Source organism: Equus caballus, chromosome 28 (assembly GCF_041296265.1).
Source record: "Equus caballus isolate H_3958 breed thoroughbred chromosome 28, TB-T2T, whole genome shotgun sequence".
In the NCBI taxonomy this organism is placed as follows: Eukaryota; Metazoa; Chordata; class Mammalia; order Perissodactyla; family Equidae; genus Equus; species Equus caballus.
This window is the reverse complement of record NC_091711.1, coordinates 38,508,133-38,640,847: the sequence shown is the minus strand read 5'-3', so window position 1 is coordinate 38,640,847 and position 132,715 is coordinate 38,508,133. Positions and strand designations below refer to the sequence as shown.

The window sequence follows — 132,715 nt, the reverse complement described above, 5'->3', positions numbered from 1 at the left end:
CTCACAGCCTCCAAAGGCAGGGACTGGTCATCCCCACTCCTTGGACGAGGAAGCGGAGGCACAGAGAGGGGAAGTGAATTGCCCAAGGTCACACAGCTGGGAATGGGGGATTGAACTCGAGTCCGGTCGCCTCCAGACCCCACCGCACGTCCCTGCATCTGACTCCAGCCCTCCTTGTGCCCACAGGCTCTTTACCGGCCACCCTGAGACCCTGGAGAAGTTTGACAAGTTCAAGCATCTGAAGACAGAGGCCGAGATGAAGGCCTCCGAGGACCTGAAGAAGCACGGCACTGTGGTGCTCACCGCCCTGGGCGGCATCCTCAAGAAGAAGGGCCACCATGAGGCGGAGCTGAAGCCGCTGGCCCAGTCACACGCCACCAAGCACAAGATCCCCATCAAGTACCTGGAGGTGGGAGGCAGGGCCGGGGCGGGCGGGGGCCTGGAAGGACAGGCCTCGGAGGGAGGAGATTTGGGTTCGAGTCCCAGCTTAGCCACCAACTTGCTGGGTGACCTAGGTCGCTCCTCTCTGTGACCCAGTTCCCTTCCTGTAAAGTGGGCTGTCAGCAGCTTTGCCTTCTTCTTGGGGTCACTGAGAGGAAACATATCTCTCCCCCAAATTGGTGTCTCCTTACCAAGGAAGAAGGGGGAGAGTGGATATGGGTGCACAACTTGCATCCTCTCCCTAGGTAGGTATCATTATCACACCCATTTGATGGACGGGGAAACTGAGGCACAGAGCGGTTAAGTAGTTTGTCCGTGGTCACAGAGAGAGCAAATGGCAGAGCCAGGATTCGAACTAGGTCTCAACTGCTCCAGCCCCTAGATCCTAACCTCCGTGCAACGGGAGTCTGAGACGGGCAGCAGTTCAGGTGGCAGGAAATCAGCTGCCGGGCTCAGTTCCGGGCGGAGGGTGGCCAGCAGAATGGTTCTATTGCTTTCAGTATCTTTACAGATGAAGAGATGGAAACTCAGGTGTCCTAGTGGAGGAGGGGATGTGGGGACAGGGAGCACTAAGGGTCTGAGGGACACAGCAGGCACGCTGGTGCAGCAATGAGGATAAGGACAATGGTGACAGCATTTGCCTGAGTCACCACATGGAATTCTCACAACTACCCATGAGGTTAGGAATTGTGTTCAGTGTCTTCTTTTCCTCTCACACGAGTTCAGAGGTAGGGAGTCCCGAGCTGGTGTGGGACCCCCAGGGACACAAGCAATTTTCTGTTCTGCCATGTCCTTGACATGTGGTGTCCATCCTCAAAGTTGACGCATGGTCCAAGATGGCTGCTAAAGCTCCAGCCATCTGGTCCATCTTCCAAACAGGCAGCGGAGGAAGAGGGGAAAGCTCTCTCTTAAGGAGTTTAAGGAGTCCCAGAAATCTCATCCAACAATTTTGTTTACATCTCATTGGCCAGAAGTTAGTTACAAGACCACCCCTATCTGCACAGGAAACTGGGAAATGCGGTCTATTGCCACTCCAAATACAACTAGTGTTCGGTTACCGAGAAAGAAGGAGAAAATAGACATTGGGCAGACAGTTAGCGGTCTCTGCCCCAGGCAGGTACCCTTCTCACCCCCATTTTACAGATTTGGAAACTGAGGGCTCAGAGAGGTTAAATAACTTGCCCAAGGTCACCCATTTAATAAGCCAGAAGGTACGGTCCCATTGACGGCACTCCGGAACCCAAATTCTTAATCCCTGTAGCACAATATCTCCCATCAACCACAACCCCCCAGCCCCTTCTGTCTTACTCCCTGCACCCGCGCCCCCATCACACACACACAGTCTTGCACGTCCCCCCGTCCCACTCAGCATCACAGATGCGAGGAGCCAGTACTGCCTCAGAAATTCTGCATGCACCGGTCCCTGCCCTCCTAGTCTTCTCTTGGTAAATTCCCCTTCATCCCTCAAGGCCCAGCTCAGAAGGCACCTCCTCTGTTCCAGCCCAGGCCCCGGGGCCACCAGCTGCTCCCCGCCAGCCCTCCCCCCACCGAGGCACTTTGTCCTCGTTCCCGTCGTGGCGCCCGCCGGCTGTCTGTAATTTATCTCTGTGCCCAGCTGTCTTCCGGCTGGGATGCAGCTCCTCAAGGGCAGACGCTGGCTCACCCCCATTTCTGAACCCCAGGGGCATGCGACTGGCTCACCACACAATCTGAGTGACCGGTCCCCTCTCTAGGGATGGGGAATCTGAGGCTCAGCAAGAGAGAACGATGTTGCTGAGGTGGCACTACCAGCTAGTGGACGAGCACCCAGCTTTAACAGAACAAGTGTAATTTACTGTCAAATCCTTGCAAAACCTTAAGACCGAGCCATGCCTGCTCGCCCCTCGCTGTGGAACCGCCTCCCGTGCCCTTTATAAAAAATTGCTCCTTCTCCCCTGGGGGTGAGGGGCCCCGGGGGCTGGGGCTAAGGGCGACTCTTCTCGGTCACCCAGCTGCCTCTTCCCACAGTTTTCAAGGGACTAGTGGCTCTGCCGTAGGCTCAGGACAGCTGAGCGGGGGGCCTGATGTGGTCCTCGAAGCCCCGTCTGACAGGTGGAGTCCCACACTGGGGTCGGGCCTCCCAGGTTCCCCAAGGGCAGGCACCCCGCGCCCCCACCTGGTTTTGTAGCATTTGCGAAATTATAGGTCATCTTAAGCACATGTCCACATCGGTGCCCGAAGGTGGGTGTTCGTGGAGCTGTGCCTGTCTCTGAGCCCAGTGGTGTTTCCTGGGTGTCGACACTTGTGCTTCCTGATGGCTCCCTCAGCACAGGCCCCCCAACCTGCCTTCAGTCCCTTGAACCCCAGGCGCCCTGAGAAAATGGGAAACCCAGCCGCGGTGCAGTCACAACCTCTGTCCCTGGCTCTGGCCGACATTTGCCCACAGTCCCCTGGGTGCACTGCCAGCTCTGCCGTCCACTTGTAACATGACCTCAGTCTGGCTGCTTTCCCATCTGGGCCTCTGCAAAATGTCACCACCTGGCCCACTGGCCAGGCATGTGGTTGGCATCGAATCCTGATGCACCGTTGAAAAAACCCCAGCAGCTTGTTACATCCACGAGCTCTTTCAGTCTCTAAGGCAGCCCCATGTCGTGGCTATTCCTGTCTCCGTTTTCCTGGGAGTGAAATTGGGCATGTAAGGGCAAACTGCGCTGGTGGGGCCGAGGACAGACGTTATTGTCCCGGGGGCAAGCCCGAGGCCTCGTCCCTTTCCTCTTCCCCTCTCACCTCCCCTCGCACTGATATTTCTGAGCGTCCACTCTGTGCTTGGCACAGAAGCTATGATGCTCTGCTCCCCTAACTCCTAATTAGGCTGTTTAAAGCACGAACCATACTAAACCATTAAATGCAAAAATCAAGTACACACACATGGAAATAGTTTCTTTCTAGATTTCCTGGTCGAAAAATCCTGGATAAAACCGCGGAATGGGACATTCTCTTCCTTTCCGCTGCCCGTGGCGGCTGTGCCCTGAGCTCGTGCCGGGCTGTACTAGGTCCTCGTTTAGAGCAGCAGCTGAGGAGGGCAGTGGGTGAGCCAGCCCACCTGTCTGCGTGACCTCGGGCACACGGCTTAACCTTCCTCATCTGTACCAAGATGGGCCTCAGTTTCCCCATCTGCACCTGTCTCACGAGGTCGTGAGGATTAAAGGAGTTAACCCATGGTGATCAAGCCCCATGACCGGTGCCCCTCTTGTCCTTGTCCCCACAGTTCATCTCAGATGCCATCATCCACGTTCTGCACAGCAAGCATCCCGGGGACTTTGGCGCTGATGCCCAGGGCGCCATGACAAAGGCCCTGGAGCTGTTCCGGAACGACATCGCGGCCAAGTACAAGGAGCTGGGCTTCCAGGGCTAAGCTCCTGACGGCCCCCCCCCCCCCGACCCCCGTGGGCCCAGAACCCGGGGGCGGCAGGGCGACCTCACGTAGCCATGTAGAGCTTGCTTCCGAGTGTCTGCTTTGCTGACGAGCGGTGGGTAGGAGAGGCGGAGGGCTGAGCGCGTGGGATGCCCAGGATGGCTCCGCTTGCCTGGGGACCGGGCTCCGGAGGAGGGGCATCCCCTTGGGAACCAGGAGCAGCGTGGTCCTTTGCTCACTGTGGCCAGCAGGGTTTGGGTCATACTTAATTCTCCTCTCCCCTAAACTCCAACCGAATTCCTTCCAGCCTTCAAACTGGCCCACACCTGCACCCTCACCTTGAACCCCAAACCCAGGCCCCAGCCACAGTAATTCTCCAATCCATCCCCGTGCCCCCTGGGGACAGCAGAATGGCCTTTTGCAATGAGAAGGAGGTCTGGATGGGGAGGGGACAGCCATGCCCAGCCCAGGAGAGGCGTCGGGTGTCTGGAACATGAGTGTGCCTTCTCAGGTAATGGAGTGACTCACCTGGTTTGAATAAAAGACCCTACAATATTGCAGTGTCTGCCTGGTGATTTCCACCCCCGAAAGCAAGTGAAGGGGGCTCCGACAGGGAGACGGTGGGGAGGCAGACGCCGGATTGTGTGAGAGAGCCTGTGGGGAGGATGTGGGGGGTGGGGGGGGGCGGGGGGGGAGGAGGAAGCAGGGGGAGAAGTGGGAGGGGGGAGGGGCACGAGGGAGAGAGGGATGGACCCCGCCTTCCTCAGGCCACTGCTCAGTGGCACAGACAGTGCTGGGCCCGAGGAGTGGAGGGGAGGGTCTTGTCTGGTGGGGAGTGAGCCAGTCAACAGACCTTTGCCGTTTGGGCCGATAAGTGCCAGGACCATGGGGCTGTGGGGCCCAGAACCACAGGAGATGGTTATGTGGTTACAACAATTTAAGTAACATGCTCAAGGATACCAGCTAGCAAGGGGCAGAGCTGGGTTCAAACGGTGGCCTGGAAGGCAGTAGAGACTCCAGCTGGGGAGACAGCTAGGTGGCCAGCTGGTGGCAGGCTCTGACCTTCTGGCCACAGAGAAAGGACAGACATGTGGGGAGTAACTTACAAACAGGCCGGGAGACACAATCGACATCTACAGGGGCCGAGCACACGGGCGGAATGTGCCAGCCTTGCTGCAAGGACCCAGAATAAAACACTGGCATGGGACCGCGGCAGCCAGGAGGCATCCTGGAGCAGAGGCCAGGGAGAGGGACCACGGAAAAGGATCTGGTGGTCTGGGTCGGTCCGGGTGCCCAAGCCGTGGGGGCCATGAATAGCGCCCAAGACTCAGGGCACTATCTCTGAGAAGCCCCAAATCCTCAGCCTCATAAATCTCCAGGGGCTCGCAGGACAAGCAAGCTAGTGCCCCCTGCCCCAGAGTGTCCGTCCCGGGGCCCAGGCCCCTGCCATGAGCCTCACTTCGCTGCCCCAAACCTCCGATTATGCCAAGGTGCATGGCCGCGGAACAGGGCCAAACTCGTCTGCTGAGTGTGGCCGTGTCGCAGACACTAACAGGCTCTCTATCAGGGCTTGCTGCGGCATCGGACGACAGCGTTCAGGTGTCCACCGCCTCCCGTGCGGCTCCAGGCTTTGGGAATTCATATGCGATCTGAGAAGGCGGGAGAGGTGGGGAGGGGAGTCCAGGAGACAGCGAGCTTTTTGATCTTGGAGCCTGGAAAAAAATTCCATGCATTTATCTAGTGTTCAACAGAACACCCAGGCAATGAGCGCTTTTGTACAGGGTCTGTGAGCACGATTTAAAGTCAAGTCAGCGGTCCCTGCCCTCAGGCCACTGACAGTCTCATCAGGGAGACGTGCTCCGATAATTCAGTCAGGGCAGAATAAAACTACGGCTGTGGGGGAGTACCGATCATTTGCCTTTCATTCAACAAGTATTTGTTGAGCATAGCAGGTAAAAAAAAAAATCTTAGTCTATACCTTTGATATGCACAAAATGCAACTTCTTTTTTTTCTGTGATTCGGCTGAATTTTTGTCTGGAATCCTCCTTGGGGCCGGATGGCACACACTTAGTCTCCTTGAGGTTTCTCCGCAGTTCTGAATTTTCCTGGATGTTTGTTTGGCTAATTCCAAGGGGCTTACGTGTGCCAAGTTGCAGCTTGAGTGGCCAGGGGGGTGGCAACCTAGTTGTCGCTGTCATCTGTCCCCAGGCGTGTCCTCAGGGATGCCACACTCCCACCCGGTCTTCCGTAATTGACCTCCTCAAGCACTCGAAACTCTGAGGCTGCCCAAGGCTCCTTCTGCCTGGGGCCACTTCTTAGGGAGCCCCTCCCTGATGTGTGCTCCCCCTGGTACATGACGCATAGGTTCCCACTGTGTTCAGACCCCAAGGGCCTGTCTGAGCTTTAGCATCCTCCTCCAGGACTTGGCAGGGCTTGCTCAGGGTTGCCCTGTACGGTTGTATGGGTTGTGCACTCCACATGGACGCCTGGCCGAGGGGGGCGAATAAGGGCTGGATTGAGTCTGTGCTCCAGTTTCCAAGCTGTGTGCCCAGAAGGGGTGGTTTTTCCTGATTCACACCAGGCTACTCTGAGCTGGCAGCGGCCTCGAGCAGGACAGAGCCACTTTCTCTGGGAACCACCATCACCTGCCATCTTACTGTTTTCTTTTCAACTCTTCCTTCTGCTGGTTCCGAAAATGACTTTCCAGCCCTGGAAGCAGAGATGCTTCACGATTTCCTCCCAGTCTTTTGCCCTTCCTGTGTGTTCTTTTGGGTCCTCTTAGGGCCTAAGCTTTTGAACCTGCCCATCCGGGCAAGAGACACGTTTTTCTCGCTTTCATCTGTCTCATCCTTTCACAGAGGTTCCCTGCTGTCTGGAAAGTAAAGAGAAAAAAAGAACGGAAATCCTGGGGGGAGAGACAGGCTAATATTTTAGAAATGTGATTCTGCACCAGGGTTTATTCTGCATTGATTTAACAAATATTTATTGAGCAGATCCAACGGGCCAGGCCCCGGACTGGGACTAGAGTCCCATCCTCCTGAAGTGTCTGTGGTGTGGGAACGAGGAGGATGGGGTCTGTGCCTGGCCTCAGGGACCGGGGGGACGCTGAGAAGCAGAGGGAGGGGAAGATGGGCTCAGGCGCAGGGAGCCGCCCACGGAGAGGCCCCCAAACCCACTCACGACGGCGCCCTGATGGTTCATCCACACGCGTTTACTGAGCCCGCACCGGCCCCACACTTCGCTCCGCTGCCCCGGGGGCTCCAAGGCTCGGGGCTCCAGGAGGATGGAGACCAGGGAGAACGGAGACCGGGCAGAACGGAGACCGGGGAGGACTGGGACAGGGGAGGCTGGGTCCTGAGGGATCAGGGCGACCGGCCCAGTCACAGAGGGCTGAAGTCACAGAGACTGAGTGAGTTAGGAGCCTCCAGAGGGACAGAACCAATAGAATTTAGATATAAATATAATCTATGTTACATACATGAAATATATATAATGTAATACATATATAATACATACTTTATATATAAAATATTATATATTGTATGTAATACTATATGTGTATTATATACACAAAATATATCATATAATACACAGATAATGTATATTTTATATACTCATAAAATATATAACATAATACATATAAAATGTGTATTTGATATAAATATGTATTTTCTAGTGTTATATAATATATATTTATATAAATATATATAACATATAACAATATATAATATCTATTATATGCTTTACATAAAATATTATATAATATATTTTATATTCATATTGTCTATTATGTTATGCATTATACATTATATGTAAAATATATATTATACATAATATTGTGTAATATGTATTTTGTATATAAAGTACTATATGTGGTATATAAATTCTATAATACGTGTATAATATGTACACCCCTCCATCACGGCCGCTCCTTCAGTGTTAGCTGAATGGAGGAGTTACGCCCCACTTTTCCTCCCGTGCACATGCAAGCGTGTTGTAAACTGCAGGACATTTAAAAGTTAAGTGATTTGGGAGGCCCCAGTGGAGCCTGGTTCTGAACTTCTGGTTCCTGAGGTTGAGCTCTGTGCGTGTGTGCGTGTGTGTGCGTGTGTGTGTGTGTGTGTGTGTGTGAGAGAGAGAGACGGTGTGTGGGCGCCTGTCTGACTCCTCCCCTGTTGGGTCTGCTCTCAACTTGCAGTCCATTTTACCTGCTGCTCTGAAACCCATGACAGCTGTGCCCCCAGGACGGCCGAGGTGACCTCTTCGGGGACTCTAACACCAGCTCCTCTGATTCGGCTGGGACTCTGGCTTTCTGAGGGGGGAGCCAGGCTGAGAGCTGGGAGAGGACATGAAAGGGCCAGGGCCTGAGGTCTATCTGGGCGAGCACAGGCGAGAGATTGTGGAGAGCGCTGTGTGCGGCTGCTCTTCTGAGCTCTTGACCTGACAAACCTTGAGCCGAGTGGAGCTGGAGGTATCAGGTGATATGAAAAAAAAAAGACAGGACAGCTTCCCGAAGGGTACCACAAGACACACACACCAGTTTGCCACTTTGTCAGTAATTTAAACTATGTCCTGTATTTTATATCTCATTGTGGTCTCTCTCTCTTTCTCTCTTTCTCTTGCATACACGCACCCCTTTCGTTTTATGCTCCCGACCAAGTGAAAGGTTCATCTTTTTAAAAAATAGCCACCAAAGCTTCTCCTATTGACATCCATCAATTCTGTTTCTTTTGTCTGTCAAAGATGACCCACAAATAGAAAAATTCTTTCCGTGCTGGCATTTCGCACAGAAATAGAAGCAAAATTTTGAACCTGTGTTAACACATTTAGAGTCTCTGCTGAAAATGTTTCTCCTCGTCAAAGGATGCTGTTTCCTCAAGGAAAACGAGGGTCTTGTCCGGGCTCGGAGCTCCTCGTATTCTGGCCGGTGGCCTCGCTCCCATGACAGTGGACGGAGCCTTTCATCACCTCATTCAATGTTTGCATGCAGTTTATCAGCCTCAAAACACTCGGAGGGCAGACGGCCCCCTCGCTCCCACACGCCTTAGAGAGAGGAGGAGATTCTCTGTGCCCCGTGAATTAAGAAACGGGGTTATTTGGAGCCCAGGTTTTGAGAAGTGGGGACTCGAGCGTCTTCTGACAAATGTGGGGCCAGGTGGGACATGGGAGAGGAGATCTGGGCAGAGTGGGCGTCCCCGAGTCACCCAGAGCCGTGGTGCCTTCAGCCAATGTGTGTATTGGGGTTCTGCACGATATTTCCTTAGAAATGAGCCAAATGGGGCTATTCTGCTGGAAAGGGTTTGCTACGACCACTAGCCTAGGTTGGTGGCTCTCAGTGGGCTCGTGCTGTCCCCTGTGGGCGTTTCGGATCTTTGTGGGAGTCACTTGTTGCACTGAATGAGGACACTGACCTTTAGTGGGGGAGGGGGCAGGAAGGGGTGTCGGGTATTCCAGAAGGTGCAGGAAAAAAACACAGTCAAGATTTATCCCGTGTTCTTGATCCTAACTCCAGACCTTAGAAATATTACTGAGAAATACATTATCTTTGAACCGTTTAAAAATACGTTGAATTATTGGGGAAAAAAAGATTTTTTTGCTTTACAAGACTCGTTGACCAGCTCAGGAAACAGCACGCCTCAGGCAGGGCCACCTGGGGCCTCAGTGGCCCTCTGCAGGTGCTTGGTGCCCTCTCCTTTCCGGCACGTGTAGGTCGGCATTTCCCCAGACCCTCTGAAGTTGGTGGTATCATACGGCATATGGGGTGCCTCAGCACGGCTTGACGAGTGGTGCCATGTCTGCACCCAGGATCCGAACCGGCGAAACCCCGGGCCACCGAAGTGAGTGCCTGGACTTAACCACTCGGCCACGGGGCCGCCCCTGTTCTTGAGTTTCTTGAAAGATGCTAAAGGAGCCCCCAGTACCTAGGCCACATCCATCCTTGTTACAACTGTCTTTCCTTTCTTACCTACTTCCCTTGTGCCTCAAGCCTGCTGTGGAACTTCTCTTCTTAAAACTCCTTGTTGGGGCCAGCCCCGTGGCATAGTAGTTGGGTCCCACATACTCTGCTTCGGCAGCCCGGGGTTTGCGAGTTTGGATCCGGGGCGTGGACCTATACACCTCTCATCAAGCCACGCTGTGGCGGGTGTCCCACATATAAAGTAGAGGAAGATTGGCACAGATATTAGCTCAGGGCCAGTCTTCCTCAGCAAAAAACAAACAAACAAACCTCCCTGCCAACACAACTTTTTCCTCTCTTCCTGTCCATCCCTCAGGACTTTATTCTATACATCAAATCGGTTTCTCTCCTACTAATTAAAAAACAGCCTTCCTCTTTAGAAGGGGGAGAGGCAGGGCAAAAAGTGGACAAGCAATAAAAAGATAGTCTTCAGCCAGGCCTGAGAGAGGGAGATTCTGTCGATGTCCCACATTCACGCCTTTTCTACCATCACAATGGGTTAGACTTTCTGAAAATGGAACTGGTTGCCTGGGGAGAAGCGAGCTCCCCATCATCAGACACAAACAAGAACGGGCTGAATGACGACTTGCTGGGACCGTTCCACTCATTCAGCAACCAAACGCCTCTGTGCCAGGCACGGCTAGACAAGAGGAAACAAAATGATGAATAAGAAAATCTCCAGCTTCAGGTGACTCACAATCCAGGGGGAGAGGCAGAGAGAAAGTTCCACAGGGTGTCGTGGTCAGCAGAGGGGGGAGGCCCGATCAGTGTGGCCGAGAGGAAGGCTGGGTCTCGGAGGACGGGCGGGAATTTATCGCCCCTGCGGTGGGGAGCGGGCGGGAGGGAAGGGCGTGTGGTGGCAGAGAGTCGGGATGGAGCAGGTCCCATTGGACACAGCTCAGTGGATGGAGCCCGTAGTGTGAAGGAGAATTGAGCGGTGGTTCTAGATCATTCTGGGGGCTCGGTGTCTGCTGTGCCAGGCTAAGATGCCTGCGTGTCGAGAAGAGACGTTAAGCACTAGATGGATGGACAGATGCAGGCGGGGGGAAGGGGTTGGGGTGTGGTCCTCTGACCTCCCAGCCTGCCCTGCAGATCTCAGACTTCCCAGACTCCATAATCTCATGTGCCGAGTCCTTCAACTAGTCTCTCTCTATGCGTCCTATTGGTGCTGTTTCTCTGGAGGACTCTGACTAATGCAAACATCATGTCTACTGGACACATGGGGAAACTAAGACAGAGAGAGTGTAAGCAACTGGCCTAAGATCACCCAACTGAGAAGGGTTGGGATTCATACCCGAGGTCTACACTCTTCGCTGCTGTGGCCCCCTGCCTCGTGGGACGTGGGACGTAACCAGCGTGGCATGCCCCATCAGCCTGGGGACAAATATTCTCTTGATGCCCCTCCTGGGCAGGCTGATGCTTCCTCCGTCCTGGAGTCCCGCTCTCCATCATGCAGGCACCCCGAGGCAGAGCGATGACATTCGGTGATGTTCTCCAGGCGAGACTCGCTAATCCGCCATCTGAAGCCAGTGACCAAATTCCCCGCTAAGTGTCCACAGGCTGGCGGGGATCCTGAGCCGGGTGACGGTCCAGAGGCTGCTGGGTTGGCCAGATCGGGGTCACTCGTATCTCACCTCTCACCTTGTGTGAGAGTGTCTCCAAGGGGTCACTGAGGGCCTCTCCAGAGCAGAGGGAACCGCTCCAGGGGACCTGAGGTCGCTGCCACTCGATGGAAACTCTGGGATGCTTTACATGGCAGCTTCTCTTAAAAAGAAATTCCACCTAATCAGGTACCCAAGAGAGTTCCTTCACCAAACATCTGTGACACACGTGCTGTTCGGATTTTCACTGCTGCATAAGAAATCACTCCAGAATGTAATCGTTTCAAACACAACAGTTCAATATTTTATTATGGCCTCTCCCGGTTCTCGGGGTCAACCAGCGCAGTGAGGGGGCGCAGGCTCAGGTCGCTCGGGGTCTGGGCTGCCGTCCTCGTCTCCAGGCTCGCCCACACCGCGGCCGGCTGTCTGCTGGATACAGCCACGTGGTCACTCGGCTTCCTCCTGATGTGGACACTTGGTTGCAAGCGCAAGGGACCCAAGAGACACGGCCGGGCGGACGCTGCCTCGCTTTCGTGACCTCGCCCTGGGGATCACACAGTGACCCCCCCCACATTCTGCTCTTGAGGAGCCCGTCACCGAGCCAGCCGTGTTCCAGCGAGGGGACCTGGCTTCCATCTCTTGACGGGGGGACAGCCCGAGGACGTGCAGACACACTGTGAAGCCTCTACGCTTGCTCTCCATCGGCGCTGGGCCTCACGGCATGGCAGGGAGACAGACACGAGAGCTCAGGGTCTCTCTCTGCCTCTCCAGACCCACTCTCCTCCCAGCCCCCTGCTCTCTGCCTGAAGGCCAACCCAACGGACAGCATCCCGGGCTCCCCGCCCTCGGCTTGCAGTGGGGAAGTGCTGGAGGTTGGAGTTTGGGGAGAGTGAAGCTGGACCGTCTACTCCCCTGACCCTGCCCTGCTGGGTAGCCGCAGGCTGGCTCCATCCCTCCAGGAGAACCCACATCTCCTGCAGGGGCCTCTCCAGGGGGTTTCCCTTTCCCGGTTCCCGCAGCTGGCCCCTCCCTTTGCATGAGTAGCGGAATCAGCTGCTCTCCGTGACCAGCCCTGGATTCCACCCATTGGCCCACAGCTTGCCAACAGTCCTTGTTGCTGGGGTCCCTGCAGACACAGCATCGAGGATAGAGCACCATGTGGTCAGTGCCCTGAGGGAGGCCATGCCAGAAAGCGCAGGGCCTGTTCCAGGCTGGGCCGGCAGGGGGAGAGGACATGCTCCCCAAAGTGGGACTCCAGGAGAGAGTCCGAGCTGACCAGAAAGTCTCTCTTTTGGGAGGGAAGACGGACCAGAGCACAAAAGTGACGGGGACGTGGGAGAGCCCAGGATATTCCAGGAACACCAAATGGTTGGGCATGAGCACCACAGGGTGAACCTAGAAGCAGGAGGGACAAGCAGAGGAGATGTCAGGCCATGCTATTTGGACTTTTATCCTGTGAGCAATGGGGAGCCATTGAAAGATACTCATCGGGCAGTGATTTGAAGAGGAATGCAAGTGGTCCAGAGTCTGTATTAAGCCGAGTCAGAATTATCTGGTTCAAATCACAGCCCTCCCCAAACCTAACTGGAGAGTTACTTACTATTCATGTGCCTCAGTTTACTCTTCAGTAAATTGGACACACTAACAGCACCCACGTCACCGGATTGTGAGGATCATATCAATTAGGACTCTTTCAGCCTCAAATAACAGACAACCCAACTAAAATTGGCTTAAACAATAAGGAGATTTAATGTCATGTAAAAAACCTGGAGGTGGGGAGGCCCTGGAGTTGGGGATTTACAGCTCAAAGGTGTCAGGCTCTAGGTCCGCTTCTCTACAATTCACTTTCCCCTCAAGGTCACAAGATGGCTGCCACAGCTCCAGGCATCACATCCTCACCCAACATTCAAAGGCAGGAAAAGGCAAGTCTCTGCTTTATGTTCCCTTTGGAAAGCAAGGAGGGACTTCCTAGGAGCCCTCTGCCTCCACTCTGACACATGCCCTCTCAGCTCCCATCTTCCAGGACCGGGTCCCGTGCCCAGGCCTAAGTCAATCCTGGGCAAGATCACTAGATGGGCTGAGAGCAATTCCAATCACCCCTGGATCCAAGGCTGGAGCCATCTTTCCTGAGCACCACTGAGTCGGGGGGTGAACCCCCAAACCAACAGGAGACTCTTGAGGTTTGGAAGATGGAACCAACAGTGTTGGCCGTGCGGCTGAAACAGGGTGATCCACACTAAGCCGGTGGCCCAGCGCTGGGGCGTGGTGACACTCGGCGAGGGCGAGCTGTCGCACTTGGACAGGCTTGTGTAATGTAAAAGCAACAGACAGTGTCACCCAACCTGAGTCCTCGTCAGCTCAGCTCTGGAGCCAGCCCTGCCTCTTCCCAGGGTGTGATTTGGGGGCAAGTTATTCCACGACTTTGTGCCTCAGTTTCCTCATCTGTGAAATGAAAATAACAATTTTCTTCTTCCTTACCCCAAGGCCTTCATGAGGTCGAATGAATTCACGTCCACCAATCCCCTGGAAGAGCACCCGGGGTTCCCGCTCGCCCTTCACCATTGGTCACGCCCGTGCGCTCGGGCAGCAGCCCCACGGGGGGTGGCAGCAGGAAGCGGGCCTGCTCCCTGAGTTTCTTTCTCTCCCTGGTGAAGGGTCCCAGGCTGCAGTTTCTCGCTGAGGAAGGGCGGAGAGGGGAGTCGGGGGGGGGGGTGGGGGGTTGGGGAGGGCCCATTCTGCCCTGCCCTCTGCTGGGAGAGGGGCCGCGCATGGGAAGAGCCCGGGCGAGGCTGGTCGCCTCTGCCCCTGTCTGCGAGCACCGAGGGCCAGGAAGGGAGGAAGCAGCAGAGACCCTGGGACAGCCACGGGGAGACTCCGATCTGGGCCCGCAGACACAAGAGGGCAGACGGTGGGGGGAAAGGGCCAGCCCGCCGGACTCAGTGCCCTAGGTCCTATCTCATCACAGTCGGCTGTGTGGCCTCGGCAAAACGTCTCCACCTCTCTGAGCTCCAGCTTCCTGGGTGCCAGAGGAGACTAGTTATATTGAACCGACAGTGGGGGATGGAATATTAAAGCATTAACCACCTCTGGAGAATTATGAGGCTGTGGGACCCATCGCCCCAACCCCTTCTCAAGATGCCTCCCACCGCAGGATCTGCCTATCAGAGTCCAGGGGCCCTTGGGGGTCACTTAGCTCAGGTTTGGTTTTACAGATGAGAAAACGGAGGCCTGGAGAAGATAAACCCCAGTCAGATCCCCACACCAGGCCCCTCCTGGCCAGAGGCTTTCTGCGCCCTCCGTCTGTCTCTCTCTCGCCCCCTCCATCTTGCTCTCTCTCCTCTCACTCTTTCTTTCCCTGGGTCTTTCTCCCCTCTGTTTAAATCCTTGTCTAGTTGTCTTTCTCTGTCCCCTGCGTTTGACTGCACGTCTTTCTCTGTCACTCAGCAGCCACTCTACATTCCTCCCTCTCTCCCCATCTCCAATCCCGTAGCTTCCCTGTCATTTTCGAAACAGCTTAAAAGAAAACTAAAAACTCTGATAAGCCCAGAGCGGGGATGAGGATGGGCTGCAATCATCGGGGTCTTGAGAGTGGAGTCCAGCTCTGCCACAACCTCAGGTTCTACAGAAGGGACAAGACTGGGCCCTGGCGGCCGGGGAGGGAGCCAGCCCAGCGCCAGACACAGGAGGGGTCGGGCGCCTGACCTTGGGCCTCCCTCGCACTTGCCAAGGTTCTGATTCCAGGAGGAGCGGTGTGACCGCCCCCAGTCCTGGCAAAAATAGCGCAGGGAGCCGTGGCCAGCCTCCCGGACGTCTGGCGGCCCAGGTCTCTGGAGAGACAGTCCAGGCCTCCACCAGGCAGAGCAAGAACCTGCCCAAGGTCACGGAGCAGCTGGGCAGCAGAGCCGGAGCCAGACACGGGCCTCTGCCCCCCGACTGGCGCCCTCGCAGCCCACCCAGGGCTAGGCCAGCTCCCAGTTACAGAGAAACCACAGGCCTGCCCTCACCTCTCTGCACCGTAACAGCCCCACTTTTGTGACCGTCTCCCACGTTTCCCTGTGGGCTCCTTACCCAGGGGAGTGGAAGTGGCTCTGCCACACATGCAGTCACCAGGAATCCTAGTAACAACGTCAGCTCACGTTCCTCAGGCCCCCGACAGTGCTGGGCGCTTTCTACGCACTGTCCGCACAGTGACTCATTCTCTCTTCACTCCAGCCCTGGGAGGCAGGCGCTGTTATCATCACACCCCTCTTATCCATGAGGAGACTGAGTCCTAGAGAGGTTAACTGACTTGCCCAAAGTCACAGAGCACTAAGTTTACTGGAGCTGGTCTTCCAATCCAGGCCCTAAATGAATTCGTGGATGAAAAAGGGAATAAAGGTTTGAGACTCGAGCTTACTAAGCAGCTGCTGCTATCATTTGACTGTTGGGCCACTAAGGGTCACAGTGGCCCCCCTCCTGGCCCTGGCAGGCTAGGCCCACAGCTGTCCTCTCAGAATTCCATTTCCTGGGGACCCTGGTGCTGGGAGCCCCACCTCCCAAGCCTGTCCCTTCCAGCGGCTGACCTTGGGCAAGTCCCTTTTCTCCTCTGAGCCTCAGTTTCCCCATCCACCCAAGAGGAAACTTGATCTATGTGTCAGGGGTTCAGTAAATTGAGATTCCCAAGGGGGCTGGTGGGATGGACCAGACTGGGGTCCCAAGCTGAGAGTAGCCTGAAAGAGCAAATTCTAAAATTCGGTTTCCTTTGGTCAAAATATGGAAATGACTTTAAAAGTACAAGAGGACCTGAGGTTCTCATGTTTATCTGAAGGGGGCTCACCAGTAAGGGGTGAGCAGGGCCCCCTGACTCAAAGGGCATGAGTGCCCTGGCCAGAGGCCGGCCCGGAGGACATGCAGGCAGAGCCACCCCGCCCTCGGGTGCTGGGCGCAGCCATCCTGGCACAGCCAGCCTGGGGTTGGTGACAATCACGTCCCGGGAACTTCTGCCAGAGGGGGACAGCTGGGGAGGAGGAGGAGGCAGAGGGACAGCTGGCTCCAGGGCTCAGGCTGAGTCATCCTCCGGGGCCGGGGTCTACACGAGTCAGGGGAGAGGGCTGTTTCCAGAGGGAGAGGAGGCAGCAGCGGGGAAGGCATCCTGGGGCTGTGCCTGGACCTATCAGCAGGAAAGGACAGACAGCCAGGGCCAGACTGCCACCTAGGGGAGGGTAGCCCCCTTCTCCAGTCTGCCGGCCCCCGCCCCCCACCTGCCGGGCCCATTTCTTTTCTTCCCTGTGATCCTGGTACCTGGTGACCAGACCCGGTGCCTCCTCTGGGCCCTCCACACCCTCAAACTCCCCCATGCTCTCAGCCTCCCTCCCACTCCCTGGCCCCCAGGCCCTTGAAGCTGTCAGGCAACTCTGGGCTCCAGGCCACAGAGGGTGGCCTGGGGTCTCTGGAGCCAGAGAGACATAGTCCAAATCCTCCCACCATTTCTGAGCTGGGTGACCTTGGGCAAGTTACTTGACCACTCTGAGCTGCAGTTCCCTTACTGTGAAATGGGGAGAACACCGTCTTACTGCCCAAGGCTTCAAAAGGAGGTATCCCGGGTCTTGCCCTTCCATTATGGAACCCGCCACAATAGGCAAATCTACAGAGACAGGAAGGAGACGCGTGGGGGCCTGGGGCAGGGGAGGGGGAAGGGAGCGACCGCTAAGAGGTGAGGGTTTCTTTCCGGGTGATGAAAATGTGGATACTCTGGGAAGTGACTGAAGCCACTGAGCCGTGCGCTTTAGATGGGTAAGTGTGCAGAACGTGAGTTATAGCCCCAAAGCGCTGGTGATGAAGGAGGTGCCCGTGGGGTGGATGGCACGCGTGGGTGCTCCAGGCTCACAGCACACCCCTGTTGGCTGCTCGCCACCTGCCCCCGTCCTGGGCACGGGCTGCCACGTCTTGGCCGGGGCCCGAGGGGTGGATGCTGAGCTTGAGAGAGGCCCCTGAAGGTCGCTGAGATGACCTTGGAGGGAAAGGAGGTGGTCCATCCTCCACCCTCAGGGGGAGGCCGCCAGAGCCAGGGTGATGGGGGGCAAGACCTGGGACTTAGCAGCCACTGCCAGAGTTTCACCCCCAGCCCCCTTGCTGGCTCTGTGGCCTCAGGCAAATTGCTTAACCTCTCTGGCCGTCGTTTCCTCTTCTGAAGAAATGGAGGTGATGGAATTCTCAGTCCTGACCATAGGAGAAAGGAGGGCATCTGCGCGGCACATCTGGAAAAGGGCTTTGCCCATCCTGAGTGCTTGGAAAAGGGTCTCCAGAGGGAGGGGCTGAGCGAGGTCAGAAGACCCCGAGTCCAGTCTGGCTCCTGCCCACCTAGTGACCCCCACCCTTGCTGGAGCCTCAGGCCCTGCCACGTCCAGGCCTGTGCCTCCCGCTCCTTCTCAGCAGGCCTGTCCCCAGCCTGTCCCCGTGTAACAGACGGACCTGGAGCAAGGAATCGCCTCTTGGGGTCTTCGTCTGTTCACCTGTCGGATGAGGGAGGGAGACCGAAGAAGCCCCAGGGCCCCCTTGCTGCCGGCCTTGCCCGCTCCCTGGCCCAGCACGCCTCTAGGGCTTGCCCTCGGCTTCCCCATGTCCTGTGTCCTCATGTCACCCGCCTGCCTCTCTAGTCGCTCAGAGGCAGGAGCCCACCTTCCTGCTGGGGCTGAATGAGTGAGCATCCACCTTGACTGAGGCCCCAGCCAGCTTCACCTGGGCCTGAGGGAGTGACCTTGGGCAAAACCTGGCTCTGGGCCTCAGTTTCGCCCACTATAAAACAGACCTAATAATCTCTGTGTCTTCTTTGTCTTCCTGGGGAGGACGGTGATGAGCCCTGGCATCCAGGGGCAGGAAGGACCTTAAATGATATTGAGTTCAACCCCAAATCCAATGCTTGAGGACCCCTACCAGGCCCCAGGCTGTGCTTGCATACCTCTGGAGTGACGGGGAGTTCACTTTCTGCCCACCCAATCCATTCTATCCATTTGCTTGACAACAGTGACCGCATCTAACAGGTGCCACACACAGTGGCAGGTTCTGATGGCTCAAAAGTGAATAGGGGCCAGGTGACATAGAGGCAATGACATTGTTCAGGCTTGAACCCTGACTGTTTCTGCCTCTTCTTAGCTCTGTGTGGCCCCTGAGAGTCTTAACCGCATTTCCTCATCTGTAAATGGCAGTCACAGCTCCCCGCCTGTGAGGTCACTGGAAAGACCTCCCCCAGGTGAGCTGGAGACCCTGGGGCACGAGCTCAGTCACTCTTGGGGAGCAGGTGCCATCGTTGTCTCAATTTTTCAAATGAATTTTTCAGAGGCACAGAGATGTTAAGCAACTACCCTGAGGTCACACAGTGAGTGTGACAGGTGGAGCCCAAGCTGGGCCCCGGCTGCCTATGCCCGGGTCCCTTGTACCTCACACCTCTCACAAGGGGCCTGCTCAGCGTAGCCCAGTTCCCTTCACACGATGCAGGGGCATGAGCGCTCCGTGCTCCCCAGAAGCCTCAGACCCATTCAGCCTCCTTTTCTTAGAGGGCAAGTGGGGCCGGTGGTTTTCCACTGTTATTTTTAGCTCTGCCCCCACTGTATTGTTTCGGATCCAGAGAACGGAGCCTCCGAGGTCCTGTGAGTGTCCAGCCAGTGTCCGGGGGGTATAACCTTAGCGGGCTTGCATAGGAGCAGTGATGACAAGGCTACCGGAACCTGAGCTCCCCGACCCCCACCCCACCCCCACGGAGACTCGGATCCACTGCGAGTGACTCAACAGAAGCGGCCCTGCCCCCATCCCGTCCAACTGGCGTCCACAGGTGGGGAGAGGACAGCGCTCCCAGAAGCCGGATGAAAGGAGTCGCTCCGGGTCACGAGCTTGGCATTTCCCAGCTCCGCCTCCGTGTCCACTCACCTCCAAGGTCAGCCTCTGCAGAGCCACACAACCCGCGGGAGGGACCCCTCCAGGCCCCAGGGGGCTGGCAAGGAGGACTGGGATGGGACAGCAGCCACCGTGTGGTACAGAAGTGAATCCTGTGGCCCCCACCTGTCTGGGAGCGAGTCTGGGCTCTGCCGGTGTGATGCTGGGTGAGTTATTCAACCTCGCTGTACCTGGTTCTTCATCCATAAAATGGGCGTGGGGTGATGGCTGGCTCATAGGTTGCTGTGACGATTGACTATGAACCAAGACAGGTGAGCCACTTAATTCAGTGCCCCAGACAGAGGAAGGGCCCCGCGAGTGGGAGGTGGTGTCATCATTTGCCGGCCATCCATACACTTATTTATATGAATACTTACTGCGGGTTGAATTCCTTATCTTTTGCTTCATAACAAAGTACTTCAAAACTTAGTGGCTTAAAATAGTGAAAATTTGTTATCTCACATTGTTTCTGTGGGTCAGGAACTTGGGGGCTGTGTGGTTCCAGCTCAGGTTTCCCGTGAGGCTGTGTCAGGCTGTCGACCGGGCCACAGGCATCCAAAGGCTGGACTCGGGCTGGAGGACCCTCTTCCAAGGTGGCTTCCTCCCCTGGTGGCAGGCTCGCACTGGCTGTTGGCAGAGGCCTCACTTCCTGGCCACATGGGCCTCTCCACAGGGCCGCTTGGATGTCCTCACCACACGGCGGCTGGCTTCCCCAGACTGAGCGACCCGCGAGAACAAGGCGGCAGCTGCGATGTCTCCTATGACCTAAGCTCGGAAGTCACACTCTGTCACCTACGCAGTATCCTGTTGGTGACACAGGTCCGAGCTGCTGGCTGTGGGAGGGGATGACACAAAGGTGTGGACGCCAGGATCTCTGGGGAGCCATCTCGGAGGCTGGCCGCACTGTGCCATGCCTCGGGGACGGACAGGAAGCAAGACCACCGTTGTTGATGTCATGGCTGAGCGTGACTGTGTGTGTAAATGGCAAAAACCAGCATGGCGAACCCAAAGAAACAGCTGGAGACGCATCCTGTGAAGATGAACAGGGTGGCATGTGACAGTGGTCAGAGGGAAGGCCTCTTCAGGAGGGTTGGGGTGGGTTTGAGCCTGAGGGTGGACCCAGCCCGCCATGGAAGGGTGGGGGGAGGCAGTCCCAGGCAGAGGGAACAGCGCCTGTGCACTGTGAGAGGGCCGTTCTGCCTGGCTCTAATGCTCGCTTGCGTGCGTCCCTCTTTGACTCAGTTTCCCCGTCTATAAAAGGGGGATAATAACCGTTCCCACTTCCTATAGGCGTTTCTACAAGGGAAGCCCCTAGCACAGGGCCTGGGGCCGAGTGAGTGCTGGGGACGTGAGCGTCGGGATCCTCACTCGACACTCTGATGTTGACTGGGCTGCCATCCTAAGCATTGCCTGATGACGGTCTCGCTTCCTTTAACGTAATCCTCTAGGAAGGGAGAGGGACCAAGGAGCCAGTGTGGGGGACCCTGTGGCCCGGGGGCGGGAGTAAAGCTGGCGTGGGGGTGCTCTCTCTGAAAATATGGGGGCGTGCGTGGAAGGCTCCCCTCAGGAGAAACACAGGAGTCTAGAAAGGTGAGGCGGGGGACAAAGGCCTGGGACACCCCCCGGGGGGAGCCTGCAGGGTCTCTTAGGGACCGGAGGGCAGCTCGCTGTGGCTTCAGACCACTGAACCTCAGGGTCTCCGTGGACACAGGGAGGATCGAGGGAAATGGCTGGTGCGGAGGGAGGGGCCTTGAACATCACAGTCGGATGGGCTTTCCCGGGGGCGGGATCGACCAGCAGGAGGGAGGCAGGGATGGGTTTGCCGTTCCAGAAGATCCCTCTGGCTGCCAGGAGGAGGCGTGGGCGGTGAGGCAGAGGAAACAGGGAGCAGGCGGGAGAGATGCTGGGGCCTGGCCCAGAGCGGGGGTGTGGGAATGGGGGGGCTGGGAGGGCAGAGGGAGCCAAGGAGGAGAAGCGGCAGGAGGAGAGGGCAGGGCAGCCCTCTTCTCAGGCCCTGGCAGGGCTCCCCTCCTGTCCAGGGATCTGTCCTAACCTGCTTTCCCCGACCTCTGACCTCCCCGACCTAAGATAACACTCAGCAGACGCATGAGGCTGTATGAGGCCTCTTCAGCACTGCTCCACCAGAGCACTCATTACATTGATGGTGGCGACCGTTTATGGAGTACCTGCTATATTCCAGGCACCACACACACACACAGACACACACCCCATGACATTTAAACCCCACAAGAACCTAGTAAGGTAGATATTATGGCTCTCATCTTGTAGATGAGGATCTCAAGGATCAGAGAGGTGAAGTAATTTGCCCAAAGTCACACAGCTAGTAAGAGTCAGGATCTCACCAAATCAGCTAATATATGGAACATGCTTACACCAGAGCCTGGCACCAGCAGGCACTCAATAAATGCTGGCACTGTTTTTGTTAGTACCATCAGCTAGGTGTGCCTGGCTACAAGGTCCATAGCCCCGGGGCCTCACTGACTCATCTTGCTCAGTTCTCGAGCTCTGTTATCTATGTGTCTGCTCCATGGGCTGTGGGATCCTGCATAGCAGGAACGGCCGGGTTGCTCTGTGGGTCCCTAGCACCCCGCCTCGGGTGGCTGAGAGTAGGTGCTCAGTGATGCCAGACTGAATAAAGGAGACAGGAAGCTCCTGGAGGGCAAGGACTATGTCCTAAGAATCACGGGATTCCCCCAGCCATGAGTGTCCCTGAGAATCATGGGATTTCCCCAGCCATGGCTGTCCCTGAGAATCATGGGATTTCTCCAGCCACGGCTGTCCCTGAGAATCATGGGATTTCCCCAGCCACGGCTGTCCCTGAGAATCATGGGATTTCCCCAGCCATGGCTGTCCCTGAGAATCATGGGATGTCTCTGTGGGAGGAGCCTCCGTCACCACTTCCACCAGGACAGTCCTTTTCTCCTACCAGCCGCCTCCCCCGTCCTCAGGAATCAGCCCATAGTCAGCTCCCACCAGCCCCACCTTCCTCCTAGCCCTGGCTCTGGGCCCTCCGAGGCCTCACCCGGAGGAGCACATCCATCCTGACGCTCTGGTCTGCCGTGGCCTTCCCACGAACGGGCCTGGAGCCCCTGTCTCTGCCTCGGGCAGGGGCAGGGGGACCGGCCGCCTGGGGTCCCGGCCTGGCCTCTGGCTTTTGGTGGGAGCCTGGGCAGGCCCCTGTCCCCTCCGGGCCTCAGTGTCTGCACCCTCCACTGAGGCACCACGAAGCGTCCCCTTGTTCTGCCGTCCCAGAGGTTGGGCAGGTGCGGGACAAGCCCCACCTCCCTGCCAGTCTCTCCAGGCCGCTGGGTCTGCCCCTGACTGGCTGGTGTGTCGTTCCCCCGTCTGGGCCTCAGTTTCCCCAACAACGAGATGAGCATGGTCATTTTCATCACTTTTACTCAGCCTCGTCGGTTTGCTACAAGGATCCAGCTGGATGGAGGGTGAGGAAGTTCTGTTAATAGCTCTCGGGCGCCTCTGGGTCCTTGAGGCTCAGGGGGAAGCGGCATGTCTCCTTAAGGCCACTAGGTGGTGCCAGCGGGCCACCCATCTCCCTGAAGGCTGTCAAGTTCCACCCTGGGTTACTGCAGGACCACAGCCATGTACCTCCTCCCACTGAGACGGGCCAGCTGGCAGAGGCAGGCTGTGCTGGGGTTAGGGACGGGTTTTAGGGTCAAGCAAACTTGAACTTGAAGTTCTACTCCGGGCCCTGCTCTTGGTGAGTGTCCTGGGTCTCTGCTTGGCAATTAACTCGCCGGGTGTCACTGGGCATGTCACAGGACCTGCGACTTGAGGTTCTTCATCTGGGAAACAGGACAACGTGTCTTTTCTCCTGGGGCATCCTGGAGACCAAGTGACATCGGTCGTGTAAAATATCCATCCCGCCTTCTGGCCCAGAGCGAGCCTCTGTGAGCACGTCTGTCACCAGCCATTACTACTTTACATGTCAGAGTCTCCCCTGGGGAGAACCTCGGGCAGGAAGCCCAGAGAACTGGATCTGAATTTGGCAAGTCCCTTCTCATCTCTGGTTCTCTGTTGGCCCCAACGGACATTGAGAGACTGGGAGCGTCGTGGAGAAATAAGGGCTTGGGAATCCGACAGACTTGGTGTGAATGCGGCCCACCTCTCCTCTTCCCAGCTGTGCGCCCTTGGGCCTCCCTGGTAATGTTTGTGATGGTTTGTTCTAAGTCTGTCTTCTGGGTTCTAAGTTCCAGGAAGGCCTGGATCTTATGTATTTAGCTTACCTACTAAATTCATTCCTCAGTTTAGGGTCCGGCACAAAGTCAGTCCTCAATAAACAAGAGCCATTGTGATTATTACTGTGTGATTACTATATACATTCACTCAACAACAGTAGCAGGCCCTGTGGTCAGAGCTTCCCCTGCATTATTGCTGATAATCCTGTCATTATCTCTATTTTACAGGTGAGAAAACAGGCCCAGAGAAGGTGGGTCCTTGCCCAGGCTCACACAGCTACGGAGCAGTAGAAGCTGGCATTTGAAACTGAGCCCCAAGACAGATTCGTGTTGACAGATGTATAAACTGAATACTGACCCTCCAGAGAGATCCACGCCCTAATCCCGGGAACCCCTGTGAATGTCACCTCCCGATGGCAAAGGGATTCTGCAGATGGGAAGAAGTGAAGGATCTTGAGATGGGAACATTATCCCCGATTATCCAGGTGGGCCTAATGTCATTGCAAGGATCCTTCTCAGAGGGAGGTGGGAGCGTCAGAGTGGGAAGAAGAGAATGGACAGCAGAGGGAGGAAAGGCCACGTGATGTGGGAATGAAGGCAGCACCCATTCTAGAAAAGCCAGGAAGGGAATTTCCCCTAGAACCCCCAGAAGGAAGAGCCCGGCTGACACCTTTCACCCAGTGACACAGACCTCGGACTTCGGACTCCAGAACTGTAAGGTAATAAAAGCGTGTTGTTTTAAGCTATGAGGCTCTGGGCCATTTTTTACAGCAGCCACAGGAAACTAAGAAACAGGCAAATGAGATAATGTCTGAAAAGCCCCTGGCATACAGTTGGAGCTCACTAAATGCTCTTTCCTCTTCCAGCTATAAGTCCCGGGATCTTCCAGCTCAACCAGCCCATTTTACTGACGACGTGGAGCCTGAGGCCACAGTTAGGGGTCAACTTGCCCCGTCCCGCCGAGATGAGTGGCGGGAGGGCGCTGTCTCCTGGCACATCCTGGGGGTCCTTGCTCTGCTCTTCTGGACTCCAGCCCTGGGCAGCCTGGGCGAAATCATCTAGTCCAAACCCATTTTCCGAGTGAGGAAACTGAGGCCTGGAGTTGTCCGAGAGTTGGACTCGAGTCCCTAAGTGACAGGGGATGTGCAGGCCCTGAATCCCCAGGGAGTCCTCTCGGCAAGGCCCTCCCCTCCCCCTCTGGAGCGCCGCTCCTCCCCGTGTATCCCCAGCAGACAGGGGCCAGCGGGGTCTGGGAAAACCACATCAGGAGCGGCCCAGCTGTGGTGCAGGAATTCGAGAGCAGCTCCTTAGTGGCCTTCAGCCTGGGAAAGCTCTGAGGCCTTCCTGTCCCCGCCCGCCTTGCCGCTTAGGGCCAGCCCTGTCCCCAAGGCTGTGAGAAGTCGCCTGGAGGCAGTGTCCAGTGGGGTGGAGGAAAGAGCGGCCTAGAATGGAGGGACTTGATCCCCGATCCTAAGCCAGTTAGTGGCATTATCCTGGATTATCCTAAACCGAGCTCAGGGCCCTGGGCTTGTCTAGGGGAGCATAGGTCTCCCTGCCCCCGGCATGTGGGGGTTCCAGTGGTGCCCTAACACCCAGCGACACAGGCACAGTTCTTACATAAAGCATTCACACCCACTGGCACCCTCAGACCTCACAACAACCCTGTAACGGCGAGGCTGCTGCTGTCCCATTTTACAGATGGAGAAACTGAGGCTCGGAGAGAGAAAGGGACTCTCCCCAAGTCAAGGTCCTGTGGTGGCAGCACTGGGACTCTGCTAACTCCGTGAGTTCTCGCGATGACCCCTGGACTCGTCTCTGGCAATTCGGTCCCAGTCTTGCTGTGGGGCCTTGAGTAATCTCCCTCTCTGAGCCTCGACTCTTCTCTGTGAACTAGGACATAATAATAGTATCCACCTCATTGGGGCGCCTGCGGAATCACCGAGTGCGTGAGCCCCGCGCCTGGCACGCGGTGAGTGCTCCATCTTCGCTGAGCCTCATCACCATCACACTAGCCGATTGGATAACCGCAAATACTACTGCGCGGGGCCAGGAGCCCAGCACAACACGCCCTGCCCCCGGGGCTGGGGGAAGACGCCAATAAACACACAGGTCCTGCGGGAGGTGAAGGAACGACCACGAGAGCAAGGAGGGGGCTGCCTGGCGTGTTCAAGCAACACTGAAGAGGCCAGTGTGGTCCTAGGGGGTTAGAGACGCGGCAGTGGCAGGAGGAGAAACCAGAGAGGTGGGGGGTGGGGCAGAGCCACCGACCACGGTGGCCTTTGGGCGGACATCAGCTTTCCTTGAGCCAAGTGGGGAGCCATCGCAAGGTGTCCTCATTGTCCACTAAACGCTCAAAGCCTGAAATGGGCCCTTAGATCCTGGGTCACTGTCTGAGGAGTGGAATGGCCACCCGCTAGCTAACCACCCTCCTGCGCCCAGGACCCGCCCACGGCCCCGCCCCCTCCCTGCGATGCTCCAGAACCCTGAGAATCAGGTGGTCCTAAAGTGTCAGCGCTCAGAGGGACCTTGGAGGCCATTTGGCTCCAATTACAGATGAAGAAAGGAGGCTGGGGCGCGGAGGGGAAGGGGCTTGTCCGGGGCCTCTCAGCGCATCCGCGGCTGTGCCAGCTGTGACGCCCAAGGCTCCTGCCTCCTGGAGCAGGGCCCCTCCCGCTGCAGAGCCCTCGGTGAACGGGACGTTTTGTTCTTCTGGCCCAGATCCAAGGAGTCCCCAGGGACACACTCTGGTTTGCCTTTGCCAAAGGCCTCGCCAGCTAAGGGTCCCTTCTAGGCTGTGGGGCTGCAGCCATGTCTGGCAGAAGCTGCGCCCTCCTGGGGCCGGCCTCCCGCCTGCACCGGCATTGAGGAGTCCGCGTGCATGTGAGGATGGGCACCCTGTGCAGCTCCTCATCCCAGGCACCCTGCTCCCAGGGCTTCCATTCCAAGCACAGACATCGAAACACAATAAGCAGCCGCTCACTGCCCACTTCCGGGGTCACCCTGTTGGAGCAAGAAGCTCCTGACCTCTCTCCCCACCCCGTGGATGTTCATGGTGGTTCTGTAGCTGCCACTGCCGGCTCCTCAGCTGCAGTTCAAGGGGAGGGAACACCAGCCATTCATACTCTCTGATCTTGCATTCATTCATCTCTCTATCTTCTTGCCCATTGGTCCATGCATTCATCCATACACCCACCTGCCCAATTGCCCCACCCACATATCTAGCCTTCCATCCATCCATCCATCCATCCATCCATCCATCTATCCATCCACTGATCTGAACAGCCACCAGTCTGTCTGATTGTTACTGGTCCATCGTCTCATCCATCCAACCCGTCCATCCAGCCATCCATCAATCCATCCATTCATCCATCCTATGCTCTCTCTCTTACACCTACTGTTTGCCCAAAAACCTCTCTCTCTGCCTGTGCGTTGGTCTACATATCCATCATCCACCTATCCCCTTACCAACTTCCCTGCCCGTCCGTCCATTCCCTCACCTTCCTCCCATCCATCCATCTCCCCACTCCACTCCCACTGCTCTGCCAACCAACCTGTCAGCCTGTCTCTTGGTCCATCTACCCCTTCATGCAACGTTCACGGAGGCATATCCTGTGGGACTCAGCGTTGTAACTATAGCACCTACAGTAATAGCTGCCACTTACTGGACACTTGTTTTATGCCAGACACTCTACCTACGTTCTCACTTAATCCTCACAACAACCTGTCGTCGTTTGACAGATGAGGGAACATGCTGGATGGCCTCAATTAGACAACTGTCAAATTGCTTCATTCCAAGAGCAGCTTTACAAGATAGATGCTGTCATCATTTTGCAGATGTGGAAACTGGCCATGCAATTTGCCTGAAGTCACAGCAGTAATGAAGGACAGGATTTGGACGCAAGTGTTCTGACTCCGAGTTCCGTCCTCCTTCCTTCTGACCACCGCCTCCTGAGACCCGATGGCCAGACCTGGCTGCCCCGGTGTGTGACTGTGTGTGTCATTCAGCCTCGGGCCTCAGTTTCCTTGCCTGTACAAGAGGGGGCTGTGGGAGTGGCTGCTGACTTCCTTCCTTTCTTCCTCTGTCTCCTTCTCATGAAGAGCCAGGCAGGACCGGGAGATGAGCTGGGCCAGGGGAACCTCTGAGATCCGGCCTTGGACATGGCTTGGCCCAGTGTGAACCCACGGATGACCCCATTTCACTGGCTCGCTCCACAAATATCCTTCACTGAGTGTGTACCGCCTCAGGGCACAGCCCCGGGGACTCCGTTCCTCACCTCCGCTTCAGGGCAGGCGACCCAGCCAGGGGGAAGGGTGCAGCCCCGCAAGAAGAGGAGAGTGACGTCTGCTGCCAGCTTGCTATGAGAGCACGACGTTTCCCTCGGTTTTCTCATCTGCCCAACGGGCTAGCAGCACTCGCCTCGGAGGAGTAAGTGAAATGATGTGATGTGAACACGCTCCCCACGCCCTCTCCTCTCCCTTGCTTCTGTGCAATAACAGGGCTGGGCTCGAGCGGACGTCCCAAGGCGGGCTTGTGGTTGGACTTCAGGAGCAGGAGCCCCTGAAACCATAGGCCGTGTTTGTGTGTGCACGTGCAGTCTTCACCAAGAAGGCCTGTGTCTTTCATCAGATTCTCAAAAGGCTCGTGACTTAGTTGCTAATGATTATAATCACTAATTGAGTGCTGACTTAGAGCCAGCACCTGTAAGTGCTCGGTGCTTAGTACACCTTACTTCATTTAATTCTTAGTAGACAGTAGATGGAATAGTGATTGAGCTCAGGAACTCTAGAGCCTCATTGTCTGGGATCAAATCCTGGCTCCGTTGCTTCCCAGCTGTGTGACCTTGGACAATGACCTAACCACTCGGTGCCTCAGTTTCCTCAGATCTAAATTAGATGACAAAGCTATTTGCTTCATAGGGTTGTTTTGAGGAGTAAATACAGGAACAGAGCTTAGAACCATGCCTGCCCCTAAGCAAGAGCTCAGTAAATACTGTCTTAAAGTAGATGAGGAAATGGAGGCTCAGAGAGGTCAAGGAACTTGTCTATAGTCAACCAGCTGGGAAAGAGCCCAGATTCTAAGCCTGGTGGTCTGAGACTGGAGCCCTTGCATTTAATGGATATGCTCACTGTGTGTTCTTGAAAAGACCCTGACTTCATCCCACATGCACCCTAATTCTTACATTCAAGGCTCTAGATTTTACTGACAAGGGAGAGGTTCTGGCCACACTGGTCTCCAAGGTTCCCTGACATTCTGACACTTGAGACTTCCACTGTGCGAGTCCCCCCATCTGGGGACCGTTGACCCAGCAGGCTGACAGGCCTCCAGAGGAGCAGCAGAGAAAGAGCGAGAGAGCACGTGTGGGCACCTGAATGTGTGCACATCCCCTTCCCGTGCCGCCCCCCTCGAGCCTCCACAGGGTGCAGCTCCCAGGCCTCCCTGCACAGCCTCCCAGGAGAGGCGCCCCCGCAGACTCCGCTCCCTCCCGGCGCCATGTGACACTGGCGGGTGGTGTGGGAGGGAGGAGGAGATGAGCTCGTCACTGGCTGACAGCTCTCCCTCTGGGGCAGGGAGCTCCCTGGCTGCAACCCTACCCCAGATGGTTTTTAACAGAAGAGGAAACAGAGAAGTGCTTTGCTGGGCCACTTCCTGGCTTAGCAGGACCTGGGCAAGCATCACTTCTCAGGGCCTCGTTCTGCTCATTCATAAAATAAGGACAATTGCTCCTATGCCACTGGGCTGTGGCGGACACGACAGGAGAAAAGGCATGTGTGTAAAATACCCAGCCCCACAGACTCCACACTCTCAGGTCCTCTCCATCCTGTTCCTCTCTGGAGGAAGAAGGGGACTCCTGGTCTGAGACCAGAAGTGGCATCCTTTAGCATCTTGTCTCAGGGACGGGAGTTCAGCTGAGGCAATGGCTGGAGACCTGGTGTGGGCTGGGGTGGCCTGTGCAGGTGACGAAGCCACAGGTACTTGATATCAGCAAAATGGCCCAGCACAACTCGATCTGTGGCCTCCTGGAGCTGAGCGAATGAGCTCCCTTCTCCAACAGACCTCAGGCTCCACTTTGTTCAACTGAGTCTCCAAGAACTCCACCAGCCGTACCATCCTGTGGGCTGGGTGGCTATCTCAAAGCGCACACGGCCAGAGGGTGGCAGTGGGGGAGCCTTGTCCCTACTCTGCATATTTGCTTTCCAACAAATACCTTTTAGAGCACCGACTACATGCTAGGTGCCAGGTTCTAGGTGCTGGGGGTACGGCAATGAACACGAGACTGTAGGAAGCTGATATTCCGGCGCGGACAGTCAGACTGCACGCGGCAGGTAGTGAGGAGTTTGTGCTTAGTGCCGTTGAGTCGATTCCGACTCCTAGCGACCCCGTGTAGAGCAGAGCAGAGCAGACGCCTGCCCATCTTTTTGCGCCATCCTCTCATCCTCTGGCGCTGTTTCAGATGGTGCTCTGCTGCTATTCACAGCGTTATCATGGCCAATTTTTTCAGAAGTGGGTGGCCGGGTCCTTCTTCCCAGTCTGTCTTAGTCTGGAAGCTCCGCCGAAACCTGTCCATCACGGGTGACCCTGCTGGTATCTGAAATACCAGTGACATAGCTTTCAGCATCACAGCAACATGCAGCTGCCACAGTATGACACCCAACAGGCGGGTGATGTGGTTCCCTGACCAGGAAACGAACCCGGGCCCCGGCAGTGAGAGCACTGGCTCTTAACCACTAGACACCAGGGCTGGCTAGTGATAAGCACTGTGAAGGACCACAAAGCAGACGGAGGAGACGTGGAGGGACCGGGTGCTCATTAGGCCGAGGGTCAGAGAAGGCCTCCTCCATGGGAGACATCTGAGCAGGACCAGAGGAGCCAGGTGGGGGCCACGTGAGGATCTGGGGCAAGAGCATTCTGGGCAGAGGTCAACTGCAAGGCGCTGAGTCTCCAACTGCCTGTCAGGATTGAGAATCGTCAAGAAGTCCCCGGGGCTGTGCGCAGTGAGCCGGGCGGTGGGAGGACGCGCATGGGGGGAGAGTGGAAAAGGTGGGGGCAGGGGAGGTGATAAGGAATTTGGCTTGGGGTCCTGAGCTTGAAGGGCTGGTGAGGAGTCTGCAGGCCCAGCCTTGCCTGCCCAGGCTGGGGAGAGGGGACACATTTTGTGGGGTCAGTCCTCTGAGACCCCAGATCCCCACAGTAAGCCACTTGGACCTAGCGCCTGCACAAGAACACGCTCTTGAAATTCTGGGTTCAGCCTAAGAGCCTTAAAGCACCAGCGGCTCATCTGGGCCAGCCCCCTTTGCTCACATAAGCCCACATGGCGGATAAAGAAATTGAGGCTCAGAGGGGAGAAATGACCTCCCCGGGGACACCCAGCCCCCGAGTGCGTCTGCATCCTGAGATGCGCTCTTCCCACTTTGGCATACTGCAGCCCTCTTTCAAAATGATGTTTGTGAACATTAGTCTCAGTAAAGACAGCTAAAAAGCATGGGTTGGAGATGTTTTTAGCTGCCTGTAAGCCAGATAAAAGGTTCTGTTGTTGCAAAAATGCTCTTCTTGTGTATGCTATAAGCATCCATCAATTTCCGAAATTATCCAGCCTCCCTAACGAGAAATGACGGGCGCTTTCTGAATTTGAGATGAAGAGGGCTTTTTTTGGTTGTTGGTGGTGGTTTACTCATATCAGACTCTTTTCCTGCCCTGAGTGTAATATCCTAAGTTTCAGGGAGGCAGAGGCTGTTTTTTTTTCATCTCTGCAGCCCTGGCAGAGGAGGCTTCTCCTGAGTGGCCGCTCGGACACCTACAGTTGTGTGACGCTCTATATTCACACGCAGGTAGATCAGCATATAGTATGGTTATTGAACAAATGAATGAACGACTGAATGAGTTGGGCTCAAAAAAGGCACGTCTTCAGGTTCTACGTAGCCAGGGATCACCAGCCTGAGACCTCTGCCTTAGGGTAAAGAGGAGAAGTCATATTTTTAGGGGAGGATGATAAGCCAGGAATCAGTCAAAAAGCTGACAAAAGAAATTCCAAATTTAGGTCCCCTGTCCAGAGCGAAGATGCAGGCACATCAATGCTAGAAGGGACCAGCATGAGTCAGTTGTCACCAGGTTATGCTGCATAACAAGCAAACCCAAATCTCAGGTTCTTACAACAACTATTTATCTCTCGCCCCTGTTGCATGTCAGTGGCGGGGGGCCCAGCTGCAGCAGCTGTGTGGTCCAGGCTGTGGTCAGGGTCACCTCGGCTCCACAGGCCTCTAGTCCCAGGACGCAGGCTGAAGAAGCAGCTCCTGTCTGGGATGTTACGTCTCAAGGCAGAGGGCAGGAGCTCGACAGGGATGGGACAGCTCCCAATGGCTCTTGAAGCCTCCACCACAAACCATCACACCGTCACTTAGGCCCACATTTTGGGGTTCAATCCAGTCACATGGCCAAGACCAACATCAATGAGCAGGACTGATGATGAATATTTGCTAACAATGGTATAATCCTTACTAGGATTTAGGGACCCCTGAGTCCAGCAGATTCGAAACTGTTCTCAGAAGCATTCTCCAACCCTCTCGGGCCACAGAGAACGAAGGAAGAGAGGGGTACCAGTGGACAGGGCTCGGGGACCGCCACCTCCAGCAACAACACCTCACTGTGAGGTGGCCACGTACATTTTCATTTGAAAGCTGCTTTAAAAAAAAAAGATTTTAAAAAATCATTGGTCTAACACAAGTCCTCCGTATTACAGACAGGGAGACAGAGACTTCACAAGGAGACACACGTGAAGCTGATCAGTGGCAGAGCTGGGACGCACGCCCAGCAAGAGACCTCTTCAGACAGCACCCAGGTCAACATGTATTCATATATTCATTCAACAAATATTTACTGCCCAATAACTCTGGGCGAAATTTTGGCAATCATAGCATTCTCCTTCATTCAGTCTATATTTTGACAACTTACTTGGTGCTTCATTCATTCATTCATTCAAAAACTATTTTCTGAGGGCCTACTATAGGCCAGGCCAGGCTACAGGCACTGGGCATACAGCGGTGAATAAAACCAATTTTCTGACCGTGGAATTTGCATTCTAGGGCAGACACAGATAATAAATGAAATAAACTATATATGTACAAAGTGTGATAAGCACTATGAAGAAGAAAAAAAAAAAAAAGCAGAGAGAGGGGCTGGCCCGGTGGCACAGCGGTTAAGTTCTCACGTTCTGCTTTGCCGGCCCGGGGTTCGCCTGGTTCAGATCCCGGGTGCAGACATGGCACTGCTTGGTACGCCATGCTGTGGTAGGCGTCCCACATATAAAGTAGAGGAAGTTGAGCATGGATGTTAGCTCAGGTCCAGCCTTCCTCAGCAAAAAGAGGAGGATTGGCAGCAGATGTTAGCTCAGGGCTAATCTTCCTCAAAAAAAAAAAAAAAAAAAAAGCTGAGGGAGGGAGTAAAGAGTGCCAGAGGGGTCATTTTGGACAGAGTGGCCAGGGAAGGTGTCTTTCCATAGGTGAAATCTAAGCAGAGATGTGGGTGAAGTGAGAGATGAAGCCACATGTGTCTGGAAAGAGAGGTGGTGGATAGAGCAAGTGCAAAGGCCCTGAGGTGGGTGCGTACCTAGGGGCTTGGAGGCACAGCGGAAGGCCTAAGTGAGGTCAGAGGGCATGAGGTCAGAGATGTGGCCCGAACCTCAGCGGTCCCAGGAAGGAGGCTGGGTTTTGCTGATGTGGTGAGGACCCCCGGGACGGTTTGCATCAGGGGAGAGGTCTGATCTGTGTCGTCCACGCGCACAGCTTGGGTGAAGAACCCAGGGCAGGGAGCCCTATGAAGGGGGCTCTTGCCACTGTCTGCTGGCGGCTCAGAGGGCTGGGGGTGGTTTCAGCGTGTGGTCAAGACCGTCCCACTCCCAACCCCACTTCACAGGGAGCAGAGCCCGGGGAGATGGCCAAGACAGCGGACGCCCACCCCGGGGGCAGCAGGCTAGCGGATGGAACCGTGAGAGGGGCGGGGCCTGCCTCCGGGAGTGATGGACAGAGGAACAGCGCCTCTCCTCCAGTGGTGCCCAGGCTCTGCGAGCTCCCATTGGCTGGAATTCTGCCCCGGCGGCTGGCTGGGCGGGAAACGCCTCCCAGGTGCCCGCCTCGCAGGAAAACCGCCCAGATGACGGGCCACTGATCTGTGATTCCAGCCACGCTCAGGACGCAGCTGCCACTTGATTCGTCCAGATCTTTCCCTTTCCATCAACCTCCCGACCCCCTTCCTCCCATGAAAAAGTAAATGAGGTCCTTGGAGGGGTGGGTATTCTCTTCCTCATTTTCTTTTCACCTGGTATCTCCTTCTAACATCGGGGAAGCCGTCCCCTGCCCGGGAAGTCTTCCCAAGCGTCCGCCACTTCTCGCTCTTTCCGTTATGTCCTCCCATAGCTCTTCCGAGGGTTGCTAGTTTCCCTTTTGGTCTGTGATTATTTGATTGATGTCCATCTGTCCCACTCAGTTATGAACTCTGCGGGGGCTCTTTCATTTTGGGGGTGAGCTTGGGTGGGGGTGGGGTCACCGTTGTCTTCCCTACTCCAGCCAAGTCCCGGATGCATAACTCAGTAAACGTGAGTTTCCTGCTTCTGGGGTGTTTTCAAGTCCTGTCTCCTCCAAGGATCAGGACCTGATGGCCAGGAGCTGTCTTAGGATTGGGGTCCTGGGGAGATGTTTTCCTCCAATTTTTTTTGCAGAAAAATACACATAAAATTGTGTGGAAGTCAATCTTCCAGCCCCACTCTAGCCTTCAGATGACTGCAGCCCTGGCCGACATCTTGACTGCAACCTCATCAGAGACCCTGAGCCAGAACCACCCAGCTAAGCTGCTCCTGGATTCCTGACCCTCAGACGCTGGGTGAGATAATAAATGTTTATTGTTGTTTGAAGCTACTAAGTTTTGGGGTACTTTGTTACACAGCAATCGATGACTGATATAGTCACCCACTCTATCCTGGCAAGTTTGGCTGGCGCTGGCCTTTGCTTGCTTCTCAGAATCAGATCCATCCCCAAAGAATGAAGATGCGCCCTCACGGTGGCTTTGGGAAAGAACGTCATCCAATGTGGATTAACTGGCTAGTCTCCTGGGGAGTTTGGAGTTTCCAGTGACTTAGTGAAGACAAAAGGGCTGTGTAGGATGGAAGGGGGAGCAGTGGGGGAAGGGGGAGCAGAAAGAACCCAGATTTGGGCGTGAAGACCTGGGCTGGAGCCCAGCCTCTGTTGCTTGCCAGTCGAGTGACCCTGACAGGTGACTCAGCCTTCCAGGCCGCAGGCTCATTATTCGTCTAATAGACTTAGCTGACAGCACTGCTGTGAGCTTGACAGTCTGTTCCCCCGACTGGGTCTTTTTAAATTGCAAATCCGATCATGTCATTCTTTGCTTAGAACCTATTAGTGGCCTCACATTGCCTGGATAAAGGCGAACAGCCCCGGCTGGCCTGCACCGCCCGCCGCTGTGGGGCCTGCCTCTGCCCAGCTGGCAGGGTCTCCCTCATCCTTGCTCACTATGGCTCTCCCAGCTTTAACCACACCGCCCGTCCACTGGTTTCCTGAAGGTGCCACGTTCGATCCACCCACGGGGCCTGCGGCATGTGTGGGATTTTTCCACCTGGAATATGCCCCCCCTTTGACTTGCTAACTTCTCTGTTACCCTTCAGATCTCAACTTGAATGGGAAGCCTTTGCTGATAACTTAGGCCCCACCTCATGGCCCTCACCGTCATCTGCAATTACAGGGGTATTTGTGTGATAAATAGACAGGCCTGCCTCCCCCCCCCCCCCATGTCAGTGAGCACCACAAGGGCGGGGCCCGGCTGCAGGCCCGCACGGGCACACCGTAGGAGCGTAAGTGCTTGTGCTTGTGTGAAATGAATGAGTGAGCACAGGGTGCCCGTTACTGTGCACATGTTAGCTTCCATCCCCTCCCCCATCCCCGGATTCCACTCTGACTTCAGGAGCTCCCCGGGGACCCAGAATTCAGGCCAAGTAAACTTACAGGGCAGATGCTTCCAGATTTCTGTTGGTTCTGAACTTTGGCTGAGCCTTGGCACTATCTGTAGTGTTTTCCAAAAAGCCGATGCCCGGGTCCCACTCTCAGAGGTTCTGGTGTAGAGCTGGAGTGCACTGGACGGCAAGATAATTAAAAGTACCCCCGGCCAAGCCTCAGAACCACTGCCCTGGCCGGAGGGGAGACGAGGGCTCTGGCAGAGACTGGCCAACCTGGAGACTGGAGACTGTCTCACCGTCTAGGATGGTGGGGCTAAAAATAGTGGGAGAAAACCCAGAGGCTGCGATGTGCCAGACACTGTTACAAGGATTTCCTTTAATTAACTCACATAATCCTCAGAAGAGTCCCATGAAGAGGGTGGTGTTATTACCCCCTTTCACAGGTGGGGAGACTGAGGCATGGAGCTATCAAGTAACTTGCACAATTATCCAGTCTCTTGGTGGCAGAGCCAAGATTTGAACCCCAGGGACTCTGGCTCCAGCATCCAGTGCTGGACCGCCAGCCTATACTGCCAGTGACCCTGGAGAGGTACCCACTGACTGTCCTCACCCTAATGATTGCTTTTGCATCTTCTGGGGGCTAGGGGGGTGGGGCAGCTGCCCATCTGGCGTCTCCATCTTTTGCCGAAAGGATGTGCCCCGAGCCAGCAGCAGGCATCACGGAGACGAGGTCAGACGGGCCCAGCTGACCAATTCCAGCTGGGCTTCTCCGACCCCAAAAGCATCCGCCTGATGGTGGAGCCCATCATCGGCCTCAGGAAGAGACAGGTCGCTATGGAAACCACAGGACTCCACAGCCATACCACCGGCTGGCTTCAAGGAAATATTTTCACGGCTCTTTTGGGGCTCTGCTGTGAGGCGGCCAAGGGGGTTCTAGCTAATTGGGCCCTCCGTTTGGCCAGGACATCAGGTTAAGTCCCGGCATGCAGCAGCAGCCCTGGACCAGCCCTTCTCCTCACCTTGCACCCCGAGAGGTGCTGTTTCCAGCCCTCCCGTGGGAAGGCGCGTTGGTGGGGAGGTCTGTGGGTGATTGACATGTGGGGTTGAGTCTTTAATTAAACCGTGCATCATGTGCCAGTCAGAAGAAAAGAAAGTTCAACTCAAAGCCAGGGTCGTTATCCCGAGCATCATTTCAGGAGCTCTTTCCCATGGCGGAGAGCGTGACCTTGTCTAACAGTTGGGCTGAAATCCTTCCGAGGCCTCTCCGATCTGTTCCCGAGCCCTGCATGTGACTGTGTGGGGTCCGTCAGCATTCAGCCCCTGCCATCGGACTGGGTGACTGGCGCTGGGCTCAGCTTTGACGAGCACCAGACCTGTGGTTCTCAACCCTGGCGCCCGTTCGCATCCCCGGGCAGCTTTCAAAAAACACCCACATCCGGGCCTCACCCCCGGCCAATTAGACACCATCTTTGAGAGTGGCCGGGGCTGAGAACAAGTCCACCTCTGCTCCACACAAACGGGGAAACTGAGGCTCTGAGAGGAGAAGAGACTTGCCCTGGGCCGCCCAGGTGGCAAGGAGCGCTGAGGCCAGCCGGTTGCAGACCCTCTCCATCCGTCTGACACCCCACAGCTCCAAAGGTGGGGGCGGCATCGGGACCTGGCTGGGAAAGGCGGGGGCACCTGGGGGGATCCCTACCTTTTGAAAAAGTGTGGAACAGTGTAAGGCCTTTCTAGTAAAGACGTCCTCATGGGCCAGCAGCCTCGGCATCACCTGGGAGCTTGCTAGAAAGAATCTCAGGGCCACCCCATACCTACCGACTCAGAATCTGCATTTTAACAGGACCCCCAGGCGCATGGACTTTCAAATTTGAGAAGCCCTGTGGTAATGACACTGGGATAGAAGCTACAACACTTGAGTTCTAGTTATGTGACCCTAGGAAAGTTCTCTTAATTTCTCTCAGTTACACTTTCTCCATCTGTTTTATGGGGATACCCGAACCTTTAATGTCAAAGCTGGAAGGACCAGAGACGGGAAGCAAATTGACCAAGTGACACAGCAAAAGTGCGGCAGAGCTTCTAGAAGCAAGAGCAAGGCTCCTAGACCCGTGCAGCTCCCTCCGCTGTGTTGCCCCCCAGCAGGGCGGTGGGGGCCAGGGTGCTGCAGATACAGCAAACGCTCCAAGAGGCCTCCAGCTCTTCTTTGATATGTCGTTTTGCTCAAGTGTCATTGCTAGAAATTGCATCTCCCATCTGTAAAACTTGGGGATTTGGTTGCAGTCCCATCATGTCTTTGTGAGCTAAAAAAATAACAAAAGATAGCAAAACAAAAGTTGGTGCCAAGGAAGAGAAGTCATTTGAACTTGAGGGAAAAGAATGATGTGTCTACCTTCCTCCTCTTCCTCCTCCTCACTTGTTCTTGGCAGAGGGTTGTGCATGCCTGTGCCTGCTGTGCCTGTGCGTGCATGCATGCGTGTGTGTGTGTGTGTGTGTGAGGGTGGGCCTGTACATGTGCATGTTTGCGTGTCAGTGTGCAAGGGTGTGCCTTGCACACATGCATGTTGTGCGTGCATATGTGTGTGAGGGTGTACCCATGCATTCATGTTGTGTGTGCATGTGCGTGCAAGCATTTGTATGTCTGTGCATGTGTGTGTGTGCATGGCTATAATTGCATGTGTGTTCCTGGGTGTGTATGGTGTTGTGCATTTGTGTGCATGCATGTGTGTGTGGTGGTAGATGTGTGCATGCCTGTGTACCACATGCATGAATATATGTTTATGTGTGTGTGAGTACAAGTGTCTGTGTGCAAGCAAGCATGTGAGCCTGCATGTGCATGTGTGTGCTGTGTGTGCCTTGCAATGTGCCTATGTGCACGTGCATGCTCATGTGAATGTGAGGAAACACATACACCTGTGTGTGCATACATGCACATCTGTGCATGCATTATGTGTGCATTTGTGTGCTTGTGTATGCGTGCATGCCTAGGTGCCGGTGTGCTCATGTGTGTGTGTGCGTGTGTTAGGCAGTGTGAAACATGAGGTGGCTTAAATACCTTATTTGGGAGGCAGGGGGGCACTGGAAAGCCCAAAAAGTCCTTGACATTCAAGGGTTTTGCATGCAGCTTGGGCTCATTTCAACTGACTCAAAGGCCCAGGGCTTGTCACAGTTTATATTTTTGGTGAGGCAAAAATGCCGGCGTGGAACTGAGCTCGTGAATGAGCCTGGCTGACCACCCAGGGATAAACACTGTTTCTTTCAAGAAAATGGCCTCCAAAGAGTTCCAATTGCTAGAGCTAATCATGGAAAGAAAGATGAAGACATCTGAAACATTACTGGCTTTCAGTCTGAAAAGCAGAAACAGGGAGTGGATTAAAGAGCAGAGTCGAATCTGGCCCTGGCTTAGAGCTCAGGCTCCAGACGAGCCCGCCATATGCAGCTCTCAGTGGAAACCAAGAAAAGTGATTCCCCACTGGGCTCGAGCGAGCCCCTGAGCCAGCACGGAGAACAGCTCAAGTGAGAGAGGACCCCTTAATAACCGCAGAAATGGCTTTAGTCCTGACTCCATGGTCGGTAAACCTGCGAGGCAGCGTCTTAACGCGTCAGTTACGCTTTGCTCCCTTTTAGAGACAGAGTTGATGCCCGAGATAGGACTTTCCAGTGGGGCATTCTTAAAGCTCTCTTGTCTTACTTCTTGTGCATGTCAAGGGCCCACAGTACCTGTAAGCATCAGAAAAAATTGGGGGCTGTTGGGTGGAGTCAAACTTATAAGCACGTGAAAATTATTAGTAATAATATTTTAACGGCTCATCTCTGTCAAGAGCTGACGATATGGTAGATGTGAGCTAAGAGCTCTCATATTAAGTATAATTACGCTTATATTAAGTAGAATAATATGATTCTCCACCTCCAGGAAGTTCTTCCAGGTAAAAGTCTACAGATCCTTCAGAAGCAGCTAAAATTGTTGCCTGCTCTGGGAGACCTTTCCCACCTGTGTCAGCAATGACTTCCCTGAATCGCGGCTCCCGTCTGTCCCTCATCCTTGAGATCCTCATCCATCTGTGCCCAGCTCCTAGCGACGGGGGTCTGGGCATGGACAGAGGTCTGTGCTGGTGCACATAGACGTCACATGGGCCCTGGCCTGTCCATTGTCTCTGGGAACTCCCCTCCCCACCCTCCTGGACTGTAGCCGTCAACTCCGCTCGTTTCTCATTTTGGATAAAATTGGTTCAGGCTTTTCCACTTCAGATTTAATTTCTTATAAAAACATTAGGGAGCTGAGAACATTCTCTCTTGGGGACCGGCCTCCGTCCCCAGCAGGCAGCACACCGGGAAGCCATTGCTCTGGAGGGCAGGACGGAGGCTGCCCCGCAGCTCAGCTGGGCCCTGTCGCAGGCTCTGCTCCCCTCCCAGCCCTCTCCTCGGAGGTCATCCTCTCTCTGAATTGAAGCCAACGGCTCCGTCTATGCCCTGGATCCCCGCCCTTCCCACGTCTTCAGAGACCTCTCTCCAGCGATCATCCCTTCCTTCTCTCCTGGGTCTCCATCCTCCTTTTCTAGAACTTTCTCAACAGCATTTCAGTGAATTCAAGCCTCTCCATCTTAAAAAATGATAATAATACTAACAAACAATCCTTCTGGAAACCCTCAGCCCCCTCTGGTTTTGCACCATATTTCTCCTCCGCATTATAGCCACGCTTACTGAAAAATTAAAAAGAGCCAGCCCTGATGGCCTAGAGGTCAAAATTCAGCACACTCCTCTTCAGCGGCCCAGGTTCAGTTCCCGGGCCCGGAAGCACACCACCCGTCTGTCAGTAGCCGTGCTGTGGCGGCGGCTCACGTAGAAGAACCAGAAGGACTTACAACTAGGATGTACAACCACGTATGGAGGCTTTGGGGAGAGGGAAAAAAAGAGAGGAAGATTGGCAACAGATGTTAGTGCAGGACGAATCTTTCCCCAGCAAAAAAAAAAAAAAAAAAAGGCTGCTCTCAAAATTTTTTAAAAAACAATTAAAAAGAAAGAGAACAAGATGCCCTTGCCATTTGCACACCCCAGCCCCTCCTCACATGTGGTCTTTCTTTAGTTGGGCTTCATCCAGTGTCTGGTCGACACTCTTCAGCCCCTTCTTGGCAGCCTTTGGCCCTGGAGCCCATCTATTCCTTCTCGAGTCGTCCTGTTCCCCAGCTTCCACAGCCCCACACTGGTTTTCCGCCCACCTCTCCTTTCTTCCTTCTCCATCCTCCGCTCTCTCTTTTCCTAAACCGTAGTGTTCCCCTGGTCCTTTTCTGGTCTGTCTGGTCGACATTCTCCCCATGGCCGGCATGAGCCCCCGATCTATTGCTCAAGGCCAGACTTCTCTCCTGAGGTGCAGACCGTCACATCCAGCCTGCTGCTGGTCAGCTGCACTGGAGGGTCCCACAGGCGCCTCAAGCTCCAGACGACTCTAACTCAAGGCGTCATCCCCCTCCTGTTTCCTACCCACATGGCCTTCCAACCTGCACCTCTCCTCCTGGAGCCCCCTTTTGGTGACTGCCCTCCTGCCCACCCAGCTGCCCAAACGCCCATGCTGACTCTCCATCCAACACAACACCCCACACCTGGGCGACCCCAGGTCTTCAGACCCTCTCCCCGGAACCCGCTCTCTCCTCACCATCCCCACGCCACACCTCAGAAAAGGCCCTTTCACGCCGTCAGTTCCCACCCAGATCACTGTCGCCCCCTCTCACCTGCTTTCCTTGCCTCCCGTCCTGGCCCTCCAACCCACTCCCTGCAGCCAGAGCGGGCTTGCAAAAGGGGGAGCTGATCCTGCCCATCTCTTCACTCATGCATCCCTCCTGATCTAGGTATCAAAGACCTACTGTGTGCCAGGCACTACGCTACTCTGGGAGGACCTGTGCCTTAGTCTGCACAGTTCACATTCTAGTGGAAGAGACCTGAAATAAACAAACATGTTATCAAGTGTCAAGTGGTGATAAATGTTATGAGGAAAGATAAAGCAAGGAAAGAGGATGGAGAGTGACGGATGGGGGGTGGTGAATCTTAGGTAGAGAGGTCAAGAGAAGCTTCTTTGAGTAGGTGACACTGGAGCAGAGATAGGAATGAAGTGATCAACTGAACCATGGCAGGGGCCAGGGGAGTCTGTAGAGGAAGCACATTCCAGGCAGCGATAACTGCATGTGCAAAGGCCCAGTGGCAGCTGGGCACATAGTGTGTTTCAAGGAAGAGCAGGCTTTAGCCCTCTGTGCTCCATTGAGCTACGCTGAGCTCAAGTCCCTTGCACGCACCTTCTAGAAACCTGCTCCCTGCTTAGCTTTTATTCAGCTGTTAGACTCATCTCCTGCTGCGAGTCAGTCTAGAAGCTTGCCCAGGCTGGGTTAGGGGCCCCTCCTCTGAGCCCCTGTCACCGCAGGGGACAGCCTGACCTGCAGTTGTCTGTTTACGGGTCGCTTGTTGTTCTTTGTGGAGAAGGGATGGCATCTGATTCGTTTCTGTGCCCTGAGATGCAGACAGCGATGAAGGGTTTGGTGAATGTTTTAACCAGGTCTTGCTGCCCAACAAACCACTCCAAATTTAGTGGAGTAAAACAGACACTACTTTCTTCTGCTCTTGGCTCCTGTGGTCGGGATTTGGGGCAGAGCACAGTGGGAATGGCTCGTCTCTGCTTCATTATGTCCAGAAGACTCAAGCGGCCAGGGCCAGAGCCACCCGGAGGGTCCTGCATGCACGTGTCTGGCCTTTGGAGAGGGCTCAGCTAGGACTGTGCCCGGAGCATCCCCCCAGATGGCCTCTCCACGTGGATCGGGCTCCTCGGCACAGCGGCTGGGTTCTGAGGGGGAGCACCCCGAGAGCAAGAGAACGTTCCAACCAGGCAGAACCGCATGGCATTTTCTGAGCTGGCTTTGGAAGTCGCAGAGCATCACTCCAGCACACGCTGTAGGTCGAAGCAGTCAGAAACTTGTCCGGATCAAGGGGAGGGGAGACAGACCCCACGTCTGGAAGGGAGGTGTGTCCAAGAATTTGGGAACCACAGCTTAAAACCCTCCAGTGAACACGTCAAATGGTTGAGATTTGCACTCCATGTTACAAATTGCCAAGTGCTTTCATGTCGTCCTCGTGTGGTCCTCCCTGAGATTCAGGGATGACGACACGGAGGAGCAGAGAGGCGATGCATGCAAGGTGGGCTCGTAAGAGGCACACAGCCAGAGCCGACGCTGCAGGGCAGGGCCACAGCGGGAGCGTGCCCAGCCCAGTGGGCCCGCAGCGGGTCTCACTGACATGGAAATAATTGTGGCTCACACTTACCACATGCCGGGCACTGTTCTGAGTATTTCACAAGTACTAATTCATTTACACTTCATCGCAGTCCGATGAGATGGCGGCATTATTAACCCTGTTTTACAAGAGAGGAAACTGAGTCGCAGAGAAGACAGCTGGGGTAGATTGCCATGTTCACAATTCCCATGTCTTCCCTGTGTTAGAACATCCACATAAAATCTCTGCCACGTGATCCCCGGTACCTTTCCCTGCAGTGGACACAGTACGTTTTCCTAACCCCACGGATTGTGGGCTGGCTGGGTGACTTGCTTCGGCCAATGAAATGTGGCAGAAGTGACAGTGTGTCCTGAGTCCTTCTGAGCTGAGGTCTCAGGAGGCAACTCATGTGTCCACCTACCCTTTTGTGTTCCAGTGATCCGCCGTGAGAAGTCACGCCTTGGGTGCTGCAGGCTCTTCAGCCTGGGGGGCGTCCCAGAGCAAAGATGTGGACCAGACCGGAACCCAGTCCTGGAGCCAGGACCAAGACTGGGGTGAGCGAGTGTGGCAACTGCCTCTAGTGCAAAAATTTAAGGAGATGCCACAAAACTCAGGAATCAAGCTAAATATTTTCATGTAATATTTTTAAAATAAAAAGTAACGCAAAAAAATCCCCTGCTGTAGACTGAATGTTTGCATCTCCCCAAAATTCATACATTGAAACCTAACCCCCAACATGGTGGTATTAGGAGGTGGGGCCTTTGGGAGATGATTAGATCATGAGGGTGGAGCCCTCCTGAGTGGGATTAGTGCCCTTATAAAGAAGACCCCAGAGAGCCCCCTTGCCCCTTCCACCATGTGAGGACACAGCGAGAAGATGACCGTCTATAAACCAGGAAGCGAATCCTCACCAGACGTTGAATCGGCTGTCACCTTGATCTTGGACTTTCCAGCCTCCAGAACTCTGAGAAATAAATTTTTGTTGTTTATATCAGCCAGTTTATGTTGTGATATGAGTATGTTGTGAATATCCAGTTCATGGTATTTTTGTTATAGCAGCCAAAACAGAATAAGACATCCACAATGAACGAAACATCAAAATTTTAAATAAAGACAGGATCAGCATTGAAGTCAAGCGTAGCAACGACTGGCTTAGACCACTCAAACTGCAGTTGACCTGGGGTCCGGTAAGGATGAGAAGAAACCTTTGGGAGCGGTTTGTTACACAGCATTATTGCAGCAATAGCTGACCCATACAAAAAGTAATTTGCCCAAGGACCTTCAACCTGAAAACAGCAGAGCCGAGATTCGGATCCAGATGGTCTCAGACTACAGTCCAGGTTATTAAGAGTTAGAATGCTCGCCTCTCTTGTTGAGATGCACATGAGGTGCGTGCCCGGGATATCTGGGTTGGTTCAGTCCTTACCCTGGGCTCTGACTCACTTTCCTGTCTGGTGTTCCATTTCCTAGATGAGGCTGGAGTCCCTCCCTGAGGGCCATCCCCAGTCCCCTTCCACCTGGCACAGGATCCTGGCTCTCTTCCCTTCATTCCACCGGAGACCCTAATAAGACTGATCTCAGATTCCATAGCAAGGTGCCAAACCAAGGTGAAATTTTCAATGCATATGGCCAAAACTCAACTACTTGGCCCTCGTATTTCTCACCCATGTCAAAGACATAAAGGAGTCAGTAGAAAGAGAATTTCTTGGGAAAGAGAATTTTTGGAGAGCGCCCTGGTGTGCTACGAGAGTGTCTGTCCCTCGTCTCAAGCCTAGAGTGCTTGATGGGCGTCCCTGTAACTGAGTGCTCTGTGGCCACTATTTGTCCTCTGCCTGATAAATCTAATGGGTGGTAGACTTGGTTAGACGCTAAAGATCCTTACTGAACTCAGACCAAATTATACTTAGGGTTGATGGGGGCAAAGGATGTGAGTTTCCTGTGGACCAGATGTGGGATAACCATGAGATAAAGCTGCCCTGGGGATGCCCTGCCAAGAGAGCACCCTGGAGGAGCAAGAGGCCTCAGCACAAGGAACCTACAGGTATTGGAACATTCCCGGGGGCTGCAGGACTAAGGAAGCAACCCAAAAAGAGATGCACAGTGTTCCAGCAAGACGCCCACAGCGGAGAGATTCCCAGTGTTGGCGGGATGGTCTCCGCAAGTCTACAAAATTACCCGTGAGATTTTAACACCATCGTTAAACATCGACTATGCTCTGAGCGTGACGCCATCTCACCACAATACCATAGCACCGGGCAGGTAAGAACTCCCTGCTCCCTTGACCTCTCCCCCTCCGCCCCCAGACCCGCCTCCCAAGAACGGAGGAGAGAGAAACCGGAATTAGTTAAAAGGGAAGATGAAGAGTGAAAAAAAAGAATCTGCCCACTCTTCTCTTCCCCGGATTCTGGCTTTTTGTGCGCAGTAGACCTCAGCTGGGGGAAAGACAGAAAGGCTTTCCTTGGAATGAAGACGGAAACGTTGATCGTCACACGGGCCAAGGACTTTTAATTGGGGCTGCATTTGCCACCTGAAGTGGATTTAGCATAGATGAGAAAAATCGTGAGACAGTCCAAGTCTTCCTCGAGGGAGGGGAAAATAAAGCCCAGAGCTGTTTTAAAGAAGCAGTGGGAGGTCAGGGCTGCTTCTGGCTGCGTCCACTGAGTTGAAGTCAGCTTGCATAGGGTGTCCTGAGGCCTGGACTGGATACAGGAGGGCCACCGGGTGGAGACCGATGGCTGGCCAGCAAGAGCGTCCCTCCTCTTTTTCCAGTAGCCAGTCGCCATTGGCATGGGCAGCCTGCAAGGACCTCTGTTTCCCAGCCCTTCTCATCCATGAGCACGAGACTGAGTCTTGCCAGTGGAAAGTGACTGGGAGGGATGTGTCTGGGGCCCTGAAAAGAACAGGGTCTTAGATGTGAAGGAACCTGAAACCCGGACGCTTGAGTGACCAGGTCAGGCAGAGCCACCCTTTGGCCTAGCACCCTCATCTCGGACTTTTCCACGAAAAAGAAGCCGAGTTCTCCTGTTACAGTGGCTGGGCCTTTTGATACGAAGGGTCGGGCATCTCACTCCCTCTGAATCACACCTGCCCAAGTTCTCTGACCAAGTTCAGACATCGCACCCCAACCTGGCTGGCCTCTCCCTCTGGAGAACAGCTCCGCAGCTGTTCATGAAAGCTCTCTCATAACTGAGGAAGCCCCTCAGTTATGAATGCTCTGGGGAAAAAACAGGCTCTGCAGTCAGATGTGGATTCTAGCGCAGCTCTGCCACTTACTGGCTGTGCAACCTTGGGCAAGTGGCTTTACCTCTCTGAGCCTCAGTTCCCTCATATGCAAAAAGGGATACATAATCCTTCCACATACATTTGCCATGAGGATCCAATGAGAGGATGCAGGGAACATGCCTAGCACAGTGCTTGGTGCATAGTAGGTCTTCAACAAAGATCAACTCTCTTTCCCTTCTCCTGTTCCCAGCAGCCTTTGCTTCTGAGCCCCAGCTGGCCTCCCGTCAGCCCCCACCAAGCCCTGATGGAGACTGGTTTTTCTTTTGAGTCAGTGACAGGTTCAGAGAGGTGGAACAGAACAAGTATTTAGAGTTTGCAGCGCAGAATTCTCTGAAATCAGATTCCCAGCTTCCTTCCAGGGGCCGGGAAGGGAGCTGGCTGTCCTGAGCTCGTCTCTGAACGGTCTTCCCGTGAGCAGAATTTTCCTACCATCTTACTCCACCCTCCATCCCAGGGCTAAGAAGAGACTGGTCAGAGAAGTCGCCCTCCTCTGCTGAAGCCCTTTGCTCGCTCGCCCCATTCCAGGGCGAGTCTGTGGGATGCGGGACACGGGGCTGGGGCCGGGGCTGGAGCGAGCGTGTTCTGTTTAGCAACGATCGGAATGTTGTGGGTTATGTAATAGGAATATTAATTCCTTCCTGCAGAGAACATGGGCCTGCAAGGGGCTGTGCCTGTGTTGTCTGGTCCAGCTGCCCTTCTCCCCATCTCCCACTTAGAGATGAAGAGACTGAAGCCTGGGGAGGACGTGACTCATTCACTGGCCACCCGGAGGGAGGGGGTGGCAGAGGTGGGCCCCATGGTCCAGCACACCCAGCTGCCTCCCCGCTAGCCCTTCTGATGGTGCGGCACTGGTCCACGATGGAGAAGGGGGTCTTCACCCCCACGTCTCAAAACGACAGAAACCAGGACTGGGGAAGCATCAAGGTGACTTGCCTCCCACACTGACCTTCTCTGGCTGGTGTAGGAAAAGGATAGGAGGGCAGCTGGGCTTCAGATGGACAGAGGGAGGAGCTGGGCTCCCAGGTGGACAGAGGGAGGAGCTGGGCTCCCAGGTGGACGGAGGGAGGAGCTCTCCCCCAGCTCCCCACCCCCAGCCCCTCTGGCTATGCCTCCACCAGAGCCAGTCTCACCTGGCTTTGTGAACGTGCATGTGCAGACCTCTCCCTCTGGGTCGTGAGCTCCTGGCAGGAAGGGACTTCTCTCGGAACCCATCCATCTCCAGGCCGAGCATCTGCATGCTCAGGGCCTTTTGCCCATTGATCAGAAGCACAGACGCATCTCCATCTCCCAGATGCCAACTCCTTCCTCTCCCGCATGGAGCTAAGGTGGCCTCTGGTTTCGAATCCCCTTCTGCACTTCAGCGGCCGTGCCATCTTGGACAGATACTGAACACAGGGCCAACCTGAGGATCATGATCCTCACGGAGTGAGAAGATTCGAGGCTGACGTGAGACGCGACGCGTAAAGCACACTGCAGGTGCACGCTGATTCCCGTTTCCTCCCTCCACCCAAGGAGGACCGTGGGAGGCGGCACGTTCGGGGCTGCACGGGGACAAGACCTTCTCCTGCCACCTGCACCTGCCATCCCCACCCACAGCCCGTCTCATTCACACGAGGGCACACTCGGCCTGTGCAGTGTTTATTAAATACTGTCCAGAAAGCTGTACGTCGTATCAACCGTACACAGACGTGAGCCATGTCCCCACCTTGAGGGTCAACAGCCCAAGTGAGGCTGCCCACTCGTGACATTTGGGCCAGACCACTCCTTATCGTGGGGCTCTCCTGGGCTCTGGAGGGGGTTCAGCAGCATCCCTGGCCTCTACCCAGCAGAGGCTAGTAGCAGCCCCCAAATCTTGACAATCAAGAATGTTTGCAGACATTGCCAAATGTCCCAGGGGAAAAAAATCAACACTCCACAGGAGCCACACAGAACTCACACATATGGTGACCCCAAAGGGCTAACGGTCCAAGTGGGAACCCCAAAAGGCTGACAGTCCAGGGGGCCCACTCCTGTCTGACCTGGCCACCCCTCCAGAGGGACACAGACAACTCAACACACATAACCCTGGGCGGCCCAGAGGGGCCAGGGCCCAATAAAGGGCACAACCTCCCATCCTGGGTGCCCCCGCCCCCACCTACTGAAGCTTGAAGACTGCCTCAGCGTGGACGCGCAGGGCGAGGGCCTGGGGCAGTGCAGTCCGGGGCGGGAGAGGCCAGCTTCAGTGGGGGAAGAGGTGCACCTCCTCTTGGAAATGCAGAAAATACACATGGTCAAGGACACAGCTTAGAAACGAACCCACTTTAATCGGTAGTGTACACAGAGATCTGAGGCAGGGAGCGCGTGACTGGGTGAGACCAGGCCACACACCTGTCCTGGCCAAGGTACCTGGTCCGCTTCGAAGGGTCAGGCAGGGGCCGGGCGGGGACACAGAAGCAGGGTCAGAGCTGCTGCCTTGGGGTGTAGGGGGTGCAGAGCTGGGGCCGGAGCACGTGTATATGTGTGTGTTCACGTGCGTACATGTATGTACATGGGCACAATGTACACAGAATCCCCAGGAGCCCTCCCAGACAGACTCAGGGAGAGGGTCAGGAGAAGACGCCTCAAATCTCTGAAGGCCCCAGGGGCTGAGGCAGCCTCAGGAGAGGGGCCCATCACAGTGTGTGCTGAAGGCCCAGACCTGGTCCTGCTTCTGCCACTCAGAGACTTGCTGTGTGACCTGAGGCAAGCTCCTCCCCATCTCTGGGCCTCAGAATGATTCACTAGATGATCTCCAAGGCTCTTTGCAGCCCTAAACGTCAATATTTTCAAAGAGATTAAGATACAAAACGTGTTTAAGAGCTGATGACAAGAGTTTTTGGTCTACAGGTTCAGATCCTGCCACGCCTGGCGTCCAGCACGTCCACTCCCAGGTACAAGGGAAAAGACCCACCGGGAGCTTTTATCACCTGCCTCTCCCGGGCTCAGCTCAGGCTCCCAGCTGCTCCTCCACGCCTCCCAACAGCTGGTGTGCAGAAGGCAGTGGACAGCAGGGCTGGGCCGGTGAAGGGACAGAGGCCGGGCCGGGGAGCGCCCTGGCCTGGGGGGCGGAAAGTGCACTGCTCACCTTCTTTGCTTCCCAGCACACGGTGGGCCCTGCACCCAGCAGGTGCTCCATAAATGTCTGAGGAACGAGCACAGTGGAGGACAGCCTGGCACTCGAGGGCGCCAGGGCTGGCGCTCGTCACTTCCCCTCTGAGTCTCAGCCTCCCCCTCCGTGAAATGGGGGCAGGAGCCGCGGCCCGGCCTGCCTGCCCCACCATGCAGGGGTCCACGGTGAAGCTGTCCAGCTGCAGATGGGCCACGGGACCCCATCCGGACGCGGGCCGTCCCCAGTGGAGGCCGCGTATTGCACTTGGGTAGGGGCCTAGCCAGCGAGGGGTCACCAGGCTTGCACAGTACAGTAACATCCACTTCTACCGCTACGCATGACATGAAAACAGCTGCAGCCACAAAGCACAGCCAGCGGACGAGAGGAAGCGGGGCAAAGAGGTGGAGGAGGGCAGTCCAGGAGGTGGACGTGGTCTGGGAGATGTGGCCGGCCTCCCTTTGGACACACAGACGCCCCTGCTCCATGTCAGGGACAGCTGGGGGGCTGGGGGAGAAACAGCTGAGCCAGAAGGCAAGATTTTCAGGGTGGGGGGGTCTCCCAGCCGCCACCTAAACCAAGCTGGGTCTTACACCAGGAGAGCGGCCACCTCTCCCCTCTGGCTCTGGGCGTTGTTTTCAATCTGTGACTGTTCCAGGGGGCGCTGTTGGAGGCGGGGGTCCCAGCCCCTCTGGCATCGCTGTTTCTTGCATCCCAAGGACAGGAAAGCTCCGACAGGGGTCCCCGCATAAGCCCAGGGTGTCCCCCGACCTTGTTTCCTGCCCCGCAGAGACCCATCTCCCCACGGAGGAGACGAAACCACGGGGGAGCCGTGGAGAAGAGGGAAGCAGTGGGAAGGCAGGAGAACGTCCAAGGTCAGAGGCCGGGGTCCTCCAGGCTGGTGCCCAAGGTCACTGAACACGACTGCCGTGGGGTCTTGTCCAGGGGACATCGGGGGCCATCCCGTAAGGCACCACCCAAGGCGCACCCCCCCCCCCCAGCCTCCCTCCTGCTCACTGGATGGTGCACTTGTCCCGCTCTCGGGCCTGGCCCTCCCGAAGGACCTTGGCCTTGATGTACTTGAGGTCACTGTTGACGCTGGGCCGGCGGGCGAAGGGTGACACCATGCCGTAGGCGTCCATCTCCTTGACGCGGCGCATGCAGAATGGCCTGGGGTGGAAGGCGTCGCCGTACTGCACGGAGATCTTGCGGTGCAGGGCCGGGCTCATCTCGTGCGGCAGCTTGGCCATGCTGAAGAGCACGTAGAACATCTCGTCCACGTTGGTGTTCTTCTTGGCCGACACCTCGAAGTAGGCGCAGTTCTCGTCGCCCGACACCAGCAGCTCGGCCTCGGTGGCGGGCACCTGGCGGCAGAGCTCGCCGTGGTCGTTCTTGTTGCCGCAGATGACCATGGGCAGCTCGGCCGCCTCCTTGGTCTTGTTCTTCAGGCACGACTTGACCTCCAGGATCTGTTTCTGGAGCCGCTTGACCTCGTCGAAGGACTCCCGGTTATCCAGGCTGAACACCAGGATGAAGACGTCGCCTGCAGGAGGGAAAACCCGGGTGGTGAGTCCACAGGCCGGCGCCCGGCCTCCCTCGTGGGCCCCCTCTGCGTGACCCATCACCCCGCCCGCTGACGTTTAGGGGCACTGAGCCCTTCGCGCAGCATCACTGACTTAGCGCTCCACTGGCTCTGCGGGGATGTTTTGTTATTCTCCCATTTTCCAGAGCGGGAGACTTGAGGCCCGAGGGTTAAATCCCTTGTTCGAGGTCACGTAGCTAATGTGGGCGCATATGGTTCAAACCCAGTGAATTCACCCTACGCTTCCCTGCAGGGCTGGAGACGGGTGAGTGAGTTGTGCACCTGTGCGGACTTGTTCGAATAATAATAAAGACGATTTCCATGAGGGCCGGGGTCTTGCGTGTCTTGGTCAGTGCACATCCCCAGTGCCTGGACTAGAGCCTAACGCATAGTAGGAACTCAGAGAGTTGGCATCAGGCAGGCTAGCTCAACATGCCTCCTCCACCTAGTAGCCACACGGCCTTGAGCACGTCATGCGACCTCTCTAAACCTCAGTTTCCCCACCTGTCCCCAGCGGATGAAGTCCTGGCCTGTAGGATGATTTTGAGCATTTCACGAGACAATGACTGGGAAGCGGCTTATGCCTGGTGATCTTAGGTCTCAGTAATAATGATGAGAACAAGGCACCTGTGAGCACCAGCGTGGGTCACGTGCTGCATGCCCACTTTTCCCCTTGACTCCTCCCAAAACCTCTGTGAGGGAGAGTTCATCACCCTCATGTTACAGGTGAGCAGCCTGAGGCTCAGAAAGGGCAAACAACCTGCCTAAGATCACACAGCTCGAAGGTGGCCAGGCCGAGATTTGGACCTGATTCTGTCCTCACCCACCTGGTGCCCAGCACCCAGCGAGGGCTCTCTGCTCCTTGAATAAGTCATGGACGAGTAAGTGAACGCCGGCTTCCAGGGCCCACACCACCCCTGCTTCAACTCGCTGCATCGGCCAAGACACGTCTTTGAGTCTGAAACACGGACGATGCAGAGGGGGGCGGGGGTGGCAGGGAGGGCGAGGGAGGGCCCGTGCCTGCAGCCCAGTTTCCAGATCTTACTACAGTGAGCACAGCCTCACACCCAAGGCACCTTCCACACTGTGGCTTAAATTCGCAAGAACCTGGGGGGAAAGGTCAAGATCCCTGTTTTACAGATGAGGAAACTGAGGCTCAGAGGCGTGGGTAACTGGCCTGCTTCTCAAGAGAAGACTCAAGCGGTTCCAGCTCCTGGCAGCACCTCTGTCCATTCCTCTGGGCCCCAGAGCACGCCATGTGCCCCGGTAACAGCACATGCCACAGCCAGAACTGTGTCCGGCCAACAGCGTGCTCTGACCAGTCAGCTCGCGGGCACAGGGAGACCTCATCCCCCTCGTGGTCTCGGAGCCCAGCGCACAGTGGGTGTTCACAAAGCTGGCTGAATGGACAGGATGGGCTGGACGAATGACGGTGTGAGCTGTTTAGAAAGGCAGTGCCAGCCTGGCAACCGTTTCCGCTCGTGCTGCCAAACCCCGTCCCATTGGGCTAATCCTGGGCCCCTGAGGACTCGGCGGCCTTGACATATTCAAATGCAAGACTGCGATGCCAAGCTCCAGAGACGCGGCTGGCAACGGAAGCAGGGCTGGTGGCGGGATGAATGCCTTTAGCATCTCCTGGGCACCAGCACCAGGCTGGAAAATGAGGCCAGGGTCGGGGGCTGGGGGGGAAGAGAGCAGGCAGCAGACAGGTGTGCCTGGAGTGATGTGCGCACGGGAAGAAGAGATGACGAAAATACTCTATTACGGGGATAAGACCATGAATGTCAGCGTGTGCAGGGGGCGTCCAGGAGTGTCCACGTCAGACTGATGGGGTGGTCACCTCCGGGGAGGGGGAGGATCCCAGGGTTGGGGTCATGGGTCAAGGGAGCTTTTTAGCCTTTTCCGTATGCTTAAAGGAAGGTGTGAGTATATTATTTGTGTAATTAAAAATTAATTTGGGAGGCCAGACCCATGGCGTAGCAGTTAAGTTTGGCATGCTCCACTTTGGTGGCCTGGGTTCACAGGATCAGATCCCAGGTGAAGACTAACACCACTCATCAGCCATCCTGTGGCAGCAACCCACATATAAAGTGGAGAAAGATGGGTACAGATGTTAGGTCAGAGCTAATCTTCCTCAAGCAAAAAAAAAGAGGAAAATTGGCAATAGATGTCAGCTCAGGGCGAATCTTCCTCAGCAAAAAAAAAGTAAAATAATAATTAATTTTGGAAATTGCATGTGGCTCCTCTCCACATCTCCTTTCCCTCCTTCTGACGTTAGCCCCATTTATATGGGTGGGTGCCCAGTCCTCTCCCCAAGGAAGGGAGAGCTGACATTCCTGCAGTAGCCACTGTGTGCTGGAAGCACCCCCCCACCACCACTTTTGGTCAGTCCTCACGGCCACACCGGGGAGAAGCAAGGTTATGCCCGTTGTGCAGCTGGGGAGACAGGGATTCAGACGTCTGGTCACACGTCTGGACCACCAAGCAGTGAAGCCAGGACTGGAACCCAGGTCGACCCAGGGCTCCTGCTATCCACACATTCCTCTCCAAAATATGGGGTCTGGGGGGTGCAAGCGCGATCTGGGTCAGATGGTCAGCAAGGACCACCCAGAAGAGGAAGCTGTCCACCTTGGGCATTCACGGAGGGTCTGGGGCAGGGGACGGGAATGGCTCCGGTTTCTCGGCGCAGAAGGGTCTCTATCTGGAGGGGTTAGTGATGGCTGGAGGGTTCCTCACTCCTTCCTTCCCTCCCTCCCTGCCCGGCCATGCGAGGGGCAGGCCTGGGGAATGACCGCACGGCCGCAGCGGGCACACTGCGGCTGAACCTAAACCCAACAGTTACCATGCACTTCCCACATGCTCACCACGCACCCACAGTGACTCGTTTCATTCTCACCATGCCCTCTGGGGTGGGTGCCAACGTGATGCCAGTTTACAGATGAGAAAACTGAGGCACAGAGACAAAGTCACTTGCCCAGGGGTACAAAACCAGGATGCAGTGGAACCAGGACAGGACCCAGGTGGCCAGGTTTCCGGGCCTGCCCTCTTCGCCACCGCACAGAAGTGCCTGAGTGATGTGAGGATGGCCCGGTCCCACACCTCCCCCGGCCCCTTAATCCCCACAGTCTCCCACTCCCTCCCCACTGCTCCCCTCCTGGCAGGTTCCAGAGGCTACAGGGGAGCTTGGTGGTAAATAAAGCATGAGAGCCAGACGGCCATCTATCAGCTGTGTTACCACCTGGAGTAACTTAACCTCTCTGGGCCTCAGTTTCCCCACTTGTAAAATGGAAGCTAAAACCTATCTCCTTGGTTAGGTGTGAGGATTACATAAATACATGCCCAGCTCTAAGAACGGGTCTTGATAAGTGTCAGCTGTTGCCATTACTGCTACTATGATTGTTACTGAGCCCCCAGCTTGGGCAGGGCCCCCGGCTGCCCTCTGGCTGGCCACTGCCCAGTCCTGCCCTACCTCGCCGAGACGCGGCAAAGGCCTGGGGCGTCAAGAGACCGGAGCCCAGCAGACTGACCACGGGCCCCGGAGCCCTGTCAAGTCACCTCCCGCAGGAGGAGAAGGCAGCAGCCCCTTGGTTTCTGCACCCGCATCCTCAGCGCCCACGCCCGCCCAGGCACCCACCTGTAAGGATGGAGAGCCTGCGCATGGCGGGGAAGGGGTGGTTGCCGGACGTGTCCAGGATGTCCAGCTGGTACATGTCCCCACGGATGTTGTAGACTTTGCGGTGGAAGTCCTCGATGGTGGGTGTGTACTGGTCGTCGAAGCGGCCGTTGAGGAAGCGGGAGACGATGGAGCTCTTGCCCACCCGCGAGGCGCCCAGCACCACCATGCGGTAGGAGTTTTTGGCGGGCACGCTGAGCGCGCAGTTGCCGCTGGACAAGGTCTTCATCATGGCTCGGGGCTGCGGCAGAGAGCGGGGAGCAGGCGTCAGGGGCCCTGGGCCCGGCCCTCCTCCGCGTGCTCCTGTCTGGGTCTCAGTTTTCTGTCTGTAAAATGGGCTCGACTCACGGGGCTGTCGTAAAGAGCTCTGCATATGGGAAGACCTCAAAAAGGCTAACTCTCATGCCCCGTCCTCTCCATTCTGGCCTCCCAGGAGCCTGTGCCTGCAGGACAGGGCACAGGCCTTCAGCACGGGCCTGGGGGCCGTGACCTTAGAGCCCCCTGGGGAGAAGGGAAAGGCCACGTCCAGACCAGTCCTCCATGCCCAGGGCCACGCTGCCCTGGGATTTTCACCCCCAGGCCCTGGGACTTTGGCCACCTCCAGGAGACCCAGGGACCTGGACTAGGGGATGCGGGTCAGAGAAACAACCCAGGAGTGACACAAGCCGCTCAGAGCTCCAAGGGTTGATGGTTCCAGAGCACACCCAGAACCTTCCATAGGAGCCTCTTGGCCTTGTGGAAGAGGCGGAAATGGACCCAAGCTCCAAACCCCAAGTGGAGATGAGCAAACCTCCAGAGGCCCCGGGAGGCCCTCCCCAGAGGCCGTTCACAGCCAAGCCCTCCTTTCCGATTCGAGCACCCCCAGAACCCCCGAGCCCTGAGCCCCAGTCGCCCTAGTCAGTGTGAGCTCTGCTGAGACCTGCCCCCGATCCATAGCTCATGCTAGTCCCTCCCCCAAAACACCCTCTTCACTTCATGTTTCAGGGTCTGGCCCAAAGGCTACCTCCTCTCTGAAGCCCTCCCTGACTTCCCACCCCACCCCAGCAGGAAACCCTCCCCTCTCTAGAGAAGAGGAAGTGCAAATGGGCACAGGCCAGCTGAAATACGGACCCTCTCTGCCCTCAGCAGGTTGCCACCCATGGTTGTGCAGGTTGGGCACTGCACCAGGCACCCAGCTGAGTGAGAAAGTGGGGGCTGTCTTTGCAGAGTCCATCTGCTCAGAGAAGGCACCTTCTTTCAATCTGCACAAAAGGCAGCACCTGCTAATATGCCTGGTCCCGACCCCCGGTGGCCCTAGGTCAGGAGCCTGGAGCACCACGTCCATTCCCCTCAAGGCTGTCTCCAACATGGTAACGTTCGATGTCTGCCGTGACTAGAACATTACAGGACCCGAGGTGGACACACCTCCCATGTGCGGGTCTCCCGTGCAGGGCACTCAGGCCTCCGCGTCTGCTTGCCCAGCCCAACTGAGAGCCGCTGAGCAGTAAGCCGGAACCCAGAAAGACCCTTCTAGAAAGCTCTGGCTGGTAGCGCCTGTCAATCTCAGTAGCATACGTACTCCCACATGGCCAGCTCCAAGCTACAGGACAGCCGCTATGAATGAAGGGACACGTGCAATGAGGCCGCTCAGTACCCTGCAGACCAGGCCCGGAGTTGTGACAACAGCCACCACTGACCAAGCCAGTGCCGTGTGCCAAGGAGAGGACAGTGACAGAAGCTGACATTTATTTCGCAGCCAACAGATGCCAGAGTCTTCAAATGCTGCGTATGTCACAGCCCACTTCGGCCCTCAGTAACCCCCCAAGGTAAGCAGAGTTGCCCCAATTTAAAGATGAGGAAACTGAAGCCCAGAGAAAGTTTAGGAACTTGCTCATGGCCACACAGCCAGTGCCCAGCCAAGGGGGGACTTGAACCCACACAGTGTGACCCTGTGCTGCGGAGTCTTCTCACCGCCTCCCCACGAAGGACCCTGAGGCTCAAAAGTCTATGTGACTGGCCCGTTTAGTTAATAAGGGAGCCAGGACAGTGACGCCAAGCCTGAGACACCCCCCGCCCCGTTCCCCTCCCCGTTTATGCTTGAAGCCACCTCTCAATCTATCCCACAGGATTTCAGTGCATACATACAGCAGGCGTTCAATAAATGACCCATGAATGAATGGAGCGAGTGGCTTTTCCTCTGGAGCCAGCCCGAAGCCCCCTTCTGGGGGCTTCTCCTCCACCCCCACCCTGCCTGCCGGCCCAGGGGCTGTGCTCAGGAGGGTCTCGGTGCCCCAGGCACACCCGGGGGCGGGCAGTGGGGAGAGGAGGCGGCAAGACCATCCCCAGGGAACCCTTCTCAGTCTCCTTCGGGGCTGGGCAAGCCGGCCTGGGCCTCTGGTGGAGATGGGGGCAAAGAGGGCCCACCCATGACAGCCCCCTCCCCAGGTCCCTCGGCAGGGAGCCTGACTCTGCTGGGGATCACCTCCGTCTAGACAGAGAGAGGAGGAGGCCAGCAGCCCCCAGGACAATCTTGGTCTCCACCCCTGCCTGCCCCAGCCTCTAGCCCAGAGCTCCTGGTACCGTGCTAATGTCAGTGACTGAATGGGCCCAAGGAAGTCAGAGACGGGGGCAGGGAGTCCAAGAGAGGAGGCAGGCAGGCAGAGAGAGGAGGCAGAGAGTCAGAGAGAGGAGGCAGGGAGCCAAAGAGAGGCAAAGGAGAAAAAAACATGTGGCTTTCCTCTCTGAGAGCAGACTGCGAGTTTCACGTGGCCCCAGACATGTGGGGCTGTGTGAGCTGCCCAGACACCTGGACACCAGGTGACAGTACCTCGGTGGGTCCCGCCTCCCACCCCCACCTCCTCCTTCTCTCTCCTCCCTCTGAGGAGGAGGCACCATGGGTAGCGCTGTGGGCACAGCTCCTCAGCCGCCACCTGCTCTCCTGTCTCATCCTCAGCCAGGCTGACCCCACAGCGAGGAGCACACAGGGGTCGGAGTTCAAAGGGCCCTTTGAGAGTTTAGAGTCCCACCCAGGAGGCCCAGAGAGTGGTTAAGCGGGACCCCCGGGTCATTCTAAGGGCACCTGGGAGGCAGAAAGCCCCGGAGCAGAGGTGCAGTGGGGCCATCCTGGGGGAAGCATGGGCACAGCCAGGCAGCTTCCATCACACTGGGTGCTTTGTGTCCCTTATTCCAACGACTTCACAACAGTCCCATCAAGAGGGGTCTGCCATCAACCCACCGGACCGATGGGGACACTGAAGCTCCGAGAAGCTGAGTCACTTGCCCCAGCTCACAGATGACTGGCTGGGCCAGGATTAGAATCAGGCCGTCAGCTTCAAAGTCTGGGCTCTTACCTCTATCCAACCCACCTCCTGGCCAAAACCAGAGTCTTTTTCAACAGTGTCTGACTCAGTGAGCCTCAGCTGGCATCAGGCAGGGCAGCGACCCCTGAGGGCTATTATACGTTCATTCCCTCTCTCTCCCTACAAGCAGCTGGGGGCGGGCACCCTGCCCACACTCTCCCCCAAACCCTGCCCAGCCAGCTCCCAGCAAACGCTTCGGCGGCTTCACCCGTTTCTTCCCCTTCAAGCCCCTCCCCCAGGGCTTGCCTGGAAGACGCAGGGGTCAGATGGTCAAGGACGGCAGGACGAGAGTCTGGACACGTCCTCCTCCTTGTGAGTACCCCAGAGCTTGTCACTGCACTGGCGCTCTTTCCCTCTCTGCCTCCCACACACCTTAAGCATCCTCCATCCACACACACCCCATCCACGCACACCCCAGCCTCTCTGGACACACGTGTATTCACTGGCCTCCATGCCCACACTGAGGGGACTCCTGGGGGCTTTGCAAAGCCAACCTCAGCAGCCTTAACGGCTCAGGATGGGAGAAAGCAGGCAGGCATCAGCTTTCAGCAGATCAGCTCTGCCTCTTGCCAGCTCGGCAACCTTGGGCAAATGGCTTGGCCGGAGGGGACTGGTCATCTACCAAATGGGTACACTCTAAACAAGCCCACAGCGTGGCCCCGAGAGTTTAGGGAGAAGTGAAGAGGCTGGCACAGCCCCTGGCACACAGCAAGCAGCCTCCTTTCTTTGCGGCACTTCCTCTTGGCAGCCAAGGGGCTGCCTGGAGCAGCCAGGTGGGGTGGGCCTGGAGCACAGGCAGAGGTCTTGCGGGGACCCCATCTTGTCTCTCCGATGAGAGGGGAAGCCTGAATCACGGGCTCCTGAGCTGGCTGTCCACTCCCAGCTCAGCCTCCTATCTCCCATGATGTCCTGGACAACATCCTTTGTCATCCTCCCAGGGCTGGGGGCAGAGAGGTCAGAGAGAGCCCCTCAGAGGCAGGCAGGGGGCAGGGGTCCCTCTGGCTAGCTGAGCACAGGAAACCCTTCCTGGGAAGGAAACACTCCTTGCGCCAACCTAGAAAAAAAGCTCAAGCAACTCTGGTCAGGGAAGACACTCCTTAATCTTGCCTCCTCAAAGGAGATGCACCCCAGGCTGAGGGGCCACTGGCGGGTCCCATCCCCTCCCCGCCCCAGGTTTGCAAGCTGCAGCTGGCTCAGGAAGTGGGGCCAGCGTGCTTGGGGAAGGTGTGTGTCTCTGCTCCCGGAGTCTCGGTTTCCTCCTGTTTAAATGGGCTCTTACTCCAGATCTCTTAAATGGAAAGCTCCCAGCGCCAGATCCAGCACACAGGAGCAGGTCGCAGAGTCTGCCTTCCCGGGCATAAGGAAAGGGCCCAGCCCCCAGGCCCACACAGCCCTCAACGAACTTCATCTTCTCGGGACAGGCAGTTGCCGGAGGATCCCGGCCCCGAGCAGATGCTCCATCCGCTTAACTTTCCCTCGCCCTGTAAAGCGTCACCCAGCCCCCCGACAAGCCTCAAACCTTTCTTCCCGGCTTGCCCACTTCGCCCAGCTCCCCAGCTCTGGTGGGCTGTCTCGCTCCTACCTGGGAATGGCGGGCCGGGCCTCTGGCACGGCTCGGAGGGCTGCCTGGAAGCGCCTGGAGGTGCGAGGAACCGCCTGCCCCGCCGGCCGCCGCCGCCGCCGCCGCCGCGCTTTCGGGAGTCTGCGGGGTCTCCCGGGTCACTGCGCCCGGCTCCTCCTGCGCGCGGCTCGAGCCGCCAGGCTGGGCGCGGCCGGGCTCGGGGGATCGGGCAGCCGGAGCCCCATGGGCGGCTTCCGAGGGCTCGGCAGGGCCCGGGCGCCGGGCGGGCTCCGGCTCGCCGCCGCCGGCCCGGCCCTGCCCCGACCCGGGGGACTCCGGCTGAGCCAGGTGCCCGGAGGCGCGGGGACGTCCGATGCTGGGGTCCCCGCCTGGGGCTCCGGGGATATGGGGAGGGCGGTAGGGGCGACTCCGGGACTTAAAGAGGGTCCTTAGAGACTCCCGGCGGGTCCTTTGGAGGCGACTGTGTGTGTGTGTCCTGGGTGGGCGAACCCGCCTGGCCGCCTATGCTCCCTTCTCCGCCTGCCCGGGTTGGGGGGTTCGGCGGCTGCCGCCTCCTCTGCCCGCAGCTCGGCAGCTCTCCTCCCGCGGGAGGGCAGGTCCTTTCTCCCCGCGAGGCGACGCCAGCAGCTGAAGGAGGAGCAGGGCGCTCAGCTCCTCGCGCGTGTGGGAGGGGGCCTTGAACGCCGCCCCAAAGCTTCGGAGCTCGAGTTAGCCTCACACCGGCTCCTCCTCCCCTGCACCTCCTCTGGCCCCCAGAGGAGGCGAACTTTCTGCGGGGCCCCGGCTCCTCCTTCCCTCCCTTTCCCGGAGGCGAATGTTTCTCCTTCTCCGGCAGGGCGAGGTCAGGGGTCCCCCCGAAAAGTGGTGGCAGCTCAGGCTCCCGATGGCGGGGCCAGCACGGAAGCCCAGCTCAGCCCCGGGCGCCCTCTGTCGCCCCCGCACGCGGGGCCCGCAGACCCCCTCCGACCCCGCGAGCAGCGGGTCCAGCCGCCCCGCGCCCACCTCTGCCTCCCCGAGCCCGCGCCCCGCCCCCGCCGGCGCCCCGCCCCCGCGCTCGGCCAATGGGCGGCGGGTCCTGCGGCCTGGCACCGCCCCCCACACCGCTGGCGCTCCGCGTGCCCGGGCGCGTGGGGCCGGGGGCCGGGCGCGCGCACCGTGACCGGAAGGCGGCACGGGCCCGGGAGGCTGACGTCTGCGCATGCCCTCACACGCGCGCCGCCCCGGCCGCAGGTGACCCGCGAGGGGCCCGCCGCCAGCCGCCCGGGGCCCCAGCCGCTCCCGCGGGGTCGCGCGCCACCGCTCCCGCGCCCTTCTCCTTCCCGGGACCGACCCCCTGGGTGCCCTCCCGGGTGCCCGATCCGAGCCGCCGCTCCCCGCCCGAGGTCTCGGTGCGCGCGGGACCCCGCGGGCTGGCACATGCGCCGCGCACGTGCGGCCAGACGGGGCCGCCGAGTCACCTTGGCCTGGCGCGCCTGGATGGAGGTCTGCGTGGTGTGCGGTCCGGGGGGTCCTTGGGCAGCGCCTCCCTCGCCTCCATTCTCCTCCTCTTGAACCAGGGCAGATATCGGTTATTCTCGTGCCATACCTAGACACCACTTATTACTTGATGCGTATTTTCTTTAAATCCAAGACCCACTTTTCTTCCCCTTAAACGCTTTTTTTAGACAATCGTTATATCACTGCCTTAAATGGGAAACCAGTATCACTTGCCATAAATAGAAGGTAAGAATAAAAATAAGCCCAAGGAAAACAAAGCAAGGTTATTAAGTTCTGGCTGGAAGCTGTGTCCTGCCAAGCCTTGAGATGCGTCCTCGGTGGAAAAGGGAGATTGGCAGGGTGGGGTGAGGCGTTGAAGAGCTATTAGCACCCAGCAGAGACTGTCTTCTCCGTGGCATCAGGTGGCTTAAAAGAGAATCTTCTCACTGTGCGATGCAGAGAAGGGATGCAGTCCTGTGTTTGTCAAACATATTTTGTCCCAGCCAAGGCACCGTCCCTCACTTCCAGAACCCCTGGCCCCTGGGGATGTCTGCCAATCTTCCCCCACCCCAGACCTATCCTCCCCACCTCATGGTAGGCAGTGGGGGTCTAGGGGACGCCAAGCTGAGAGTCCAGCTCCTTTGGGCAGGAGATTGGCGTTCACGTCCTGCCCCTATAGCCTCCCGAATGTTTGGCCCTGGGCTAGTAGTCATGGAAAGTCTCTGGGCCTTGGTTGTGTCATCTATAAAATGGGCACATATGATAGTCCACTGATGAAAGTGCTCAAATGGCCTTGGACTTTGATTGTAGAGTGGCTTGCCCTGCTTGTCCCCGTGCCATCTTGAGATGCTCCAGGGAAGTTAAGCAGAGAAAATGGGGCAGGTGGAGGTGGGGGCACGGCACTAGCCTCCTTGATCCTGTCTAAGCCCCTAACCGCAGGCTGGGAAATCCGGGCCTCAGAGGGGCTGAGGGACCTGCCCGAGGTCCACCAGCCAGCAAGTGGCAGCTTCCCAGCCCAGCGCTCTTTCCACATCCGGACTCTGCTTCTAGGAACTGGCTTCAGCCCATGAGGGTTTGTGCTCAGCTCAATGCACAGAGCCTGAGAGCCTTGAGCCGGCCGTGAACTTGGCAGCGGGAGGCAGGCAGGGCAGCATGCTTCACCTGGAAGGCTGGAGTCAGGAGGACTCAGGCCGCTGGGCCGGTCCACCTACCTCCACCCCGGAAACATGGCAGGCGGCCAGCTCTGAGCCGGCCCAGGAACCCATTACCCGCTGCTTCAGCGGGTCCTCCGCCCTGAGAGGGTCACGCTCCACGGACCATAGCCCCACTGGAGGGGGCTGCATGTGGAGCTGCAGGGCCCCAGAGACTCACCTGTCCCCGCCCCACCCCGTGCAGAATGGCTCAGTCCGTAAGCAGGTGCATGCACATCAGGAACTGATGCCCAAAGAAGGCTCATGTGGCGACAGTGCGCCTCCCTCTGTGCCCGCTTTCCTGTCCTCCCCTCGCTAGCCTCCCCATCTCTCATGGACCATTTGGTGTAGCCATCTCCTTCCTTACTGGGCTCCCGGTCACCCCCCTCCCATAACCTGGTACACGTTCATCTTTTTCTAAATGTGCCACCCCCTGCTCTAGAATTTTCAATGGCTCCCCATTGCTTAAGATATAAAATCTAAATGCCTGAGCTCAGCATTCAAGGTCTCCGACCAGGATCATGCCATGCACCCTCAGCCTGCATTTCAGCCAAATCAGACCACTTCCGGGCCCCTAAAGCTGCTGGGATCCCCCTCCTCAGGGCCCTTCTGTGTGCTGCTGCCACTGCCTGGCATCCCTTTTTTTCTGTCTTTACCCATTGAACTTCTATACATCTTTCAAAGCAAGGTCCACACTTCTTCCCGCTGGGCTTTCCAGCCTTTTGAATGGTGTGGATCTCATCCTCTGGCTCCTGTGGCAACAAAACCGAGCTCTTGCACCTGACCACCCCTTTAAGCCTCAGTTTCTTCACCTGTAAAGTGGGTGTTCTAATAGTAGCTACCTCATGGGTTGTTGGGAGAATTAAAATATCCTGTAAAGTGCCTCGCACTGGGGGCCTTGCCTACAGTGGCCTTCCTCGTGATTACTTCCTCTGTGGCCCGTGTCACATCCCGCCTCACGTTTTGGACACATGCCTCCTCACACCCATGAGCACGTGAGCTCCTTGCAGTGGGGACCGAGCCTGATTCATCTTCGTGTTCCCACATTAGTAAGGGCAGCATCTTGCACATGGTGAGTTTTTAATAAATGCTTATTGAATTGTGCTCGGCTGAACAGCCTCCGAGCAGAAGAAATGCACAAGCTCTCCTTGGAGACAAGAGGAAGGGGAGGGCAGACACAGCGAGGCCGGCTTCCATTCCGTCTTCCTCACAGCCCCCCTTATGGATGGGGAAACTGAGGCTCCGGGAGGCTTTTCAAAGTCGGGCAGCTAATGAGAGGCTGAGCTGGGATCTGAAAGACATTTCTCCAAAGGGAAAGAGGATATTTGCCCAATCGATGTCCCGTCACATCCCCGGCAGCTTTCCTAGAACAGTGGTTCCTATCGCTGGAGAGCGTTAAGAATCACCTGGCAGAGCTTTTAAACCATAACAAAGCGCGGGCGCCGGCTCAGAGAAGCTGACTTAATTGCTCTGGGGGTGGGCCTGATCCCCACGCTGTTTAAAGCTCCTCCAAGTGATTCTAATGTGTAGCCAGAGTCGCTAGAGCCGTGGTTCTCGAAGTGTCGCCCCTCGACCAGCGGCATCAGCATCGTCTAGGACTTGTTAGAAATACAGGCCCCACCCCAGACCCACTGAATCTGAAGCTCTGGGGCGGGGCCCGGCTCCCTGCATGGTAACTGGCCCTCCTAGTGATTCTGATAGAGGCCAAAGTTTGAGAACTACCGACCGGCAAAACCTTAGAGGTCATGTGGCCTGACCTTCCTGTTTTACAGAACGACAGATGGTTTGTGGCTTGACCAGGTTCAACACTCGTTAATGGCAGGCGAGACCCAGAGCCTGGGTCCCGACTGCTAGCACAGTGCTCTTTCCTGCCGAATGCACCATGCGGGCCTGTGTGGCCCCTAGCTGGGTCTCCAGCCTCAGCAGGCCCAGGCGTGAGTCGGCCTGCGCCTTCGTCAGTGAGTGGCCAGCTGCACAAGCCTGCCCGGAGCAGGGGCACGGGCTCAGGCACCGGAAGGAAGGGCAGAGAGCAGTTAGCTGGAACAGACTGGCCCCATGCCTGGCATTACAGGACCTCGCCAAACCTCCCTGTAGGCAGAGCAACAAGGACAGTGACCCAGACAGTGACCCGGGCCCAAGGTCAGCAGGAGCACAGTAGAACCAGCCACACCCCATGCCCTTCCCCTCATCTGCCCACTTCCGCCTCCTGCTGCCCGCACAGATATCCTCCTGCCCTACCCTCGACCCCCGAGCCTCATCATCCAACCTCACTCAGGGGCCTACGTTCGAATCCCAGCTAGACCAGAAGTTTGCTGTGTGACCCTTGAATGGGCTCTTAACTTCTCTGATCCCCATTTCCCAGCACTCCTCCTCCTCACCTCTGAAGCTGTAGCCAGAAAGACCGACTTGAAGCTCCCTAAGCTTGCGAGGCTTCTGCACCTCCGGCCTTTGCACGCACCCGTGCCTCTGCCTCCGAGGCCCTCTTGCCTCTGAGCTGCGGCGCACACTCCTAGTTTTCTTTCTGGGAGCGAGCAGCTCTGCCTCTGGGAAGCCCTGCGGCTCCCCCCTCGGTGCTCCACGGAGCTGCTCTGTAGGAATTCCTCACTCCCAAAGTCTTGACATCCAAACTCACAGGGATTTTTCAATGCAACCCTCACTGCCAGAAACCTTGCTACTCGCATCCGAAACTCAGCCTCCAAATAGACGTGGCGCAGCCGCCCTCACTCTCTGAGCTTGCTCCCGAAACTCCTGATGCCCACAATCAGTGTCCAGATTGATTTGTTTGTCTGTGTGCCCTCACCTTTTTTAGCACAGAGATGGTACCTGTCACATAGTGGGTGTTCAGTAAAAGCTCAATGAATGAACGAATGAATGAATAGTGCTCAGTCTCCTCTTTGCAACAAGAGCGTTGGGTCAGATCCTCTCCGAGGCCCCGTCTGAGTCCACATTTCTAAGCTGGGTGAATCCGACTGCTGGTGACTCAGGTGCCTTCTAGCCCTCAGGTAGTTTTATGCAAATTAGAAAAAGGTGCCTCCTCCAGGCAGAGGCAGCCCCTCTCCAAGGCTCACAGCTTTGAGGGGGAAAGCACAAGCTGAATTTCCTTAGCTGAGTGCCCTTGAACAGTAAGCAACCTGAGCAACCTTTGTGACCTTATCTAGTCCTTGAAGAATGTGCCATAGGACAGTTTTGCAGGGAGCAGGGATGACCAGGAGGGTGTGATTGTTATACCAGGGTGGACCAAGCCGAGGGTGTGGCTACAACAGAAACAGCCAGAATGGACCAGAGGCATTTAATTATAATGAGGACTGTGCATGCAGCCCCCATTCCTCTCAGGCACAGGGTTGGTCCCTGTAGCTACAAGAACCTATTTTAGCCAGGCCACAAACCTATACAGGGTGGCACTATTAGCCTCATTTGTCGATGAGGAAACTGAGGCTGGAAGGGACCTAACTGGCTTAAAGACACCTGGGCAAGAGCTTGCTCTGGCACTAAGTCGGCTCGACAGCAATGCCTGCCTGTGGGCAGGATTTGCTCTCAGATAAAGTGGCAGCAACAAGCACAGAAAGTGATGCTGGCCGTCCTCTCCATGGATGCTCCTCAGGAAGGAAGCGGGAAGGGTTTTTGTTCTCATTTCACTGGTGACAGAACTGAAGCTCAGAGCTGTTCAGTGACTTGCCCAAAGTCACTTTACTAGTAAGAGGCAGAGAGTGGACTGAAAAATATCTGGGTCTTTGAACAACTCGTCCTTTGATCTTTTTATTACACCCTCTTGTCTTCTTAAGGCTTGGCCTGAACATGCTATCATAGGTCCTCTCATCCACCCATCCAACCCAATGTCATCATCATCATCATCATCATCATCATCTCCTTATCTCCATCATCATCTCCATCAGCATCAGCACTACCACCACCGTCATAATTCTCGTCATCATCATCTCCTGCATTATCTGCATCTTCATCATCATCGTCTCCATCATCATCATCTCCATCATCACCACCACCATCATTCTCATTATCATCATCTCCTCCATTATCATCTCCATCATTGGCGTCTCCATCATCATCACCACTACCACCGCCATCATCATCATCATCTCCCAAGTTCCTGGGACTTCGGCTCCTCTCTAGATGTTTATCGAGCCCCTTGGCCTTGGCCTGGTGTGGTCTAGATGGAGACAAGGGCAACGCAACTTCCATTAGCCTTGCCCCTTGGGCAGGACTTTACAGGTGTCTTCTCCATCCTGCGCCACATCTGATCCTCCCACAGCCCCAGGCAACATGCAGAGCAAAACAGTGCGTGGAAGGGCAGCTGAGGCGGGAGAGGGTCAAGGCGGCGGAAACACAGCAGGTCTTCCAGCCTAGCATTCATCCGCGGCTTCCGCACGCCAGGCGCGGGCTGGGGAGGCAGGCCCTGCGGTGAGCACGCTGCACACTGAACTCCTTTAACTTTCTCAACCACTCTGTAAGGAGTGTCTTATTGTCCTCATTTGCTAGACCAGGAGACTGAGGCTCAGAGAGGTGGAGTAACTGGGCCAAGGTCACCCCGCTCTGATGGGCGGAGCTGGAGCCTGAGTCTGGGACCCTGAAGAGCTCTCTCCTGCAGGAAGTCGCCTCTGGTGCAGCAACCTGACTGGTCCTCTGCGGGCAACGCCTCCCGATTTGGACCTGGCATGTGCCCTGGGACCCTCTAACTGAGGGTGCCGAAGACCCTGGGAGTTAGCGCAGCCCTCCGGGTTCAGACAGCCAGCTGAGCCGCCAGCCCCGCACCTCCCGTCCACAGAGGAGACACCTGTGCCCTCAACTCCAGAGAGACCGAGGGAGGCCAGGCTCACAGAGGCTCAGCCACACGCGGTGCGGCTCGGCGGCCCGGCCCCGGCTTCCTCCTCTGCCTCCAGCATTACTCCCCGTGGGAGGTGGAGCTGACGGGTGCCTTGGCTCTCGCTTCTTCCTCCAGCACGCTCTCCCTCCTCCTCATCACCATCCTCCACCCCTTCCTTTACCCTCATGAGCCAGATGTGGTGGAAAAGGCACAAGCTTGGCCACCAAGCAGACCTGGATTCAGATCCCGGCTCTGCTTCTCACCATATCGTGACCTCGGACAAGCCAGTTTTCTCTGAGCCTCAGTTGCCTCATCTGTCAGATGGGCTGTTGTGAGAATTCATTCATTCCATCCTTCAGTCATCAACAAACACTTAGAGACCACAGGGCTAGGAGCCAAGCGTGGCCATGCCCTGGAGGAGCCTACAGTCTAGCAGAGAAGGGAGAGAACCTGAGATTCGAGGAACGCATTGAGTCAACCAGAGAAAGAGGGTCTCAAGCAGAGGGAACAGCACACGCGAAGGCCTGGAAGAGAAAGGGTGGCCCATTTGAAGAACTGAAACCGACCCAGATTGGCTGGAAAGCAGGGGGAGGGGACATCGTACAAGACGAGGCTCAAGAGAGAACCCAGACGTGCCGAGCGGCGCCTGGCACACAGTGGGCTCTCCATCAGGGTGAGCTGCCCTCCCCCGAGCCCCAGGTGCAGGCTGATGCTCGCCCAGGGCGGGGGGTCTATTTCCTCCCCTGCTCGGCACCTGGTGCTTCTGCCAATGCCACAAAAGACAGCGGGCTCATTACCTCCAAGTGCTGTGCTGGGGGCACGGCGGGTAGAGGCCCGCCAGCCACCTCGGATCTGCCAGAAATAGAAGCCGCTGTTCCGGGATGCTGGGACGGTGGCGGCGGTGTGGCTCTCTCTGCTTTCAGTGGTCTCCCGCCGCCAGGCCGTTTGAAGAAGGGGGCGCAGGGCAGAGCCAGCCGTGCAGAACCCCGGCTCCCGTCCTGCCGGCGGCCGGGGGGGCTCACTCTACGCGCCGAATGTGCTGCCACAAAGCTGTGCCGAAGTCAAAGTGGTGCAGATCACTTCTTATTCTCCTTCTGGGTTCCACCATCCCTGTCAACTTCCTGTGGAAGTTTGTCTGCAAATATGGCCACCCCCGATCCCTCCCCTCAGGCAGGGAGCTTATTTCCTCCCCCTGGAGTCTGAGATGCCATGTGACGTGCATGACCGACAGGATGTGGCAGAAGGGACACTGCACCGGCTTCAAGCCGGGGCCTCAAGAGGCCTGGAAACTTCTGCTTCACTCTCAGAATCCAGTCACCAGGAAGGAAGGAAATGCAGACCATCCTGGGGGACGGAGACACCAGAGGGGGTGAGAAAGGCCTCATGGAGGAGGAGAGGCCATGTGGGGGAGAAGTGGCCTCCATTCTAGAAGAATCCCTCCATGCTAGAAGAAGCACCATTCTAGAACCTTCCAGCCACTGGCTGAGTGCAGCTGCATGTGTCCAGCCGTGACACGTGGAGCAGGAGCCTTGCCCTGCCTACCACAGAAGCATGAGAAATCGTCAGACCATCCTCATTGTAAGCCACCAAGTTCTGGGGTGTTTTGAGATATAACAAAGGATAACAGAAATCGATCCGTCTGCTCTGTTTCTGTCTGAAACCCTCAGTTTTGACCGCAGCGTCTGCAAGGATGTACAGGCACATTGAATACCAGAAGGAAAACTGGCTTCTTCTGAGCCAACCACGGACATCCAGTGAGTCCTTTTCTCACCAAGTTTTATATTTTCTTGACAAGTTTGGTTTTATATTGAGTATGAAAACTCCAGAGTGCCCCTCTGCCTCTCAGCTCCTTCTGCCTCCTCACCCCAACATCCTGGGGTCTTTTTAACCCTGCCCTCCCCGGGGATCCTGGCTCAATTTTGGAGAAAATGTGCAGAGCCTATGAGTTTCTGACTCTCTTCTAGAATATTCTTAGCCTTGTGTCCTAAGCAGAGGTTTTACACCTTACAGATTTTTCAGAGGCCGCAAGACACGTGAACCATGCTCTTGCCGATACCAGCCCCTTCCGTGACTAATGCACAGTCGTACGGGAAGAGTCTTTCTCCTTCTCTCTTAAAGGGGAGGCGGGGGGCAGCCTGCCCAGCCACGGAACGAATGAGGTGACAACCTGGGTGCCAGAGGGCCCTCTGCCCTACCCCAGGACCACACGCTCCTGCACTCCAGACAGTGGCCCCTCCAATCGGGGCCGAGGCCTGGGGAGCGAGCCAACCCTGCTCTGCCTCAGAGAGGGGGCTCCAGACCCCAGGGCCCTGCTCTAGTCTCCAGGGGGAGCTTTGCTCGCAGACTGTTTCCCTGCTCAGCACACTCAAACCCGAGGCCTGTGGCACCTGCCTCGTGGGATGTTTTGATGGACGCATGGATGAGTGAGTGAATTACACAATGAATGTGGTAGGACAACTGAATAAATGAGTGGAAAGGTGAATGAGTGAGTGGGGATCAGATGAATGCTGCCATCGCCAGTTTGCCCCCAAGGCCAGCAGCAGGTCGTGTCCCGAGCTGCAGCCTGGACCCAGACACACTACAGCCACAGCTTCTGCCTCTGCTGGGTGACGGGGTGTCTCTCTCTGTGTGGAGAAATGACTCCCCTAGGCCCTTTCTCCTCTTTCCATCCAAGGCTGTATCAGTTAGGATCAGGATTATTCAACTGAAAACCAGAGAAAACCCAAAATAAAAGGGGATTAAAGCTGAGAGTTTATTTCTTACGCAGGGAAATGAATTCTGAAGGCCAAGGGGCTGATATTCCACAGCATCAGAGATTCAGGCTGCTTCCAGCTTTCTGTTCCACCTTCCCTGGGGTATGACCTCATCTTCATGGTCCAAGATGGCTGCTCAAGGCCAGCCATCACTTCACAGTCTGATAAATAGAGGAAGGGCTGAAGAAGGGCACACTCCATTTCTCTAAGGATACTACCTAGAAATTGGCCAGAACTGAGTCACTTGGCCACACTGGGCTGCAAGGGAAGCTGGGAAGGGTGGCCTATATTCTGAGTGAATAACCTCTAGTCCAGCTAAATGTGGGGTTTGGTTATTAACGAAAAAGGGGAGAACTGATCCGAGAGGGTCATCCACTAGGCTCTGCCACAGCAGTTAAGGGAGCTTTCTTTTGGGCAAGGGGACGAGCCAGGCGGACATCTGTGGGAACAGCATTTCAGGCAGAGGGAACAGCAAGTACAGATGCTCTGATGCGGACGTGTGCTTGGTGCATTCAAGGAAACGCAAGGAGGCTCAGGAGAGCGTGAACAAGTAAAGGGAAGAATGAATAAAGCAAGTCGTGGCAGACGCAATCCTGGCTGCACACGGGTAGCTGTGGGTTCGAGCAGTTCCTGTCCCAGCTCTGTCTCTGAGTAACAGCAGGACCTTGCCCAGCGCCGGTTCCCTCATCTGCAACGTTGGGATCTGCGGGCTCCTGCCTGCTTGGTTGTGTGAGTCACATGCAGCAAGCACTCGGAGTCAGAAAAGGCGGGTTGTGTCTGTGGAACCTCAGTGTTGCTGTCATTATTGCAAAGCCACACTCAGACGACTTCCTGCTCGCGGGTGGCCTGGAAACAGCCCTTTCCGACTCTCCCCTGATGACAGGCTGTCTCGGGGGACCCCCACGGTGGAGGCCGCTGCCCCTCCATCCCCGCTTCCTCCCCCCTGCCTTTCTCCAGCGCCTCCCCGTGCTGTCTCTGGGCCAGGCCTGTGTCAGAAGCCCCCACTCTGGGAACCCCTGAGTCTCTTGTGAAAGTGGACTCCCGCACGGGTGACGGGTCGTGAGCACGGAGCCCAGTCTCTGCCCTCAGGGGGTCCCTGCAGGTTGCCCTGGGGGCCCAGTGGAGGGAGGAGCAGCCCCTAGCCTGGGCAAGGCGTGGGGAGAGGACAGGCTAGGAACCGGGCCGAGGTCTAGTTCCAGCTCGGTCCCCAACTCGCTGTGTGACCTGGGCAAACCCCAGCCTTGGGCCTCAGTTTCCCCATCGGGAAAGAGATGGTGATCTCCCGTCCGTGCTTCTGCCGACTCTGAGTGCGCCCGGCGGTGCTCGCCCCTGAAGGGCATCCACGACAAAAGCTTTGGCACCGTCCGGTAGGAGATTGTACAACAGAGACGGTCCAGCCGCCGGCTCGTCCACAGGGGCAGTGGGCTCGCCACGTTGGCGTGAGCATCCAAGCAGAGGTCGGGGGCCTTAGACAGAACCTACCGTCCCAGTGGTGGCTTGGAGTGATGGCCGCTGAGGCCTCTTCCAACAGATTCCAGGCGCCTATGAATAGTTCTGGAACAAGGGGCCACCACACACTGTAAGACACCCGTTCAGAAGCCGTGATGACGGCGCTCCCACTGGGAGAAACTTCCAGCACTCCCAGGCCAGGTCGAGCTGTCAGACCATCTGCTGTGGGCCAAGTCACTGAATGCCCCCAAGCCTCAGTTTCCCCACTGTAAAACAGGGATGTTGAGAGAATGAGAGAGGACATGATGTCCAGCACAGCGCGGGCCCTCAGTCCTCAGCAGTTTCTGCTCCTGCTTTGTCACCAGCAGGCTCCCCTCCTCCCCGCTCTCAGCCACGGCATCCTGGATCTCGCCGCCCGAGCTGGGGGAAGCCACCTGCTCGCCACAGTCTTGAAACCGGTCCCAGACCTGGTTTCTCTCTCCATCTTGCCTGACAACCCCCAGAATCATTCCTGGATTTTTTTCCTTTGCGTTTTCCCCTGGGGGCCTTTTAATTTCTTCCTCTGTATCATAAACACAAAACAAGTGTTTAAACGTCCGCCTCGAAGGCAATCTGGGAAGCGGGGTAGCTCACACAGAGACCAGATGAAGCCCACGCTCGCCAGCAGGCCATCTGGATGCTGGCTCTGCCGCCCTGCCCTCGCCCCCTCCGCCGGGGACCTCGTTATCTCCTGCTGAAGGACCGGAATGAGGAGCTGGAGGGGGCAGCCGGGATGGCAGCCTAAGGGGGGGGAATCACCCAGTTGCCGTGGCCTTGCCTGGTCATGCTGCAAGTCAGGCTCACCCTCCCTCCCCGTCCACTTTCCAAGTCTGTGGTCTTCCCCCCTGCACCCCCACCCTCGGGGTCTTGGCAGTGGTGGAGGACCCCCGCTGTGGCAGAGAAACTGCAGTAAAGGGAGGCAGGAAAGCCTGATGGTTACCCCCCCCCCCAGGCCCTGGGGGCAGACAGCCTGGATGGGGCCCTCAGCACCACCACTTCCTGCCTGTGTAACTAAGTAGTCTCTGAGCTTCTCTGAACCTCAGTTTCCTCGTCTGCAGAATGGGAATAATACTGACACTCACTTTACAGGTTTGTTTTCACGATTCATGGAGATCACGCCTGCAAAGTGCTTCGCTTAGGGCCTGCTTTACCAAAAAGTTGGCTGTCATCATGGAAACTGAGTGGCCCAGCAGGGCTGGAAGGGGCCGGACTATAGCCAGTCTCAGGCTTCACAGCCAAACATCCAAAGAGGTGGGGACACAATGGGGAAATGACATTGGGTTTTGTCGTATGTGGTGAAAATTCAGACTTTGGCTAATGTCAGCGTTAGGGGGCTCGCCTTAACCCTAACCAGCTCCTGAGTTCCCAGGTTACTATTAAACCATTAGGCAAATAAAAGCAATGTTTTAAACAAAATTGTCATTAAATTAGCGTGTTATAAGCTGCTGGGACGGCCTGGAGAGCTACACGCCATCCCTCTCAGGGCAGATCATGTGAGCTGTACTACCCACATGGGGCCCCAGACACTTGGCTTCACCTTATTCAGCCCTTAATGGGCTGGGTGACCTTTCTCAGGGCCACCGACTCCCTGCCCTCTCTACCGCTCAGGATTACAGGGACCAACGTGGAAAATACGGATGTGAGCAGGTTCTGGAAAAGCACAGCACCGTCTGCAGACAGCAGCTGTTGTTGATCAGTGATGATGTCCCATTACTCCGTCAATGGTCACATCATGCTAGTTTGCATTCATGAAAACACGGCCCACCTCTGGTTTGCAAGCACGCAGTGTGCACGTGTATGCACACGTGTGTGGGCACAGCACACAGATACAACGGAGAAGGGGTCTGCAGGGTGTCGGTGCAGTGAATGCTGTCTGGGAGGACCAGAGGACGGCTTCATGGAACGGGGAGTGTCATGGTGGGCTGGAAGGGGAACTCTCAGGGGACAGAGCTGGCCCTGGGCCCCTCGCTGCAGGGCGAGCCCCACCATCTGCACCACCCAGCTGAAGATGGAGAAGGCGGCTCCCTCTGGGCTGGCCTCTGTCTCCCACCCCCCATGCTCTGGTCATCCAAAGAGACAGTCATGTGCACCCAGAACGAGTCCTGGAGAAGGACCAAGGCCAGCGCTGGCCCCAGGCTGCAGGTGTCTGATGCTGCTGAATAATTCATGGTCAGCCCCAGTCAAGCATCTTCCCCCAGAGGAGCGCTATCTGCCTCCCAGATGCCGTCTCCCCCCAGGAAGCCAGGTGGCACTTGTGTGACCCTTCTTCAACAGATGGCGAGCAGGGGTGAGGCTTGCACCTGGTCAGGCTTGCGTTTCCTGAGCTGGAAGCAGCCTTTGCAGTGATCCACGCCGAGCCCGGCAGACTGCATCTTTGCCAGGGCTGCTCCCGCTCGGCAGCCCCTGGGGCGGCCCATCCCCCACAGAAGGCAGCCTCCCACGTCCTCACCAGCCGCTTCTCCCTGAAACGAACCTCGGCTGGAGTCACCCAGCCTTCGGTCATCCCTTCCACACGCCCTACACATGTCCCTTCCGGGGCTTCGTTTATGCCATCCGCTCCCCACAGGGGTCTCCTTCCCATCCCTGAAGCCCACCCTGGTTCCTGGCCGTTCCGAGGGCCGCACCCACAGGGCTGGGTTTTGTCGGCAGAGCCCCATGTGCTGTGGGTCACTTTGATGCTCTAGGGCAGTGCCTACGGGCCCAGTGCCAGCACACGGGCCCTTCAGGTCCCCATGGCCCCCGGACACCCCCATCACAGCTCCCCATGCCCTTCATCCAGACAGACTGTTTACCTGCCTTGTCCTCCGCTGGACCCACAGTTCCAGAAGGGCAGGGACGTGCCCCCATTGCCCAGCAGTGTCTATCTCCATCTTCTTTCTATTCCTAGGGCCTATAACAGACTAAACCCTCCATCCAGAATCAAAGGAAGAAGAATGAATAGAGGTATTATTTGTCTGGGGGAAAGCCGAATTCTCTCCCAACCCCTCCAGTTCATCGAATCTCTGAGAAATCCTCCAGCCAGGGCATCCTCCAATTATTATCTCTTATTCCACCCTTTATATCAGCATCCTTGTCTCAAATGCCTCGGGAACAGTTTTAACTCAATTTCAGAAAATATAAATAGCTGAGGCCTGCCACAGACGAGTCAATAGCTCCTAGATGATCTATTTTCGCCCCCCTTTCTTGCGTTGACACAGCCATCAAGCTGACGTGGCGCTGCGTTGATCCAGTAATTCCTTTTACAAAATGACCTTTGGAATGCTACACATTTTCATGCAGAGAAATTCAGCGGGACTCTGTAACGTACTCTGGGTATCACATGTCTTTGAATATTCTCCGGCCAAAAGTAACAAAATCTGAGAGGACCAGATAAGAAAGACCGGGCTTTGGGATTAATTACTTGTCTTGGTTGAGTGTTGCTGGCGGGGTCGGGCAAGATTCATTTTCTGGAGGGGGAGAGAGGGAGGACGGGAGACAGAGAGAGAGGGACAGAAACACGGACAGAGAGATGGACAGAGACAAGCCGCAGGAGGGGAGGGAAGGAACAATCCGGACAGCGTGTGGGATTCCTGCTCCCCCACGGATCCGGCAGTAGTATCGAGAGCACCGGCAGCGTGCTTGCCCTCCTGCCTCACGTGGTCACACCTTCATCTTCTCGAGAGGTTCGACATTCATCATCTCATCCCATTGTCCAAGCTCAAGGCTGCAAGAGAGCAGACAGGTCATCCTGCGCCACCTCCCATCTCGGCACTCTCCAGAAGGGCCCGTCCCACTGAGCTGGCCCATGGCGGCGACAGGCAGCTCCTTGCTCCACCCGAGGCAGTCTGGTCCAGCCGCGGATGGCGCCTGGGGGTGGAAGGGTTGGGCAGTAGAAAGCCAGCCTGTGGGCTTTGGAGCCAAACCTGAATTCCACCTCCAGACGGCTCTGTGACTTTGAGTCATGCACTTGCTCTCTCTGGGCCTCTGCCTCCTGGGCTGGGAAGTGGGGGATGGAGGCGTCTCCCTCGGAGGGACGAGAGGAGCATTACAGTGACCACAAGTGCAGAGGGAGCAGAGCTGGGCTCAAGTGCTGGTGCTGCCACTTTCAAGATAGGTGACCTTGGGTGCATCACCCAATATGCCTGAGCCTCAGTTTCCCCATCTGGATGATTTGGATAATAACAGCACCTCTCCTAGGATCATCGTGGAGATTAAATAAACTAAGTAGCTCGGGGCCAAGGGCAAGCGATGATACTGACCAGCACTCACACGGCACTTACTAAACTCCTACTATTTGCCAGGCTCTGTTCCAGGATCGACGTTTGTACAGATAGTGGTCCATATGCTGTAGCCCCTCCTGAGTTAGGTTAACATTATCATCCCCGGTGTGCAGATGAGGAATCTGACACTCAGAGAGGGGAAGTAACTCTCCCAGGGTCACACAGCTGGTGAGTGGCAGAGTCAAGAGTTGAACCCAGGTCACGTGGCTCCAGACCGTCACAGCCTCTCAACAAGGACCTCATAAAACTGCGCTGCTCCTCTTCAGCACCCAGACGCATCGCCAATGCTTAGCGCAACCTCATTTCCCTGTTCCCACGCCACGGCCCTTGTATGGGATTGAAATCTGTCCTCTTACATGGTCTGCTCCTTTGTCCCCGGGCCCGGTCTCTAACCACCTCGTCCTTGTGCCTCGTCACAGCTGTTCTGCTGCTTACAGATCAATTAGCCGATTTCCCATAAACCTCTTCTCCAGGCTAACTTTGTCACCATTCCTGATGGGAACTCTCATGGATCGATGATTCATTAATGTGCATTAAGGACCCTTCACGTGCCAGGCACTGGACTGGCCACAAAATGGAGCCTGATCTCCCATCCAGCTCCCCCTGCCCCGTTCTGATCACCCCTTGTGGGACCCTCTCCAGTTTTGCTATGCCCCTCTAAATACTGGCGCCAAGAAATCAGCCCGGTACTGCTTTGAGCCTCCAAGGCTACCCTGGGAAGTGGGCAAGACAGCAATTATTGTGCCCCTGAGACACATGAGGCCACTGAGGCCCAGAGAGGGGAAGTGACTTGCCCAAGGCCACACAGAAAATCCAGGTTTCATGAATTCACGCATCTGACTTCAGCCTCCTACCTCTCAGGTGCCACATTCCCTGGCTTTGAGGGAGGGAGGAGCAGGAGCTTTTCTGGGGAGGGGAGACAGTGAGCACCAGATGGACCCTGATCTGCTTGGCATCCGTCCCCACTGGCATGTGCTGGCCCTAGATAGTGGAGGCAAAATGATCTCCTGCTTCAGTTCTTCCCCCGACTCAGTGGGCTCAAGGGGCAAAACATGAAAGCTAAAAAAATATCCCTGAGAAGTTAAAATTAGTTTTCCACCTTCTTCTGCCCCAGAAAGAGCTAACAAATCACCTGGAAGAAACTCTTTCCTTTCTGGGAGCTGCGAGGGGTGCTGGCGGGGGGGTCGGGGCTGCGGGGGTTGGTTTTCTCCCCACCTCCACATTTTTCCCCACAGAGAAGGCACAGCATTTTACTCTATTTTAACAGCAAAGCCAAAAGAGAGTTGTTTCTGCTGCGGGCCTGGACCCCGACGGCAGCGTCGAGAGGCGGTGCGCCTGACTCAGCTGCCTGAAGCCTCAGGCTCCCGGCTCCGTCCCCAGCCCTGCCCCGACGCCCTGTGGACTGTGGGCCCCTCCCTTCCCCTGGCTGGGCCTCAGTCTCCCCATCTGTAAAGTGGGGCTCATACTACCTACCCGAGTAGAGTCAGGCGCGATGGGGAAGGTGGAGAAAGGACGCCCCTTAATGGGATGCTGCCTCTGATATAGACGCCCATCAGGCAGGGGACAGGTGCACAGAGTCACGGTCCCCTGTAGCCACTCGACGAGGCTGCTGACACTCGGCACGCCTTCTGGATGGGGAGGAACGGAGGCTTAGGGAAGCCAGCTCTGCCATGTTTGCACCTGGGTTTCTGTCACGCTAGGGCCAAGCTCTTTCCGAACAGCCCATCTGTCTGGACTTTGCAAACTGCTCTCTGCCTTTCCAGTGTGAGTGACCGTTCCCGGGACTGCTCCAGAGAAACAACACGAGTTCCGCGGCTGCCCCTCGACCGGCCCTCCAGTCGGAAGCCCTGAAGCCCCTCCTAGGAACGGGGCTGCCCGGGGCCCATCTCCCAGCTCCCATCTACGCTGCCTACCCCACCCCAGAGACGGCCCTTCTGCATTCCAACGCTGTGTGCAGCAGGGGTGCCCCCCACACATCCACCCCCCGTACGCATAGGAACTTCCCACAGAGAATGACAGAGGGAGCAGGGGATGGCAGTTTCCATAGCAACGCTGAGTTTCTCATTCCTTGCACATAAAATGCCAAACCAGGGTTGGAGAGGTGCCGTCCCCTCTCTCACTGGAGAAGATTCTCTCCTCCTGCCCCCACTCCCGCCATCTCCACCTTGCTTGGTCCCATCCAGACCAGGAAAGCTGGGGGGATGGGGGCAGGGGCTCCAGGACACTTGGACCCGCAGAGGCCATTAAACTTGATTCTGTGGATGACAAACCCACGGCGGGCCGAGGATGCCTGAGGGAGTCCTCAGTTGGTTGCAACCTTGTGCAGAAGGAGTTGGAGAGAGACAAAGGGGGAGGGGAGAGAGGATAAGACTGTCACACACACATCCCCCCTCCCCCCAATGCTGGGAGAGGAGAGTCCATACAGGGTGACCCCTGTCAATACACAGAGGCTGCCGGGTACCCCAGGACGATGCCGGTCTCATTGCAGCCGAGGGCCTGGCCTTGGGCTCAGGCGGACCTGAGTTTCAGTTCAGGCCCTGGCACCAATTCCATGTGCGGCCTCTGCTCTCTGCGCTTCAGTTCATTCATCAGCAGAATGGGAGAAATGAGAGAATCCAGCCCCTGTGATGCAGCGCTTGGTATCTCAAAGTGCAACAAACGATGCTCCTTCTTATTGCTGTGTTACTATCATTGATAATAACGTTGAAGTCCAGGCAGCCCAGCCTGGCAGGGAACCTTCCGTGGCCCTCTGTCCTGCTCGCGGTACTCAACGACCCCCCACGAGAGCCCTCCGCTCAGCTCACTGTCCGCGGACTTAGCTGGATCAGAAAGGCAAGGCTGTTCTGGGGAAGCAGCATTGCGCCCAAGCTCGGGCCCACTCCCGGCCATTGCTCACGTGCCCCTCCGTCTGAAGGTCTGTCCCCACATTCCCCTGTCCACATCTCCCTGATCCCACAGCCTGACCCAAGGAGTCCCTCCCAGTGAGGTCTTCCCTGCCCGCTGGGATCGTGCCCTGCCCTGAGCTCACCTGGTTCCTTGATCCCAACTCTAACCACGTGTCACCTGGGAGCACCTGTCCTTCCTAAGGAGCCACCATCCCACAGCTCTTTCGGGCTGGCGGCCATAACATTGATTGACCGTGTCCTGGCTGTTGTTCACTATGCTGAAAATTAATATCTAGGAAAGCACCCGGCCCCCAGCCGACCCTCAACAAACCACTATTATCATAGATGCTTCACATATAATCTCCTCTAAGCCTAACAATCACAGGAAATAGGTACCACTGTCATCCCCATTTTAAAGGTGAGGAATCTGAGGCTCAGAGAGGTTGAAGGATGTGTCTAAGGTCACAGAGCTGGAAAATGGCAGAGTCAGGATTCGAACTCAAAGCCCTTCAGAGAAGCAACAAGGTGAAACGGCGTTCACGGGAGGCACCAAAATCCTTCCTGGGAGGAAGGCACCAAAATCCTTCCTGGGAGGAAATGGCCTTTGTTTGGAAAAGACTTTGACAAGTCTCTCGGTGAGAAGGTGACACACGAGCCCAAGAGCCCAGGAAACTGAGTGACCTGAGCTGACACTCTAGGAGCACCTGCTGTGTTCCAGGTCCTTCCTCAAGTTCTCAGAGTCGATTAACTCATTGACCCTCCCAACAACCCTGCGAGGAAGGTACGCACACTGGTTCCATTTTCCAGATGGAGAGACTAAGGGGCGAGAAGTTAGGAAGCTCTTCTGAGGTCACACAGCTGATAAGCAGAGACAAGACTCCACCCCGGGCGGACCCGCCCCAGAGCCCGTGCCTTCACCCCCTTGCTCACAAGCTCAACAGTTTTGCCTGAGACGAGGAGTGGAATTCTTGGCTTTGCTCCCGGGAGGAGCGAGGAGAGACACTGGAGATCAGTGCAGACAGTGATAAAAAGAAGTCCTCAAAATGGGTGGAGATGGGTGAATGTGGGGTGAACCCCTGGTGGCAGGTGGCTAAAAGGTCTCTTAAGAGCACAGATGCCTACTGTGCATTTTAAGGTTTCTGCATTTCTGTGAAAGAACCCTTGCATTCCTCCTGCTCCCCTTCTCCCACCATATCTCCAGTGAAGTGTTCCACTCTAACAACTGCCGTGTGCGCGAGCGGCAGGAGAAGGGGAGAGATTAAGTGCACGAAGAAAATTATCTTTAGAGCTTCAGTAGGCAGATTCGGGGAGAGGAGAAGGGTAGAAAAATATTAATAAAGCTTGCCTTTATCACACACAATACACACACAACACACACACACCTTCTACTGCAGGTTCCCTCTTTGCATCCTGTTTTACAGACTTACGTGATACTTAATTTGAAGAATGATCAGAAATAAAGGAACAGGGACCGTAGAGGCCAAAGGGGAAGGAGGAGGACTTGGGAGAAAGTTGGAAACGTTTGGCAGGTGAAGGTGTCTAAGAGCCCGTGGGAATGTGAGCGAGAACCAGCAAGACGAGGAGGAGACTCTTAAGAAATGAAACCATGAAATCTGATTGAGATCGTCTTCATTATGCTTGGAAAGATGAAAGTCAAGATTGGAACGACTCCTCAGTTACCTCTGTTTGCTGGACTCGACATCCTGAATACAGCTCCATCCAGAGACTGAGCCACGTGGGACCTCTGCTTATCATCAGGTTACGGTAGAAAATAAGGAAGGAAATGAGCGTCATGTCTCATTGATTTGGTGCAGGACAAAGACAATACTAGGGGAAGCAATCGCCTGGAGATGGAGGTGACCTTGATAACAGGAATCCCTTCCCTCCCCCCAAATTCACAGAAATTTTTACTTAGACTTCCAGTGGGCATGGAATTGGAGAGTTCATACTAATATTTTTGAAGCTCCCAAGGGGTAGGAAAGCTCCATCTGACATTTGGATGACACAGGAATAATTGACTACTAGAAAAAATGCCAAGAAAATCCGAGGTCCCCATCCTCTCTCCTGCCAGCTAGCAACTGACGAAAAATCAAGACTGCTTCTGGCTACTCACGGCTGGAGGAGTGTTCCTAGTTCTGTAGCTGCTGAGTTACTTTGGTAGGCCCCAGCAGGGTTCATCTGGAATGCTGTTTTTATCCTCCTCAACTAACTTCTTTGGTTCTTTCCGATTCTAGCGAGTTTTAGACCAGACATCTCTAACCCACGGGAATGTCCAAGAGCTGAGTTCTGGATACCAAGGCAGCTTCTCCCAGGACGTCTGTCCCACGAGCAGAGCCCAGGAAGGGACGTCTAACCAGATGCACTGACAAGGTGGCCCACGTGGGCCCGCCCCTGCTCTCACCCAGACTCCTGATGAATGCTGAGTATTTCCCTCAGTTTGAGATGAGGGCGGACCATGTCTTTGTCGTCCTTCCCTGGTGGCCGTTCCAGGCCCCAGCCCCAGCCCCTGAGAACTGCTGAATAACCACCATGGACCTCGCCGCCCAGGCTGAAAACCTGTGGGTGGCCCTTGGCTCCAGTCTGGCTCTCACTCCACGCATCCAAGTTGTCAGCAAACCCCACCGTCTCTGTCCACCTAAATCTGTCCACTCGTGACCACCTCCGTTGCCTAGCCACCCCCTGTCCTAGCCTAGCCACTGCCATTTCTTGCCTGGGTGACAGTAGCAGCCCCCTAAGTGATCTCCCTGCCTCCACTCTTGGCTGTTTACATTCTATTCTTTCTCTCTCTCTCTCTTTTTTTTTTTTTTTTTGTGAGGAAGATTGGCCCTAAGCTGCCATCTGTTGCCAATCTTCTCTTTTTTCGCTTGAGGAAGAAGATTGTTGCTAAGCTAACATCTGTGCCAATCTTCCTTTGTTTTATGTGGGATGCCGCCACAGCATGGCTTGACCAGTGGTGCTAGGTCCATGCCTGGGATCCGAACCCGTGAACCCCGGGCCACCTAAGCCGAGCACATGAACTTAACCACTATATCAGCAGGCTGGCCCCTCCGCAGTCGATTCCCCATACGGCAGTTTCTCCTTCCACTGGAGCCCCAAGTCCTTCCTGTGTCCTGGAAGGCCCTCTGGGTACTGGGCCCCACCCCACCTCCTCCCCACCCCAGCCCTCTCTCCCCTTGCTCCCTCTCTTCCAGCCCTACAGACGCCCTTGCTTGCCTCTGAACACAGCAAACGCATCCCTCCCCGCAGCCTTGACACCTGCTGTTCCTTCTGCCTGCAATGTTCTTCCCCCAGATGTCTGCTCACAATCTTTTTATCTGTCTTCGCAAATGTCACCTCTTTAACAAGCTCTTCCCTGATCATCCTCTCTGAGCCAGCATCTCCCACCGCTCCCAGCCCCTTACCCTGGTTCATTTGTCTTCGTAGCATTTTTCACTGCCTGTCACTTTATTCCAGTTTTAATCCACAATCTGGCACTGCCCCTCCTCGCTCTAGGATGTTAGCTTCCTGGCTGATGTCAGGGGTTCTGTCGTCTCCACGGCTGAGCCCCCAGGGCCTAGACCTTTGCACACAGTGGCCGCTCCCGAATTCCTTGTCGGGAAGTGGAGGAACCCTGTGTTGAAATGATCACACATATGAAGTACCTAGTTTTTAAGTTATTGACAGGAAACACATTTTATAGTTAGGGCAGTGTGGTTGCTATGAGGCTGAGGTGGTCCCCAGACCAGCAGCATCCGCATTACCTGGAAGCTTGTTAGAGATGCTAATTCACCGGCCCCTCCTCAGACCTACTGAATCAGAAACTGCGGGGCGGGCGCAGACGTCTGCAGTGTAACAAGACACCGGGTGATTCGGATGCGCGCCCCCACCCCGTGATTCTGATGCGCCCCCTCCTCCGTGATTCTGATGCGCCCCCTCCTCCGTGATTCTGATGCGTGCCCCCCCGTGATTCTGATGCGCGACCCTGTGATTCTGATGCGCAGACCCCGTGATACTGATGTGAGCACCCCCGTGATTCTGATGCGTGGCCCCCAGTGATTCTGATGCGCGACCCCGTGATTCTGATGTGAGCACCCCCGTGATTCTGATGCGCGCCCCCCGTGATTCTGATGCGCGCCCCCCCATGATTCTGATGCGCCCCCCGCCCCCCGTGATTCTGATGCGCCCCCCGCCCCCCGTGATTCTGATGCGCGCCCCCCGTGATTCTGATGGGAGCACCCCCGTGATTCCGATGCGCGCCCCCCCCATGATTCTGATGCGCGCCCCCCGTGACTCTGATGCGCGCCCCCCCATGATTCTGATGCGCGCCCCGCCCCCCGTGATTCTGATGTGCGCCCCCCGCCCCCCGTGATTCTGGTGATTCCGAGGCGCGCTCTAGTTTGAGAAACGCTCTCCCTGACCCGATCATTCCATTGACGCCGCGCACTCGGGTCGTTTCCACTGAATTGACTGCCGGCATTATTTTGTGTGGGAAGCCCTGATTTCCATCCTAAATGCTGGCGTAGAAATAATCTTCAGCGTAATGAGTAATGCGTGGACCAAAGACCCAAACAGAATGTGTGTGGAACTGTGCTAAGGAAGCCAGCGGGTTCTCCAACATTCGGAACAGCTGTTCTGAAGTAAGAAAAATTTTTTAAATCAAAATATTATAAAAACTGCACAAACAATCAGTACAAATTAGCCCTTGGGAAAGTCAAATAAATGTTCCTTTTTTATTACTTGTGTGGGTGACCGTAGGCAACCCCACACTGGATGGAGTTACAGCGCTTAACCCTATGGGCAGAGAGACAGGGAGAGAGGATGATGGCAGATCCACCCAGTGTCATTCAACGAGCATCCGTCCAGGTCGAGGGTCCCCTGCCCCCACCCCCAGCCTCAGGGCACATTTAGAAATGTGTGAGGACATTTCTGTTTTACTGGTGTTTAGCGAGTGGAAGCAGGTGTCCTGGAAGTCCTGCAGCCGCAGGACAGACCCACCCAGGAAAGACCTGCCCACCCCAAAGGCCACGGGCCCTCCCCGCATCGAGCAACTTGCCCCCAGAGCGAGTGCCCCCTCGGCCGTTGTCTCCATCGGCCTCCGTTCCTGTGCACCCCTCGAGGAGTGGGATCCAGAGTTCTGAAATGCACGTTTTTCATGCTCCCTGGACCCTAAACGCACACCAGCTCCGACATCAGACAGAGGTGAGGAGAGGGTATCAGAGCCAGCGCCAGAGGAAAAACAGGTCGTGCTGGTCCGACTGGAGGCATCTGTGGGGCTTCCGTGTGAGGGCGCCTAAGGAAATGTCAAGGGTAATCTGACCATTCCCGAGTCTGACCTTTTGCTGAGTTTCTTACTGAGCCAGTTGCAGCTGCTTCCTGGAGAAGGGAGGGGTGCCCACGCAGGTCTCCCCTGGGGTAAAGCAAGGGGGTAGACATGGTACTCTCCAGAGCGCCCCCTTCCAGCCCCGGGAGAGGACAGCGCAGAGGCTAGAAGCCACCCCTTGGGAGCCAGCTGTGGCACTCAGAGGTGTGTGACCTTGAGCCAGTCACTTAGCGCTCTGTCTTTGCTGATGGATCCAACGGTAAAATGGGATAATGGCAGCACCCATTTGTAGGGTGTGGTGAAGATTAAATGAGTTAATATTTACAAAGCATCGGGAGCTGAGCCATGTACTATATACGTCTTCCCTGTGATTATAATAGAAGGATTTGACATGGTCCTGCCCTGCTGTTACTAATTCAAGACGGCGGGAGCTCATGGAGACATCCAAGCCTGGATAACGTAGGCTAAATGCAAGGGCTGCCTACAACCCTTGGGCTTCCCCACCCCCAGTCCCTGGAGAAGCGTAACCCACTTTATATCAGCACACTCAGGGTCTCCAGCTTGGGGGGGGCGCGTTGTGTGTGGTCCAGCCATCTGGAGCCTTGAAGGCGAATTCCCCGGTTCCAGCAGCTCCTTTAACATCAGCCACTGAACAAGCGAGCCCAGGAGCTGGATTTGTGACGATGCAGAGAGGAAAACCAGCCCCCCACCCTCTTTCCCTGGCTCCACCCCACAGCTCTGGGGCTCATCCTGGTAGAACCAAAAGGGTCTAAAAACCGCTACTTTAACCCAGCCCCCAGCCCCCAGCCCCGAGCCCCCATCCAAATGGTCACACAACATTCTCAGTCTGTTTCATTCAAACTTCATCGAGGCAGACACATGGAAGAACTTGTGGGGTCAAGGTACCTAAGGTTTTTTGAGTACCTACTACGTGCCAGACCATAAGATAGGTGCCAGATATATACATCCATATACAAACCCCTGTAATCACTATGGCCAGCTTGCAATTCCATTTAATGAAAAGGAGTCTGAGGACGTGTGAGCACTTCCTTGTACCCAGTTGACAGAGGATGAATGACCATCAAGGAGACTGGCTGTCAAAAATCACGCAGTTGGGAGGCAAGAGAGCTGAGTCCAAACCAGCACAGTCTGAGTCCACAGCCCATGCTCTTTCCGCTTCTCTCGGCTGCTTCCCAAAGTCGTTTCCATGGAAAACATGGTAATAAGCAGTAATGATAATTCGGGGAAAGCGGAGAACCTAGCAAAGGCCCTGCTCACGAAAACCCACATTCATCAGGAATTGGGTGCAGCTACGAGCGCCAGAGCCCCAATTCCAGTAATTTAAACCCAAAAAGGCTGGCCTGGGAGCACCATGAGGTCTTCAGAGACTCCGGATCCTTGGATTTTCCTGCTCTGCCATGCTCATTGTCTGGCTTTCATCTTCAAGGTCACGTCATGGCTCCAGACGGCTGCTGGAGCTCCAACCACCACATCTGTGTTCCAGGCAGGAAGGAGGATAAAGGAAAAAGACAAAAAGGGCTCATGCTGTGCCCTTCTTAAGGAGACTGCTGAGCAGTCCCACTGAAAAGCTTGTATTCATGTCTCATCGGCCACCCCGTCTGCTCTGGGAATGTGTTCTTTTAACTGGGCACATTGCTGTCCAGAATAAACCCAGTGCTCTGTTACCAAGGAAGAAAGAGAGAATGGACCTTCTCACCTCAGCTGGGGTCTTTCTGCTCTTTCAGATCTAGATAAGAATGATTCCAAACCCCATTCTATTCCCCAAGGAAGTCTCAAACCCTCCCCAACATCTATGCAAATTCCCAAAGGGTTTACATTCTCCCCCGCCTCTGGCTCCTGTTTCTGCTGAGTTAACTCCACTGATGGATTGCCTCTCTGTCCTGCATGTTCTGCTCCGCTTCGGCAGCCCGGGGTTCACCAGTTCAGATCCCGGGTGTGGACATGGCACCGCTCGGCAAGCCATGCTGTGGTAGGCGTCCCACATATAAAGTAGAGGAAGATGAGCATGGATGTTAGCTCAGGGCCAGTCTTCCTCAGCAAAAAGAGGAGGAGTGGCAGCAGTTAGCTCAGGGCTAATCTTCCACACACACAAAAAAAGTCATGTGCTAAAAGGGCTTTGGACTCTGGACATTCTGTCCCACCCGAGGGGCAGCCCAGGGGCCCCTCTCTCCTCACGTCCAGGATCGCACGTCGGGTTCTGAGACAAGGATCTTGTGCGAACGACCCGCTGAGGGAGCCAGCTCAGGAGGACCAGGGCAGGGTAGAGGAAGGGGCAAAGCAGATATGCGGGCTTGGTGGAGGCCCAGGAGGGTGGCAGCCCCCCTAGAGTTACCCCATCTGGAGCCAAGGGCGGTGGCCCTTTAGACCCCCGTATCGGTCGCTCTTTGGCTGAGAGTGGGCAGGATGACCCCGGGCTCCCGTGGGTGGGGGCAGTTGTCAGTCGAAGAAGGAGGGGTCTGGGCAGGTCACCCACGGCGTCTCTGACTCTCTGCTTTCTGCGTGACCTGTACAAACTCTAAATATCCCCCACCCCCTGCTTATCTAGGCTGAGGATTTACACTCCCCCCCGTTGCCCGCCCCAAACAAGCTTTTCCAAACGTATCAAAGTGCTCAGCAAAACACCAGCAAGATGCAGCCTCGAATTTCAAGGTAAACAGGGTTTCAAACAGCAGCTGCTGCCCTGGCTGGATGGTGAGCATCCTGCAGGCAGTGCTCCTGGATCCCGGGCCACGTGCTCTCACTCGCCCCAGGATGCAGCCCCGGGAGATTTTTTCTTTTCGTGGCAATGTTAAGTGATTTCCCTAGTCCGCCCACCTGCCTGAACTGCCAGCCCGTGGGCCCGCCCCCCGCCACCGCCCTGCTCGCCAGCTTGGCTCCGTCAGCAGGTGATGCTAAATTCCTCAGGAAATTGTGTCATGCTGAGCTGTTCAAGTTTGTTTCCACTAAAAATACACCCGGAAACTAGGGCACGGTGAAGGATGGCTGACGAACGGGGCAGAGGGCTGAAGAAAGACTCTGAGGCCGTCGGATTCCTCATGGAGTCTCCTCCAAGCGCTCACTGTGGAGCTGAGCCCGCCCCCTCCACGAGTCACTGTCCTCCAGACAGGTGCATGTGGTCCCTGCGGCTCTGGGGGCTGCGCGGCATTGTTAGGAGATGCCCTTGATGGAATGCAAACCTCATTTTACTAAGGAGAGAAGAGAAGAGCACAGAGGAAGTGACTTTGCCCTGGGCCACACTGGTAATTAGTGGTGGAGCGCAGCCTGCAGCCCCCGTTCCGCTCACTCTTAGGTGAGCGCTCTTTCCACTATATCTCACGTTTGCAATTCCTGTGGCACAACCTAAGGAGGCACAGACAGCTCAGAGGAGTCAGTGAGGGCATCCTCACCGTTATCAGGAAAGACTGCTTTCAGCTTCAAGTTACAGAAAACCGGATCACTGGCTGCTCAACTGTAAGGACAGTGTTTACTTAATGAGACTCTAGAAGGAGGTAGTCCCAGGCTTGGGCCGCTGGCTCAGCAACTTCAAGAAGGATCCAGACTCCACTCTGCCATTCTGAGCAGAGTGACTTTTCATCCACAAGCTTAATGCCTCATGTCACAAAATGGTTGCCACAGCTCTGGATATCAAGTCTTCATAAGTAGTATCCAAAGCTAAAAAAGAAAGAAAGAAAGAAAGGCTGCCTTCTCCCTGGGTAGCCCTCTCTTCTTTGAGGGAGGAAAAACTTTCTGTACATCATTGGCCAGAACTGGCTCAGATGCCCACCCCTACACCAATCACTGGCAAAGTGGAATGAGATCATCAGACTTAGTCTGGACCAATCAGGATTCAGTCCCTGCGGCTGGACACATTGCAGGGCTAACACAGCCAGGGTTCTCTCTTTGCAGTCCCTCACCTGTAAAATGGGGTTAACTCACGCCCACCACATCGGGTCCCACTGAGGATCCTGAACAAAACCCACTGTACCGAGTGAGGCAGGAATGTTATTCTTGCAATCCTGAGAAGAAAAAAGCCTATAAAAATAGACCTTAGATCATTAGAGAAATACCCTCTATGAAAAGATGAGCCACAAGATGTTGCTGAGAGACATTTGTACTTGACACAGACAAAGCTTCTCTGGTGGAATAAGTCCAAGGAGGGAGTTCCCGGAATCACACAGAGACTTCAGTGCTGAAGAATCGAAGAACTGAGATGGGCGTGCAGGTGCGGCTGGATCCATGGGCTGCGCCCCCTGCCCCAGCTGTGTGGGCTAGTGCTCCAGGGGGTCAGGGCGGGAGCAGGGGCCCGGGGCTTGGAGCCGCCTGCTGCCTTTCTGGGGGAGGCACCCGGGAGCAAGCTTTGGAAGCTCACAGGAAGGTGGGAGGACAGCCACACAGAGGTACGAGGCACCCGGCAGGGAGGTCTGGGCTGAGCTGGGCTGCCTCTGGGGCTCCTGGATGGGAGGCACGGGGTTGGGAGGCCGGGCGAGGCGGCGGGGAGAGTCCAGCCCTGCAGTCAGACACCCGCAGTGCCCCCGAGTTCCACCCCGGCCTCCCTGATGACCTGGCCTGGCCGCTCCTCTCAGAGGGGCCTCAGCTTCCCTGTCTGTAAAATGGGGCTCTTCCGGCTGTTATTCTCTCATTCGCGAATCACTCATTCAACAAATACTAGTTGAGCTGCGGACACAGCGGCAGGGAGTGTCAGAGCTGGGGGTGACCTGAGGCGACTCGCTTCACTGCTCTGAGCCTCAGTTTCCCTGTCTGGAAATAGAGTTGATCACTGTGCCAACCTCACAGGTTTTCAGGGTGATGAAAACAGTTACGACATGGAAAGTACTAAGGGCAGGGCCTGGTGCACCACCGTGAGTGCCCAGTCAGTGTGCGCTACTGTCTTGAGGTGCCGTGGAGCCGTGCGGGACCCTCAGGGTGGAGCGAGGAGCAAAACCAGAGAATCACTCCCTTGGCGCATCCAGCCCAGTGGGGGATACAGACGTTGATTGAATAGCCACTAGAAGCAGAACAGTAATCAATGGCCGGAAGAGATCTGAAGCCGAATCACAGTATCCTACGGCCACAGGACCTGGCCGGGCGTGGAGATCCCGGGAGGCTTCCCGGCGGAAGCAGTTTTCAGGCCAAGATCTGCAGGATGAGGGGGGTTAACTAGGTGAAATGGGGAACATTCCATGCAGAGGGAAAGCACGTTCAAACCCTGAGGAGGGGTGGAGCACGGCGTGCCGGAGAAACCGAAGGCAGGCCTGCGGTGGGAACTCTGAGCGGGAAGGAGATCTCCACGAGGGAGCCGGGGGGACCAGGCCTGGCCCTGGGGCCGCACTGACTTCGTGTTTAATCCTCAGAGAAATGAGACCTGAAGGTCCACCGATAAGGTCCCACGCAAACAAATTACGGTACATCCACACAATAGAAAACTCACAGCGATTTTAAAAGGGCGGGGAGCGTGCTCTTCATGAATGGAGAAGGAACAGCCTCCGAGATATGTTAACTGAGCAAGGCCGGAGCACAACAGTGGTTATCGAATGGGCTGCCATCTGTGAGAAACAGCAGGAAGAGAAAAAATACGTAGACATCCATATATTCATATGTGCACAGAACATTCTGGAAGAATTCTTAAGCTAGTCCATTAGCTGTCTCCAGAGAGGGAGGAGAGATGGCAAGGAGGCTTCCTCTGCCTCCCCTTTTGTACCTTTTAAATTTTGAATCATGTATTCCTTGACATAAATAAATAAAGCCAAACTTTACAAATACGGCGTCTCCTCTGGCTGCTGTGTGGAGAACGGGCGATGGGCTGAGCGCGGACGTCAGCCGGTCAGTGAGTCATCAGCCGGGAGCCCGGTTTGGACCACGCAGGGGGAGAGAAGTGGCTCGAATCAGAGACGTGCACGAAGCAAAGCTGAACGCTCCCTACAGTCGTTTGCGCTCTGATCCTGCCACTGTCTGAATGGAAGAGAGGAATCGGAGACAGAAGAGTGTCCCCCACAGAGCTCGCCTCCGTCGCTCCTTTGACTAAAAGGTAGCTGTGATGCACCTGGTGGCAGAAGTGGAGGCTGAGAGGGACAACCCAGCACAAAAAGCAAGGGACAGTGTCAGGCAGGGAGGACCCCTCTGGCAGCCCCCTCCTCTCTGGAACTTTCTCCTCACTGGCCACCCTCCCCCGCAGAATTCTGGATGTCAGTCCTTACAGGATCCATCTACCTGCATTCTAGGCGAACTCATGGTTCATTGGCAGCCCACGTGCAAGTCCCATCTCCCCTGCCGAGGTGACCGCCCCCTCCCCGCTGGCTCACGGGCAAGACTTCCTCATGCAGGAGGAAGCGAATCCTTTGACTTGGCTAGTGGGGGAGTGTTTCTTGAATGGCACAGCTGACTTCAGGTTAAAATGCAAATATCCTTGGGAGAGACCATATAGGAAGTTATAATTCACTCAGCAAAAGTGCAAAGCAGCCCGTATAAAGCTGCCAGTCACATGGCCACAGACAAAGGAACACAGTTCACAACAGGAAAGGTAAGTCCAGTTTGGCGATTTGTTACAAAGTTACATATACACTTAGCATCTGACCCAGCAATCACCCGCTTAGAGAAGGGACTATGTCCACACAAGGACGGTTACATGAATGTTCATAGCAGCTTTATTCAAAACCACCCAAACGTCCATCAACTGTAAATGGATTAAGTAAATTGTGATACACCCATACAATGGAATATTACTCAGCAGTCAACAGGAACAAACATGGAGACAGGTGGCAACACAGTGACTCTCAAACACGTTATGCTAAGTGAGAGAAGGAAAACACAGAAGGCTGATCACAGATTAGGTGCATGGGACATCCTGGAAAAGGCAAGACTATAGCAACAGAAACCAAACCAGACAGGTGGCATTACCTTTAATGCAAGTCAGTGGTCTCGGGGGCTGGGGTAGGAAGAGGGCCTGACTGCACACGAGGGGATCTTCAAGGAAATGGAAATGTCCTGTATCTCGGCAGTGATGGTGGTTAGGACAACTGTATACGTTTGTTAAAACTGAGTGAGCTGCTCACTTTAAAAAGTGGATTTTACTCCACCTCAAGAAACCTGACCTGGGGGGGAAAAAAACCCTGCAGGTTCTTCACTTGTTTTTCTCAAACCCTGTGGACGTCCAGTCTCCCAGCCACAAAAAAGAACCTCCCCACAGCGGGAGCCCACTCCCCTCGTCTCCTGGTTCTGAGGTCCCGCATCATAACCGCCCAGAAGGCGCTGTCCGGGTGCGAAGGCGGGAACCGTCGGGCACACACTGATCTTCTTGAGACGCCTCCAAACAGCACGAAGGGTCCCCGAGGCGCCTTGGGGTCCGTGGGGGCGGGGTCCAGGGGAGGAGCCGAGTGGGCGGAGCTCCAGGCCCCGCCCCCACCGGAGCGGAGTCCGGGTTGGTCCATTTCTAAATACTGAGCTTCCCCTTAACTCCTGGGGGAAACAGCGGGTCGGCCCAGCGAAAAGGAATTTTGAAAAGCGCTGGGTCCCGTATTCCCTTAAAGTCCCTTTCAGGGCTGACATCCTACAGCACAATAGGAGAAGGGAACTAACATTTATTATTTGCTCTAATTTAATCATTTAGTTTAACCTCACAGCAGCCCTGCAAAGTGGGGATGATGTAACTCGGTTTTTACATGTCGGAAACGTTTGCGCAGAGAGAAGGGACTTACCCGAGACACAGCCAGCGCGGGCCCGCCCAGCCGCGCATGCCCACCCCAGCATCGGCGAGCTTTTTAGGACCATCGTGGCGCCCCCAGTGCGAAATGCCCTAAGAGAGGCGCGGATAAAGGGTCAGGGGACAGTGCGTGGGGGAGGTGACTTCTGGCTGGAAGAAAAGGCGCTTGAAGGCTGGACAGGGAGCCGGCCAGGAGCAGGGCCGGGTGGGAGCAAGCGAGCCCCGAGCGAGTCCTGTGGCTGGAGTGCCAGTGCCGGTGGGGACCGGGGTGGTTGTGGGGGGGCGGGGGGGGGGCGGCTGGCTGGTCAGAGCGGGGCACACCGTGACCATGAACTCGCCTGGCAAATAGGTTTTGCAGATGCTCAGGATGATCAGAGAGAAAAGAGGGAACAAAAGAGCCCCAGGCTCCGAAGCCGAGGCGTCTGCAGAACGCGGGGCTGAGGGCCAAGGGTTTGCCCTCTTGCCCTGTTTTCCAGGAGCGATGGCCCCAAGCCACAAGGGAGGGCGAATGCCTGCATCCACGAGTGAAAGAAACCAGTATTGATTCACCCCGGCTCAGTCCCAGGGTCTGTGCCAGATGCTTTCACTAATACCAACTTCTTTAATTTTCATAATAAGCCGGTAAAATAAGTGTTCTTATTCCTAAGCTCTCACTTGGCAAACACACACACAGCGCTTACGATGTGCAAGGCTCTCTGCCAAGCCCTGGATACAAAGATGAAATTACCCCTCTGTGCCCCAGCCTCCTCATCTATAAAATGGACATAATCTAGAACAATTAGAAAGCAGGGCCGCCTCCGTGTCATGTGAACCCTCGCTGGCTGCTTGGAGGAGGGGCGAGCCCCACACATAAGCAGCCAGCCCATTGGCCAGGGGCTCGTGATGCGGCCAGTGCCCAAAGATGAGCTGAGCCGGTCAGATCCCCTCTACAAACTGGGAAGTGCAGAGAAGAGGGCTGTAGCAGAAACAGAAGCAGTAATGTATTTACACGTGCCCGCTAAGCTTAGAACGGTATATAGAGGCTTCAATTTCCTACCTTTGAAAGGTACATCATTTTGACTAATTAAGCCACACCTATGTATCCAGCGCCATTCAGTCCTCAATGCCATGTCCACATCCCACATCCCACCACACCTGTGAGCCGAAAGGAGCGAGGATGCTCACCTCCTTTTACAGATGAGAAAGCAGGTTCACAGAGCAAAGTGACTAGAGGTGATCCCAGAGCCAGCCGGGAGGGAAGCTGGCCTGAGAGGCGAGCCTGGCTCTGGAGCTAAGCTCTTCCAGTTTCAGCTGGCTCACCAGGCGTGCAAGAGAAAATCTCGTTCTCTTTGTGGTTTCGTAAAATAAGAACATAGATATTATTGTCCACTCTAAGGTCCGTTCAGGGTTGGAAATGTGGTACATTTTGTTCCAGCCTTTATTTAGTACGTGGTTCGGATCCAGGCCCTGTGTATGAAACAGCCGGGGCTGAGGCTCCAGACTTTGTGCCAACGGAGAGCCCCTGGGCCCGATGAGTAATTCCAAAAACTGGGCAGCCCCTGAACCCTGCAGCTTTCCTCTGGGACACCCGTTGGTCTTTTGCAGTCCAATTAGTATTTTAGAATTCCTAAAAATGGTTTTTCTGTGCATATCCCTCCAAGTGGATGTTGGGGAGGTGGGGTTCTGGCCTGCTAGGTCCGGCCTCCGAGCTCTACAGATTGGCGGCTCCTTCTCGGTTCACCTTGTATCCAGGGATCCAAGCAGCCCCCCACATTCCAGCCGGGATCATTCATTCATTATTCGTTCCACACTCCTTGAGTACCTAGCGTGTACCAAGGGCTGTGCTAGATGCTGGGGAAATAATGACAACAGGGAGGCTGTCCCTATATTCATGGAGCATGGAGTTTAGAGTGAGACATACACGTTACTGAAATGATCATGGATGTAAATATAACCAGAGAGTCGGACCCTGGAGAGCTTGGACACAGGACGGGGGAGGCCCGTGGAGGGGGTCAGTAGACACAGGGCCGGGGGCAGCCAGAAAGGATGGGACCAGAGAGTGGGGCCTCCTCAGAGGAGGATGGGGCGACCAAACACAGGGCAGGAGTAGCCAAAGGGGAGACGGTGTGTGCTGGGCAGTTTCATCTACAAAAGTGCAGAGTAGAGATTCTGGTCCCCATTCAAGGGGGGGCAGAGTGACCGGCCTAGAGATGAGCAGCTGGGGAGCGGCAGAGCTGGGGCTCAAACCCAGGTCCATTTGGCTGCAAAGTGCCTTCCGCTCCACCACGTTGCTGCCCCCATGCAAGGTGGCATCCACTGCTCAGCGCTGTCACCTAGCTCGACGGGTCCAGCTGTGGCCCCTAGAATGGGTCTCTTCCTTCTCCCAAGGATGCCTTGCGGGGGCAAGGAGGAAGGGAACCAGCTGTCTGGGCATTGGGGACGGAGGTGACCTGATCTTCAGGGAGCAGTTTCTGAGCTGGAAGTGACTTGAGAGGTGGTACTGGTGCCAGTGTAACGGAGAAGGTGTGGAAACCGGATCTAGGTCCTGGCAGAAAAGCCCTGTCGCTGCCTTGATTCGAACCCCCCGGGACGATCCAGGATCTCCTCTCCATCGATAAGGTGTGCGGGACGGAATCAGGTGGTGGCTGACGGGCTGGGCCAGCTGAGAGGGGAAGCCAGCCAGCTTCTCCTCATCAAAGGGGTGGAAGGTAGCTGAGGCGGGAACGAGTGACCTGGTTCTCCACCCCTGTCAACATGCCCCCCGCCCCAGATCTGCCCCTAACGTGCAGGACTGTGGGCAAGAGAAAAGACCCTACCTTTATCGGAGACCTAACGCAAGTGAGGCCCCCTCCACACACTTTCGTAGACGCAATCTCACTTTCTCCCCACGACAACCCCCGTTACCAGCTCCATTTACAGAGGGGAAAACTGAGGCTCAGAGAGACAGATGACTTGCCCAAGGTCCCATGGCCAAGAAGTGGAAGAACTGGATCTCCAACCCAGATCTGCCTGTCCCCAAAGTAGGTGCCACTGCTGGAGCTCAGCACGTCCCTCCTCCTCTTTGGGCCTCAGTTTCCCCATCTGTCCAATGATGCTGTTTGATGAGATGCTCTCTAAGGGTTTGTCCTGGTTGGGAGCGTGTTCCCAGAGACACACGCAGCCACTCTTTAGCTCTAGGACCAGGAGCAGAGCACCTACTCCATGCCAGGCCCCGTGCTGGGCACTGAGGGGAGGAAGCTGAAGACTCGGTCCCTGTCCTCACGGAGGGTGCAGGCTATGGGGACAGACAGTCACAGGGATGTTCCATGGACCATGAGGTGAGTGCTCCCGTATATGTTGAATCCTCTCGGACGCCCAGCCCAGGGCCAGGCCCAAGGAGGAGACAACGAAATTCATGGGTCCCAACCAAGGGGCTTGTCTTCCTGACACGGGGCCCACCACAGCTCCTGACCCCTAATAACGAGGGGGCCCCACATCTGCACCATCCTTCAGCATCACCCAACCCTCACCTGGGCCCCAGGAGTCCGCCGAGGAAGGGACCCCTTCACTGGTCTCATTTGGTAGACGCGGACAAAACTGAGGCTCAGAGGAGTTAACTGGCTGATCCAAGGTCACAGGGCTTTGGGGGAACAGGAAGATATAAGCCCACCTATTGCCTTAAAACTCAGAGATCTGAAAATTCACAATATGCAGTGCCCTGTGAGGCAAAGCTGGCAGATTCAACCACAGGGCAGATATAAAGGCCCCCTTAGGGTGGTGGGGACTCATGCAGGGTCCTAAAAATGGGGTGACAGTTGGCTGGAGCAGAGCAGCCATCTCAGGCAGAGGACTCACATGTGCAAAGGCCCAGGGGCAGAGTGAGCTCCTGAGCAGTGGTTGGAGCCGAGAGTACAGCTGGGACAGGAAGCACACCCAGGGCAGGGGACATGCCCAGGCCAGGGGACACACTTGGGGCAGGGGGCACACCTGGGCAGGGAAGGGGGAAGGGCTGGGATCGGGGTGGGTACACCTGTCTGTCCCCAAGGCCTGAAAGCCAGACTGCACTGACAGAAGATGGGAGCTGGGGAGGGTGCAGGGAGCGCTGTGGGGGGGTGTACCGGGCTTCTCATCCGCCCAGCCTGGGACAGAGGATCCGGCTGACCTCGTTGTTTGACTCAAGCTGCCACTTTTCCTCTCTGAGCTCGTTCCCTCCTCAGAGGATCGGAATCTCCAAAAGCCCACGACGTTCTGACACTATGACTCGGGGTTGGAATGACCTTCCCTGAATCATTAGGGGCCGAGCGTGAGGCCAGGGACAGACCTGGTGTGGGGACAGTGAGGGCCCTGTCTGGGTGGCCTCAGGGCCCCGGGGAGAGGAGGGGCCTGGGAGTGTGGGGGAGGGGGGCGAGCTCGGGACTGGCTGACCCAGGCTGAGGGGCCATCGCAGTCGGGTGGATCTAGGAGACCAACCTGCAGTGACAGCCCCCACCCTGGAGCAGCCATCTGTCCGTGAGCCCTGCTTCACCTCCAGAATCCAGTGCGTTCTCTTTCGCTTTCTGGAAACCCCTCCCTCCCAGCCTCTGCAGCCCCTCCCAACCCTGCCAGCTCAGTCTCATCCCAAGAGGCCCAGAGGAAGGGAAGGGACGCCCATCCGTGTGCTCCTTCCCCGGTGAAACGCATGTCGGCGGCTCCCCCTGCTCCTGTTCCAGGCGCTGGGAGTACAGGGGAGCAGGGGTCCCCGCCTCCCGGGCTGCACGCCAGCAGCAGAGACAGACAACAGAGGGAACAGAAGAGAAGTGACGTGACATGGGAGACGGGACAGAGTCACACAGGGCAGGAGGGACGGGGCGGCTGCCATTCTAACCAGGGTGGTCGGGCTGAGCCTGGCTGAGAAGGTGGCGTTTGCACACAGACTTGGAGGGTTTGGGGGCTGACTCTGAGCCACAGTGATTTACCCAAAGCTCACAGCAGCCCCGAGAGGCAGCTGTCGTACAGATGAGGAAACCGAGGCGCAGAGGGGGAAGGTACAGCCCAAGGTGCTCAGCCAGTGGGTGGCGGACTCAGGATTCGAACCCAAGTCCGCTGATTCTGAACCCAAACAGAGAAGCGTAATGCTTGGGGTTAGAGAGAGGATGCTGGAGCCCGGGTGACTGAGAGTCGAGCCTCGGCTTGGTCATGTCGTAGCTGAGCCTCAGCAGGCTGCTTACCACTCTGGGCCTCTGATTTCTCATCTATAAAGTGGGGGTGGGGACCGAGCCCTCCTTGTGGGGTAGTTGAGAGGATTAGACAATGCAGTGCACATGAAGTACTTACACAGTGCCTGGCACCAGGCAAGGGCTCCAGAGTGATAACAAATCACCACCACCATCACTGTCATCACCGTCACCATCATCATCATCACCATCATCACCATCACCATGATCACCACCATCATCATCATCGTCGTCATTATCACCATCACCATCATCGCTACCATCATCATTGCCACCATCATCATCACCATCATCACCGTCATCACCATCATCATCACCATCATCATCCCTATCATCATCATCACCATCTTCATCATCATCACCATCATCATCATCATCACTGTCATTATTTCTCCTGCGCCTCTTCTGCCCGACCCATACCACAGAGTCCCCACTAAGGACACCCAGCCTGTGTCCTGAGCAGGTTGACTGAGCCTGTGTTGGGGGCTGGCTGGGGTGAGGGGGCTGCCTTGGTAGATGGGCAGGCTCCCTTTGGCTCCCTTTCCCCTGCCTTGCTCCCTCACTCCTCTCTCTCCAGGCTGATGAAATATGGAGGAGCTGGCAGTGGTGTCGCCGCTGAGAAGGCTGCCACCCCCGGGGAGGGTGATGGATAGCCCTGATTACACGGATCGTTGCGGTGGCGGGGAAGGAGCGGCAGCCGCCCATGCATCTCGGAGCCCTCCTCCTAGACCCCATCCAGCCAGCCTGTCTGGCGTCTCAGCCCTCCCAGGTTTTCCATCCCAAAGGCTTGTTGCCTCTGTCTGCTTGGCCCCTCATAGCAGCGTGCAGAGGAGCAAGGGCAGGGGTCCGTTTGCAGATGCGGGACACGAGGCCCCGAGACCTACAGAGTGAGTGGCTGTGCTGGGACCAGACCCTTCCAGCTCCCCGATCTAATGCTCTCTCGCTGCCTGTCGGCACCTCCAGCCCTTCAGGGGCGTTTGCAGTAGCCTGGGGAGCGGTGTAGCTGGAGGTTCTGAGCCCCACCTCTGCCGTCAGGGAGTCTGGGTCCCAGCTCTGCCGCTCAGAGCACCCTTGGGAAATTCGTTCACCTCTGTGGCTGTTTCCCCATCTGGTAAATGGGGATGGTGATCCTAGTCACCTCCTGGATTCAGAAGCCCACCTCCCCAGATCCACGCCTGGGTCAGGGCCTCGGAGGCACGTAGAACTTCCCTGCCTTCTTCTAGCTCTCCTCCACGCCCCCCGTGCATCTTCCCCTCCCCACGCTGTGCCTTCCACGTGGAATGCCTTTCCCCCTCTTCCTCTGATGAGCCCTGGGCTCCACTTCAAGCATCACCTCCGCTGGGAAGCCTTCCCCGACCCTCATGGTTCTGCATGGGGCATATCTCTCCTAATTGGGAGACATCACCTGGCCTTCACCACCCCTGGGTCACAGCTCGAGTCCCACGTCGCAGCGTCATTCTCTTGGCTGCCTCTCCCTCACACTGGGGGCCCCTGGAGAGCAAAAGGCCCAGCAAAATCCTCTCCCTGGGACTGCTGTGACCGGCAGGATGTCTGGTCAGAGAAAAGGCTCATTTTTGGTGAAGAAGCTGGTCACTGAGTCGCAGCTGACCAAGCTCCTGGCTCTCCACGTCTGAGATGTCTGACTGTGCGCAGGAGGCTGGAAGGCAGGACTGCTCCTCACAACCCCGAGGACAGAATCAGCAGCGGTGACTTTCAGGACAAATGATAGAGTGTGGGGAAGGGATGTTGAGACCAGCTGAGGCTCTATCCCACCCCTCCAATGGCTGCCAGTGTCCCCCAGGGGCCGGGGGCAGATGTGTACCACCTGGACCCTGCATTGCTACAAACCCGCCCCACTGCAGGATGGAGAAAGTCTAAACTCTGGTGCCTGCCGGCTCCAGCCCCATCTGCCCAAAATCTCCTTCCCCCTGGGGCTGCCAATCCCCACCACACATTCTCTGATTTTGTTCTTACTACATGGGCTTTAACTGCACCCCCCCACCAGTGCTGAACTCTCCTGCCTCAGGGCCTTTGCACAGGCTCTTTCCTTTTCCAATGATGCCCTTTCCTCACTTCTTTGACTGTTTGTGTCTACTCATTCTCTCAGTGTCCATGGGAACCATCGCTTCTTCAAAGATGCCCTCCCTGGCCCCTCGGACTAGGCAGGGCTTCCTCTCTTTGCCCGTCCAGCACCTCAAGCTCTTCTTCCATGGCACTCACCGCAGTCGATAGTTGCACATTTTATTTCTATCATTGTTTGCGTCCTGAGAGAGCCGTGGCGAAGAGCACGGACTCTGGAGTCAGACTGCCTGGGTTTACAGAGGTTTTACCTTACATGAGCTGTGTGGCCTTGGCCAAGTTACTCCATCTCTCTGTGCTTCTGTTTCCTGATCTGTCACATGGGCCAATAAAATTACCCACTTGCAGCACTGCAGTGAGCCAATAAATAGTTATCGAATGAATAAAACTATGAGTGGTGTAGGGAAGCGATTCTAAAAGTTTCCAGTTTTAGATGCTTCATAATTTTAAAGGACTTTAAGGGCTCCCGTATAGATAAGTTTCACTTCAAGTACTCATCAGTGGAGAAAAATAATAATATAATATAATAATAATACCACCAGCTTGCTGGGAGTTCAGTAATGCCTTTAATTAAACTTTTACTTTTAATCGCAACACTTGGAAAAGAGTTTTTTAAGGGCACAGCCTGCGGCTGTGAGTCCACAAACTGGTGGTGGGCACGGGGGTTCCCATACGCCCTGGAAGCCCTGGGAAGGGGGAGTTCAGGTGCGCGTGACGAGTTGAGGTGGAGTCGCCCGCGAGCCGGCTGAGGGGAGATGTCAAGTACGAGACTGCCTGGGACCCGGGAGGGCTGGGCTGGGCAGGTGGGAGCATCAGCTTAGACGTGGAGTCACCAGGGGAGAGCGCAGGGGAGGGGAGGGGAGAGGGGAGCCTGGGCTGCTGCCACTGAAATGCGGACTCTAGAAGTGGGCTGGAGGAGGGGGCCTGGGGAGAGAGACGGAAAGGGAGCGGCAGGAGGAAGCCAGGGGAGTGGGCGCCAGCCAAGTCAAGAGACGGACGTGTTTGAGGACAGAGGAGGAATCGCTGTGTGGCACTGTCTCAGCAGGCCCACGAGAATTCGGCAGGACGTCACCAGTGACCCAAAACACCAGCCAGACCTGCAGCAGCTGAAGAGAGAAAAGGAGGTGACCGAGTGGGCTGTGGAGCTGCTGAGCAGCTTTGCTAAGAAGCAGGAGGGAAAACTGGCCAGGCTCTGATGGTGCCCCAGGGAACGAGGCCCCCTCCGTCTCCGTCTCCGTCTCCGTCTCCGTCTCTCTCCCAGAGAGATCAGATCTCTTTTGCGTGCTGGGGGACCGTCCCACAGGGAGGGAGAGACGGACGATGCCTTGGGAGGCGAGAGGGAGGGACCGAGCCCACGTGCGGTCCTGGCTGTCTCGCAGGGGCGTGGGGGACCCAGCACTGCTGCCTGGAAACAGGAGGGTTGATTAAAATGGTCAGTCGAGGACCCAGCCCAGTGCTGGCACGCAGGAGGCTCCGATGAGTCCGTTCTCGTCCGTCTGCCGCCCGGGAGGCATGTGAAGGAGGCCCCTCGCAGGAACCCGACGGTGGTTCGGTTCTGCGGGCCTCCCCTGGGGCCTGGGGGACGGACACGGGAAGACACTGCTGCGTGCCAGCGACTCCCGCCATCTCCCACCCCTCCTTCCTTGTTCTGGGCTCTCCCCTCCCACCCCCCTCCTCACCTCCTCGCCCGCAGAGCAGCACCCCCGTATCAGTCAGGGCCTGGCTGGGCAGCCGCGTGGGAGGCCGCCCGGCCCCCACCTGGGGCGGCACTGGCTGGAGTCGGGTCCTTCACGGCGCTGGCGTCTCCCCTGCGTCACTGCTATGAAACGGGGCAGGTTGCTGGCAGCCGGTTCCAGGATGGATGGCCAGGCCTGCAGGCAGGGGACGGGGCCAGAGGCCGCTGAGGTTTTGGGGGGGTTTTTCCATACCAAGTAACAAAGAAATTTTTAAAAAGCCAATAATTTTTAATTAAACCAAGCTTAAAGACAGATGGTGAGAAGGACCACGCTGGCTGGCTGCAAACCAGGGCAGCACCGTCGGCTCTCAGAATCCCAGAGTCGGAGCATCTTTGAATCCCAGAGTCGGCTCCGAGTTACAGAATCTGAGAGAAACAAGCTCTCCCAGTGCCGGAGTCAAGTCTTAGAAGCACAGAGCCTAGCTCTCCAAGGGACATTCAGAGGCAGTTGGCTCAGTGATCAAGGGAAGGGGCTAGAGAACTTCAATGCCCAGGTTCTGATCCTGTGTCTGCCAGATTAGCTGTGTGACTTGGGGCAAGTTACTTAACTTCTCTGTTTCTCAGTTTCCCTGCTGTCAAATCAAAGTAGGGCTGTCATGAGAATTTTGTGAATGCTGTTATCACACGCTCTTCAGCCAACATGTCTTAGGAGCATAGAGTCTTCAAGGGGTTTTTGATTCTAACTCACTCCTCATTGCCTGCATCTCTTCTCAAGCATGCACAAGGATGAGTATCACCTCTAAAAGCAGAGCTGTCCCCCTCAGAGAGCGGCCAGTCCCACTTCTAAATAGCTCTGCCTGAGGAAAATCCCTCCTTCTACCATCCCGGGGGCCAGCTGTGCACAGACGATGAGTTTTTCCTGTGTGAATCTCCCGCAGGGCGGACACTCAACAGAATCCATCCTCAGTGCTGTCGACCTGCAGCAGCTTAGGGCCCAAGGGCTCCGCACACTGCACTTGCTGCTGGGGCTGTTCCACCACGGACAAGGGCGCCCTCTGTTATATACGCTTACGACCCATCCGACTCACCCGCAAGAAAACAAACCACCCAATTCGAAAATGGGCAGGGGATCTGAACAGATATTTTTCCAAAGAAGATATACAGATGGCCAACAGGCACGTGAAAAGATGCTGAACGTCACTAACTATTTGGGAAATGCAAATCAAGACCACAATGAGATATCACGTTACCACCCGTCAGAGTGTTGTTATTAAAAAGACAAGAAATAACAAGTGTTGGAGAGGATGCATGCACTGGTGGTGGGAACGCAAACTGGTGCAGCCACTATGGAAGACAGCATGGAGATTCCTCAGAAAATTAAGAATAGAAATACCATATAAACCAGCTATTCCACTGGTTATTTAGCCAAAGAACAGGAAAACTTTAATCTGAAAAGATCTAAGCACCCCTGTGTTCATCGCAGCAGTGTTCACAATAGCCAAGACTTGGAAGCAACCTAGGTGGCCATCAAGGGACGAATGGATAAAGAAGATGTGGTATATACACAATGGAATACTACTCAGCCATAAGAAATGACGAAATCCGGCCATTTGTGACAACATGGATGGACCCTGAGGGCATTATGCTGAGTGAAATAAGTCAGAGGGAGAAAGTCAAATACCATATGATCTCACTCATAAGTGGAAGATAAAAACGACAGCAACGAACAAACACATAGAGCCAGAGAAGAGACTGGGGGTTACTAGACGGGAAGGGGGCGCGGCTGGAGGCAGGGTGAAAGGGTTAAAGCGCCCATGCGCACAGTGATGGGCGGAAACCAGATTTTTGGGAGTGGACACAGAAGTCGAAATATAATGAGGCACACCTGAACATTGTATAATGGTTTATGAAATGTTATAAACCAATGGGCCCTCAATAAAAAAAATAAATGAAAATTTGAGAAGACCCACTCATTCGTTCGTTCGTTCAACAGGCCCTGTTCTCGGTGCTGGGGACGCGGTGGGGGCCAGACCCAGGGTCCCCGCACTTGGGAAGCTGACAGTCTGGTGGGAAAGATGCCAAGTAAACAAGAACCCGCACGGCAGGGTGAGCGGGGCCTGAGGGTCCAGAGGAACCCAGGCTCTGGGATGAGGGGGAGAAGTGTGGCTGAGTTCTACTTCCTTCTAGTTTGCTGTGTGAGGGTGAACACATTTCTTAGCCTCTCTGAGCCTTGCTTCCGCAAATGACCAGAGAAACAAAAGGCCCTAGGGACTCAGAGAGGTAGCCCTGCTCCCCACGGTGCACTGGGAGGCCCCCACAAGACAGTGAAGCAGGCACAGCCATTGTCTGCCCTCTCCCCCACTAAGACAACCTTCTCGGGTTGAATTGCACACAACCCAGGAGATGATTGGGAGATGAATCCAGTTAGTTTAAGGTAATCACGGCAGTCTCTGTCCTTTACCCCTCATTGGTCTGGAGTGGGCCTGTGGACCAGTTCAGAGTGATGATAATATAAAGAGGAATCCCCAGAGGCTGTGGAGAGTGGCTGTGTGCTTCAAGGTAAAGATTTCCCTCTCTGATGGAAGGGAAAGCCACATGAGGAGAAGGCTCCTTTGCTCCCTTCCCTCCCTTCTTATTTTGGACACTGTTGTGTAAGGACGTGATGCCTGGAGCTGTGGCAGCCATCTTGTGACCATGAGATGTGAAGCCTAAAGACAAGCACCAACACACTGAGGGTACCAGAGTGGAAGATGGTGCAATGAACTGAATGTTTGTGTCTCCTCAAATTTCAGATATTGAAATCCTATCCCCTGGGTAATGGTGTTAGGAGGTGAGGCATTTGGGAAGTAATTAGATTATGAGGGTGGAGCCCCCATGACTGAGATTAGTGCCCTTACAAAAGGGACCCAAGAGATCTCTTGCCCTCTTTCCGCAATGTGAGGCTACAAGAAGTTGGTGGTCTGCCACCCGGAAGAGGGCTCTCACCAGAACCTGACCATGCTGGCACCCTGATCTTGGACTTCCAGCCTCGGGACTGTTGTTTCGAGGCCACCCAGTCTATGGGACTTTGTTATAGCAGCCTGAGCTGACTCAGGCAGGCGGGAAGCAACAGGGTGCCGGGTGACATCATGAAGCTGCAGGATCAACCTAGGACAGCTTCCATCCGGACACTCGCTCCGTAAGCGGGAGACGTCCTGCGGGTTAAGTGACTGACAGTTGGCCTTTCTGTTATTACAGCTCAGCACGGCCTCTCCTCACCTCCCCAGCTCCTCCTCAACCTTCCGGAGCCAGGTGGGCTGTCGTCCCCTTCACACAGTCTTTCCATAAATGTCTGCTCACTGTCAACAGATAATTATTGAGCACCACATGGCCCTGCTCCATCTTAGGTCACGATATAGTGGGAGAGCAACAAAAGTCATTACAGAGACAGATGATTGAGTTGATCACACATTGTGATACGTTCTACACGTTAAACAGTAGGGTGCTGAGACAGAGAAGGCCAGGTGACCCCTTTAGGGAGAGTAGTCAAGGAAGGCCTCTTGGAGGAGGTGGCTTTTTTTTTTTTAAAGATTTTATTTTTTCCTTTTTCTCCCCAAAGCCCCCCAGTACATAGTTGTATATTCTTCGTTGTGGGTCCTTCTAGTTGTGGCATGTGGGACGCTGCCTCAGCGTGGTTTGATGAGCAGTGCCATGTCCGCGCCCAGGATTCGAACCAACGAAACACTGGGCCGCTTGCAGCGGAGCGCGCGAACTTAACCACTCGGCCACGGGGCCAGTCCCTGGAGGAGGTGGCTTTTAAGTAGAGCCCTGAATGAGTACACAGTGCAGGGTGGGGAGGTTTCCAGGCAGTGGAATGACCTGGGCAAAGGCCCTGAGGTGGGAAACAGTTTAGCATGTTCGAGGGGATGGAGAGAGGGGAGAGGCAGGTTGTAGGGCCAATGAGGAGTTTGGGTTCCATTTTAAGGGGCGCCGCTGAGAACATTTACGCCGGGGAGTGGATTTCTGCCTTGGGAAGCTCCCTGCCTCTGGCTGCCTGGGGAATGGGATTCCCAAATCCCCCTCCAGCCCCTCGAGCTCTGATGTCCCCGGGGCCACCTCCATGCTGGCCTCCCTGTTTTACTCCTTTGCCCATTTGCTGTCACTGCCTCCAGAGCACGTCTCCTCCCGGGTTGGGACCGTGTCTGCCCCTTCTCTGCCCTCAGCGCCCACACAGGGGCCGACAAACCCTCTCCCAGGGCAGCCAGCACCCAGCAAGCCCTTCGGGGCTCTGTGCTGGCTCCAGGGGTCAGCAGCCTGAGCACTCGCTTCAGGACAGTGGCTGACCCCCTCCCCTGGGTCTGCACCCCCTCCTCACGCAGCAGACAGGGGTGCGGCCGCCAGGGACCAGGGCAAGGTCTGGGTTTGCTCAGCTTTATGACTGTGTCTGTGTCCAGAAATGGAAAAGCCAGGCGATTCCGTCTCCCCAATTGTGTCACCGACCAGCCGCAGCTGCCCGGCCTCCTCGGCCTCCTCCTCCTCTGACTGAGCCAGGCTGTCCAGGGACAGAGGAGAGGAGGATAGAAAGATAATGTGTTCCCTTCTCGAAAAGCAGTGCCGAAACTCCCTCACATCATGACCAGCCCTCAGACTGCAGGGAGTGGAGATTCCACTGCTGGCCAGAGCTGCGTCCTGGAGGACAGCATGGCTGATGGCTCTGGGATGCTTGGGGTGAATCAGCCCTTGGGGTCCCCAGAGAGAGGGAGATTCAGTTCGGAATGTCCCGGTCTCTTCCCTCTGCAGCCCGCTGTCACCCTTCCTCCTGTGACATTTATTGCTCTGGACTGTATGTTTCAGACACCAGCCTGAGCATCCTGGAACCCCAAAAGCCCTTAGAGATCAACCCAGCGCAGGACTCAAGGGATGGGAGTCACACCCCAGCCAACCCCGGCCGGCCGCGCTCAGGGAGGAGACAGGGCTGCCGAGCTGTGCCGGAACCTCCCGACCTCCGAGCATCCCCCACATGGTCCCACCCCGCCCCCGGGGCAGGGGCACCGGCACATCCTGGTTGAGAGCTCGCGCTGGAGCCGCGGGGCCTGCGCTCGCTGGGCTGCGCGGTTCCAGGTCTGTACCGTGGACATGGTCACAGGCCACGCCGCGGGGCCGGCTCTGACCTGCACCCTGCTCAGAACCGGCGCCACGCCGCAACCGCTCGGCGACAGCCGGCCGCGCTTGTCATTTGCCACCGAGGCTTCTCAAGCCAGAGACAGGCAGGGGCTCCCCCAAGGCCGCCCAGCGAGTCTGTGGCAGGTCCCAGGCGGGGTCTCCTGACCTCCAGGCGAGCGCTGTCACTGACCTCACCGAGCGCCGACGGTGGCCAGGACGTTCCCACACAGTCTTGGGGAAACACTCTCAAGGTGTCCAGCTGCCCCCAGAGCCATAGAGGCTCTCACCATCCCCCCAGGGACGCGGAGACGGAATCACAGAACGACGCCTAAGCGTGCACGCACCCGCGTTCACAGACAGGCCGAGATGCGGCTGATCGGAGGAGAGCACGCTCATGCACGTGCGCGCGCACAGCGGGCGGCCCGGCCTCTCCCAGACCCCACGTGCCTTCTCCACTCTTTCCCTCCTTCTCCATCGGCCCTTCCTCTCCCTCCGCCACCCACGTGTTTGTGGCTGTTTTCCCAAAGTCCCCGGCCTGTCACTTCAATGAGGGGCGATGTTGGCAGCCCCTGCTGCCAACCAGAAGCCAAGCCTGGGGTCCTGGGGTCCCGGCTCACCTGGGGGGCCGGAGGAGGCCGTGGGGTGGGGGTTTCAGCCGTAGCCAGCTCTGAGCTGAGGGCCTGCAGCTGAGGACCTGCAGCTAGGGCTGCTTCCTCCCACCCTCCTCCCAGCCCCCCACCCCCGGGATGTCCCAGGGCGGCTGGGGGCTCCAGCCGAGGCTCTCTAGGGGAGGAAAGCTGGGGGTCTGCATGACATCCACCATCAGGGCAGCTTAGCAAGCCCCAGCCCTCCAGAGCCCCCTATGTGGTATGAAGGTTAAGCCTCAGAATCTTACAGCATCAGGGCTGGAAGAGCCCCTCCCAGCCATCGAAATCAGCCCCTCTTTTTACAGAGGGGGAGACTGAAGCTCAGAGGGGGTATGAGGTTTGCCCAGGGTCACACAGCAGAACCAGACTCCCAGCCCAGGCTCTCTCCGTGCCTCCCGCCGAGGGTCCCGGGGTTGGTCCCCAGCCTGATGGTGACCCCAGATAGCACTGTCCCTTACTGCTCATCAGGCCCCTTCCCCACAGCCCTCCAGGCCCTGCAGACACGGGGCTGCGGTTCCCAAGGCAGAGGCCGCCCCGCTGCTTTCTCTCCAGAGTCGGGAAGCTTCCCAGAGTCTGTCCGGGGCCTCGGCCGTGATTTATGCTCTCTCTCCCTTCCTGTTTATTCAACCTCTTGGCAGAAAGTCCTGGGGGGCAGAATTTATGAGAAAAGGAGGAGGGAAGGAGGGTGAGTGTGGGTTGATAAAGAGGGAAGAGGAGGGAACGAGAATTTAAGGAAAAAGCAACACAGAATGTGTTTGTGTGGGAGACAAAAAACAGGGCTGGCTTCGCAGGAGCGGCTTGCTGGGCGAGGGTCTGCTCAGGGACACTCTCCCTGAGAAGCCCTCAGCTAGGCTGCGGGGCCCCCGTGGGATGCCCAGGGCTGGGGACGAGGCCTCGGGGTCCCCAGACCACTCCCAAGAGAACAGGCAGCTGGAGACGCTGCACCGAGGAGCCCCCTTGCAGTATGAGTGAAGCTGTGGAGGACACGGGCACCTGCCAGCGCTGTGTATGTAGCAGGGGCTCCATAAATGCTGCATGGGCACCAGGCAGGAAACAGCCAGCTGCCTGCATTCTTGCGTGGCCCTGATTTGCTGTGTGGCCTTCAGCAAAATGGTTCCCCTCCTGGGGCCTCGGTTTTCTCCTCTGTCCATCGAAAGGTCACATTGGGTGGTGGCCGAGGGGCCCTCCGGCTCTGACAGCCCAGGGGTCTGTGACTCTAGAGGTCACCCAGCTAAATGTCATCTCAGTACAATAATCTTGATCCCCCTGCCGCCCCCTCCAGGCTCCAGGCCCAAGGGAGGTGCCAGGGGTCCCCAATACTTCAGCAAGTGCCCCGGGGGGGTCACCTTCTCATGGCCTCCCCTGCTCGCTGGGTACCTGGTGTCCAGACAGCGTCAACCCACACCTGAAACTCAGCTGCTTCTTCCAGGCCGCCCTCCATCCACCCACAGGGAGCTCCAAGGAGATGCAAACAGGACACTGGGCATCTCCACACTCCAGCGCCTTCCTGCGTATAGAAGAAATGACACCCCACCCAGGACTGACAGAGGGAGGCGGGGATGAAGCCAGACTGGGGAAGCTGCGTGACGGGTTCGTGTAGTTTAGGACACTGTCCTCTCTCCTTTGAGTATGTTTGGTAATTTCCATAATAAAACGTCAAATAATAACCCAAATTAAAAATGCATTTTTCCCACATACCTGTGGAATGCACAGTAGGTGGTCAAAGAAACAATTTTCACTCAAAGGAAAAAAATAATGTGATAGCTCCTGGCGCGTTTGAAATCCCAGAGCCTCAGAAGAGGAGGGCGCCCGGGGTTTCACAGCAGATACACGGCTCCTGTGAGGAGGCAGGAGAAAAGCTAAATGCGCCGTTTCCTCCTACTTTGTTTACAGATTCGCGCTCCATCGCCAAGCCTAGCCCCTTGGATATTTTCAAGGGTTTAGAGCAATTCGGTACAATCTGGACTTAGCCGTCCACACTAATGAATACATCTTGGTTGGGGTTCTTTATCTCTGTGTTGTCATATGGTTTTTCTCTTATTTTCAATTAAGTATGTCCACAGAATTACGAACATTATTTTCAAAAGGAAAAAAAGAGTAAAATAGGTCAAATAAATATTTTCATGAAGTTAAAAAAAATTTGTCCACCAGCCCCCAGTGCTCTCTCACCTCCTGCGTCCCTCTCTCCTCTCTTCCCCTCTGCCCTGTCTGGTGCTGACAGCGGATCCGGATCCAGGACCTGCCTGCCTTCTGCAGAGCCAGGTCTGGTCTGCCCCTGTCCTCGAGCTCCCCTGCCCTGCTCCGCACCCTGGCCTCCCGCTGCATGCACTCAACCAGGACTCAACAGACCGGTCCCTCCCCAGGATGCATCACGGGGCACAGGGGCGATGCAGGACCAGGGAGGCCCAAGTGTGGCTGGGAGTGAAGGAGGCAGGTCAGGGTGAGGTCCAGACGTCTTAGCCCCAAAGGAGGAATCTCTGGCCCTGTGGCACCTGCATTGGAAGTGATGTGGGGACCAGGGTCTTCCTGTGCCCACAAGCTCACACCAAGGTGAGCAGCGCTGCTGCTGAGCCCACGCCCAGGCCCCGCCTCCTGACTCCACGCAGGAACTAGATGGGACCTAAGGACCAAAGGGCCAGCTGCCTCCTCTGACAGAGGATGGGGGAGACATATGTTCAAAGTCTCAGGCAGAATTTACGGGAATTGGATTCTCCCCTGACAGCCTCTCCCCTGCATAGAACCTGCAGTGGCTCCCACTGTCCACAGGACAAGGTCAGACCCGCTGGCCTTGGGACCCAGGCTTTCAAGAAGGGCTCCTGCCTTCATCCAGTGCCACCTCCCACTGGACTCCCCTGCCTGTGTCCTTCCCTCCATCCTTACCCAGGCAGCTCTGACTCTCCCTTTGTGATCACCCCAGGTCCTCCTCTCCAGGAAGGTCGCTTGTGCAAGTGGCAGAGCTGGAACTGAAAGCAAGACAGCAGACGCCAGTGCTCCCTCTCCCAACCACTGTGCTCTGCTGCCCTGGGTGGGGAGAGCTGGATGGAGACTGGTGCCCGATTCCCAAACCCATGCTCTCCTTTTGCTCCCGGCCCGCTGGGCTGAGGAGGTCCGCAGCGGGGTGGCAGCCGGAAACTGGAGGAGGCTCCGAGGAGGCAGGTGTTCCACCCGCCCTTTGCCGTGTCCTCCATCACTCGGGTTCTTGAAACCCACGGAGAGCAGGAAGGTCTGGAGCTGAGCCCATGCCGGGCAGAAAGGAAGATTCTTCCCTTCCCTCTGGCCCCACACCTTTATATTCGCGGCACCCAGCCAGGACTGAAGGAGGAGAGACTGTTGCCCTGTGCTCTGAGGGGCGGCCGAGGCTCCCTCCCACCCAGGGCTCATCCCCCCGCAGCCCTTCATGCCAACTCCCTCGCCGTGACCCATAAGGCTGACACCCGGCTCTCCTCTCCCCACCTGCTGGTCCACGCTCAGCCTCAGCATCACTGAGGGATGCCCGCAGCATGAGAGGGACAGGGAGCATCCTGGGTAAGAACCTGGTTTGTATCCTGCCTCTGTCGCTTGTTGTCTATGTGACTTCAGGCAAGGAATGGCTCCTCCGTGGCCTCAGTCTTCCCATCGGGGAGATGGGGGCAATAACGGTTCCTGCCTCACAGAGTTGTTGTGCCAAGGAAACAAGTTAGGACATCTTAAGTGCTGGGAATTGTGTCTGGCGTGTGGTTAGAACCTCGGAAGTGTTAGTCATTATCAGCAGGCACCAGGCTGGGGGGCCCCGGGCAGGTCACCTATTCCTCAGAGGTTCAACGGGCACAGTGACCAGCAGGGTGTAGCCACTCTCAAGATGGTATGAATGACAATAACGCGCTTGCCCTCAAGGAGATCAGAGGCCAGCAAGGGCAGCAGACGAGTAACTGGCCTCCCGTCCGGCAGCTCAGCGGCGGCCTCCTGGAGCCCCTGGGAGGGCGTGCTGGAGCCGCCACCCTGCCTGGCAGCTCGGAGGGACCTGCACGTGCACGGGCATGGAGGGGCGAGGGCATGGCGCAACGGAGGGATAAAGGACACCCCATTTCTGGAGCGTCTGTGCCCACAGGCCTCTTTCCCCTCTCCCACAGGCCTCCAGTGCGGCTGAGAGAATGGGCTGGAGGTGGCAGCTCTGTGTCACCAGGGGAATAGAAAAGTGACTCATGTCCTGGTTGTCCCCAATGAGAGACCCTTAAGGGGACATTCTTGGGTAAGGAGGAGGCCAAAAAAAAAAAAAAAAAACCTGGGCCATGAATCTGGCGATCTGGGACGAGCTGCTGTGTGAACCTTGGGTCAGTCACTTGACCTCTCTGGACGTCAGCTGCATCTCCTGTCACGTGTGTGGTTTGAGGGAGCGGGAGATGCTGATCAATCGGCATGTGCCCAGCTGGCCTGGGAAACCAAGCCTTGTGGCTTGGGATGGTTGTCCTGGGTCCCACACAGGTCATTTCCCAGATTTCTCCTGGTCCCCTGGGATTTGCCACGTGGGAATGCCAAACCCAACTTTCTTCAAAGCCAGTGGGTATTCCAAGCTGCCTGATCTCCCCTCCCCCAGCCCCCACCACCGTCCTCCAGCCCCAAGCAAAGGGGAAAGGCTGGCAGAGCCCCACGCGGTGGGAGGCAAGAACCGAAGTCTGTGGCATACCTACTGTGTGCCGGGTTCTGAACTCCTTCACCCCTTCACTCACAATAACCCGATGCAGAAACTGCTAATGTTTCCATTTTATAAATAAGGAAACTGAGATTCAGAGAGGTCAAGTCACTCGCCCAAGGACACTCAGCAAGTGGCTGAGCCAGGAACCCAAGTCTGTGCAAAGTCAGCTGTTTGCCCTCTGCCATGGTGCTCGGGGGCCAGAGGCGCACCAGGCCCCTGAGCCTGCAGCTCCGAGGTGGACAGCGAGAAGGAGAGCATGGAGGCCAGCCCGTGCAGGGGCTAACACTACCAGCACTCTCCTCCCCTCCAGAAATGGCCAACAAGCCCCCTTCCTCCCCATTCTTCTTTGTAACTTTTCGTCCATCGACGAAACAGCCAGAGCCAAGCACCTATCACATGCCAGCTCTGGGCTGGGCACAACCACAGTGACCAACACACAGCCCCTGCCCTTCAGGGCTCCTGGTCCAGGGCAGGAGACAGAGGGAGATCAGGAGGGTGCTGAGTGCCTTGGCAGAGGGGCCCGGGGGCTATGGGAGCCCAGAGGAGGGACCCCAGACCGATCCAGAAATCAGGGAAAGCTCCCTGGAGGAGGGTACGCGTACAAGTGGTTCTCGAGTGGGCTCAGGCAGAGGAAGGTCTGTCTCGTTCACCACTATCTCCCTAGGATGGAGGGCAATGTCTGGCAAAAGCGGACTCTTGGGAAAGAACGGCTGAAATGATTTGCTTAATCGGAAGCCCCAAAAGACCAGTGCCTTTAGGAATAACGTCCGGCAGGATGTGAAAAAGAAGAGGATCGGGTCAGAGGTGCTGGAGGTGCGCGGGCACTGGAGGGGGCAGTGGGAGGAGGAGCTCTTCTTCAAAACGTGAGGGCTGCTTACCGGGAAGGGAGATTCCCCCCGCCCGGGCCCTGGGGACAGCCAGCGCTGACGGAGGAGGTGTTTGGCTCAGTCTGACGCGAGCGAGCGAGCGTTTCAACAACTCAGCGGGTGGAAAGGCGGGGAGCCGGCTTGCGGAGCTCCGAGTCCCCCGTCAGAGGAGTTAGAGTTGAGGCTGGTGGACCGTCTAGTAAACAAACAGATCAAAGGGCTCGGTGCGAAGCCGGGTCAGCTGAGTTCTCAAGGTCCCCTTGGTGGCCGAGTCTGAGATCTGCCTACCCAGCAGCCGCCTCTCTTTGGCCTTGCTATCAGGGCTCCCATTCGGGGTGGAGCATCACGATGCCCAAGACAGAGGCTGAAAATGATTGTTCGAAGCCATTTACAATTGTCCCAATCCCCTTTGCCAGATCCTTTCCCAGCTTGCATTGCTGTAGCAGCAGCTGTATGACCCACTTCTGGTTGATGATAGATAAGAGCAGGTCTGCTGAGTAACTTCTAGAAAAGATCTTGCGTCCTCCCCACACCCTACACCAACTACCGGGCTGGCTCTTTTCATCCTTCCTTATGGGGATGATGGTGAAAACATGGTGCTTAGCAGCCATTTTGAGACCATGAAGCAACAAAGTGCAGACTGAAAAGCCAGCACTCAGAACAGCAAAGTTCAGGATGGCAAAGTCTAGCAGTTCTAAGAGACACCATGTTTTCAATTTTGACATCTTTGAAATCAAGATGTATCTTAAAATAATCATTGGGTGTCAGAGTGTAAGCGGCTGTTTTTCCTAATCACTGGAGGCACAGCATAGCTGGGGGATTTGCCCAATACCACATAAATTATAGGTAGAACCAAGATTCCAATCCAGATATTTTCCATCTCAGCATGTAAAACAGGGTCTGGGAGGAGTCAGGCTGGCCCAGGAGGGCTCTTCAAGGCACAAAGTGATGGAAGCTACCTCTGTACCACCTACCTCCTTCTAGAAAGTTGCCTTCACTGGGTGCCCCTGGGGGCCCCTGTGTGGGCAGAGCTGTGGGGCCCTGCACAGCCGCCCAGCACCCAGGTCGTGCCAGCCCTGCAGGGGATTCCTGGATGCCCGAGGGCTGCGCTCAAAGAGGCAGCCAGACCAGGGCCAGGGATACCCAGCTGCCGCCTTGCCCGTGGTCCCCGTGAGGCCGCAGGCCCTGAGATCCCCGGTCAGCCGAGAGCCAGCTGGGGAGGAGGGAGCCAGCCTCCCGCTGCTCCCCGGGCTGGGACATTCGCCTCCCACCCAGCACGGCCTGTGCTCAGCCTGTGGGTCCTCCTCAGCCAGTGCCCTCAGCCAGAGGAGCAGATGCCCAGCGGGCCTGGCCGCAGCTCAGAGACGGCGCCTGTCTCCGTCCGCCCCCTGCCGAGGGGGCCGTCCTCTCCTGGAGCTGGAATTCAGAGATGCTTCGAGGCTGAGATGAGAGAATCTGGGGGGGCGGGGCATGAACTGTTCTGTGTCTTGACTGACGGTTACACAGCTGGGTGCATTTGTCAAAACGCGTAGAACTGGGCACCCAAAGGCGGGACTTTACCGTTAGTACATGACACCTCCAGAAGCCTGACTAAAAATCATATATATAAACATAAACAAATATAGGATCTTTAAAAAAAAAAAAAAAATCCCGGCAGCTCTGCTGTCTCACGCGCAGGTGAGGCCCGGAGCTGCCCTGGCGTCCTCGGTGCCCCGGGCCCCGGGCTGCCGGCCGCTCGGCCAGGTCAGCAGGGGGACACCGCGCCCTGGGAGAAAGCCGTGCTCTCCCTCAGTTGCCTCGTCCAATCCAGGCGCATCCCGCCGGCTCCCCAGCGCTCCCAGGACCCGGTGCCCCTGCCTGGAAATACCCACCCCTCGAGGCTGCTTGGGGCTCTCCACTTCGCTGAGCCTTTTTCACATGTGAGCTCCATGCTGGGTTTATTCCCATCACATGAGAGACCAAAATAGGGCTTACGGGGACAGAGGAACCCGCCCACAGCCTCCCAGCTGATAACAAGAACTGTGACAATCCTTAGCTCCTGCCCTGCCTTGTCCCATTTATCCTCACAGCAACCTTAAGGTAGGCACTATTGCTGTTCTTATTTTATAGATGAGAAAAACGAGGCCCAGAGAGGTCAAGTAACTTGCCCAAGGTCACACAGCTCATAAAAAGGCAGAGTTAGGATTCGAACCTGGGAGACTGGCTCCACCGTCCAGCTCTCAGCCACTATTCTCTTTTCTCCCTGAAGAGGGCAAGCAGCCTCCACCTCGCCCCTCCCCGCCCCCCCGAGAGTGTGCTCAGAGGGCTTATTGTCCTTGGTGGTCCTTCATGGTTCCGGGCACCTTGTGCTAAAAGCTGAGCTGGCAGCTGGGGCACTCCTTAGGGCAGTCCCATGGGAGGTGTGACTTAGTACCTCTGGGCGACCCTGTCCCACGGCCCCTCCAGTGTAAGCCCGGCTTGAAGCACCTCACTGGGTTCTGCCACAGCTGTGTGACTTTAGGAAGCTACTTCACCGCTCTGTGCCCAGGGCCTCGCCTGTTTAGGGGGCGACGGTAGCCCCCGCCCCACAGGCTGCTGCGAGCGTCTGATGAGCGACTATGTCCACAGCACACACAGCGAGCACAGGCAGACCCTCCAGGAGCACTAACCAGCGTGTGCTGACATTGTCCGAGCATCTCCACTACCGTGCGAGGGAGGGGAGAGCAACACGGTCCAGCCGCAGCCAGAGCCCCAGAGAACGTTCTCTGGTCCTGCAGGCCCAGCGATAGACTACGGCCCACGTGCAGCGTGCACCGCTCTGATCTTGTTCACTTGTCCCCTCCCAAGGGCGGGGCCTCGGAGCTGGACCCTGGACTCGCCTCCTGCAATGACCACCCCGCATCCTTCCCGGCGCCCCTCCGCCGTGCTCTGTCTGTCCCTCCATTTCTTGTGCAGGTGGGGGGGGGGGGGCAAGGTCAGCCTGAGGTCAGCTCCCAGGTGGTGTCCCCCAAAGACAGGCAGCCCTGCTGCTCCGTCACTCGTGTCTTATTGCGCTGAAACCCCGTCTGTCTTCTTGATCGTGAGCGTTATTCCAGAAGGCTGCCTTCTCCAGAGCACAGCACTGTCCCACAGCATCTTGTTTAGTGCAATTATTTAATGGCTGTCTTCCAGGTGCATGAGGAGAGGGGCTGCGTTTCTCTTGTTCATGGCTGTATCTCCAGGGCCTGGCACACCGGGAAAGAGGGGATGGCTGGATGGATGGGTGGGTGAGTGAATGGATGGATGGGTAGGTGGATGGGTGGATTGATGGGTGTGTGGATGGAAGGATAGATGAGTAGATGGATGGAAGGATGGATGGATGGGTGGATGGATGGGTATGTAGATGGATGGATGGATGAGTGCATAGATGGATGGATGGGTGGATGGATGGGTATGTAGATGGATGGATGGATAGGTGTATGGGTGGGTGGATGGATGGATGATGGATGGATGGGTGGATGGATGGGTATGTAGATGGATGGATGGATGAGTGCATAGATGGATGGATGGGTGGATGGATGGGTATGTAGATGGATGGATGGATAGGTGTATGGGTGGGTGGATGGATGGATGGATGGATGGGTGTGTGGATGGAAGGATGGATGAGTGGATAGATGGATGAATGGGTGAATGGATGGATGGATGGGTGGATGGATGGAAGGATGGATGGATGGGTGGATGGATGGGTATGTAGATGGATGGATGGATAGGTGTGTGGGTGGGTGGATGGATGATGGATGGATGGATAGATGGGTGTGTGGATGGAAGGATGGATGAGTGGATAGATGGATGGATGGATAGATGGTGCGTGGATGGAAGGACGGACAGCTGGATGAAGAGATGGGATAAATGATGCTCAGCAAAGGTTGGGGCTGGGGCCTCAGGAAAACCACTTGCCTCCTCTCCACCTGCTGCTCAGGGCTGAGAGCTTGTGGTATCTCCTCTACTGGTCCTGTCTAGGACTTTGGTCCCTGTGACCAGTGTCTGGCCCCTGAGCCCCCCAGGCAGGGACAGAGCAGCAGACTAAAGAACAGGATCTGACGGAGGATAAAGGCCAGACGAGGGAGGAACTGGGGGCAGAGCAGCCCAGAACAAATAAAGCCCAGTCTGAGAAAGTGCTGGGCAGGTGGAGGAGAAGGGGAGGAGGGTGAGGAGAGGGGGCAAAACGACAGCTGGAGGCGGAGGGAAGAACTCGGTCAAGGGAAAGGCAAGTTGGGCCACGGCGCTCGCTGGCCCCTCCTGGCCCATGAGGAGCGCGGGTATGGGTGAGAGCCGGCGCCGACCCGCAGAGCCCTTCCTCCCTGTGAGCGCGGCCCTGCCACACAGCATCCCGCCAGTCTGGTTCATTCTTGTCCTTCTAGCAGTGCGGCTGCAAGAAGGAGGATGTCAGTGCTGTCCCCCAGCCTGGATCCTGCTTGCCTCTCCAGGCTGGGGGACCCTGGTGGGTTGTGTGGCAGGTTGAGTGTCACCTTCGTCATCTGCAAAACAGGATAACAATCATACCGCCCGGCAGGGATGTCACGAAACGGAAACTAGAGCGCGTGTGCGAGGGGCTGGTACCCAGGCAGGGCCCCCGCTCCTCTCCCCAGATTGAGGACCAGGAGCCCGCGGAGTCGGGTGCAGGCAGAGCCCCTCAGGCATTGGTGGGCGGCGTCTCTGGGACCAGTGCTGGGCCAGCCCCCAGAGACTCTGGTCCATTGGTGTGGGTGGGGCCTGGCCCCCAGGACCCCTGAAACGCCCAGGAGAGTCCAGTGTGCAGCCAGAGTTGAGAAGCTGGGGTCGAAGTGTGTGTACGTGGGTCAGGCAAAGACTCTGCACACAGACCCAAGGAACCGGTCACGGGAGGCTGTGCCCCGGGGGAGGGGGCCCAGGGGGCGGGGGCACACGGGGGGGCGGCGTGGGAAGGAGGAGGATTTCCTGTGAATACCCCTGGGCCTCGTGAATTCTGTTCCATGTCCCCATATCATCTATTCAGAGAGTGAATTAAAACGCTTATAATAATAAGCAAATGGAATTAAACCCGGCTCGACTGGCCCCCAAGATGGGCAGGAAGTCCTGAGCGGCAGCATTTTCAGTTCCTTCCCCTTCCCATGGATTCCACCAGAACCCCAGGTTACGTGGTCCCCAGAAATGGAGGCGGCACTGGCCTCAGCCTCGAGGTTGCTGTCGCGCATCTCTTGTGGGCTGAATAGTGTCCCTCTAAAGTTCGTAGGTTGCAGTCCTCCCCCCAGGACCTCAGAATGTGACAGCATTTGGAGACAGAGCCTTTAAAGAGATAATTAAGGTTAAGTGGGGCCTTTAGGGCAGCCCTAAGCCAATGTGACTGGTGTCCTTATAGAAAGAGCAGACTGAGACACAGACATGCACAGAGGGGCGGCCATGTGCAGACCCAGGGAGAAGGCGGCCGTCTGGGAGCCAGGCCAGGAGGCCTCAGGAGATGCCGGCTCTGCCCACACCCGGTCTCGGGCTTCTACCCTCCAGACTGTGGGGGAATAAATGTCTGTGTGGAGGTCCCCCAGCCTGGGGTCCTTTGCTCTGGCAGCCCCAGCAGACCAACACAGCAGCCTTGCACAAGACAGCGGGCCCCTCCAGCAACACCTTTGATCCCCACCACCAAGTGTGGCCACAGGAGGACCAGCTGGGGCCTAGATAGCCCCGAGCCCCCATCACCCACTTCCTAGCCCCTAACCCTCAGTTGTGCCAGCTTAAGGCCCAAGGCCTGAGGGGAACCCACAGCCTCCCTGCCCGCTGCTCCTGGAGTCAGGTTCCCCCTGACCAGGCTCTCAACACCCCCCGCCCCCTCACTGGACCATCCTGCCCAATCCCCCTCTGGCCTAGACCTTCCGACAGCAAGGTCTTCAGGGCACCCCCACTCTCCGCCAGGACAACCTCTCTGACAGCCACGAAGAGCAAGCTGGCTGCAACATGGCCCTGCAGCTCCAGAGGCCTGGCTGGCACCTCCCTTCCTTCCCAGGCGTTCGAAGCTGTGCAAGGACACTTCCCACTCTTCTTATCCACCCTCCCTCCCTCTTTCCATTCCCTCCCCGCCCCCTCCCTTCCTAGCACGGCCCCTGAAGCGCAACTGACAGAACCTCTCTCTAAACTGGCTTAAACTGGTTGCCTCATAGGACTGAAAAGTTGAGGGGTAGATCTGAAGAGTTAGGTGTGGGCTTCAGGCCTGGCTGATTCAAGGGTCTCAGATGATGTCATCAGAACTCCACTTCTCTTTCCATCTTGTAAAGAGACTGTCTTCCTAAAGCAGGGTGGGGCCCATGCACCATCCAGAGTGCCAACAAAAACCCCCAAGGAGGATTCCAAGGGACTGGCGGAGACCTCTGCCCATTTCTGAGCTGTGGCTGAGCGGACGGGACATTCTGATCCACCAGGCCTGACTTGCAGGCCCTTACCTGGTATGGGGGGTGGGGGATGGGAGCATTTTGACCCCATCTACAAACCATGGGAATGTGTTCCCACAGGAAAGAGGCATCCTGTTACCAGATAAGGGAGATGGAGGGTGGGAAGGTCAATTACGGTCAGTCTCTGCCTGCTCCCTTCCACATGCCCTGGGGTCTGCACATCACTCCTGGCCGCACTCCCTCCCAACTCTGCCCTTCAAAGCTGTCTCCTCCTCCTCACAGAAAACAGCCGCATCCGGATGGCTCAGAGAGAGGTGGAGGGAGTGTGGGCTGGGTCTCTGCCAGCGTCACAGAGCCGTAGGACCCTTTCATACTTCATAAGTGTATCAGGCAGCTCCCGCTGCAGTGATGCTGTGTAACAAGCAACCCCCAAGCTCACTGCCATCACAAGAATTTGTTTCTCCCTTTCACGGGTCTCTGGGTAGATCTGCTTCAAGCTGGAGGCTGGGTGGGCTTAGCTCCTGGCTGTGGCTTGCGTTTAAGCCCGCTCCCCTCCTCTTTCACCCCTTGGACCAGCATCTTCCTGGGGAATGTTCTTCCCATGGCAGATCACGGGAGTGCGAGAGGCCATGGCACCAAGCACATGTGTGGCCTCTGTCCTGCCGCGTCTGCTCCCGTTGTTTTGGCCGAAGCAAGTCATGCGGCTGAGACCAAGACCAGCAAGGCAGAGACGCCCACCCTTCCCCGGGAGGGAAGAGGAGAGACGAGCCCCGAGTGGTCCAGCACAGTGGGAAGGAGGGCTCCCATGGGAAGTTTCGCTGAGGGCTGAGCAGGAACAGGCAGACTGGTGGTCAGAGACCTGGGGCAGAGGAACATAGAGACGAAGTGGAAGATAAACGGGAGATAGAACACAGAAGCCGAGTCAGACTGAACTCTGCCCAGCTCTGCCGCCCACTGGCTGTGCAAGCCTGAGCACCTGCCTTCACCTCTCTGAGCCTATTTGCTCCCCCATAAAATGGGGAACAATGATTCCTACCTCACAGGGGTGCTGTACGATCTACGTGAGAGAGGGGCTTGAGGAGTGCAGCTCTGTGCACAGGGTCTTGTTCCTACTCCCTCATGTAACCTTCCTCTGAGCCTCAGTTTCCCCATCTGTGAACTGGGAATAACAACATCTTATGGGATTTTGGGGGGTCCGGAGAAGCACTGTGTGCCACCCCCTGAGACATGAAAGGCACCCAAAACAGAGCCTCATTGCTGTTCCCTCCAGCCGGCATGTCCCCACGGGCTCCGGGACTCCGAAGGCCCATCCTCCCCAGGCTTGCAGAGTCTAGAAGATTTTGAGCTGCCCAGAAAGCAGCCACATGCCGCCTGCCTGGCTGTAGCCAGGACGTTCGTGCCTCTTTCTGTCTGGGGAGCCTCTGATCTTCCAGTTCCTTCCTTTTTCTCTGACAGGAGTCCTCAGGGACTCCTGTCTCCAACCCCAGGCAGCCTGACATGCAGAGTGGAGAGTTTGGGGGTCACAGAGACCTGGGCGTGGGGCCTTGCTCTGCACCTTCCTAGCTGTGTGACCCTGAGCAAGTCACCGACCTTGCTGGGCCTCCCTCCCTTCCCTTCCCTCTGCTGGAGCCTCTGCTGAGAGGAGAAGCCTGGAAGGCTGCGCATCTGAGTCTGCAGGATGCAGGGGGACCTCTCCCTACATGGCCACAGGGCTTCCCAGAAGCTGCATGTAATTGAATCCCATTTTCCGCACTCTAGGGGGCTGACAGTTGAAAGGAACCCACCCGAGGGCCCCGCTGAGATAATGAACGAGGAAGCCCACATGCAAATGGGCCACAGACACCAGCCCGCCCCTGCAGTTTTTAAACCTCCTTAAGGCTGGGCGGCCAGACCTACACATGGGGAAGCGCCTGCCCCTTTGCAACGCCTGGGAGAGCGCTGGCGAGGTTGACAGTGATGAGTGCGTGCCCAGCAGGGTCCTGGGACCCTGCACTGTCATCCGCGCTTCTGTCACCCGCCCCCCGCTGGCACCCACACTCAGTGACACTCTGGGCGTAGGGCGCAGCGTGAAGACATGAAGGCACCTGAAGACGCCAAGAGCCGCGTGTGCCACGTGCGCACAGGGACTGTTATCAGCAGGGAGAAAGCAGAGTGGGAGCTTGGGGCCAAGTGGGATCACGCCCCCCACCAGCCCCTGCCTGCCTCCCGCTGTCTCAGACCCCACAGGGAAACTGAGGCTCAGAAGAGTGAAGCTCAGCCTGCCCCGTGCACACAGCTAGGAAGCTGCAGAACTGTGCTTCCAACCTGCGTCAACCACAAAGCCTGTCCTCTGACAGCGTGTGGCCTCAGAGTCCTCCACTTGTCCCCTCCCTCCAACCCCTCTGCCCCCCCCACCACGCCCCTCACCTAGGTGGCTCTCCTGCCTCCCACCTCCTCTGCTTTGTTCCATCCTTGACCCATCTGCAGAGGTGTTTTTCCCACAAAAACCCTGCATGCGTTTCTGTCCTAACTTTGCCCAAGAACCTTCCGTGGCTCCCCATTACTTCTAAGAATCAAGTCAGAAATCCCCAGCCAGGCACAAAATACCTCAAGCATCTGGCACCATCTCGCCTGTATGGTCTCACCTCTCCTTCCTCCCCTCACAGACCCTCAGCTCCAAGTGGGCTGATCTGCCAGCCCCTCCTGTGAGGAGCCTCCCCAACCACAGTTCCTTACCTCCTACCCTCTGAACCCCATGTGTAGCAGCCAAAATAATGATTCCCCTAACAGGTCCACATCCTATTCCCCAGAATCGTAAGTCTCTTGTGTTACACGGCAAGGGGGAATTAATTAAGATGGAATTAAGGCTGCTCATCGGCCGACCTTAAAATAGGGAGAGTTGCTTGGATTATCCAGGTGGGCCGGATGTCATCACAAAAGCTCTTAAAAGTGGAAGGGGGAGGCCAAGGAGAAGATCAGAATGATGCAACGTCAGGAGGGCTCGGCTGCCTCCATTTTCCCGTCCACAGGAGCAGCAGAAGCCAGCCTCACAGGCTTGCCAGGAGGGCTGAGGAATATCAAGCGCGGGGTGACTGCTGTGGCCTCACCACCTGCGTGATGGCAGGAGCATCTCGTCTGAGGGCAGATATTAGCATCTTCCGAGGTTTTCTTTTCTCCTGATGGCACATCCCAACTCCCACCGAGCGACAGTCTCTGTGTTTCTAATCGTTTTATAAGCAGGGTCTTGTCTCCACACATAGGCTGTTAACACCCCAGGGCTGGGACAGCCTTCATCATGGGTTTTTTAAAAAAATCATTCTTACTCTTGATGATAACAATAGCGAGGATTATTCCAATGGCTCTTGACCAGGGTTGATTTTGTCCCCAAAGGACATTTGTCAATGTCTAGAGATATTTTTGGTTGTCACAACTGGAAGGAGCTGCTGGCATCTAGTGGGCAGAGGCCAGGGATGCTGCGAAACATCCTCCGATGCGCAGGACAGCCCCACTACAGAGAATCGTCCAGCCTCCAATGTCAACAGCGCAGAGACGGAGAAATGGGGGGTTGTTCAGACACGCATCATGCGCTAGGCCAGTTTTAGATATTTTGTATCATGAGCTGTTAACCTTGGAACAACTTTGCAAGGTGGCATTAACATCCAAAAGATAAAAGTCAAGCTCAGAAAGGTCTAGGAACTTGTCCCAAATCACACAGCTGGAAAGAGGCCTTGCCCGGACTCCTCACGAGACTCCACTGTCTGCTCAAAAAGCCTGGGAGGGCCCTCCTCCTGCAGATTATGCAGTCAGAGCTGGGCCGAGCATCTATGGGAACTGATGAAGACCCTGGCACCCGGGCTCATCCCATCCCATCAGAGGTGACGCCTTTCCTAGGGGCGTCCTCCACTTTCAGGACAAAAGTGTTGCACAGGAAAGTCAGCTTTTCAAAGATGTCACAAAGAAAGCACTCCCTGTTTTATAAAACACCTCATTCGGTTAGCTGCTTGGTCAGTTGGCGAGTCAAGCTTTACTGAGCACCGTGTGCCGAGCACTGTGTGGGGCTCTGACACGCTTTCCTGAGTCCTGTGGACTCCGTGGACCACGCCCCTGAGGAGCTGGGGGCCAGCACAGCAGGATGGTTACGAGCACGGGCTCTGAGTCACACAGTCTGAGCGTAAAACTAGGCCCTACTAACCTACTAGTTGTGAGGCCACGGGCAACTTAACCTCCCAGGGCCTCGGATCCCTCAGCTGGACCATCACAGCCCCTTCCTCACAGGGTCGGTGTGGGCTAAATTTGCACAGTGCCTGGCACACGCCATAAATGTTAGCTCTTGGCATTGTGACCTGTTAACGAGTAATAGGGAGAAGTCAGGATGAATGTGGGACCCCTCTCCATCTCCCCCCATCCCTCCTGGGTCTCTGAGGGTCGACTCAGCTCCCTCACCCTCCCTGATGTGCAAGCTCCGGGCATTGGGCAAAGTGAGAAGAAACGTAAAGGGGAGACTCCTTTGGACGGACATGTTAAAGCTGGACCACAGGGAACACAGCTACTTTTGGGTTACGTTATCATCACCCCATTGTACCAGTGAGGAAACTGAGGCTTAGAGAAGGGAAGTGCCTGCCCGTCCCCAGGTCACAGGACAAGACAAGGGCACAGGGGAGCTCAACCTTGGGCTGCCTAACTACAATTTTCCACTCTCCAAAAGCAGCGTGTGAGTCTCCCTTTCGCACAAGCAGTGGTGGAGGGAGTCAGTTTCTCTGATGCATCGGCAATAGGATTTGGGTCACAAAGAAATAGCAGGGCGGACACACTTGGCTGCAGTAAGAGCTGCTAGGACCTTTCCTGGCCCCCGTCGCCCCTGCCACGGTTTCCCTCCGGGGAGAGCCTCGGGCTGCCACTGGATAAACTTTCCTATTAAACCGGACCCTGGTTCAAGAGCTCCCACCGGGCCGCAGCGCCCAGGTCTCCTGGCATTGCCCTGGCACGGTCCTCCCCCTCCCGCCTCTGAACCCCTTGAATGAGCTGCCATCGGGGGAGAGCGGCCACCACTCCTGCACTGGAAGATGAGCAGGGTGGGCAGACCGCCCAGCAGATCAAAGAACCCGAAGCACTGATGCGTGTCTCCTATGCACCCAACCCCTGCTCATGAACTGTGCAGGTCCTCAGCCGCACCGTCCTTCAGGCAGCCGCCGCCTGTCCAGCCCCTCTTTGCCGTATGCCCCAACCCAGCTGCAAAGAAAAAACATCCAAGTTCCAGAGTGACTGACAGACCTGAGTTCTAGTTACATCTCCATCACGACTAGCTGTGCTACCCAGGCCAAGTTGCTCAACTTCTCTGAGTTCAGCAGGAGGCATAAGGCATAAGTGATGCCTTAAGTTCCCTGTGAGGACTAAGTGGATGGGAAAGGGACCTTGTAGACGGCATGGTCTCGCACGGACAACTAGTGCGACCCTTGGCTCCTGCTGTCCCATGTCCTGTTCTAGGTCAAGGCCGCAGAGAGGAGGGCGGAGGAGGGAGATGCTCAGGGGACCCTTTTTTCTTCAGTGACATCTGTTTGCTTAAGGAGGGTGATGACACTCCCCAGGACGCCCTCGAGGTGTAAATATTTACCGATGGAGGGCTGTAGGAGGACCGGGCCCCGGACAGGGGTGAGGCCCTGAAGAACATCCCCAGCTCAGAGGGCGGAGCCGGGGAGGCGGGAGAGGCCGCGAAGGGAGGCGGAAAGGAGAGGAGAAATCACACACAAATATTTGCTGAAGGAGAACAAATTCCACAAGTGGCAGAACTATTTTAGAAATGTTCTATTTGCACAAGAGTCGGCCATGCGGGCACCGCGGCCCGGAGGGCGGGTGGAGACTGTCTACACAAATGCACACACAGGGCCCACCGCCACCTGAGGAGTCAACTCACCGCTGGGCTTCGGCTCCTGGACGCTTCCTTTCCATGTGACACGTAATTCAGGAAGTTAAGAGCAACGGATGGTCATTCCTGAAGCCCAGCCCGGTGCCAGCGCCTCCACGTGGCATTCCACGTAACCCCGGAGGCAAGTGTGGCTCCTGGCCCCACCTTTCCACGGAGGCCCTGGGCAGCCACCGCCCATTCACCCAACACCTGTTCCCTGGGCGCCTTTGGGGGCCAGGCCCTGCTGCACGTTCCAGGAGGGAGCGGTAGAGGAGTGAGACAGACGGCAATTCAGAGCATGACACCAGCAACGAGAAAAGTGGGGTGATCAGGCAGGGCACGAGGGGTGGCGAGAAGGGGGTGGTTTAGGGGGATTGTGACCCAGGCAGGGGACTCTGCAGGTGCAAAGGCCTGGAGGCTGAGCTGAGGACACTGGCGATGAGGAAGGAGGGCAGAGTCCCTGGGATGGCTACAGTTAAGGGGACCACAGCGGGGGGTCAGGGAAAACCATGTAGCCCAAGGCCACTGTGCATAAGGCAGGGGCGCGTTTGACCCTGGTCTGAGTCCAGGCTGTTTTACACAAAGGTTAGAGGACAGGATTGCAGCAGGAGAGAAGGACAGAGACAGAAGCCTGGGCTGAGATGCCCAGGGCAGGTGGGACCCAGGTCTCGTGGGAGCCAGCCCCGCTCTGATTGCCCCACAGGACCAGGCACTGAAAGGGGATCCCGCGGGGGGCTCAGACAAGCCCTGAGGAAGCCAAAGGGCCTGATTGCCTCCACGTGGCCTTGTCTGTGCAGGGATCAGAACAGCCTCTCTCCTCACCACCCCCCGCCTTGGTTTCTCCCTCCTCCCTAGAGAGAGGCGCTCATCCTTTTGACCCACCCTGCAACAGCTGCCAAGCCCGGCCCAGAGCCCCGCCCACCAGTCCTGAGAGCCTGGCCGGCCTCTGCAAGGGGACCAGGGACACAGACCAGCTAACAAAGGAAAGGGGGCAGCAAGGCAGGGACAAAAAGCACAACCCAACATGGAGATGAACGAGGACACAAGAGCCACCCTCCAGGAGCTCCATCCGCCTGGAGGCTGCCCTGCATGAAGCGGGCATGGAGCTCATGACGCGTCCGAGGAAACTGGAGAGGGCAGATCAACCGTCGTCTGAAACAACAGGCCGCCTCCCTCACCATCAATGCACAGCTTGGCGTTGGCAGCACTGCCTGGCGAGGGGGCCAAGCCTGTTCCACCTGCTGAGGGTAATCTCCCCACACTGAGACCCACTAAGTTTGACTTAATAGTCCAGTTGCCATGGCAACCCTCACTGCTGGTTCTCCCCATGTCATTCTTCATCGCAAACCCTGCTAGGAACTTCTTGCTTCAATTGGAAACTTATGGTTGCCAAGGCAACCCCCTTAAGGCGCCCTGAGGATGCAGGTGGGCTGCAGGTGAGGGTGGGATCTGCCCACTGAGGCTGGGATGGCTGATGGTGGGCAGAGCCGGGGAGGGCAACCGTGGCGTGAGGTGAATAGGTTTGGGCCAGAAGAACATGAGGGCAAAAGGGGGACTCTGGAAAGAGAGGACAATGGCCTCCACAAACGCACTCACTCATTCACTCCTTTACCTGCTTGTAAGCCGTTCATTCACTCGCTCACCTGCACAGTCCGCCACTAGAGCCCCTGTTCCGTCTTCCGGCTCTCTTGTTTCCCGCAGGCTGGGTGGATGGAGGAGTGGGCAGAGCCCTCCACACACGCACACAGCCCACATGGAAAAGCAGGAACAGAAGGAGCACCGGCTTGGAGTCAGACAGACCTGGGTTTCATTTAGATTCCTGACTCTCCTCATTTATCAGTAGAGGTAAGAACAGACCCTGCTTCTGAAGATATTGGGTGCAGGAAACAACCTGAGTCTCCATAACAACGCCCTGAGACAGGTCTGCACCTGAGAGGTACGCGGGCAGCAACCATGGGCTCTGGGTCGGTTCTCCAGTGGAGGCAGGGGGCCTCCAAGGGCTCTGCACAGGGTCGGGGGATGGGGCAACGCAGAAATCAGGTCTGGGCCCAGACGGAGGCCAAGGGTGGGAAGGGCCTCCCTCACTTGAGAGAGAAAGAGAAAGAGCCCCACGAAGGGATGGGGCAGGGGAGGGGGGACAGTGACGACACCACAGGACACAACAACATTCCAGGAGGGCCCCCCAACCCAGCTTTCCAGGCACAGTCTCACTTTATCCCAAGAACCCCACGAGGCAGCTTTCTTCCCCCCTATTTTGCAAAGTAGGACACCAAGGCTCAGAGAGGTGGAGTAAGGTCACCCAGCAAGTAAGCAAGTTGATCCAGAATCAGCCGTGGGCCACGTTCCTTCCAAATGCCCCATTTAATTCTCACAACAGTCCTAAGGGCAGTTCCGTTATCCCCACCCCTCTGACGGAGAAACAGGGAGGCCAGGTGGCTCAGCTGGGATCTCACAGCTCCACCAGGTGGAGCCTTCCCATGCCCTGCTCAGTCTAAACTCCCAGACCTTGGACCGGAGACTGCCCTTTCCAGTCCAGAAGCCACCACGGGGAAGAGGGGTGGGAGAGGAACCCACGCAGATCCATCCTTCTCCCAAAGAATGGCTTTGCTGGGACCTGGGCCTGGCCCCGGTCAGGGTGGGGGTGTGGGGAGGGGCTTGTGCGGGGGCAACCGAGCTCCTCCAGCCACACTGAGGGTGGACTCGGGGCTGGGAGGCCAGGCAGGCAGCTGGGACAAGACAGCCCGTTTCCTGCTCCTTCACGGGAATTCTCAATACCAGACGTCCGGGCAGCACAGAACGGACCAGAAGCCCCCTAGAAGTGTGAGGACTGAAGGTGGCGGTGAGAAGGAAGAGCGTGACCCTGGGAAGTGGGGAGTGTGTCCCCCACCCCCGCTCACCCGTCAGAGGGGAAACCACGGCTCAGAAACAAGTGACACATCCAAGGCTCACAGTGACCACAGGCCACGCAGACCCGAGACTCAAACCAGGTCTGTGTGGCCCTGCCCCAGGCTCCTCCAGCTGCAGGGGCCCGTTCTGGGTCTGAGCCCCTCTCCTCCTCTCTCCCCTGGCTGCAGGCCTGCAGCTGCGTGTCCTGCCACCAGCTCTGCCTTTGTCCTCAAACCCAACAGCCCTCGTCCTTCCCAGGAATCTGCCCCCTGCTCTCCTTCCCACCCGGAACATTCTTCCCCTAGATGGCCACTCACACTCCGCGCAGGACTTTGCTTAAACGCCCCCGCCTCGGAGAGGCTTCCTCTGACCATCTTTCCTGAAATAGGCACCCCCTTTGCTCAAAATAGTCAGTTTTGGGGGTGGGGGATGAGGTGCCCGACAAGTGAGACATGACGGCCGTGCTGGGTGATGGGTACCTGAGGATCCATTGCTCAGTTCTCTCTGCCTATCCATATGCTTGAAATTTCCCATAACAAAAGTTTAAAAAATAATAAATAGAAATCAACACTCCTTCCACCTCGCTCCATCCCATTTCCCTGGTTTATCTTCCTCCACAGTATTTGACCCCACCTGACATCCGTCACGTGCCCATTTGACTGTTCGGAGGCAGCCCCGTGACAGCAGGGGTCTGGCTGAGTCGCATCTGCACCCCACGGTCTGCCTCAGCAGCAGCCACACGGCCGGGGCTCAGTGGAGGTCTGCCAGTTCCACGAAAGAATGAAACACAGCAGTGGAGGCGAGTCAGAGCTACTGGAAGGGCAGGGGTCCGAGGCTTTGGGCCCGGGCCTGTCTTCATCACAGGTGTGGGACCGAGAGGGGCACAAACTTATGCTTCACGTAGTCATTCAACAAATGTTTAAGGACACGCCTTCTTGCCAAGTCCTGTGCTGGCACTCAATGTGCCAAGTGGAGTCTCCGGAGAGGCCCCTGACTGCATGGGAGACGTGCTGGGGGCTGGGGGACCCTTGGAAGGAGAACCTCACCCAGTCTTGGGCCTCAGGGAGGGTTTCCTAAAGGAAGTGATGTCTGAGTTTAGTCTCAGGATGAGTAGCATTTAGCCAGGGGAGGAGGAAGCGTGTCCCAGGCAGAAGACACAGCACAGCCAATGGCCCAGCGTAGGACGGAGCGTGAGCACTGGGAGAACCGCCCTGTTCCAGTGTGGCTGCGGCAGAGAGCGCGAGGGAGGCCAAGGCGGGAGTGCTCAGAACAAACCAGAGTGTGGAGGCCCTGTGGGCGGGCAGAGGAGCCTGGGCCCCGTGCCGAGGGTGATGGAGAGCACACCCTGCACTGTCCCGCCTGCCCCCGGTCAGTCCCAAGGACACAGCAACTCATTTCCATTTCTGGGCTTTCATGCTTGTTGTTCCCTCTGCCTAGAAAGCTCTTCCCTGACTCTCCACCCTGGCTCGCCTCCTCCTTCCGGTCTAGGCAGGAGGATGGGCTGCTGAGAGGCTGACCCTGGGCAGCCAAGAGCAGTGGACGCCTCCAGGACTACACGTCCCAGCACCCTCTCTGGGTCCTGCAGCGTCTGTGGCAGACGGCTTCGCGGCTCCCAGTTCTCCGCCTCCCGCAGCCACAACCTTCTCTCAGTGGCTTTGTGCGATCGCCCACCAGGGATGGTGCATTCTCCCACCACACTGACTAGGGCCTTGACCCTGAGACTTGCTTTGGCCAGCGGGATGTGGGCAGAGGTGAGAGAGCCCCAGTTCTGAGCCTTAACAGGCACTGCAGGTTCCTCTTTGCCGCCTTGCCCTCCCACCATCCTCATGGGACAGAAATGTCCCAAGTCGCCCAAGGATGAGGCCTGCGGAGCAGCCCTGGAGCAAGCCCCCCTGAGCCCAGCTGGATCCCGTGATCCCCAGCTGATCTGCAGACTTGTGAGCGAGAACAAATGGTTGTTGTCTGAAGCCACTGAGTTTGGGGTTGTTTGTTAGGTGGCATTATTGTGACAATAGATGACTGATACACAGTATTTATACTCTGGTGGTTCTACCTGTTGAGTCCTCATGGTCTTATCCCACGCTGGACCACAGGACCCTCGTCGGCCTCATTCGCTGCTGTGTCTTCAGCACCTGGCACAGTCTGGTGGGTGGAGAACTTCAAATACGTGTTGAGGGAGTGAATGAATGAATGCAACGTCCCCAAGGGTCTTAAAAAGCAATGGCTGAGCAGACCTGCAGGTTAGGAAGATGAGTGGCTGCTGTAAGAGGAAACGGAGGCAGTGGGCAGCCTTCGCAGGAGGGCCAGTGAGGAGGCCCTTGTCATGGTCCAGACGGGGACAAAGATGGCCAGGACTCCAGAATGAGCAGAGAGAATAACCACAAAGCTGATGTAGCCCGTCCTGTAGGCCAGGCTCTGATACAGCCACCTCATAAATCCTCACAACCACCATACAAGGCCGGTACTTTGATGGTCCCTACTTTTGAGAAGAGGAGGGGCCCACCTGGTGGTGCAGCAGTTAAGTGCGCACATTCTGCTTTGGCGGCGTGGAGTTCGCCAGTTCGGATCCCAGGTACAGACATGGCACCGCTTGGCAAGCCATGCTATGGTAGGTGTCCCACATGTAAAGCAGAGGAAGATGGGCACGGATGTTAGCTCAGGGCCAGTCTTCCTCAGCAAAAAGAGGAGGATTGGCAGCAGATGTTAGCTCAGGGCTAATCTTCCTCAAAAAAAAAAAAGAAAAAGAAGAAGAGGAAACTGAGGCACAGAGAGTCAGTAACCTTCCTGGGCAATGCAGCAAGTGAGCAGCGGCTCCCAGCCCAGCTGTCCGGCCCTGGAGTCCCTGCGCTGACCCCTCCACCATGCCCTTGCCTCCTGTCTCACATTTCAGAGCAAAGATCAGTGGGACCCCAAGCCGTTGATGGCATCGAGGGGGGCCGAGAACTTCGCCCCCAGCATGTGTGGGAGGAGGGGGTGGGGAGGAAACCAGGGAGAGAGTATGGTTGCTTTTTGTGGTTTAATTCAACCTGCTGGGTCGCGCCCCTGGATCAGCTATGGAGCACAAATGCCAGGTCCCAGAGGCCACCTTCCCCGGGGTGAACTGGGGGGAGGCAGAGAGGCGGGGGTTTCGGCAGCCCACGCAGCTGCCCTCCCACTCTCTCCTTCCTTTTCCCCCCAAAGAGTTTGTGGACGGTTCATCCAAAAGAGCTGATGACCCGGGTGTGGACCACCACACTCTTCTCCCAGGACTAGAGATGAAGCAGACAGAGAGCTCCTCAGTGACGGAATCTCAGGCAGAGGCAGGGGCAGCGAGGCAAACCCGGCAGGGGAAGGGGGTCCCTGGGGAGGCGGAAACAACGCATGTGGGTTGGGAACCCCCATTCGTGCGCGGAGGAAGCGTGGCGAGCAACGCTCCCATCTGCTCAGCTCTTTGCAGTTTACAGAGCGCTTTCCTACACGCCTCCAGGGCCAGTGCCCACGGCAACCTCGCAGGAGGCTGTCCTCCCCACGGAGGCCTGAGAAGACTGAGGCTGTTGACTTTTCGGAGCACACACAGCCTTGAAGGACCAGAGTGGGGACCGGGGCTGGTCTGATCGCCACCTGAGCTGGCTCTGCTCCACCGACGTGGAGATCACTTCCAGGAGCTGGAGACTCGGGGCAGGCTGGTGTCCTAAGGGGTAGGGGGGGTCAGCCCACGCGGGAGCCTGGTGACCCCCTGGGGAGTCCGGGCACTGGGAAGGAGGTCGGTGCCCTGTGGATTTGTCTCCGTGGAGGGAACCACAATCTTTAGAACGAAGCTCACCTTCAGAAAAGACTCTCAGAAAGAACTCGGGTTATAAAGATGCTCGGAGGACGGAGGTGAGAGGACGATTAAGAGGTGAGGGGGCGAGGTAACCTCATGCGGAAAAGCTGCTCAGGCCGGGCCTTGAGGAGAAGCCGGTGCGGAGAATTCTGCCGGCAGAGCTCAGGGAAGCTCCCAGCTCCTCACCACCCTCTCCCCGCTGAGACAGGCAGCGCTCCCTTCTCGAGGCACCCTGGACGGACCGTGCTCTGCACACATTGCATCACTCGTTGGTGATATTCTGCTTGGTGGTTTCTGTGTCGGCCTCGCCTACTAGACTTGGCGCTGCCCTCTCATTCATTCGTTCACTCATTCCTTCACCCACAGGGTGCCTAGCAGTACTGGGTGCTGGAGATCCAGTGACAGGCGGGATGGACAAGGTCGTGTGGATAGTGGTGTGAAGGGTCAGGAGAGAGGGCTTTCCTGTGGCCCCACACCTGGACACCTGGCTTTCTCGATGAGGAATCCAGGTGCTAGAATCTTCCAGCCAAGAACTTGTTACAGTGGCCCCCTTCCTGTCCCCACAGCAGCCTGGCTTTCCCCCACTGCAGCATTGTTCCTTCGGCTCCAGACGTTGCTTCCTGTTAAATTCAGATCTGCCCACCACAGAGGAACACAGTGGCCTTGTCCATCAGGACTCCTGGTTTGTTCTTGGTTTTATCTGTTCCAGCACCTAGTCCAGAGCCTGGGAGGTGTTTGATGAGTGGACACAGACGAATGAGTACATATCTAGGTGAATGCCTACTAGGTGCTGGGCATGGGGCGAGGCGATGGAGATATGGAGGTGGATCGGACACACTGTCGCTGGCCTCGACAGGCAGAGGTCAACGAGGTGCAACACGATGCAATCAAGAACCACCGTCGATGTGCTCGCTCCGATATTCTGAGTATCATTAACCACAAAGAGCATCTGCTGAGCTGAAGTAGACCAAACGCCAAAACCGTTTCCACAAGCCAGTCAAACCGTCTGACACAGGGTCGCCTTTCCCGTTAGTGGCCCAGAGGTGCGTTAGGAGGGAGAGACACAGCAGGGTCTCAATGTCCGTCACTCTTATTCCCACCTCACAGTGAGACAGCTGAGGCTTGGGAAGGTCACATAGCTGGGAGAAGGCAGAGCTGGGGAGCAAACTCAGGCCGATGAGCCGCCAGTGTGTATGTCCTTCGACGACAGCCCAGCTCCTGGCTTCCCCAGGCAGTTGGAGAAGGCCCATCTGCAGCAGGACAGAAGGAGCCCAGCCCAGAGACACCCAAGGCCAAGAGGTGGGGACCAAACAGGGAAACAACAGCTTCCTCGGGGCCCTCCCAGCTGATGTCACTTGTGGGCCCGAAGTAGATCACGTGGTCCCCCTAGCTGCAAAGGAGTCTGGGAGGTGGGTGTGTTCCCTGGGCTGCCACAAACACACTTGAGTTCTTTTGAAAGGAAGCAGGAGGATGGACACGGGTGGGTGGGCAACTTGGCTGTGCCTGCCTCATTTTTGATGATGACGAGGAAGACGACAATCACTACCGTGATCATCATTGTTATGGCCATTCCCTGCCTGTCCCCAGCACACCCCCAGCCCCATGCCAGGAAGGCACTGTCCCCCGTGCAGCCCACCACACACACACAGAGACCCTGCAGGAGGGACTCCCTGAGCCCCCAGTGCAGCCACTCAAGGCACAGGTCACAGGGGCCCCTTGCCAGACTTGGGACCACTAGAGCCCAGGGCCCCAGGACGTGTCCAGACGGGTCCCAGCCCTGCCCCTCCACCAGCTGCCCCAGCAGGGACAGCTATTTTGGGAGCAGTTGGCTGGCAGGTGGCACCTCGTGACAGCAGTTCTCACTCGAGCCAGGCGGACCCTGGCTGATGCCCTCTGCTCTCTCCGCCTCCCCTTCTCGCTGCCTGGCAGCCCTCACTCCCCAGCCTCATGCCCCCCTGCCCCCTCTCCCACCATAAACCCCTCCCAAGCTCCTCTCCTCTCCTCTCTCTCTCCTGCCTCCCAGTTCCATTAAATCCAATGTCCCCTGCATCCCGAACAAGGAGCACAGCACTGATGCTGACACTGGGGAGCCTCTCCTGTCCGCCAGGCACCAGGCCACTCCTTCACCGCAGCATCTCATTTCACCATCAAAGCGAGCCTGTGAGGCAGGCCCCATCCCGGCCCCGTTTTACAGACGTGGAAACTGAGGCATGGAGAGGCGAGTCATTGGCCCAAGACCACAGTAACAGCAAAGCAGGGATTCAAACCCAGATGTTCTGGCTCCTTCACCTCCAGGTCCATGGCCCACCGCTCTCGCCAAGGGCCCGCGTGGGGCTTGAGGGACACAGAGCTGA

The 132,715-nt window shown here is 56.5% G+C and overlaps 2 protein-coding genes and 3 long non-coding RNA genes across 9 annotated transcripts in view; 3 read left to right on the top strand and 2 right to left on the bottom strand.

Annotated features, from left to right (window-relative positions):
- Positions 1-3,835, top strand: part of MB (myoglobin) — an 8,985-nt gene extending 5,150 nt beyond the window's left edge. The window contains exons 2-3 of the mRNA NM_001164016.2: positions 187-409; positions 3,689-3,835. Coding sequence (NP_001157488.1) covers positions 187-409; positions 3,689-3,835 — 370 coding nt within the window. The remainder of the gene's footprint in view (positions 1-186; positions 410-3,688) is intronic.
- A 7,839-nt stretch (positions 3,836-11,674) lies between these two features.
- Positions 11,675-15,781, bottom strand: LOC138921133 (uncharacterized). The gene is made up of 2 exons (XR_011433442.1): positions 15,462-15,781; positions 11,675-12,788 (listed from the first exon to the last, which is right to left on the bottom strand). It is a non-coding gene; the product is annotated as an uncharacterized lncRNA (long non-coding RNA).
- Positions 15,782-19,223: 3,442 nt separating this feature from the next.
- On the top strand, positions 19,224-34,423 carry LOC111771019 (uncharacterized). Its single transcript, XR_011433441.1, has 5 exons — positions 19,224-19,468; positions 23,747-24,003; positions 24,385-27,498; positions 27,617-27,944; positions 33,426-34,423. It is a non-coding gene; the product is annotated as an uncharacterized lncRNA (long non-coding RNA).
- A 13,862-nt stretch (positions 34,424-48,285) lies between these two features.
- Positions 48,286-61,262, bottom strand: RASD2 (RASD family member 2). Of its 2 annotated transcripts, none has more exons than XM_023631228.2 (3): positions 60,759-61,262; positions 54,343-54,622; positions 48,286-50,669 (listed from the first exon to the last, which is right to left on the bottom strand). In XM_023631228.2, exons 2-3 carry the CDS (start codon positions 54,611-54,613, stop codon positions 50,140-50,142), a joined length of 801 nt encoding a protein of 266 aa, XP_023486996.1. In that variant the 5' UTR covers positions 54,614-54,622; positions 60,759-61,262; the 3' UTR covers positions 48,286-50,139. The 2 variants fall into 2 exon arrangements, with proteins under 2 accessions (XP_023486996.1, XP_023486997.1); XM_023631229.2 differs by lacking the exon at positions 60,759-61,262 and adding an exon at positions 59,302-59,801.
- A 63,342-nt stretch (positions 61,263-124,604) lies between these two features.
- On the top strand, positions 124,605-128,591 carry LOC106782722 (uncharacterized). 4 transcript variants are annotated; one of them, XR_011433542.1, is made up of 5 exons: positions 124,605-125,098; positions 125,375-125,518; positions 126,452-126,660; positions 127,180-127,423; positions 127,997-128,591. It is a non-coding gene; the product is annotated as an uncharacterized lncRNA (long non-coding RNA). The 4 variants fall into 4 exon arrangements; XR_011433540.1 differs by having other exon boundaries at positions 124,633-124,920; positions 128,048-128,591; XR_011433543.1 differs by having other exon boundaries at positions 124,633-125,098; positions 128,048-128,591.
- Positions 128,592-132,715: the final 4,124 nt, after the last annotated feature.

Bases quoted from the DNA above. Each gene is read 5' to 3' on its own strand.
- RASD2 (XM_023631228.2), bottom strand. From the start codon at position 54,613: ATGATGAAGACCTTGTCCAGCGGCAACTGCGCGCTCAGCGTGCCCGCC. The intron at 50,670-54,342 runs GTGGGTGCCTGG...TCCCTCCTGCAG, and splicing joins CAGGCTCTCCATCCTTACAG to GCGACGTCTTCATCCTGGTG.